The 143,436-nt window shown below is 42.1% G+C and overlaps 6 protein-coding genes across 6 annotated transcripts; 1 reads left to right on the top strand and 5 right to left on the bottom strand.

The window, feature by feature from the left end:
* Window positions 1-24,480: 24,480 nt before the first annotated feature.
* WRNIP1 (WRN helicase interacting protein 1) lies at window positions 24,481-49,575 on the top strand (the record flags this gene model as incomplete). The annotated part of the gene is made up of 7 exons (XM_082328430.1): window positions 24,481-25,044; window positions 34,622-34,813; window positions 35,802-36,046; window positions 42,340-42,569; window positions 47,723-47,878; window positions 48,728-48,807; window positions 49,300-49,575. The coding sequence occupies exons 1-7, from the start codon at window positions 24,496-24,498 to the stop codon at window positions 49,573-49,575; spliced, it is 1,728 nt and encodes a 575-aa protein (XP_082184556.1). The 5' UTR covers window positions 24,481-24,495.
* A 10,460-nt stretch (window positions 49,576-60,035) lies between these two features.
* Window positions 60,036-83,109, bottom strand: LOC309598543 (uncharacterized protein). Its single transcript, XM_082329223.1, has 16 exons — window positions 83,072-83,109; window positions 77,885-77,994; window positions 77,261-77,438; window positions 76,073-76,210; window positions 74,890-75,007; window positions 74,515-74,657; window positions 72,705-72,872; window positions 71,314-71,698; window positions 71,092-71,198; window positions 69,865-69,916; window positions 68,165-68,340; window positions 66,029-66,166; window positions 65,102-65,219; window positions 64,386-64,528; window positions 63,459-63,626; window positions 60,036-62,686 (listed from the first exon to the last, which is right to left on the bottom strand). Exons 3-16 carry the CDS (start codon window positions 77,426-77,428, stop codon window positions 62,285-62,287), a joined length of 2,424 nt encoding a protein of 807 aa, XP_082185349.1. The 5' UTR covers window positions 77,429-77,438; window positions 77,885-77,994; window positions 83,072-83,109; the 3' UTR covers window positions 60,036-62,284.
* Window positions 83,110-83,526: 417 nt separating this feature from the next.
* Window positions 83,527-95,330, bottom strand: LOC309590437 (heterochromatin-associated protein MENT-like). The gene is made up of 8 exons (XM_082311632.1): window positions 95,268-95,330; window positions 93,178-93,354; window positions 92,053-92,139; window positions 90,801-90,938; window positions 88,691-88,808; window positions 87,966-88,108; window positions 85,343-85,510; window positions 83,527-84,453 (listed from the first exon to the last, which is right to left on the bottom strand). The coding sequence occupies exons 2-8, from the start codon at window positions 93,343-93,345 to the stop codon at window positions 84,052-84,054; spliced, it is 1,224 nt and encodes a 407-aa protein (XP_082167758.1). The 5' UTR covers window positions 93,346-93,354; window positions 95,268-95,330; the 3' UTR covers window positions 83,527-84,051.
* A 5,129-nt stretch (window positions 95,331-100,459) lies between these two features.
* LOC309590435 (heterochromatin-associated protein MENT-like) lies at window positions 100,460-108,875 on the bottom strand. The gene is made up of 8 exons (XM_082311630.1): window positions 108,799-108,875; window positions 107,298-107,474; window positions 106,284-106,367; window positions 105,756-105,893; window positions 105,171-105,288; window positions 104,314-104,456; window positions 103,020-103,187; window positions 100,460-101,932 (listed from the first exon to the last, which is right to left on the bottom strand). Exons 2-8 carry the CDS (start codon window positions 107,463-107,465, stop codon window positions 101,522-101,524), a joined length of 1,230 nt encoding a protein of 409 aa, XP_082167756.1. The 5' UTR covers window positions 107,466-107,474; window positions 108,799-108,875; the 3' UTR covers window positions 100,460-101,521.
* A 3,523-nt stretch (window positions 108,876-112,398) lies between these two features.
* Window positions 112,399-119,175, bottom strand: LOC309590453 (serpin B10-like; the record flags this gene model as incomplete). The annotated part of the gene is made up of 7 exons (XM_082311669.1): window positions 112,399-112,803; window positions 113,651-113,806; window positions 114,386-114,528; window positions 114,910-115,027; window positions 115,764-115,898; window positions 117,580-117,693; window positions 119,008-119,175. 7 exons carry the CDS (start codon window positions 119,173-119,175, stop codon window positions 112,399-112,401), a joined length of 1,239 nt encoding a protein of 412 aa, XP_082167795.1.
* A 12,903-nt stretch (window positions 119,176-132,078) lies between these two features.
* On the bottom strand, window positions 132,079-137,593 carry LOC309590470 (ovalbumin-like; the record flags this gene model as incomplete). Its single annotated transcript, XM_082311709.1, has 7 exons — window positions 132,079-132,474; window positions 133,537-133,692; window positions 133,865-134,007; window positions 135,235-135,352; window positions 136,025-136,153; window positions 136,742-136,792; window positions 137,426-137,593. 7 exons carry the CDS (start codon window positions 137,591-137,593, stop codon window positions 132,079-132,081), a joined length of 1,161 nt encoding a protein of 386 aa, XP_082167835.1.
* Between the last annotated feature and the right edge of the window lie 5,843 nt (window positions 137,594-143,436).

The following is a 143,436-nucleotide window of genomic DNA, read 5'->3' as shown; positions in this document are numbered from 1 at the left end:
TCATGCATTTGACTTGCTGCTCAACCTATAAATACTTCGATGTTTTTTAAGGAACACACCCTGAATGCATACAGTGACAAGGGAACATCCCAAACTTGCATAGCAGCGGTCCTGAAGGGAGCTGAAGGGGTATGACTTCTTGAAATGGTCTAATTTGAATCTCAAGGACCTGTCAGTGCCTTCTACTCCTCTTGAACACATTATCACTACGCCCAGTGCTTTCAGACTTAGCTGAAACTGGGAACTGAAGTGGAACATGAAGAAAAGAAAAAGAATTGGAAGGAAAAAATCTATGATATTTTTAATACTGAAAAAAAATTAAAAGATTTATTCTCATTTGGTTTATGTTTCAGCTTTTTGAGATCAAGGGAAAATATCAGGGAACTAAGGTCAAGTCTCTGCTCAGTACCTATTTGCTGCGCATCCCCTTAAGCAAGTTGTGTGATACTTTTCTGACTCAGTTTCTCCATTTTTCAAATGGGGATAATAATACAGCAGTATAGTTCAGAGGAGTCATAAGATGTTTTGAGAGCTTTGAGACTGGAAGGAGGCATCAGGCCATGAAAATGCAAAGAATTGTTATGCTGAAAGCTGTCCACAGGAGCATCTGTAACTGTCACAGACGTAATCAGAGCTGGAGTGGAGTGGACATGCATCACACTAACAGAAGGAACAATTATGCCTCTTTTGAGTAATGACAGTTAAAGTAAGCAATCTATTTTAACCTTTCCACTTTCTGAAGGAGTGCTCACGATTGCTTACTGCTATAGGAAAAATAACCCATGGACACAAAGCCATGAGTAACAGCTGAAGGGACGTTATTTCTTGAAATGGTCCAACTTGAATATCAAGGACCTGTTAGCCATCTGCTCCTCTTGAATACATTATCACTGTGCTCAGGTCACTGTCTGGAAGCATTTTGTGCAAAGCTGTTGATTCTTATAACCTGGGTGTTTAGAAGTGACAGAATGCCGATTGGCAGCATGTTCCCTGCCTCATGGTAACTCCACACACAGCATCTCTTAGGCCCTCAAAGAATGAAGAAACTTTCAAAGAAAAATCATTGACTCAATCCATGTGCTAATACTGTACATGTGAAGATTAAGTAGGGAGTTACTGGTAGGCTCTAAATTCACACCACTTCAATGCACTAACATGTATTCAACCTGCTTGAACAGACTAATCCTGATCAAGGAAAAATTTCACTGTACACGGGACAGTGAGGGAGCATTACAGACCACAAAATTTACGTGAACCTTGAATACCTTATTCCATTGTGGGGTACAATAATTTACATGTCCCAAATAGAGACTTAGAGATGTGTTTTAATATGAATAAACAATGCAATTTGCTTTTTTGAGGTTTCTTGGGCTTTCAGGGCTCAATAGAAATTGCAGAGACAGAGTTAAACCTGATTGCAAAGTAAAAGGTTTCAGTCTGCTTCATTAGTGCTGCAGTCCCCCTCACAGCACTACAAGTTAGTCTGCTGAAGCTCAGGACAGACTATTTGATTGTCTGAAAACTTAGTTCGTGTTTTTTAAATACTCAACAGAAGAATCTGAGCTAACAAAATACAAAGGACAAAGAGACAGATAGATTGAAAGAAAAATAAATAAAAAAAAGAAATTCAGCTCTTCCAGCCCCTCCTCTCTTCCCACCTTACTTCCCCGATCTATAGGTAGATATAATAACCATTTGAAACATGAAACCTTGCAAATGTCTTTAAACTGGAAACTGTTTCAGTGGCTTGTATCCTGGCTTTCCTTCATCCAAGGTAGGATAGACGAAAGTCTCTAAGGAAGGCATCAGAAGTGCCTTGTACAGTGATATCATTCACTCCTTATCTAGACATTGATCATCTGGCAGTACAAATCTTGTTTCTGCCCTGCTTCATCTTGAGCTGGGAAATAAGGCTGGTGGATGAAAGCAGCTTTAATTTTTTTTTTTTATGTTAATACACAGAGTCACAGATCTGTAGATTTTAGGGTAGGATGAGCATTTCATAATCATGTATTCTAATTAGCTTGCATTAGCTCGTAAAGATTATCTTGTGATTCTCAAGAATCCCTCAGAAAACAGCTCATTGTCAAGATGCCTACCACAGCTGAACTAAAAAAGGAAACACCATTGTCCCCAGCAAGCACTCCTGGAAAGTACTGACACAAGTAGGTTCACACAGAACATCCAAAACTATGGTTTGAAGCTATGACACATTTTGATAGTGCTTGGTATTAAGTCCTTGGTATATGAGCCATCTGTAAATCCCATCTATTATTAGCAGGGATAAAGGAACATGCCTGGAGCCATTTAAGGAGCAGAAACAATTGGAGAGAGGCGGACTTGTTACAGTTAACATTCATATCACTGAACACCATGTTTAGAAAGTCTCCTAAGCCCACAAGACTCATCACCATCTGCAGGTACCTCAGTTCCCAGCTAGCTTTCATATAGGAGGTTTATAAGCAAGAACAGAGGAGCCAGCTACAGCCGTTGCACCATTACATTTCGTGTCACAGGTCTGAACCTTTGTCACTCCAGCACCTGCTGTGCTGCTGACAACTACCGTCCTAACTTTTCAAGCGGCTCTGACACCATCAGCATCTCTCTTCAGAGGTCCACAGCCTCTCAGAGGGGCATGAAACCTGATGTCTGTGTTCCACTGCCCAGAGATTACTGGCAAAACCTTACGTGATGAGCAGCACATGCCTGTCACTGCAGAACCAGCCGTGCCTACGTCTATCACCAGTTCTTCACCTCAACTCCAATGTGAGCCCTGGTTTTTTGTCGGCCTGAAAATCAAACGAATGGGCTATTCTTATACATGTTTATTCCACAGCTATTAGAAATACACACTCAACTTCCAGGCATTTGCAGAGTTCACAAAGAGCAGGCTACCGTGAGATTCCCAGGAAGTTAACTGGCTCCTTCCCAGCATGGCACCCAAGCTCCCCGTCTCTTAGGACTTGAATATTCCCATTTACAAGCATAGTTGCCCCCTTGCAGCCCAGAGTAAGGAAAGCAGAAATGTACTGAAGAAGGGCAACCTCCCCTCTTCTTTTAGAAGGACAACAGGATCTTTCACTCCCAGGCACCATGGTCGTGGCAAAGGCCCCTCTAAAGCAAATTCAATGGCACCCAACTGATCTCTTTGGGAAGGATTTATGACAGACCCAGCCCAAGCACAGTTTGGAGAAGAATGTTTCATGCTTTATCTTTTCATGGGCTGCTTTGCTGTGTCATTTAATTGCTTAGTTTGTTTTCCAAATTCTAGCCCATCTTGAGCAAGACAAGGTACTCCATTCTGACAATCTCTCAAATACCATCCCAAAGAAAGTCCACGAGAATTAAAGACCCATTATAGTCAGCAAAACCTGGTTCAGAAAGTCAGCAAACAAGAACTTTTTTCCAAATTCTGAAACCTGATCTTCATAACTGTTTTTCTGTTTCTCTATCTAGATATTCCCAGGAAAAGACAACTCCCATTATAAGCTCGTTGGCAACTCAGAATATGTCCACTCAAGTCATGCACATGTGAATTTACATTCACAGCAGCTGGATGAAGTCTGATGATTTCTGATCCCTTGCATGTCTACCACAGAGCACATTTACTTGGTACCTGATGTGTAAAAGAATGAAAATCATCTGGGAAAGGCAAGTGATTCCTGGATCATATTAACCCCCAAAAATTTCCACCCCACCCCTATAAAACCACAAATGACCTGACATTTTGACTGCTCTTTGTAGAATCCAGCTCCATTTTCATTCCTGAAGATAGCTCTCTATTTTCTACAGGGAAAGGTCAGTAATGCTAAGAAATGGAAGTAAAGAATGCCAATCACTTGACAGCAATCAGGCTAATCTGTGCTGCCCACAGTACAGAAGTCAGCGTAGGCAAAGACAAGTGTTCTTCTAACAAAAATTGCTGTGAAGGACTCTAAAGCATAAAGGTATGTTCTACCTTTTAGAACATGGAAATATCTTCCCTCCACCTCCAATGCCATATTCCAGCACCACCAATTCCAAAAATCTACTCTTTCATACTACTTGTGGGGCCTGGGCTAGCCAGATGGCTAAACCATTGCAGAATCATCCCTTAACATAGAACACTGAAGAAGCCAGCTTAAGTGAAATGCATAAAGTCCTCAATGAGCAACATATGAGAAACTTCTTTGTAAATATATGGGAAAGCCAGAAAGGCAGATGTGGAAGGAGTTGAAAGAAATTGTGAGCATTGAGGAGGCTACAGAAAATAAGATTTCTGAGGGGAGGAAGACCAGAACTGATCTCACACTATAATACCAGGAAACACATAATTGGCAAAGCCTCATACAGCTCATATACAACAGGGCTCCCGTATGACTATTGTCAATTATTGTCAATCCAAAAATCAAGAAGATCCTGAGAGGAAAAAGAGCAGAAAGAAGAAAAATCCAAGACTTTTTAAAAAAGTAACAACAGAAACAAAGCTCAAAACCTGATAAATAAATCTGAATGTAATATGCTTTATAGGATTGAAACCTGCATCACCTAAACCCTCCAAGGAATGACTTTCAGACAAAATTGGGGTATTAGCTACGTCATTCTTCCAGAAAGGTTTTTCACCACTGGAGGTCACTGTAAACTGTAGTTGCTCTTTATCAGTCCCTCGAAAGCAAAAAAATACACTGTACACAAGGTACATATGATCCACATTTTGGGGTGAGACAGAACTGAAATATCCCTTTCAGAGTATTTGAAAAATACCTGTAGCTAATCAATGAAGACTTCTCTTTGCTGGGGACAGACTTATTCTTGTCCCAATTTATTCCAAGCAGAGCAATTGGCAGACTGCTGAGAGTTTAGACATGTACCTGCATACACACAGGGACCAGTTTTGCATCTGTCAGCCTGCCTTTCTTACCAGTCTTGCAGACACTCTTCCTGAACACCAGTAAGTTAACAACAGGTAAGGTGATGGGGACACAATGGGAGACTTACGTTTGCAGCTCATAAAAATCACAGGGGTTTTTTTAGAAAACGAATGTAGGATTATCTGCATTAGGATCTCTAAAAAAAGGCAGATGTTTGGCAACAGTTCCTAATAAAAATATAAGCCTGCTAGGTTTGAAAGTTTACATCCTATGTAATCCATAGATAACAGTTCATCTGAATGCAATTTTCGTCTCTGTCTTCATTGCATTCAGATGATCATTGCTGGGAACAATCTTTCAAATAATTCCTAGCCCACCCCATTCAATCAGACAGCAGTGCATATATACTATATACATTACAGGTTTTAAACTGATGCTCAGACAGTAAAGGGATGTTAGTCCAAGTTCCTGTCTCCCATATTGCAGGAGTCCTACTGATACGAGTATCAGAAGGAACAGCTGATGTTCACAAAACAGATGCTGGGTGACTTTCAGGGAAAGTAAGTATGAAAGCCCTGGGAAAGAATAAAGAGAAATGAGCCTGGCTAGCTCCCAATGGCTTAAAAAAACAAACAAACAAACAAACACAAATCCAGCTTCATAAACAAAAGAATTTACATTTCAGGGATACAACAGAAACTCCCATTTGACCACAATTCTGACAATGAATCAGTGGCAGCTGGGCAAGTTTTATCTGAAACGCACATTTTATTTACTGAAATTCCACTTTGGGTGGAGAGAGGGAGTCATCCTAATGCAGGTTTCTTTATTTTCTGCTCAGTGAAACACAGCAGACCAGTTCTTGGCTTGCATCAACCAGAATAACTCCAAATAAGTTTGGCCTTGTTTGATCTAAATGGAGAACTTCTGGAAGAGAGAAGCAATCTGGGCCTCTGACAATTTAAAAAGAAATTAAAAAGGGGCCAGCTTTTCTTCATTCCTCCGACTATCTTTTAGCTTTCCCTTTATTCTTTTGCACTTTAACGTACTTCAAGGAATCAGCAACAGGCGGCTTATCACACAATCGATGGTACAGCAAAATCCTAGCAAAAACCCAACCCTGCAGAATGAAGCTTGAAAAAATCCTCTGATGTGAATAAAGCATTATACTGGTTAAGCAAAGGCTAGCTACGAAGACAAGTTCACTGATCAATAACTTCACTGCTTTGTTGTGTCATTCTCCTTTTGTTTTTATTCACACATAGAATGTGAGCTCCTTGAAAGAGTAATTGCCTTTTTACTGGATGTATGCTCAGACGACCTCAATGTAAATAAATACATAATACCTAACAACTCTGATTTGACAAAGCATTTCAGCACATGCTTAACTTCAAGCATGCGAATAGACTCATTGTAAATAATGTGTAATCCAAGACCACCTACATAGTGAAGCATCTCCGGCCATATCCTTTAGCATGTTATTTTAGCTCACTGGAAGGTAGAAAATGTCAGCTTTCCACTGGAACAAACAGTACTTACTTGCTTGTTTGCAATTATAATTGACCAACAGACAGCAATACTTTAAATGTCTTATGTAGTTCAGAAAGCTACACTTTAGTTTCATCTAGTTCTTTATAATACTGAATGACTCTTTTGGACTACAGTGGAGTACCACAAAGACCAAAGAAAGCATGCCTTTACAAGCTGAGAAGAAAAAAAACAGGACAGATATTGAACAATGGATAAACAGATGCTCCAAAGCAATGTTTTGGGGATTTTTTCTGTAAAATGTTTATTTGGCATAAGTCTCAGTGTTTCATTTGACACTCAAATGAATTCCCATTCCAAATTCATGCTGATAAAACTTGTATATAACACTACAGACATGCACTTTTCTTCTTGACCTTCCTTGCATTGATGGGTCCCTATAAATTATGATTTCCCAGCTAAAACACAAAATGCAGTTTCTAAAGTCAAATGTCAGTGAAAGATAATGTGTTTTTTTTATTTTTAAGATTCTAATTTTTTCCTTTGGTGTCTGCTGAAGATTTTGGAAAACCATTAATAGTTCCAGACACTGCATACATTAAGAGCATGATTCCAGATGTAGGAGATCCTGGGAACTAAGGGAGACTTGGCAGATCTGGAAATAGAGCTTAAATCATTACTGCCCACCCATATTCTTTTAATTAAGCATTCCACTGATTTTGGAACCCAGAGGTAGCTAAGAAGCCAATTTTCTCTACCACAGTCACATGATGCCGAAATGGAGATGACTGAGGAATTGGGGGGGGGGGGGGGGGGGAGAGGGGGCGGCGTGGAATCACCCACACATTTTGCAAATGCTAGCTAATAACATGAAGGCTTTCATACAACGTGTGTCAGAGAATACAATTCCAGATATAAGAAACAGGTGTGATAAGGAAGACATTTCTTTCATTGCAAGGGGGCCACGCTGTGGTAGCACTATGCCTCAGGCCCTGGCCTGGAAGTCAGAAAGTCTGGCTTATAGCCCTGCTTCTGTCACAGATCTGCTGGATGACCTTGGGTGCTTCTTTCCACCCCTCTGAGCCCCTGCTTCTCCATACAGCTCTGTAACCACTAGCCTACTTAGACTGTCAAGTCTCTGATGTGACAACTGTCACTCACTTACAGTGTCCATAATCGCTAATACAGTGAAACTTTGTATTGCCTGAGGATGTAAGGAGCAAATGCTCATCCTGAGCTGGCCTCCTGAACTATCTAACCATGCATGAAATTACTGCTAATGAAACAGGGAGACCAGGTATAGCACAGGCGTGAGCCAGGAATAGTGCAAAGAGGCATCACACAAACTGTCTTTACAAGTCCCATACTAGCCCTCACAAACATTTTTAATCAATCTGTTGGCAATTGGTAACAGCCAGAAAATATTTCATAGGGATTCTTTAAGGAGATCATTAAATGAAATCTGTTTGACTTGTCAGGAATTCCAGCCATGAATTCCTAGCTAAAGATGTTCATGCTTGTTCTCTGGAGTCACTGCCTGATAAATGTAAACAATTTTTAATAAATTACTTACATATGAATTGACAACTTATATTTGTTGTACAACTTTATAATAAAGATTTGTAATGCATATTTTATTATGCAGCATTACATGTACAAGGTGTTCTCCTTACAGCAAGGAAAGCACTGTAAATATTGTGTTTAACAAGCCTGGTAGCTAACATGACAGGAGAGGCAGTAGTTGCCTGTGGAATCAGGACAATGAAGAGAAAATGCCTTCAAAAACCTGGGCAATTTAAGTGTTTGGATAAATCCATACCTTTACATGTGTCTCTATTTTAACAGACAGTTATTCTACAAGTAAGAACAAAGTATGTACACAACGGAGTTTAAAGACACAGATCTCGGAGGTAGTGCTGGAAAGCTGCAGCAGGGAGACAGATCTGCCTTTTAGCGGCTAGAATATTGTCCTGAAAGAAGGACAGCTTAGAGGATTAGAAGTGACTAAAATAAAAATATCTCTTTATAGAAACATAAGTTAATAGTTTAGTCAATTTGTCTGATTCATTTGTCCTCATCTTCTGAATTTTCCTCATTCTTCCATTTTAGTGATGCTATATGGACTTATGTTTAGACCCTCCAACTCTTTAGATGCCCTCACCAGCAAGCTACATTTCCATACTGTACATTTCTGTTCTTCTAGAATGGAATAGGTTTCTTATGAAACCATAATAAAGCCCTGTAAACATATGAGTTGGAAGAAATACATAGGGTAGGTATAAGTAGGAGACCTAGGACGCCTCTGAGATGGTCTAAAACATGCGGGACCAAGAGGCTTTAGGCAATTTCTCCAGATTTAGAACCACCAAACATGGGTCTACCACAAATTTCAGAAAGACAGCAGAAGGTGTTTGGTTTGACAAAAGCAACAATTCTCTTCATGAACATGTCCTTTAAAATGCAATGATGATATATTAAGGGCTGTGGCATCGTCGAAGGTCAACAGACAATCATCCTGCACCTCGTTCCCTCACTGCTAATAGTTAAGATAAAAGGCTGTAATTTTCTCCTATCGTCTTCAACTACAGTCACTATCTAAGATACGAGGTCAACTAGACAGGCTCATAACTAGATAGGGTTACGGCTGAAATTAAACCTATCTGCCCACATATCTGCTCCATTGCTGTTAAGTCCAGGCATGGAGTTAGGGAGATCTTGTGTACCAGTACGTCTGCTTAGTTAGCCTTGAAGACAGGGAACTATGGAAAAATACTCTCTCTTCTCTTTTTAGTATCAATAACAAATTTCTTTATGTGTATTATAACAACATCCTGTGTGCTTTCTTTAGCATAAGGTTTATAGAGCCCCGTTTAATTTCTTTCAGGAATTTCATTTGTAAATGGCAAACAAGTACTTAAAAGTACTAGACTACATAGTACTTAAAAAAATCCTCCCTTATATACTATACAATGCATGCCTAATAAACAGCTTTGTTTTCAATATAAGCAATTAAGGGATTTATTTAACTTGGGAGTGAAAAATAAACCATTTTCAGCAAACACAGAGAGGCGAAACACCAGGAATTACATTGGCTTGTCCATATAAGGGGAAAAACGAAGATCCTCAACTCCTCAAAATGCTCCTTACATGTGAGGTTTCCGTTTGAGGTGACAGAAATGCGACCTCTCCTATGCAAGGGCCCTTGTTTGGAATCCTCACGCTGCACTCGGGACTGGAAAATCACTTCTACGGCACCGTGACTTCTGTTAAACGTGTCCACTAGACATTGCAGAAAGGTGCCAGAAGAGAAAGGTCACAGGGACAGTCTGGATGTATCTCCCTGCCCCTCCGTGTACATTACAAATTGGCTGGGTAATGTAATGAGACACCTTTGAATGATCATGGCCAAAAGAATTCTTTGCTAAGCCATGCATCTAAGGTCAAAGGGGAGTTTTTAAAGGGAAGGAAGTATTTTTCTAAACAGACAAGATTCAACATTTTTTACACTGAAATAAATATCTATGCCTTCACTGTATCAACTGATCCGATTTTTCTATGTTTTAACAGTCACATATTCCAAAGGTTATGACAAACCTCTCACCACAATATTCACAGGATCTAAATAAAAATCAAGGAGAATGAACTGGGGGAGGAAAGAGTGAATTACGTGTAAATGAACACCAGAAAAATACAGAAAATATCTAGAAGGTGCTACAGATTTTTGAAATTTTAGATGCTGGACCAAATGGTGTGCAGGACCTTTGCAAAGTAACCAGCATTCATGAAATGGCTGGGATCCAGTAGGCTGAGGGTTTGGATGCACGCCCTGCCTCAGATCTCGGCATATAGCTATGTAAAGAGGATACTAGACAGAGAGTCAGCGATTTCATTTCCATATTACAGATGTCTCTGTACGGGTGTCACTGGCCGAGAGCATGACCTGAGGAGACTCTTCATCCATCTCTGTACCTGTTTCTCATTTTACTTCTCCCTTATCCAGGTGTTCAGACAATGAATTCTGTGGAGTGGATCCAACCTGTACTTTGCCTCACACAATCTCAGTTAGGGTCTCTGCTTGCTCATAGTAACACATATAATTATTACCAAAGGCCCTTTATAACCCACTGAGCAGATAGAGGCTTACCAAAAGTACAGTTACCTGCCACTGGCAGTAGTATTCTGCTGTAGTATCACATACAGAAAGAAAATGGATTTACTGAAAGTTACTTGTTACAGTTCTAAATTTTCTTTCTCAATTAACGCTGCTTTGAGGAAGGAGCATCATGACCAAAGGGTAGCGCTGTTCCCTCACACTCCCTTAGGAAACCAAACTCACATTTTCTCCAGAACCGCAGAAAAGTGAGCAAGACCCATAGAGCTCTTTAGATCCCATCCCCCTTCTCTCCTCACTTTGGGAGTTCAAGGAGAGTATCATTCTCAAATATGAACTCTGGTAGAGATCAGCAGCCTTTCTGATCACACCAGCCATGTGTCCAAACCTTCACAGGTCTGAGCGCCACAGAACACACATCAGCGTGCAGAGGAACAAGGGAGCTCTGGGAACAGCTCACTTGCAGTTGACAACAATACTTCTCTAGAAAGAGAGGGGGAAGGATGAGCCTGGAATGGACATGCCACGGGGTCCTGAGATGACACAGCAATCTTGGTCTCAGGCTGCTGTTGGCTTATTTCCTCCCAAAGCTAAGGATTCAGATTATGCAGGAGTCCCTGCATGAGCACAGCCCTACTGCCAGTCCCTGGCGAGGACACTCGTCCTGCTCTTGAAATACTTTGGAGTCCATTCCACCTTTCTATGTATGAGGACTTACAAGATAGCCTGGGAAACTTGCACTTCATGAGACACCTTTTAACTCAAAAAAACAAACATAACTTATGCGCAGAGCAATCAAAAGATGTCTGACAGATGTTACCACTCCGAATTTCAAAAGTGGGTCCATGATGTGCGTAGCAAAACTGGCCAAGAGCTCTGACAGTCACTGACTTATGCAAAATTCAGGAAAAAAATACTTTAGTACAGATAAGGACTAGAAAGCAACCTCTGATAGCCTTAACACACGGTATTTTAAAACCTGTTTTCTTCACAGTGCAATGGATATAGTTCTCTTGCTAACAAATACCATTTAATACACTGGCCTTAGGTCTTAAAAACTGGAAAATAAATTGACAGTAGCAAAACAGTTCAAGTGCAATAAAAATAGGACAGTGGAGTGAAATGAACTTTTTTTCCCTTACAAACTACAATTCACACAAGAAAAAAGGCAAAGTCTTAGTGAGCTAGCCATAAACAAAAAAGTTGATCTTTTTTCAATCTCATCTGTGAGTGCTGTAACAGCTTCAGACTGTGTTGAAGACAAAATGCAAATCACCAACCACAGACTTGATTTTTTTTATTTGCCAGTGAATCTACAGAAACCACTTTCTGTAAGGAACAGAATGTTAGTATGTTTTTTACATGTCAATTAACTATCATCTTCTCTTTACCACTCTTGTTTGACTGTCTTGCATGAAATGCACAATTCCACACTGTTAGCGGTTCCAGTAATTGAATGTGGCTGAACTTTACATCAACAGAGCTGTGTATCAGGAACAACATTCCCCTCGACAGTATGGTACTGAACAGCTAGTTTTTCATCTTTTATCAAGTTGGTTAAAGAATGGACTTAAAGATCATTACTTAAAGTGAATGTTTATAAAAAAAAAAAATCATCATTCAGTAACTGATGCTACCAAATTAATTAACAGCATGGATAAAGACATTTCTAACATGTTTTTCCTTTCTGAGTATCCCCGTAGTTTTTCCTTTCTTTCTCTTTATCCATGCATATATGTCATAGAAGCAGAATCAGTATAAATGGAAACAGCATCAAAACCTTTAATAAAATCTGGCTGGTTTGCTTTTACTGAGAAAAATACTAGTACAGATTTCTGAAAGAACAGTTTTTCTGATGGATTAGAGGACTTTCATATAATGAGCTTCTTAGGTCATCATGGAAGAGTATACAAAGAATTCTACACTATTTTTTTTTGCTTTCTTCGATTTCTTTACGAATCTTATTAATCTTGAGTGCTGATATGTGTAGTTAATATTTCAGTTATTTTCCTTATCATTGTCCTGCAAGCTCCTCACACAATATGTGAAAAATTCCGTTATATATTCACACTAGGTCATGGCTCTTTTGGCTAATAGAACTAGAAGAATATGCAAGTGTGAGGTTGCAGACTTTTCAGATCTCAAACCTCTGACATGGAATCAGTTTTGAGAATCTGCAGGTGGATCTCTTCACAGAAAGAAAGAAAAATTTCATTTGCAGCAAACTAATTAAAATCCTAAACATTCTGCCAATCTACATCCTTGGAGCTACTTTAGAACGAGTGTCTTCCTTTTTCCCTTTCTAAACTCATATATTTCTTTCGTTTAAGCAATGTTTCCTGTTAAGAATTCTTCTAAAAGCTCTTGAGTTAAAACACAATGGGTCATCACAGCACCGTATTACTTTCTGGGAAATCACAGCAAATATATATACTATCTTTGACTGCAACATCTAGTGATGTAATAACTAGCGATGCTACTTCTTTGGGAAGATAATGCTACATTCACTTGACAACAACAGGAAAATAACGGGCACGAGCCTTACTGGGGATCTCGGAGTCCCACAACAAGAAGGGCTGGCAACCTTGCTCCCACCGTGGTGAAAGAGGGTAACCTTGAGGCAGCCCCTTGTGCTGCACCCAGCAGAGGTCACCAGAGGATGCATCATGTTTTAATGGCAAGACAACGCACTCTGACAGCAAGGGGAGAGATGCACCTTCCTGAAAAGCACATCAACTGTCTAGGATTTACTGCCGGAGAGACTCTCATAAAAGAGAGGAATATGTGCTGCTCCATCAAAGAACAGAGAGGTTTAACTGGCTACATATGAACACAAGCAGCATTCATCCAGTTAAACGATATCGATACTGATCAGCGAAATATATCTAACTTACTAAAATTATATCTACTACCTGTGCATTTCCAGATGCAGAGATCTCTTTCTTTCTTCCACAGCTTAACACAGTCCACAAGGTGTGCCAGAGATATGAAGCCAAAAGGCAGAAACTACCTGTTATCCAGGTAGCATTTCTTTGCAAGGGTAGATCCATCCCTTTATTTTTAATCAGCTGATTAACTTTGTTCTCCTGCTCTAGCAGATGCAATTTGGCAAGCACCCTCAAAACCCTCCCCAGCTCTGTAAGGACCACCTAGCTAGACAAGCCTTGGACACGCAGCAGGATCCCATCTCACACTTCAACACATCCCCTGAACCTATAAGGAAAAGAAGTGATGGCCTACTGACAAGTGTGAAACAGGTGCAGGGATCTACACGAGATGTGTATTGCACGGACTTGACAGGCAATTACTCTGACATCCCAGAACTTCTCAAATGAAAGCAAAATGTTAGCGCAATCCCTTTGCAGTTAGCAGTTCAGGCCACTGGTCATCTTTTTTTCCCTTTCAATAGGCAAGAAATGGAAAAAAAAATACCCAAAGAGCAAAATCCAAGACAATCACTTAAACTGTGTCATGGTGGACATGCACAGGAAGGTCATTTTGAAATGCCATGGCTTTGTTGTCTGCAGTCCCTTCTGTTCCTGTGCCTGTGGTCTATCTACGTTGCTCCCATATCCAAACCACCACCATGCAGAAAGTGGGTCCTAGCTGTCTCCCCATCTCATATCCAGCACCTGCTCACCTGTCAGCCATCAAGTCCTTGATCCAAAAGATGGAGGTGCCCAATCATTTCAACCACATGGACGTGCGACTTTCAATATGATCAAGGTAACTTCTTTCCCCTAAAATTTCCAGAAACAGATAGACTGCTTCTGCTGAATTTTCCCAAGCAATTCAATGTGATGCAAATTCTGCATGGAAAATTTTGGCTTGAGCAGGCAAAACCTGGGAATTTTTTTTAAACAACTGAAAACAGGATCTTAAAATTGGAAACAGTAAGCAAGAATCCTGCTACCAGCTCCATTATAAGCCCAGGGAAGCAGTTTTACTTCTAGAGATAGAAAACTAAAAATATGAGGAACAAAGCATGTCATTGCCTTATATATAAGGATATAAGGATATAAGGATATAAGGATATAAGGATATAAGGATACAGATGAGGATTGTGAAGGACAACTGCATAAGGTCTTAGGTCTATATATAAGGAAGGAATCCTTATATATAAGGATTATACATCTTCTGTGCAACAGGTGCCCATAATTACAAAACACTAACAGTCATTGTGGAAGATGAAGCAATAAGAAGAAACAGTGCCATTTCTTCTCTGTGTATTTATCTGATTGGAGGTGAATAAGCAAAGAATTTAAAACACTCCCTCTGGCTGTGGAGAAATACGAGTACCAGAAATCTCAAGTACTAAAAATTCACAAATCAAAACTACAAAAATCATGACATAATTTGAAAAAATTCAAGAGATTAAAAAATGATAATGACTGTTGTCCTTTCCTTAGTCACCTTCTGCTTTCTGAGACTTCAGAGTACTCTCAGGTCACATTTTGAGTTATTATGTAGTTGTTATGTTGGGGAGGGTAGGTTTAGTTGTGGTTTTCTTTCAATCAGAAAACCCTGATACTCCTCTCTTTCTTTCTGAGACAGACAGACATATATTCTCACAAGCATGGGAACTGGGAGCATTAAGTAAACTAAAGCTGCCTGAAATCACGGAATCACACACATTGCCACATGACAACAGACTGCAATGAACTTGGGACTTGAAGAGCGCACCGCAGAAAGGATATTCTGTAAAGCTGCGTCAGGCTGAAGGTGGCAACACGATGCCTGATGACAGCATTTCAAGCAAGCTGAAAAGGAGGTTGGTAAAAAAAACTGGGCCCAGACTTGGCTGAAGTCCACTTACACTTTTCTGACCGTACCGAGCCAAGCTTTAGACAGGGCGCTTTAATTTCAAGGCTGAAGAAAGCCTTGAGGGTTTTGATCTCTTCACTAGTTAAGAAGTCTCACTGCAAATGTAGAGAATCCCTTGCAGGATTTTGTTAAAGAGTCATTCTTGATTAAAATTGTAAAACAAGAAATAGGTTTCTGTCAAAATATTTAGATCACTAGCTTGAACAGTGTTTGGGGGCAGAGGAAAGTTATTTTGGGTTAAATTATGCAACAGCGATGATTTTGTTTCCTGTTCAAAATACTGCCATGACTCTGGCCTCCCCTGGAAAAAGGAGCTTGCAAAGGTATCATTACCACCATGGTCGTTTCCAACACAGAGGCTGGAGAGAACGTAACTGCTAGAGAAGTTGTGGCAGTGGTCAAGAGGGAGAAAGAAGGCTAAAAGGAGACACGGCTAACCACATTCTGACTGGAGACAAAGAACTAGAGGACAATTAGCCATCCCCAGGCCTAGCTTAACTGAACACCAAATGCTGAGTACATCCAACAGTTCCAGCTGAGCTAAATATTTAAAAGCTAGTCCTTAAACTGTTTTCAGAATATCATCAAAGGGATACTTTTGCATGGAAAATTGTATTGCCAACTCAAGAAACAAAATATTGATGAGAAGTATTTTTTCCACCTTTGTAAAACAAAAACAAAAACCAAACAAAAACCCCACAAACCACCACAACAACCCAAGAAAGAAAACACCTGTCCTGAACTGAAAGTACTCCAAACGTCTCCAGAACTTCAAAATGAACTGGCATAGCAACTATATATTCAAATAAAACTAGCTAGTGGGAGGTTTAATCCTTATTAAATTGCTGTTTCCTTAAAAGAGCAGGACTAAGAAGCCCTGAAATACGGCAGTAAGGAAAGAGCAGCTCTGCTTCTTGCCACTTCTGTTCTTTCAAGGAGGACAGCAAGGGCAGTAGAGCTACTAGAGGTTATTGCTTATACAACAGTAAGTTGCAAATGACAAAGTTGACAAAGTCACATATTTTAGCAAATGTTAGGATTCATATCTATGTTTACTAAAAATGGGAGAAATTCTATTTTCATACATAAGACTGTGGTTTAATGCATCTCAGCTTATGAATTGAACTGCAGTAAATGACTAGAGTACAACTCTGCAAATGTAAGGTAAAATCATAGTAAAAGAAACATTTAAATCAATGAGTTTTACCAATGCCTTTTCTTTCCATTTTGCAGCAGACTGTAAGTGTGCAAACAACCAGTCGCCACCGCTCAGTGGACAGTAAATAATGTATTACCCAGACTAGTTCAGCTCTATCTAAGCTCTAGCTAAAGGTCCTTCACAATGCTTACACCTCCAAGGGAAAGCTTGCTCATGTACGTGCACAGGACGCATCTCTCCTGTCACAGCGTGTTACCCAGATGAAGGTATTGGCACCACATAGCAAATAAGTAAAAGAGATGGACGGTAAGTCAAGGTAACGGCCAAGCCTTGTAGATGCAAACTGATAAGATCCAGAAGCCCTACAGTTACATTATTGACTAGTAATCGCTTCAACCACAGGAACTGCAGTTGTAGCTGTAGCTCGTTAGGTTCCAAGAACTTTAAGAGCAGCGGCATTATGCTGGCAGAAAGACCCTGAATTTCAAATCTCTTTCCCTGGCTGGTCTGCCAGAGTTCAGAAAGCTTTGAAGCTTCGCTTAGGACTAGATTTAGCTTTTGTTGAATGTTTATTTAATATTGCTCTCCTGAAAAAGTGGTCATGTAATTATTATTCAATGTGGGTGGGTTACTTTTGTTGTTAACTTAATAAATACAGGCCTAAGAGCTTCTGTAGTTCTGAATGTTACTAACAGAAAAGAATCAAGATGCACACATCTGAATCATGGAGCCAGGGTTTAAAAACAAGTCACTGACCCTGAAGAAGATAATTTTACAGTATTTAAAACTCAACAGTCATTGGGGAGAGGGAGTTAGTGCCCTAATTTCAGATAGTGATTCAAAATCAAACAATTTGTATTGCATTCTCACACCCATCATTTACCAAGTAAGAGCCAGAAGGAAGAGACTGCAGGTTTGCTGACCAACAGCGCGCAGCTCTGGTGGGGCCATCAGAAGCAGTCTAGGTGGGCAACGTGGAGCTCACTGGGAGCTAATGCAGCTGAGTAAATCGTGCGGTAGTTTCACAATCAATTTACCTTTGCATAAGCTGGTGCTATTGTCAAAAGAGGTGGCTTTACCTTCTCACAGCTGCTTGTTCCCACCCTGTGCCACTCCCTCCCTTGGACCAGCACAACCCCTTGGTGTGGCTGTTCAGTGCAATGGGTCAAGGACAGATCTGGATTTTTATTCTTTTTTTTTAATCTGGTTCTCACAGGTGAAAACCATTCCTATAAAACAAAAGGTCTTTCACTTGATAATGTATCACCTGAAGCAAAACTTTGTGTTCATTCTTGAAGACAAAACTCAGCCAAGACACAAAGCCATGTGCTGCCAACTGTACAAATGGGGGGCAAAAGGACATTCTGAACAAAACACATGTAAACCAGGTAAAGAGCAGTTTTGCCATGAGTTATTTTGAGTCATCCTCTCCAAGAGCAAATGGTCCTGGTGGAGAGCTGGTGTGGCAAAGAGTGCCATCTAGAGGACTGCAACACTACAGCCTGTTCACAGCGCCAAAACGTACATTACACTGTAAAGTCATTATTCATAACTGATGGTCAACAATTGCTGGGTTTGCTTTCCATAGTTGTATTTTAATGGCTCTAAAAAGTATTTTTTTTCTTTTTTAGATTAGGGGGATTTTTTTTTTCAGGAATATACTGTACTGAAAAGATGAAAATTGTGTTTGTTTATTTTATAAAAAATATTTCTAGAAAAATAGTTGGCTTGAGGAAAGCGATCATTTTCTTCCATAATTATAAGCAATTAGTCTCAGAATAATTATTTCTTCCCACAAGTACGTAGTTTGATCACTCCCTTCTAGATGGTCTCTTGTGTTGTAACTCACTCCCATTGAAGCTAATAGATATCTTGTCACTGCTTTCAAAGTGAGCAGGACTTCATCCACAGGAATTATGTGCATATGCCCACAAACATACACATGTAAATGCATATCCCTGAGTAAAGTTTACTGTATTTCCTGCCAGCATAATCTTCTTTCCTTCCTTTCCTGATCAGTATAATAAAACTGTTCATCAGGCAAGCAGATCAAGCTAAGACCTTTCAAAGGAAGGTCTTGGTTTTCCTTTCATCAACATCAACCTCACAGCTAGGGCCCAATTCTGTATCCCACTGAGAAATTCAAAAAAAAAAATTGCGTGAAAGTTAAGTTTTGCAATTAACTTCTAAGCTTGTAAAAGCTTAGGAGAAATATAACTACTGTTCATGTATCGGGAAACCTCACTCCGGTGAGGTATCTTACCAGAGTTCAGCTGGACTGCCTTTCACCTTTGAAGTCTTGTCCCCAGGAGACTGATGAGCTAAAATGGGAATACAGAGCTATTTCCTCCAGCTTGCAACTAGCCACCAGCTGTTCATCTTCTAAACCTATTCCCTTCTCCCCTACTGCACCTCCAAACTCTCCCTGCCTTTTCTTACAGCATTCCTAACAAAGAGCCAGTTCCAACCATTAGATTGAAGAAGCAAACATCAAGAGTTTTTGCAGCAAAAAGTTGTGGAAAATCCCCCTACCTCAGCTACTTTCTGTAATTTGTCATCAAACTAAGATACATCAACACAGGCAAAGCAGCTTGCATAGCCTTTTTCTTGACCCTAAAAGGGACAAAACTCAAAGGAAGAGCTACACGGCAGCAATAGCAGTTTTACTTTCTCACTTGTGCAAGTTGTGATTTTCATACTGGAAGAAACCTTTCTTAAAAGAGCTAGTAACATCCTCCAAACCCTAAACACCTAGATTTATTTTTTTTAATTCTCATTTTCACTGAAACACTAAATGAAACCCTCTAAAATAAACACATCCTACTTATGTGAGACATGCTTTTTTTGTTTTAATATCTGGATCATTTTCTTTCTCTACAAAGTAAAAATTGTAGTAGCTTACCGAAGACTGGAATAATTTTGTACAAAAGTGACCCAGCAGATTAAGAAATATCAAAAATTCAGCTTCTTGAGTTGTGAATACAAATGGAAACATCATGAAATTTACTTTACACCAATGCTCCAGGGTATCACCTGAACAAAAAAATATTGAGAATATTTGAAAAACTGTTCTACCACACCAGCACAAACAGCCACAGCACAAATTTTTCAAGTCTCTTCACAAACTGGTGTGTAAATTTAATTTCTCATTCGCCTATTGCAAGCACATTTTCTTAGTTCTTGTCTAACTGACATGTCAGTAAAAATACTGGTTCCTCTAGGCTCTCCCATAGAAAAAGCACAACACAAGGAAACGTGTTGCGATTTCTAAACACCTTTTGGCTGATCACAGTCATTTTCCTGCCAGAGACCCCATACTATGATGCCCAGCACATTCTTACTGGAGACAGGTGCGGCACAGAGATACACCAGACAACGTTCAGTCCTGCAGTGTTCAGTCCCCCAGTGTTAATGGAGAGCAAAGGACAAAGCTGCCTTAGTTCCTCTGGGAAATCTGCTCTTTCCATGGGATTCATTCAATCCCCACTAATTCCAGACCTGTTAGATAAGACAAATGCTTTCAAAACACAAATCCAACAAAATCCATGTTTACCTTCTGATTTTGAAGAGCTGCAGAACCACACAACTACTTTACAACTCCCGAATATAAGTCCAGCTGTAAATAACCCCAGAATAAAAACACGTAGGCTTGCTTCTATGAATCCAAAAGATTAAAAGATGATGAGCAGTCCCTCACAGCTGCAATACATTTTCACAGATGACAATGAAAAAATCAACTCTACTGGGAAACACACACAGTAAACTCTTTAACTAGCTGAAAGAAAAAAGGGACAGATCTTTGGGAAGACAAAATTACTTACGCAGTTAGTTAGTTACCTTTTTATCTTCTGTTCCAGGATCTGATTCACTGAATTTTTCTTCCTGAAAGCTTCTATTCCTCTCCATTTTTTCCATGCTCTGAAAAAAGGCTGTTTCTTCCAGTCTGTTGCTGTTGCATCGTGTATTGATCTCTTCCAGCCTGTTAAGCTTAAGCAGCTTCATACTATGCCCAGTTAATTTACCATCTGTTTTCCTCTCCACCTTAGATTCGTAAACCAGTGAACACTTGTAACTTCTGATTTCTCCTCCTTCTTGGCTGTACAAAAGAAAGACAAATAAGAAGCATCAGTGTTATTCATGCGTTTTAGCTTAGAAAACTGCTGCTGTTGCAATATTTTATATTTCAACTCTCTCTCCTTATACTTCCTGAGCCAATACACAAATACAGAGTTAACAGCACTAGCTATTCACAGATGCTGTTCTTCCTACTCATCTACCTTCAACACCACGTAAGTCAAGCAGGCTACAAGACCAATGTAATTTAATTCGTTCATAGAAACTATTTAGCTCTATGAAATCAATACATATTGCTGTTGCTTGCAGACCTTGCTTATCGGTCACTCCCCACTTCTTAACCACTTCAGTGGTTCCCTGTTGCTCAAAGTGTTCTCCTTCTCTCTGTTGCAGTTCCAGCAAGTTGACGTGCGAGGACCCTGTTATTAAGTCCATTAAGATTTTAGATGTTAAACAAAGTGGTTTAGGCCTGAACACAGTCCTTCCCTCTCTTCCCACTACCCTGTACCATGGAAATAGGTAACTGCCAAAATGGTGGTGATTTCAGGCCCTCTGTTGAAGGCTGCAGAAGAGCAGAGTCCTCAGCTGGGTTCCTTCCCACTGTAGGACCTCACTATGCGCCTAGTACTTATATGATGCAGGATCATCAAAGCTTGTCTAACGGTAAGATTGGCTGGAAAGTTATTGCAAGTCAAGCTGTTAGTTTTGATTCATTCTCTGTAGAAGGGCTTTTATTCCACAGCAAGGTGGTGGGTTCCCCCCCGCAAGCAATCACTTGGTTACACTTGGAAAATATGTCCTTTTGCACAACTAATTTCAAAAGAGTAAGAGAAACTACTCTAAAATTTCACTTAGCAACTCTGTGTAGACCTAGGAAATAGAGGACAAAAATGTTTTCATTGTTGTTATTGCAACCCTTCCTTCACTGTACTGGAAACCCAGCTACAAAAGCACAGCGCTAATGCTTTAGCTCCAGAAAGTTGAATCTGGTCAATCTCATTACACAGCTCATGGTTTTCATTTTAACTTGCATAAATACCATAAACTATATGGTGTAATTAAGAATGTATATACAACCTTACAGTTATTAGCAGCACAGAGACACAGCTTTTAGTGTACAACCAGAGACCCCATTAAATCAGTTATTTTTACCCGAACACCTTCCAACAGAAAATGTTCCTCCCTGTGTTTTGACCCCACATCTGTGTGCATGCAACAGACTAGATGTATACCTACATCAGCTAACTGCACTGCCCATAGTTACCCCTCCAAACTCTTCCCAGATGCAAAAGGTGCCACGTGCTATCACATGTGACGCGGGAGGTGGCTCGCTAGTGGTGACCTTTATAGATGATGGACAGCAAAGGACAGTGCAAGCTTGCAGCTTGCAAACGAGCCTTCCAGAGAGATTCCTGCTACCATGCTATTGCAGCCCTAGAGCTCGCTGTTAATATGTGAGATGCAGGGACACCAGCATGGGACTGTAAGACATTCATCATCTGAAGAAGTTGTGCACCCGGTATGTAAAAATGCCAGGTCTGCTGCTTCTAGGCTCTATCACCAGCTCTCATGGCTCCGACATCCCTTTCCATCCCCTTCAGGCGAAAGGACACTTTACAAGATTTTCTTCCCCTGTTTCTCAAGAGCAGGGTTCTTGAGTTTTCCTAAATGCACCGACAAGTGCAGGTGACATACCACAAGGGCTCAGTCTAACCTTTGCGCTATTCTACAGATCCTTTCATCTACTCCACACCAAGGGGTGATGCAATGTACTCCAAAGCCATCAGAAAAAACAGGTGATGTTTGCAGATGCCCTCCCGCTGCCTCCATGTCTCCAGCTACTCAAATCCCACAGTGTTTTAGAGCAACCTGGCTGTGAAGACTACTTCTGGCCTGACATGACTGCAATCAAGGAAAGTTGACTCAGGCTCTCCATATCCCTTCAAAGAGTACATCATCCTCTAGGCTATGACCACCAAATGTGTCCATCCATCTAATGAGAATGACATGTCCTACTGAAAGGACATGTTGTTCCTTCAAGCTGACCAATGGGTCAGTTATCCGGGAAAATATTAATGGGATCGCAAGCCTGAAGGTATTACTGAGCTCTGTTACCAAGCATAGACTAGGATTGAGTCCAAATGTGATTGCCCTCTCCCCCATTATTACCTTAATATATCCCTGAAACAATAAGCTAAACTATGGGAAGTTTCTGAGGTGCACACAGCAGAATTTGTTTGCAAGTGCCTCCTCCACAGTCCCAGAGAAGCAATCCCACCCTAGTCATGTACCACTGAGCAATGGGAGGCTATGGTCTTCCACCTTATTAAATATTTTCCTTAAAAGGAAAAATTAAAAAAAAAAAAAGTTCAAATGGGTGTTGAGCTCCATTTCCCCCAAAGGAGGGTGAAAACCTTCCCTCCATCATTTACATTCTCCAACTTTGGCCTGGAAGATGCTTTCTTCTGGGTCATCTTCAGCAAGCCAATCTCTCACTTTAAGCAAAATAGCTTGCTTCATGAACCACATCTTCACTTACATGCTCAGAAACCAGACACACATCATAAAGCTGCAGAAACTTGCCTAGCTATATGCACCGGGGGTATATACCTACAGTCCTACTGCTTTTTCTGCCCAACAGCAGAAAATAAACAAACTTGCACAATAAAAACATAAACAATAAAGTAACAAAATTTGCTCAATAAAAACATAAACAATATGGCAAATGTTTATAAAACAGCTTAGAAATAGAAATGGGTAGGCAACTAGGTATCAGCCAAAAAGAACCCACAAACAATCCCTTTTTTTTCACCATCTGTTTTTAGATTGTAACCCCTTCAGCCAGGAGTAGGTTTACATGATGGGCCGTAAAGCACTTCACTCAAAACTCAGTCCTTTGGCCTCCATCTTCAGTTCAAATAAAAACTTTATTTCTGACCTATTGGCCATTTGCAAACCAGCCATTTTCAAAATTTAAGCCTGGGGACAGGTACCATTAGCCAGCAACCAGACTTGTTTACTTCCCAGTACATTTTGACATTAGACTGACCTGAATTTTACAAGCTGGGAACGATGATGTAACGGTATATAATTAAACCTAAATATACAATTTAAGAAAGAAAACAAGATGTAATGTGGAAAGAATTACCAGTGGGTCAAGTTCAGGTGGTAAATTAGGATGCAAATAGTACCGCTTACTATGCTTTTCTTTCAAATACAACCTGCCCTGCATTCTGCGTAATACAAGACGGATTTTCTTGGTAGCTCTTCAACTGAGAATGAAGTTTTCACGTATTTCAACCCATGGCCAGGTGGACCCCCAGATACACAGACCCTGACAATATCCATCAGCCTGACCCTGAAGTAGCTCCACAGTGCTTCAGGCCATTTGAACGGGGCCGGTGTGGCCTTGCTCTTCTCCCACCCCTTCCCCAGGCATGGCCGCACGACCCCACTGAGGCAGGGTCCCGGCTGGAAACCTGCACACCACAAAGCCGGCAGTGACAGCTACCCACGCCGTCCTGGAATCACAGCCTGAGAGACCACAGAGATACTGCGCATCCCAAACAGATTTTTCAACATCTTACGTCAAGGTAGAAAAACAGTAGCATGGGTTACAGACCCAACGAAGGGCGGACAGGCCTCTCTGCCTCTGAGGAATTTGCCCCGCGTTGCCGTGGCAGTGCCGGCGCAGAGGGCGGGCGCCCCCCAGGGCGCCATGTTGGCACCTGCCCACAAGGGCCTTCCCGCCCCTGCCGCCGCAGCGCGGAGGGCGCCGAGGGCGGGGACGGGACATCGTCCCCGTCCTCCCCTCGAAGCCAGCGAGGCTCCCCGCGGGGCGGGAAAACGGCGTCCGCCTCCCCCCGCTGCTAGGGGCGGGGAGCGGGGCCGGGCGGACTACAGCTCCCGAAGGGCTGCGGGCCCCGAGGGTCGGCGGCCTCGCTTCCTGCGCCAGCCGTCGCCTCGCGGGCCGTCCGCGGCGGGAGCCGATGGAGGGAACCGAGGAGGAGCCGCTGGTGCAGTGCCCCGTGTGCCTGCGGGAGCTGCCGGGCGCGCACATCAACTCGCACCTGGACCGGTGCTTGCAGGCCCGGGAGGGTGAGGCGGAGCCGGGCTCGTCGCCCCCCTGCAAGCGGCCGCGCCTCGCCGCCGCCCCGCCGGGGAGCCAGGCGCAGGGGGAGCCGGAGGATGCCCGCCCGCCCGCCGCCTCCCCCGTCTTCTCCCTCTTCCACAAGGGCCGCGGCGGCGGGCAGAGCCCGGGAGCCGCCGGCAGGAGGAGCGGGGCGGGGCGGGAGGAGGCCGCCGTGAAGCCGGAGGACGGAGGCTCGGCAGCGGCGGGCAGCGGGGCGGCGCTGCGCGGGGCGAGGCTGGCGCAGAAGCTGGAGGGGAAGCCCCTGGCCGAGCGGCTGCGGCCGGACACCCTGGGGGATTACGTGGGGCAGGAGCGGGTGCTGGGAGCCCAGACCCTGCTGCGGTCCCTGCTGGAGTCCCACGAAGTCCCCTCCCTCATCCTCTGGGGGCCACCGGGCTGCGGCAAGGTGAGTGGCGCCGCCGGGCCCCGCCGCCGCTCCCGCCTTGCCCTGGGCTGGCCCCGCCGGCGGGCGGCTCGCCCGGGCCCGGGCGGCGGCGACCGGGCGCAGGTGCCCACCGTGCGGCCCGGGTTGGATGTTCAGGCCCTGCTCCCTTTCACGTGGCTTCAGAGGGCGATGAACTTCAGGGGTGGGACCTGTTTATTTTTTCTGAACTCTTTTTCTTCCTGTTTTCTTGGCTTCTTCTGTGATGTCTTTATGTTGGCAGATGCCTGCAAGTTTTCACTTGGATTACAAAAACACAACCTGCCTCCTGAATAAAACAGAAGTGGCCCACCCCCACCAACCCCATTCCGTGCAGCTTGCGTGCAGCTTGCGCTTTGGTTATGCACACCTTTGTTGGTTTCATGTAACTTAGATTTGGTAAACTCCAAAGCTGTTAACTAAAACACAGCAGCTGAGAAGCTTAAAAACGGCAACAAAACACAATCTGTAAAAATGTCTAGTCGATGGCATGAAATACTGACGTTACTAGCGTAGGGTTTGCTTTAGCTCACAAATTCTGGCCCCTGACAGAAGGCAGCTCAGACGTGGAAGGGAGCTAACGTTGTGGCCAGGCACTCACCCACCTATAAACAAGCCCTCTGAAACTGCCCTGTCTTTGCAGGATCTGACTGCTGCACGCTCGCTCTTCTTTTAAGATACCAGAGGCTGAGCGTGGAGAATCCCAAAAGGCACTGTAATTACAGCACAGCAGGGAAGGGATTCACAGCTGTAGGGAGGGAAGGACCAACTGAATGCCTCAGGTGTGGTCAGGAGGAAGCACTCACCTTCATTTTGTCCTTTTTCCTTGTATTCCAGATTTGGGGGGGGGGGAGGGGCAAAGCTAAGCAAGCAAAATACATGGTTATCTCTGTCAGTCTAACTTGTGGACAGCACTAAGTTTTGCATATTATATATATGGATAGATGTCTTCATTATGCATGAGAGTATGTGTGGGAAATCTGGGATAGGGAAAATAACAGGTAATGAATTTATGCTAGCAGAGAAGTTAAGGACAGAGCAGCAGCTTGCTCTTCTCAGCATACTTACTTGAAGATAAAAAAGAGGCTTGATATGTATGGTATTTGAATAACAATGCCAGTTAATCACAGTTAATAAGGAGCAGGTATGAGAATAATTGATAGATGAACACTGTTAGCAATGATGCAGCAGGTTGTTTGGGCTAGATAATATACACCTGAGAAGAACCAGCTGGTGAACTTAAATAATTGCCACTTTCCTTAAAATAACAAGGTAATATGAGAAAGACAGACATCCGAGGAGATAAGGTAAAGAAGGGCTATTTCTAAAAACTCATTAAAGGAGAGGTGGATTGACTGAAACAAGATGGCCAGAGAGAGAAGTAGAACTGAATTATTTAGTAAATAGGAATCCACCTTATTGAATGAGTAACATGTTCAGGGGCCTGCTTCTGTATTTATTCATACTCTTCCGCCTTTGGTTTCTTGTTATCTGTGTTAACAGCATCTCTTTCTTGAAGCCCTTTCTCCTTAGAAAAAAGCACTGTTACAAATACAGTGGTAACAAAGCAAAGGCCACAGTCTCTGGAAATTAGAACTGAATTCAGTGGCCTTAGGGTTGTGATCTGATGAACCCACCTTTTTTGGCTATGGAAATGCTTTTTCATGAGCTTGTGATAACTTACGCTTGTGTTTCAGGTCTTCTTTAGGAACCTTTTGTGGTACTAAGACTGTCTTTGAATAATGGGTGATCTGTTTCATGCCTGTAATAACACAGCTTTCACTCTCCTTTCCCGTGGCCCATCTTCCTTACTCATATGCCTTATGTGGAGTTGTATTTAGTAAGCTTGCTTCTCACAGAGTTTAAATTCTGCCGCTCATCAGTCATCTGACCTGCCTCAAGACTGCCCTTTGCCCCATCAAGGAACGGTTCCACAATATATCTGTTACATTTTCTCTCTCCGAATACTTAAGGTGTTGGGCAGCTCATCTCCTTTCTAGGTTACTCCTCAACAAACAGTTTTGAGGCTACATGCTTTCAGCTAGCTCTTAATGGACCATCCATTCCTGGCTGAACCAGAAATTCCTACTGCAAAAAGTTGAACTTTTCCCTTCACCCGTGCTTATCAATATTTCTAGGACAGTGCTAGAGTGTAGTTTCATCTCAGGCCTTCTTCCCCAGGTTCTATCCTTTACTTGGATATTTTTTATTAAATTCCCGCCCTTACAGATTTAACGTGCAAGGCAAAATAGTCCCCCTAAAGATGGAAAAAGAAGCCTGTGGTTGCCTGCCTGCCTCATTCACTTACTATTTGGGTTGTATGTATATAACATGTCTAAGAAAACATTTCATGATCAAGTAACCTGAAGCAGGTGGAGGATGCACAGATGAAAAGGAAGCGTATTTCTCTTTTTATATGAAGAATCACATAACTTAGTGCTTGAAACCTGAATGATCTTGTGAAGGAGAAATAAGTATTCTCACTGCCCCAGGACCTGGTTGGACTGATAATCAAAAACTTCTTCTGTTAAGTACAGTCTTTTTCAGTGGGAAAAATACTAAGAAATAATTGCACGTTATGTAGCTTCAAATGGAACAAGCTCACATGCTGAGCGCTGCCCATCAAAGAAAATAGCCTTACATTAGAGGGTAGGTGCTAAAATAGGCGTATAATTAGATATGTTGGTCTAAATTCAGAAGTGCTGTGTAAGATGGTCATAGAGTCCTTAAACCTCTTCACACTCCTGCTACCCATGGAATCTGGTTATTGCAGCCCATCTATGTTTTCTTCCATTTCTACAGCCAAATGCCACGCTAGCCGATATGTCTTTTGAAAACAGTAGAGCAGGACTAAGTAAAAAAAAAAATAAAATAACTGGAGATGGAATTAATCCTTGGGGCCAAATTTCAAATTAATTTATGTATTATTTATCAATCTGGACCTTTATGAGAAGTAGTAGTTAAACAGACTTTTTCTAAGCAAGAAGAGAATAATCTTGGCTATTAAACTGCTATAAATGCAGTATTTCACATTGTAGGTCAAGAGTACTTTTGGAGAAATTTTTATCATGAAAGTAATAAAGCTAGGTACCTGAGTAAAAATTCATGTGCTTTGTACTGCTCTGCCCAAGTTGATTTCAGCCTCAGCTGCACTTGAATATTCAAGGAAGCACAATCAAAATTGAAAAGGCTAAATCAGGGTACTTCTGTTGTGAGATTATTTTCTTTTGAGTTTCCATCTGTATCGAGTCTTATTTTAAATGAGCGTGATCGCTGTACTTTCGTCATCCTAGTTTCTTAGGAAGCCAAGGTGCTCTAGGTGAAAAGGCTTTGACTCTTTGTTTTTGTTTTTGCTTTTGTAACTATTAAGTGTTGAATACAAGAACACATTTTCTGCTTTTAAGTAGCTGACCAGACACAGGCCAGAAGAAGAAATATTGCCTCAAAGAGATGCCATGGTTATTAACTTAGGAACAGTTAGCTTGTTCATCCTGACTATGCAAATTTTTAAAAGCCTGTATGAATCTTAGTGTAATCCGAGTACGCCGTAATGTGATTTATGACACCTTAATACAGGGATTTAGATTTTTGCTTGTCTGCCATGGGGCACCAATTTTAGTAAAGAGTTAGCAGGGGGACACAGCGTAACCTGAGCACTAAATAATTTTGCTGCCACAGATACGGTTTAAGCCTTATAAACCTGAACATTCTGTATCTCAATACAGTAAACATTCCCTCTTAAGTTTGCTGTTTAACAAGGAAAAATGTAGGCAGTGTTTGGAGCCTGCTCCCTACAAAAGACAAGACAACAGTCATGCGTCATTTTCCGGGGTCCGTATCTGCTGGTAAAATACGCCGTGTTGATATAAGTGCAAAACATTAAAAACTCCAGTAAGTGATCTTTGAAGTTTCTATCAAATATCCACTGAGTTTATGTTTTATTTCTAGGACTTCCTTGTATTTCTTTTCTTTGGTTTTATTTGAGAGTTTGCTATATGACACATTGAAACACAGACAGCAAGTCCAACTTACATATTTTGCTCCCTGCAGTTATCATCCCTTTCCTCCAGCATTTTCTGGTTTGCTAATTCAAGTGATTACCTAAATGGCTATTTGATTACTTAAGTGTATTTCATCTTCTCTTATTCATACTGTTTGGGGCCTGATTTGAACCATCTGAAGTAATGAGTTCTTTTGATTGATTGCCATGAGATTTTTAACTGAAAACGCATGGTGTCTTTTACAGTAGCATAGAGTGAAAGTCCAGAACGACTCTGAAAAATGAGTCTGTCTTTGCAGTTGCCTGGGAGAAGTCTTTGAGTACAGTGTGCTTGATTTTGCTTATGCGAGTCTAAATCAGGAATAACTTAGGGTAGCTTTCTAGGAAGAGGAAACTGGAAGAGAAAATACAATTGTTTTTGTAAAGCAGATGGAATATAAGGAGACAGATCTGGATGCAGGAATGGAGGCACAGCTCCATTTCAATAAATGTTATGCAATGACCTTGCCTCTGTTTATGCTTGGTCAGACGTGGATTCTGGAAGTGCTGCAGACCACGTGCTGTGGCTGTTGTTCAGCGACACCTTACTCCTCCAGTAGTCTCACAGTAGGCTATTTGGGGGGTGAGGAACCAAACAAGATGGGTAAGAATAGCATCTGCCCTTATATAAATGCCAACTGCTGCCACTTTTGATTGCGTTTATAGACAGTGTCCCTGGGCCATGTTCATCTGCTGTCCTGTCAGTTTCCTTTAGGCACAGCCCAGCTCATCTCCTGTGATGCAGTGTGGTAGCTTGGGCTCAGCCCAGCAGCACTGGGTAGGACAGACCCCAGCTTTTTAAGCTGCATCCCAGGGAACTGCTCCCCTGGCTGTCATCCAAGGATGACACACTGTTGGTGTCTCACTCAGAGCAGTGAAACTGAGCGTGGCCTCTCCTGACTGCTTGTCAACCACAGTGTGGCCCTGCTGCCCTCAAAGGGAGGGTTGAGGGTGAGGAGAGGCTGTTGATGGCAACACTATGTAAGCAAAGATACGGAAATCCTGGCCGGAATAAAGGAAGAGGCAAAAATACGGGGAAAGTCATGGTCAGAGGGCAGCAGAAAAAAGCAGGATGCCAGTTCAGAACTCTGATAACATAGTTTAGACCCTACAAGTCTATAGGTGTAGCTAGCCTCTTGGGCTTGTGTTTTGCACTAGGCTGTCAGTCTTTTGTCATCCCTGCCACAAACATAATTCACGCTGTGGTTTGCCCTGGAAGAAACCGGCAAAGTCACATGGTGGGGAAGCCTAGATGCCAACTAGATTATCCCTGCTCAGAAATAATCTATGCCGTGCTGCAGTCTATATACTAGTGCAGATCTGTGCCAGATCTGTTTTGGTCACCTGAACATGGCCTGGCAGACAATACAACCTTCCAGACTTTTGGGAGAAGCACCTATGTTGGAAGGGTCCGTCCAGGTACAAGGAGAGCTCTGGCACCAGTGTGCTCCCATAAAGTGTAGCGTGAATGTCAGCTCCTCATGAAAAGGCTGTGAGAGGTGAAAAGGGCTGTGAGGCTGGAACAGAACGACTGTGAGCTGTTCTGCACACCTTGCAGGAGCTCTCTGACATGTCTGCTGAACACAGTATAGATGTAACCTGAGAGACCATGTGTTTTCTGTGACTGACATCTACAACAGCTGGTTTGCTAAATTTATGCAATTTAGGAATGAATGAGGAAAGTCTCCATGAACAGGCAACCATAGGCAGATTCCTAGACAAGGTCTACCTGATCTTCCACAAGAGTGAGGTAAGAATGACCTTAGGTTTCACAGTCAACTTCTTGACTGAAGTCTTCTTGACTATGATCTGACCATATATGCTAATCTCTTCCCAATTTTTTCAATGCCACTTTCTGAAGAGAGCTAGGCAGCACCACTCTTTATTCCTGGAAGGAGCTTTGGTGAGCTAACGTAGTGGGCATAGTTTAATGGCCTGGTAAAGAGGTGCAAAAATGAAAAGAGCACCTTACTTCTAAGCGGGTGATGTTAGTCATTGAACATCAGCATCAATGGGACAGGCTTAGTTTGTACTTGCTTTTTACTATTTTCTTCCAGCCACGGGTGTGAGGTTGCATTGACTAGGGGCAGCGCAGAGAACAGGGAAATAGGTTACACTCAAAGAGAGTTGCCCAGTCAAGGAAACTTGTGAGTATGCAGAAAATTCTTTTCTCCTAGTACAAACATCCAGCTAACCAAAACAGCAAATCTGATTGATTGACTTATCTGCTGTGACAGTGAGAGGTGTGTGGAGCCAAGCACACTTTGTGGGTTACTTATATTTCATCCATAACTCGTATCAAGGCCTGGAAGAACTGGTAGCATAGTTACTGGGAGTGGGCTAGTTTGGTTGGTGGGTTTTTGTAAATCTCAGATGGTTGCAGCCTTTGGAAAAGGATATTCTTGTTTGGGCTGACGTGAAGAAATTTGCAGGACAGTGGAGGAGAGTTTTGGTAGTTAAGTGTTTGTTCTCTGTGTAATGGATCAGGAAATAAGTGACCACAGGCTCAAGTTGCAAGTGTTATTCACTGGTGAATAATGGTTCATGAGTTTATTGGTGGATATATTTCCATGACTCAGAATGGCGCCTTATGGTGGCACTTCTTTAGCCTGTCTAAACAGATAAGTCAGTAAGGTCTTGCAATTTTCAGCATAAAACTTGAGATGATAGGTGTGAGTTTGGACAGTTAGGTGGGATAATGGAAGAGAACTGAGAACAATTTCTGGAAGGGGCAAGGATATTGTACTGTGAGCTTTGTAAGGCATAATTTTTAGTGAAGTTAGCAAAAGGTTAGTTTGCAGGATCACTCCTATTCTCATTGATGTAAATACTACTTAACTTATAGGAAACAATACTTCTGCTCCTCCCCATAAGAAAAAAACATGATCTAAAGAAGAAACACCTGTATAATAAAAGGAGCAGAATATTAACTTGTTTATATTTCCTCTTCCTGCTCATTATGCTGGTTCTGATACAGACACATTCATTCATATTAAATTGCAACATCAGTATCACTATTAAAAGACTTTTTTTCTAATGTAACAATCAAACCTACTTCAAAATTTATTTCAGATAATGAAGGATATTCAGTGTGTTTTCGTCTGCCTTATTCCATATCGGATTTTTAATTTTATTCTTATCCCTCAAATGCATTGCCCCTGAATTTAGTGAGAGAAATTAGGAGTTTAGCATACTAGTCAGTTCTTCTGTGCTAGTGCCTTCATACCTAGGCTACCCTGCTTAAGTTAAGTCTCCACTGGATTATATGTTCCCTAGGTTATAACCTGATAGTAACAAAGAGGCAGAAAACACTGTAGCATGTTACTGACTTTTGCTTGAGGTGGTAGGAGAAAAAGCAGTGTAAAAAATTGAGCTTATGGGAAATAATAGGCTTTCAGGGGAACGGGGAAAGTTCAGCCTTTTTGTGATGGGCAGTTTGACTTGCTAAATGATTGATTGCACAGAACAGAAGGAAGAGGCCATGAACATGCCTGTCCGTGTTGAGCACTGCTTTTGAAAGGCAATGTATGTTATTCTTATTACAACCTTTGTTGACCCAGAAGTTGGCAGAGCAGGAGAGGTACATGCTAGCTGAGAGCTGTGCAGCAGTTTTCAGGTAGATTCTTGGTCTAATAGTAACTTTCAAACAAATCTATTTGTGTTGTTTTTTCCTAAATTAAGGATAGAAATATGGGCTCCTGTGCGTGTGTTTAAAAACAATTCCTCGCTGCTTTTTTTTAAACAACAAAACTATCTGTGACCTGGTGAGTGAGGGCCAGGATGCAGTATGAGCTACCAGTTCAAGTGGAGCTACAAGAAGAATAGCCGCTTGATTCCCTGCCCCTCCTGCCACTTTTAGAGAAGGAAGAGATACATTTTTCCTTTTTCATCCTCAAATGTGATGTATTGAGGGTTTCCATGCTTTCACTGATTTTTAAGGCATGGGTCCCTCCTCTGAAGGCACATTCTGAATCAAGGCCCTTTTGTGAGGAAACACTAACTTTGGTTTTATTTTGTTAGCTTAGTTTCAAAGGTAGTTTCACTTTCGTTTTTTGGTTTCCCAGATCTTCCTGATTTCTGTACACACTTTCCAGCATGCCTTTCCAGTCTTCTGCAGCAATATGAGGCGGGGAGGGGCTGGTGCTTTGAGCTCCATGGGGGCGAGAGAGGATCTGACATGGGATGCAAGTCTTGTATCAGGACGTGAAATGACACCTCTTCTGAAGACAATCAGGAAGCCCTTACTAAAACTAAAGCAAACATAAATAGTGATACATCCTTCCCCTTAGCCTCCCCTTTCCCATCTTGGGCTGGTTGCCATTTCAGGGACAAGAAGATCCATTAAAGAGACAGGGCGGTGCTGTTAGTGTAGTGAGTGAGGTCCTGCCAACACCACTGGTAGCCGTGTGGTAGGTGGTTGCTTCTGCAGCCTCCCTGCAAGAGGATCGGGTTGGCAGCACCTGCTGCTTTAACCTCAGTACTTGGAATATCTTCTGAAGCGGTTTTGTCGGCACCTGTCCCACTCCTCATCTGCTGAGGCTCTCCTGTTGTCAGTCTCCTTGGGGTCCTTTAATAGAAGAGTGAGCTCGATGGAAGAATCACCTGTTTTTCTCTAGCAGTACTTTCAAACAGAGATACACTCTGCTTCAGACATGCAGATACACCTGCCTTTACCAAGGGTTGTGAAGGAAAGTCTGAAAACTATGCCTGTGACGTGTTGAGGTGTAGTGAATCTGCCTGGGAGGTAGTACCAGAGGTTGCTTCTGTGCTTTGGTAGGCTTAGAGAAATTCCCTATAAATAAATTCTGATTTGAAGCAGTTGTCTATAAGGAAAGAAGAACAACATAGCTGCTCACTAAAACCAGCCAACACTTTGTTCAGTCAGCTGTCTTTTACTTCCCTGGGCCAGCATTTGATTACTGTTGATCATTTAGATCTAAAGAGTTACCTTTTCCTAAGTATACATATAATTTTTCAGTACTAACATTCTCATGCTTTTGTAGAGAACCTGCTTCCTGATTAATTTCATTTTTATGTGTAGTGGAAATAGAAAAGCCTTTAATTAACAGCATCATAGCTTTTTATTTCTTAAATGTGGTTGCACCGTAAACTGTCCTGCAGGTGTCTCAGAGTAGTCCAGCTCTTTATCCGTTAACATACTCTACAAAATAACTGCACAGCAAATTGCAGTCAGCCCGTCTTCTGTGACAGAAGAGTTCTTCTTCCGTGGTAAAGGAGACAGCTGTCTTTGCTGGCCTTTTCAGTATCGCGACTGAATAGGTCTGTTATGTAAAAGTGCAGGCATTAGAAATGCAGCGGTGGAATTGGCAGCTACCTCTAGCAGGAAGTTTTTAAGTCTTCCATGTGCTAGAATAGCATGAACTAAAATACCTTACTCTACAAACTGTCAACACTGTCCCTATGTCCAGAACATACAGCTTTGTTCTTTACATATTTCCTTCAAATGAGTACTTTCTGTGTCCAAAACTATTTTTACAAAGCTTTGTCCTATTACTGTTTCAGACTACGCTGGCACACATCATAGCCAACAGCAGCAAAAAGAATGGCACGAGGTTTGTGACACTGTCGGCCACAAGTGCCAAGACAAATGATGTTCGAGATGTCATCAGCCAAGCCCAGAATGAAAAAAGACTCTTCAAGAGAAAAACCATCCTCTTTATTGACGAGATCCATCGTTTCAATAAATCTCAGCAGGTATTGTACTACGTTGCTTTTTGGAAAAAGCCTTTGTCAGCACTTCTGTAAAATTTCCCACTTTGCCTCAAGATGATAGCTTACTTTGGCCTTTTGATTTTAATGTTAATGTTTTTAGTAGATTAATTAGGGAGAAACATGAAAATTAAATTCCATAACTAACTTCCAATCAATGTTTAATTATTGTGATTCAGAGATTGAAATAAAAGTCTGAGCTATACTTACAGTTGACTTATGTGCCGGGCTTTATATGACATTTTTCTGAAATTTTATTTCTGCAAAGTCATGTTAGTAGTATTTGCTGTACGTATCTTCATTTCAGCCTCCTCCCCGGGGGTAGCATTCTCTATTACCTTTAAAAAGGTCTGGAATGTGGATGTGCCTAGGGTGTTTGTTTTGTTTAATGTTCTCCCCTCTTCTCTGCGAGAAAAGAGACCATGGTACCATTAAAAAAAAAAAAAAAGATACCATAGTCATACCATGGAAAGCTTGAATTCTGCACTACAGGTTGCAGTTTCTATATGAAACCATACTCCAATCTTCCTATAGTTTTCTGAGCCATCCTATAGAATTATCTTGGGAACTGTAGCCCTAAAGATTGGTTCAAAGAGTATTTAGAAGTAGCCTCACTATTTGTTATATTTGATAAGGCAATTTCATGATATCTTATGTTTGCCAGGCAATAAACCAAATTCACATAAATAAACTAAAAATTTGCAGATTTTTGACACTGTTTCTTTTCAGCTGGTAGGGTCATTCTCAGTGCAAGCACAGGTTATAAAGGTGAACAGCCCATAACGTGTTGTGTGTGTGAAATTAAATCATTTAGATAGCTAAGCAGATGAGCTGCCTTGTCAGTGAGGTTATTTGTCATATCAACAGGGAACCCAAAGACTCACAAGACACGAAAAACATAGCCTACTCACACGGGATGTTTCAGGTTGTCATTGATCGAGATCAGCTTTTTCTGCTTCCCTCCCATCCTCAGGACACTTTCCTTCCTCACGTTGAGTGTGGGACGGTGACCCTGATAGGAGCGACGACAGAAAACCCTTCCTTCCAAGTCAACGCCGCTCTTCTGAGCCGATGCCGGGTGATCGTCCTGGAGAAGCTCTCGGTTGAAGCGATGGAGGCGATTCTGATGCGGGCCGTCAGGTCTTTAGGGGTCCAGGTTTTGGGCCAGGACAACCAGCACGGCAGCTCTGCGACTGGCAGCAGCAGCGAGAGCTCAGAGTGAGTACTTTATGGGCTGCAGGGTGTTAACGCACACAGCCCGAGGAATTGACTGCCTGCCAGGGAGAGAATGAAGCAGTTGGTGGGTGGGAAGAGAAACCCTAGCCACTTCTGATAGTAAAGAAAAGAAGTGGCAGCATATGGTAGGGGGTGACAGGAGAGAGAGAATTCAAAGCACTGGCTCTTTCCATCCAAAACATAATCTCACCGTCTGGATTAGGAGGAGAGTTTTATACTTGTATCTGTAGCTCCTGACTCACCCTCTCAGGATATTTAAATCTGTTCTGCTGCTGAGGATTTGCTGTGGAAGCCTGTAACTGGGTCTTTGTCATGTCCTAGTGTGTGTTACTTGTTGTTACTGGTTGTAAAAGCATCATGTTACCATTAAGTGGTGTGTGGGGCATCCCCTCTTAAATTAATTTGTAAGTGCCCAACAAAGGTTTGTTGTTTTCTGAGAATTTTTTTTTTTATAAGATCAGGGAGGATACTACTCCTCTTTAGTTGCAGGATAAGTGCTGTGGTATGTTTTATGGTATACTGTGGGGAGAGGGGACTGTTGTTGTGAGGTGTTAATAGATTGTATTAAGATAGACTTTGTTTTTCTCTGCTCCTTGTTGTCCAAGCCAGACAGAGTCACGTTAAACATTTGGGAGAGTTTTGGAAAAAACAAAGGTCCAGATTTGTCCATAAGCGATGTTTTCTGCCTTCTGAAATGGCTAACTGGCAAATAAGAATAACACTTGGTACTGCACTACTTTCATGCAAGTTATTACAGTTCCTTCACATTGATGCTTGTCTGTACTCGTAGTAATTTACAGTGTATTGACATGATGGTAATTGGGCAGGCACTCCGTATGAAATAAATGAGAGGGAATCGACTTTGTCCTTTAGCTTTCTCACAGAATGTAAGCGCTAAGAATCGCTAACCTGAATGCTGAGGTCAGGGCAGCGAAGAAAAGCTATTCCCTTTTTATTTTTAGGGTACCTTGCCTCATGGTTTACTCATTTGTAGCTTTTTACATATTGTAGTAATGTGAATTTTAGAAGAGAGGGCAGTACTGCATGTCAGCCTTAATGTAATGGCACAGCTGTGGTTGTGGCTACACCCTGCCTGGGGTTCAGAGACTTTCCTTTCTGTACAGGATTAAAGTACAAGGCATAGTTGCAGCTGCAGTTGTTTGGGTTTGGGTTTCGCTAGACTCTCCGTATCTGTAACCTTCCGTTAGCTATGGATGATTTAAACAGCACGGTGTGGTGCTTCATCAAACTGAAAGAAGTCTGGCAGGCAGACTGTTTCAGAAATCTATCCATGGAGAGAGCGAGCCCCACTCCCATGGCTAATGTGGGAGCCAAGCATTTAAAAACAAAAATGGGGTTCAGAACTTAAGAGCATTTGTTGCAGTTGTGTGTTAAGTCTTTCTTGTCTTTCCTGCCGCTGTCTGGTTCTGGTCTGTAGTTGATACATACTGTTGCTGATGAGTTTGGCTTTTTATAAGCCATCCTGCCCTTGACTGTAGTTCTGGTTTTGGTCTCCTTGGTAATTCCTTCTTGTTGCGCTGTCCATACCATTTCTGCTCCTTCATTTCCTCTGCACCTACTGCTCTGCAGGAGCAGCCATGTCTCGTCTTTTGCCTCTTCACTTCTCTGCCTCTATGAAGCAGGGCTGTCATTACTTGCAGGCAGGTATCAGTGTTCATGCTGTCCTGAGGAATAAGTGAAACTCACCAATTACAGTTGAATTGGTTGTTCACTGTGCTCACCTTTGTTCCAGAGTTGGAAAAGGAGCTGTAAGGCAGCATGTCCCCAAATGTGGGGCATGCCCACTTCGAAAATGCTGCAGAGATCTAGCCAGAAGGCACAAGAAATGTGTATATTGAATTTTGGATTTCATTTTCCCTTTGAGTCTCCCTTCCCAAACCACGGAAGTGCAGTATGAAGTCCTGCATGTGCTGCTTGGCCTCAGTTTATCAGGTGGTCTTGGTATCACATCACCTGTCTGACATGATGGCTGACCTCTGTGAGACTTTGAAGAAGAGGATGGTTCTTTGTGGTCTCTCCTGTTACCTTGAGGAATAAGGTGAGGGTGAATGTTCCTTAGTCTCTACAGGCATCTTCTCCATGCAATGAGCATACAGCCATCGCTGAGTGATTCAATTCAATTCAATTCATCTTCTCTGCACTCCGTGCATGTGCAGCAGTCATCAGAAGTAAAGTGTGCTCTACCCGAGTCTGTTTCCTTAAATTTTCTTGGTGGCTTTTTCTCATCTTGCTTCCACCATTGCTGCAGGTTTCTGATAAGGTTAGGTCACCTGGCTTCTCTTCCATCCCGCTGTGGCCTTTTCTTGCTGTAAAGCTGAAATAGAACTAGCAGTTGTTACCTACCTTGGTATCTTTTTCTTTGTCATGTCATCACGCTCATAAAACTTCTTTGACAGTTTTTATATTAGTCAATGTGTTTCTTTAGGATAAGATGTGCTTTGTGTTATATTTTCATCAACTTTACTGCCATCAAATTGTGCCTCTTAAAGCCTGCAGTAAATTAAGCTGAAAGACAGGGGAACGTGAAAGGAAGAAATATACTCGTGAAGAAGAAAAGTAAGGAGAAGTCAACGTTCAAGACACTTTATATTGCTGAAACTTCCTTGTGCTTTCTGCAGTTTACTCTGTTTCAGTAATAGCAAAAACTGTTCCAGGTGTACACTGATAACACTACACTTGCACTGCATCAGTGATGGAGGAAATCAAATTCTTTCTTGGCGTTTTATTTTTATCATTCAAGTGCTGCCCTCAGAGTGGTATCTCTAATTGAAGTCAGACAGTAAACTGGATGGTGGATTAATGTATTTGAAGTTAGATAGCACAGAAGGCGCACAGCTGCAGGAAATGAAAGGATCCCCAGTTTCCTGTTGGCAAGCCCAGACATCATGCAGTTCAGCTTGTTAGTGGCTGTATTACAAGTACTGACAGGTTTTGAATTCACTGGTTTGTAAATCACAATGTTGAAGATGGGCATCCTCTGGATCTTCAGTGTTCCATACCTTTTTGAAATTTATTCCCTTCTTGGAACATCCATCTGATTTCCTTACAGGAAATAGAGTTGCTGGGATGAGAGACGACATTCAAAGACGATGCTGTGAGGCAGTGAGCAATGCATATCATACTGCAGTATTTCAGATGAAGAACTATCTTTGCCTGTAAAAGTGTTGCAATCTGTCAAGGAGTGAGCACAGCGAGAATAATTGCACTGAGAAAGTGAGAAAGTACTGATCTATATGTGAAAGAAGCAATGGGTACTTTATCTCGTGTTCTGCTCAATTACTTTTAAATCTTTCATTATACAGGTTCTCCTTGCTTGGACTTCCTTGTATTTACTCTCTGATATTGCTTACACCCTCTTGTCATTGGATCAAATGCTGCGGTGTTGTACAGGTTTTATGGGTAGTTCATCATATGTTTCATGTTGGTTCTTGGCACAAACTGTCTTGAGGGTATGGAGATAAGGAGAAATGGGAAGAAGGATTTATTATCCTGTGGTGGTAGTTTTCCATTCCTTAAGCTAGTATATCACCTCCAGCTCAGTGAGTGATGGATCCCAGGGTGCCCCTTTTGGCTTGTTTATGTTTTTGTCTCCAAGTATCATCGGTTACAAGGTACCAACATTGAGCACTGGCATCCGGTGGGTGTTCAGTGTTAATTCTGGAGAGTGAAAAAAATATGAGATTGCCCATCTGCAAGAGGATCAGGAGCTTGGGAAGACGTCAGAAAGCATGGGAGTTATTCTGCCTTGCAGTTCTGGGGTGTGCAGAAGTTGGGTAAAGTGGAAGGCTGTAGGGCACTTGAGCTTCTGAAGGCAGGGTGGGCTTAGAACTGTAAAATACAGTGAGTGTCTTTTGCAAGCCAAAATACAAGGTACTGAAATAATTGTCATCCTGATATTGAAATTAGGCTCCTGCCTAGTGAAGTTAAATCATCAAAAAAACAGAATTTAAGATTTTAATTCCTCAGAAAAAAATAACTGAATTCAGTTATTCTGAGTATAAAATGTTGTTATTTTGAAACACTGAGTGTGAATGGAGCTGAGATCATGGAACAGGGGAGCATTATGGGATTTTTCCATCGGTGACGGTCATCAATATGCTGTGCAAACAGCTCTCAACACTTTGCCTCCACTTACAGTCGCTGGGTGTGGTTGTGGGTATCAGTGTGAGGAGGCCTCAAGCGCATGGTGTTCTTCTCTGCAAGCAGCAGGCAAAGAGCTTAGTCCTTGCAGGTGAAACCTTCTCTTCAGTCTGCCCTGCTGGTGTATCCAAAGTGTTTGCTTAGTGTGCAGCGTATTTGTTTTTGTTCCCTGTTGATACAGGTATTAGCAGCAGGACATCTGTGTGTAGTGCCTGCTGGTTTTTTAAAAATAGCTTTTGCTTTCTTTGCTGGCTTCTTTCATTGCCTATAGAAAAATCTGGTGCTCATCTGTAGTGCTGAGGGGTGAACGTTGCTCCCTGATTTTCAAGGAATTTGATGTATGAGGTACTTGACTGAATAAGTCCCTCTGCTGTTATGTTCTTGTGCTTCCCCGTTCAAACACGAAGAAGGCGTTTGAAACACCTTGGAGAAAGTGCAGTTATTTTGGAGTTCCACTGTGTGTGCACATTAATTTTTTTTTTCCTAGCTTTATTAAATACACGAGAAATAAGGAGATGGAAATAAAAATATGACAAGATGCATATATAGGTGTATAGATAGGTATATTTTTCCCACAGGAGGCGATTACTGCTGCCTGCTGTCTACAGCATGGGTTATGGCCCTAGAAGACGTTTGTTGGCCTTTGCTTGCAGTGCTGTGGATTAGGACTGCAGCTCTACAAGCTTTTCCCTCTTAAGTGTGGGCATGAGAGGGCTCAAATACCGGCTGTCAAAGTTTTTCCAGCACCTACTGTCTTTTTCTTTTGTGTGACAAGTGCAAAGTGGGTTTGCAAGGAGGAAGAGGAGGCAAGTAATGCAGATTGGTGGATACATGTGTCTGGGAACCCTGTCATTGCCTTTTTGTACACCACTGGTAATAACAGTAATAAATCTTTCTGGTGAAGGAAGTGCAGGGCTGTTATGAATCCTTAATTATTTGGCACACAAGGGCTTCACAAGAAATTGCCTCTCACGCCAAGCTCTGTGCGTTAATCCCCACTGATACGTGTCACTCTTCATTTTCAGTCCAGTTACTAGAAAAGGCTAAGTTAGGGCCATTACTTATGCTATGCGTTAACTCCGCTAGCTGCTGTTGCCAAATCAAATCAGTTGTACTCTCTGCCTGGTGAACACCTTAGCTGTTACCTTGTCTACATAAGTAAAGTTTGAGGGTCAAATCGTCAGCAGTATGAATATGAAATGTGCAGAGGCGAGTTGGTTTGCATGCGCCCCGACAGTGGGGACTGCAGCCCAGCAGATGAAAACCTGGAGAAAGAGCTGGAGGACTTTGTTACTTTCCCAGATTTTTCATAGACCCGCTGTGAGATCTCAGCAGATCTGTTGCTGCATTTCTCAAATCCCGTCCTGTTCATTTAGATTGTGTGTTCACTGGAGTTTGGCCTTTTTCATACGTTTGTATAGTCCTGGCACACTTGGAGTAGTAGACGGCAAGAACAGTGACTTGCATGCACTGGGGTGCCTTTTCTTTCTTGTAAGATATTTTTTGTACCCCAGTGACTAAGTTGTAATACCTGTTACAATTTAAAAAAAAAAAAGAACGTAGGATGCATGTATCTTTACAACGTAAACAATCCTTCCAATTGTTGCTTTTAAAAGAACATCTGATAGCAGCTCTTATTGTTGGTAGTTAGTTTAAAACCTCATGTTAATTACTTTATACCTCCCTATGTTCTCTCACGTGCATTTGGATAGCTTCTTACCTTTTCATTGTCCTTCCAACAAGGAATTTGATGTGCTAGCTGTGAAATGCTGATGGAGTAGAACCTTGTGAAGTTCAACTGGCTGTGCCAGAATTGTACTCTGTTTCCATTGAACTTAATGAGATGAGGAAGAATAAGGGGGTTAAGATGAGAGCTCACGCCCTACCTTTTTCATGTGCAATTGTATTTAATAGGCATTGGGGCAGGAGGAGGAGGGGTGGGGTCCCACAGTGTTCTCCCAGGCTCTGTAATGCTTAGTCATGACAGAATGAGTTAAGAACAATACTTAAAACCCGTCTGCCTCTCAAACTTTGTAAACAACTGCCATCTCTAGTATAATACGCAAGGAGAGGAGCGTGATGGGGGCTAACAGTGTACGGTTACTGTGTTGCAGATTCCCGGTGTACATAGAGGAGAAAGCGCTACATACCCTAGCCTACCTTTGCGACGGTGATGCAAGGACTGGACTGAATGGGCTCCAGTTAGCAGTTCAGGCCAGATTAGCAGTGGGGAAGACCACTCCTGTGGATATGACCAAAGGTGGTTCTGCAGATGGCATTGTGATAACAGAAGAGCACGTAAAGGAAGGGCTGCAGCGATCTCACATCCTGTATGACCGAGCAGGTGAGTACCTGATAGGGTTTCTGAGATGCAGCATTCTCAAGAGCTGATAGCCTCTACAATTTCTGTTTCTTCTCCCCCTTCTATGCTAGTTGCTCTGGTGAAACAGTGATTGTACTGAAATTTGGCCTAAAAATTACTTTTCCTTTACAGCGTAGCAGGCTCACCCAGAAATTCCTTCTAAACAGGATTTCCTCTTACCGCTTAGGAAGTGTAGGTTACCCGAGACACACATTTGCTGCCCTGCGAACAGTCGCATGATAAAATTATTTATTCTTTAAGATTTTTAAAATACTATCTTCTAAGAGGGTTGCAACGTGAAGAGGGAGAAGTATTTTGATGAGAAGATTTGTTCTTGGGAGGCTGGAAGTCTTACATTGCACTTTTACTCCTTTGAAAGTCTTGGAAATGTTCACATTCACAACGCTATGTTATGTGAAAACATGAGCAGTTTGCTTTGTTTTTAGAGTTGCTTTTTAAGGTAATGAATTTTGTAGCTTGCTTTTAGGGCAGGTCACATAAATCTAATTCCATTTAAGGCTTCCTAATGTGATAACCACTCTTGCTAAATTTGTGACTTGGCAATGTCAGGCATCACAATAGTTGGCCACTGTACCATTTTACGTGAGAGGGTTAAAAATCAGAGAGTGAATGTTAAAGATGAGGTGAATCCCCTTAAATGCATATGCTAGTTCTTCAGCAATACTTGAATCACCATACAGTATAGTATCAAACGATTATGCCAAGCAGTATTTGGAGAACTGATGGATTTTTGTTTTGCCACTGTATCTGATATGCTCAATTAACTGTCACTACTCAAAACCTGTGATGACGAATTTCTCGAGGTTGTTTGTAAAGTATATGTCTGCTTGCAGCCTTCTTGCTACAAAGAGGAGATGATGGCTCATTGTCAGGAAAAAGTCAGCTGGGCAGATATTGATATGGCAGCTGAGAAGTCGAGGGTAGGCTGGGGGAGGGAGAAGAAAAATTTTATGGGGTCTGTGGCAGGAAGAAGTCATGATTAGGAGGAAGCGGAAAATCTGAGCAGTTTACTGATGTGAGTCTCTTGCGCCATGTAGGTCTCTTGTGTGTTTGCTGTCGCCTTGTGGCCACTGTCACGTAGAACTCTTGGCTGTGTCCATTGCTCCCCGCCCTCCTACGCCTATTTGTTCTGTTAGAGGTGGCACAGAGTGCCTCTTCCTGAGGCTTGTGTCAAATCTAGGTAGCATGTGTCAGCCCCTTTTCCGTGACAGAAATCTTTTGAGCTCTCTGTAGGGTTTGTTTTGTTGGGTTTTTTTGTTTGGTTGGTTTTGGTTGGTTTTTTTTGTTTGTTTGTTTTTTTGGTCAGATTTTCAGAGAGGTGAGAGCGGTGAAAATTCTCTTTTTCTTGATTGTGTGAATGCCAAAGAGCCTGCCACAGAGATTGTCACAGTAGCAGGTTGCCCGAGTGCATGCCTTTACAAAATTTCTCTCTTCTGTGGAGTAGTCTGTGTCTCAGTTGTCTGTCTCACTGTTGTCCATAGTAGAGACAGCTGTTTGTCCTTTTATGTACAAAGGGCTTCTGGACAGAGGTTGCTGTGTAAAGATATTTTTGTAGCATGTTTTAGCTAATTCTTTTTGAATCACAATTGTGGTAGTGAAATCTACAATCCTCTAATACAAGCTGCTTCAGCCTTATAAAGTGGAGGGACACGATGCTGTCTAATCATGATAGCAGCAGCATACATTTGAGTGTAGCATGTTCATGTCGAAAGCACCAAATAATCGATTAGTGTTCAATCAGAGTTGTGTAAATGTGGAATTTTGATTTTACATAATTATTTATTTTTGGTCACCTTCTGCAAAATTTGCCAAATATATGTAGTTGAGCATTCTTTTATGTACTTTCATCAAGTACTCTAGGAAGGAAATTATTCATAATCCAGTCATTAAGCTATTGTTCTGATGGGTGTGCAGACATGTAAAGACAAGATCTTTGTGCAGATAATCTCTGCATTTTAGCTGGAAGGACAAGGAAACAGCTCTAGTCAAATCTCACTGCCAGCAGCCACCTGCAGCCCTTTCGGTGTGAGAGGAAACAAACTATTTAGTCGTATTTTAGCTTTTAATTGCAGATTTTAAAAGTTTGATTTTTGGAGAAAATGATGCAGCAACCGAATTAATTAAAGTTTAACTGCAGATGGACAGTGAATAAATTTTTTCTCTTCTTTCTCTTACATATTGTGTCTCTCTGCTAACACTGACTTAATAGCAAATACCAAAGATAAATATCAGAATAATTGCAGGAGTTTGTCTCGCTGTCTATGTGGTAACATAACTTCAGTTATGGTAAAGACTGTGAATGTGTTAAGCTGAAGTTAGTTTATTCTGTAATCTGGAACACGGTTGTTCTTTTCTATGGAGAAGGGAAGAGAAGGTGTCTCACACCATGATGGGTTTTGCCAGCTTTATTGTTTTCTGCTGGACCAGAATGATAAGTCTTTTTATCCATGCTGTTGCTCTAGTCTTTCTTCCAAGGCTTTCTTCTGTCCTTTATCGATGAGCAGTAGATGTTTACATTTGGCTAAGACAGCAGATAATCTGAGATGGGGACTGTGATTTGATTTTTGCCCACTACCTTATAAATAGGGATTGCTTAAGAAGTCCAGATGTTAATTATGGTCAGTGAATGAGGCCTTTTCCCTGTCTTCTACCAATAAGACTTCAAATACATCAACTTCTTAAATTAGCTGGGAAACTCTTCATGAGCACATAAAGCATTTTAGGGGCATAAATCAACAGGATTTATGCATCTGTATACATTAGACACTAGAAAATGCCGTCATCCACAAAGCCTCTTGTGTAGCATCTTGTTTCTCTTCGGAAGGGTATTTGCCTTTGTGGGAACTGCATAGAGCAAAGGTATTTTGATTCCAAAAACTCTTTAGGGTTTTGGTTTCAAGAGGCATCTGGGATGCAGAACAGCAGTGATAGATAAGTTGGCATGTGTCTGTCTCTCCACTGAATTCATAAGGCCAAAATCTATATGTAGGCTAACCAGCCTGAGAGACAGAGCTAATAAATAAAGGTCTGTAAAAAGTTCTGTCTAATATTTTTAAACTGCTCCTGGTATCTCACATAGAATATATACGTAAACTGTATTTTTTAAAAAGAAACATAAAACCTCTTTCTCCAATGCATGTAACTGTATTTTAACTTTAATTGAAACTGCATTTAAAGTACAACTGCACAGTTTTTCTGAAGAAGTCCAAGTCTGGTGTGTAAGTAATGTCATTATGTTGATGACTCAAAAGCCAACATTTAACTTTGAGAGGAAGGCGACAAAGGGAGAAAGCTGTCGCCTTTCTCAGCCTGCGTACTCTGAAGTCCCCTGCAGGTATGTATCTCTAGTCCCAACCTATCCGCTGGATTCCTTCCGCCTCTCCAGCTGGTATCCCCAAGTATGACACTTTACAGTAGCCCAAACAGTGTATAAAAGCACTCCAGCAAAAAAATCCAGGCAAGTGCAACCTCTGGAGATATTTAAGGCCGTCTTCCTTACTTTTAAGAGACCAAGAGACGCCTCTTCCAAGAGGACGATGCGAGTTCAGCTGCTTGGGTTTATTGCTACTAAGTCAAGTGTTACAACGGAGCACGGACGCGCTGTTTGTGTTGGCAGGAGTAATGACTGCATACCACAGGGCTCTTTGTGTGGAGTCCTAGCAAAAATAGCTGTCTGCCAGCCTGCATACGCCGGCAGCGCGTGTATTGAATTCCCCATGGAACTGCACTGCAGCGTGAGCAGCAACGCAGGAAGATAGACCCGGTTTCTGACCTGGGAGGTGGAGGTCTTGCTGGCTGTGAAAGGAGCAATTCCAGCAGTATGGGGGCTTTGGTTTTCCAACTCATGTGTGCGGCCTTTTATTTTGTAGGGCCTACAAGTGACGGTGATGTGTTCTGATACGGCCCTTGGGCTGTAATTCCTTTTAGCCGTAGAAAGAGGAGAAATATTAACAGATGGCTGTGCATGCAGCCAGTTGCCTTTATAATACACACTTAGCTGTGAGCCAAGGAATGCCAGGCACTTTAAAAAATTTAAAAAGGCAGATTATGTGGAAAGTTTAACAATAATATTGCAGCAAAATACTCTTACAAGTTTGATTAAAAGAAATGCATAAGAATCAAAACTAGCTGCACAGAGAAAAATTGCAAGCAGGAAGGGCCTCATTCAGTGTTCGTAATGTTGACCCTCTATTTTTAACTGTAGCCCTAGATCATCTGTGGAATGGCTTTGTTTCTCCTTGGAGTCCATATCTAATCTTGTATTAAACTTTTTAATGTTAAAAAAAAATTCCTTGTAATTCATTCAGTCTTCCCACTCCTTATTTAGCAGTCTGGCATTTCAGGTTTTGTTTGTGGGTTTTTTGTTTGTGGGTTTTTTGTTTCAGCTGCTTACAGTTTTCAGGACTCTTCCAGTAGTGCAGGTGTCCACAACTGAACTCAAAATTTCTTAGGGGCTTGCCGGGGTTGTGTGCTGCAATCCTGTTTCCTCCAGATTGTGTAATGTGCCATCATTGTATATCCACAGCAAGGTTTCCTTTTTTCCCCCTAATACAACAAACTCGTGTTTGATTTACTGCACACTTTATTTTCAAGTTTTAGTTTATGTGAAATTTCTTTTTCTAAAATATCACTAGTGTGTAGTACTGGGTTTCTCCGATTCTTTTGTTGCCTTCTCAGGGTTGTGTGCGTGTCCAAAAGCAATGGTCAGTGGTTTGTATGTGCTCATACTTTACTCTTTGTCAATTAGGAGATATTTATATAGAGTCTTCTTCCTAACTGCTTAAAATATCCATATTTTTTTTTCTTTTGAAGGAAAGGTCATTAGGGTACCAAAACCAAATTGCTTGCTTTGCAATGTTTAAAGAAACACCCTCCTTTTCATCTGCAGTTGCTCTGTTATGCTTATGGAGTTAGTGGAATGGTCCATGTGGCAAAGCATGAAGATGTTGACAACATTAATGAACACCATAATCACGTATACATAAAAAGAACTTGAAAAAGCAGGTTAAGTTTACCTGCTGCGATGTAATAAAATATATTCTGTTCCCTTAGATGCATTCCACTTAATTCTCTCGTAACGGCTTTCTGTATCTCTTCTCCCCCATTCTAAATAGGAGAAGAACATTACAATTGCATCTCTGCCCTGCATAAGTCTATGAGAGGCTCAGATGAAAACGCTTCCCTTTACTGGCTTGCTCGAATGCTTGAAGGTGGTGAGGATCCACTCTATGTGGCAAGGAGGCTGGTGAGGTTTGCAAGTGAAGATATAGGTCAGTATTTACAATATTTCATGTTGGGATATTATGTTGAATGAAGATCTGCCAGACTTCTGGTTTCCAAAAATTTGACGTTTGAGAAAAAAAGCAGCCCCAAAACTGCTATATGCAAAATAGGTACAAAATACTGAAATGCTTCACATCCAACAAAAACTTTGTGTATGCAGACAGAGACATACATGTGGTGTCATTGTGATGATTACCTATTGCAGGAGAAACAAATATTTTTGAGGTCAGGTTTTGGCAGTGTATTGATATGGATTCTTTTAAACTCTGGTGATTGTAGGTCACCAGTAAACTTGTGACACAGAGAATGTGTACTTCAGGGATGCCTGTTTTTTAATGACTCTGGAAGGTGAATGCCTACCCTGACTTGCAAACTTCAGATTTGATAGCTGGCTCCCTTGTTGTAAGGCATCTTGATTGACTTATCCAAAGTAACAGATGCAGCAACATTTTTAGCACATACGTGATGGGTGAAGAGTTATGAGATCTGGGGAAGCTATGTCTATATAGCAATATTTCCCCGTTTCTTTCTCAATTCCAAAAAGTAAGTGAATCATAAACGGGCAGCTGCTGCTCAGGCTGCCACCGTGTGGCAACAGGTTCAGTCTGAAAATAATACCCCACAATTTGCCGGGCGGGGAGAACAGAAGAAGGAAGGCTGTGGATGGAGGGAGTATATCTTATGTACTGCAAAGTATTGTACTGGAAGTTCCAACATCTGAGAAGGCAACTTTGAAATACGCATGGATAACCTTCCATCTTACGGGGGGGCGGGAAGAGAGACAGTAACTAAAGTAAACTGACTTTAACCTGCTTTTATCTGATCCCTTTTTGTAGGGCTGGCAGATCCTCTGGCTTTAACACAAGCAGTTGCTGCTTATCAAGGCTGTCACTTTATTGGAATGCCAGAATGTGAGGTAAAGGCTTCATTAATTCACTGATTTGAAAGTACTGCAAACTGTAAAACCTATCTGTAATTATAAAAAGAAATAGATTGCAAGGACAAGGCAAATTTAGTTACTTGTTCATTCAGCACATCCCTTCTTTGACATGTAAGAGAACATCGTAGCTCTTAAAATAGATGTTGTAATTTGAAATAAAATTCACTGCTTATTTATTGTTAAAATGTGGTATGTGAACTAACGTCATTTTGCTCTGTCCATTTTTTTTTCTCTCTGTTATAAATAAAACAATATATTCTGTTATTCTAAAATAGCTATTCCTTTCTAGTAGGGCAAATCTTGAAGAGCTGTGTTGTTGTTAAATAATAATATTCATACTATAGTAGCAGGCAGAGGTCAGTTTAAAAACATAATCCTTGTCATGCTGCACAAACAACCTGAATAACAGACCTTTTCCCAAAGAGCTCAAAAGAAGTCATTTAACATTTTCCCTTTTCTTGTTTCTAGGTCATTCTAGCACAATGTGTAGTGTACTTTGCCAGAGCACCAAAGTCTATAGAGGTATACAGGGCATACAGCAATGTCAAAGAATGTCTGAGAATGCACACGGGACCTCTGCCGCCTGTGCCGCTGCACCTGAGAAATGCCCCAACGAGGCTCATGAAGAACTTGGGCTATGGTAAAGGCTATAAATATAACCCCATGTACAAGGAACCTGTAGAGCAGGACTATCTACCAGAAGAGTTGAAAGGAACAGACTTCTTCAAGGAGCGAAAAACGTGACTACCTTGCTCGGAATGGGTTTTGATTTTGACTCATACATTTGTACTGGGATGGAAGTTCCCCTCACAGGTTCAGCCATTTCTTAGTGTGGTTGAAAGTATTAAGCCACTGAGCCTTTCAGATACTTTCTTATCCTTCTGGTTTTACTGCTGTTATTCTGAAGGTGTTTTGTAAAGAATTGCAGTTAGGCAGTGTAGAAATGCAAAAATAAGCTTTGTCAGTATAGTGCTGTCACCCTCTGGTCCAAATGAAGGGGAGAAAAAATGAGAGACTTGTATTTCTGGCTCTTGCTGTGACACAAGGAATATTATTGTGCTGCTTTTTAAAATCAGTATCTATTTCAGATTTTGAGAATGTTTATTTTCTGGAAAAACAGTCAATTGTGCCCCCTCTGCTAAAATATAGTAAACAAAATATAATTATAGTGTAATTCTTGCTCTTATGATGTTCCAGAGACTAATTTTTTACAACGACATTTATTAAACCAATAAAGTTGTTAAAAATAGTGTCTATGCATTTGTTTAAATATTCTTATGACAGCAGTGTGGTTTTGAAAGTTTGACATTCCTTTAGCTTTATCATCCCTACTTTCCAGAGCAAGTTTAAATCATTTTGGAAGTAGAAGGGTCATGAAAATAGCTGAACTATGTTAGGTTTTGAAGTTTTATCACTTAATTTTTTTATTGTGTGATGACAGTTTGGGAAGTGCCTTTGGAAAGGAGATTCCTGGTAGTGAAACATGCTCATATATTTCCAGTTGTGCTTCAGGAATTCCAATAGCTTTGAATTGGAAAGCGGAGAGACATGAATTGACTTCCTGCTTTTATAATAGAGAGTTTGGCTTCCTCTTCCTACTGAAAACATATCCACATCCAAGATTGCTGTTGACTGAACATTTCAGCAAGTGGAACGTACAGTCATGGCAGGGTCCCTGATGTTGACAACATTCCTTCACTGAAGTGCTGATTATTTTTCTTCTCCTCAATCCTTCTTAAGTGTGTCGTGGTCCAGTGTGCTGAAAAGCCAGCAACCGCGAAAACAGCATATGACTGTGCTAACGAGCAGTTAGGTAGCAGAAGAGGACCGTGTTTGGCTAGAATTACAGCAGATAATGAGCAAAGAAGATTTTCATTACTGAAATGCTGAGGAGCCACTGGAGCAACTGTCTGCACTTGTCAAAGTGCCATGGAGTCATCTGGCCACCGGTGATGAGGATGGGTGTCTTGGCTGAAAATTACCACCTACACAGTAGCACAGCACAGTTACAGCTGGATTTGCTTGGTAACTGCTCAGGATTTGCTTGCTATATACCCCGTATACCCTTGTTACCAGGCCTGTACTGGTTACCTGATGGACTTCAGGGATTCCTGGCCTGATCCTGCTTAATTTATGAAGTGTGATGAGGTCAAAACTTAGCGCTTTATGTAGAGCTTCTGATCTTTTTGCTGTTCAACTAAGAATGATACGGTCCTGCTAAAAGAAGGAGGTGGTTCTGCTGACTTCCCTGAGAGGTGTCGGAAGGTTACTAACTCTCCTCCAAAAGGACTACTTACCACAGATTTTTTTTTTTTTTTTTCAATAGTAGCAAATCATTTGTGTTTTTTCTGATGTGTTGGCTGAACAATGGCTGGTGTGTCATTTCACAATTTACAGTATTGCATTTAACAGTTTTTAAAAACTTGTATTCAGCTACCTAATTAAATTTGTAAATAAGTATTTCATTTTTGGGCAAAGGAAGAAAACTGGTTTGCACTGAAGCCATATGGAGCTCTTCGCACCTCTCTGCAGCTGTGTACGTGTGGTACAACCCAGCCACCTGCTGGCCAGCTACCTGGTATACACAAATTGTAGGCAGGTATTTCTTGACAGCAGAGGTATTTGGTACTGTAGGGGGCTTAGATCAGAGGGGATGCCACAACTGTGCATCCAGAGTTCATTCAGAGTAACTTCTGGAGACCAGGAGATCTGTGGTCTGAAGATGTGGTTGCAAGTTAGGAAGCCAACTTTAACTTTCCTGCAGCAGGAAATTCAGCTGATTACTCTTTATGTTTCAAGATAGATTGCTGGTCCTTGGCCTTGATCGAAGGTTTTCGATACACAACCTGCAAAACCTTATGCTAACAGTCCATGAGGAAACTTCTTGATTACTGTCTTCTCTTGACCAAAGGGTATTTGTATCGGAGATTAATTTTGCTGTGAGGCTTCCAGCTTGGTAGTCTTCATATTAAGTTCTTCTGCATGACAAAAACGTAGGACTTAAGCCAAGGATTGCGGTGTAACTGAAATGTTTCAGATATTAAACTGATTGCATGACTGCATACTGTTAGAGGGTTTGAGTCAGATTCTTTAAACGTTTCCATGTGTTCTCCTTCCTCAAATAAGTACCCATATTCTTCACAGCAGGATGGTTTATCAGGGTAGGAGCTACTTCTCTGAGATTGTGTCTGCCCGTTCAAGATATGTAGAAAGATGGGAACAGAGGTGAAAACATGGATTATGTTAATCCAAAATACTCTTGGCAAAATTACTTGTGCTATCAACCAATGTTCATTTTAATTCTTAAGACACAGAGAGTTGCTGTAAATATTCTTTAAGTAGCCCATGATTTGCAAGCTGACCCCAGCTTGCAGAACAAGTCAAATCAATGGATTGGTAAACTTAAAGACATTTTTTTGTCTTACAGCTGTACGGGAGGTTGGTGTGCTTCCTTTTGATGCAACTGGCAGTTAGAAGTGTTGGGCTAATGGAGTCCGAGGTATTTTTCCATTCTTATTTTTTTTTCTATTAGCAAAACAAATGGGAAACCTCACCAGACTTTAACTTTACTGTACCTACTAATGCTCAAATCCAATTCACTATAAAATTTTACCCAAGGGAAACCCCAGACTCTAGTTTCTTGCCTGCAGTTGACAGAAATCTTTACTCAAAGCCTTAATGTTCTATTTACAGCTGCTCTTTTAGTTATTTAAGACTGGATCAAACTTCCCTTGTTACAACAAATTGTGTCCCAGATGTTACAGCAAAAGTTGCACGGGAGTTTTGCAGAATGATAATCGTGTGTTTTGCCCCATATGCCTCTCTAGTACCCCCTGTTCTGGAGCAGCTTGGTGTATTCAAGGTGGACCTGATGAAAATCCTCTGTGGTGGTCTCTACTCAGCAAAGACTTGGTGGAGTGTAGCTGATAGAGCCTTTATCAGCCAAAAATGTCCATGGCTGTAGAGGCTACAGCCAGTCCAGCTGTGCAGAAATCACTCTTTTCTCTGCAGTATCTCTTGAGTTGCTTGCAAGCCACTGCAAAACTGCAAACAGAGGCAGTCTCTCCTGTGTTCTTAGTGCTCCTGTGATGGTTCCACCTCTGTCCTGCAGTGAAAGTGCGGAGGAAGAAAATTGGCATTCCTGAGCTTGAGGCTGAAATGAGGAAAATTAACATATGCTGCTGCATGGAGAGAGTGGAAGTGAGGCACTAAGAAAGCCTGCAGGTAAGACAAAGTAATTTAAAAGCAGTTATTGTCTGTAGCTGTTTGTCCCCTTAAATGTGGCCTAAAAATTTCTGCATCAATAGACGCGAGAGCTGGAGGTGACAGGAAACTGCAACAATGCTGTATAGTCTGTGCAACAAATACCTTGAGTTTCCAGTGGAAGACGGTCTAGGGGTGATACTTAGGCATTCTCTGTAATCAATATGAATTGTGGTTCAAGCAAATACAGATTCTTCTGCCCTGGTCTGAATAGACTGTGGTTCTCCCTTTGTAAATACTTAGTCCGTGCTCCTTTCTCCCACCATCAGCCTGTAAGCACTTGTACAGTATCCATACAGTGCTGTACTGCAAGTTTTCTCTGACTTGGCAGTCCTCCTCCTGTTGTTTGGAAGGAGACAAAGACCCATAGCCCTATGCAGAGCCTGCCTCTTTTCCTCATCTACCGCCTCACACTTCTGTCTACAACATGTGACGTGATACATAAATATTATTTTATTATGTGTTGTGATGTTAAGGAAAAAGGATAAGGGATCTATTCTCCACACTCTCCTACTGATGATGAAGCAATGCCTGTGCGTGGACCAAATTGCAAAGTCTCTAAAAACGGCATGAAAAAATTGTTTTAGTTAGATATATCGTGAAAGTAATAAATGAAGTATTCTGTACTAACAGATAAGGTATGACTTAAATGAGTATGTGGGGATGGAGATGTAGGCATTGTCTTTCCTGTAATTTTACAGACAAGTTATGCAACAATAGAAGTTGCAGAAGATATTTATACTAAGTATCCACAAAGGATCATTCCTTATTCCTCATATTACAGAGAAAATACCAAAACTGTAAACCATGAACTGTAAACTGTTAAGTCTCTCAGCTGTCTAGCAGGGGCATTGTGCTTTATCTGGTAAAAAACAACTCAGATGGGTGAAATTATAATATGACTAATTTATTTTTTTAAATTAATAATTACAGTGTCTGTCCCATAATAAAGATGATTAACTGGATTTTGAAAAAAAGCAGATGAGGACCTTCAGGGTAGTACTAGAGTCATAAAATATATGACACCAACAATTGTACTTGAAGGGGAAGAATTTCTCATACTTTGTAAAACTTTTCCACAACCTTTCATGCTACAGTGTATGATAGCCAGAAGGTGATTACTCATGGAGCTCTGAGATTAAATGTGAAGTGACTGACCAGGGTCATACATGTACTAATGCAAGAAGTAAGGCTTTCCATATCTGTGAGGGCTTAGATGTAACCATTTACATTCTGTGGTGTGCATATGAGAAGTCATTGCCTAGAACAGAGGATATATTGCTTGGTTATTACCCATTAGTGGGCTATAATTGTTTTTTCAAGACCAGTTTAACTCAAGATTTACTTACTAACAAACACTGAAGACAGTGACAAAAACAGGGGTTTATTTTGCTTTGCTGGGCTAGTATTTGGAGGACATTAATCTGTTGCTATTTGGGTCAGATATTAGAGGACATTCCTGGTGCATGCTTATGGAGTATGCTAGGCAGGGGATTTAGTGATGAAGAATACCAGCAAAGTGTGAAGACAGGTTTAGAATTACTAGTGAGACATGTCAGACTCTTATTCTTGGTAATGTTATCTTTTATATATTGTAAGAAACTGAAACTACCAAGATAATTCAGCTGTAAAATGTCACAACTATTCTCTTCTGGGGTTGGACCCACGTTGCCAAAGGTTTTGGTCAACAGCTGCCCTGTCTTGTCTAAACGGTGGGTTATAAAACTGGCAGTAGGCTTGGTATCTCTCCGCGGCATCTGATGAGGCCCAGAAGCTGATAATACTGATAGTTTTTGAAAGCTTTGAGCAAAGTGCCTTTCTAAAGAAAAGAAAGACGAGCAAGTCTTTTGACAAGCTTCATTTATGTAAATTTGCACGGTTTTCTTTTTAACCCATAATTCACTTGTTTTTGTTGTTTGGTTGGAACTTGCTTTTGCTTGAATTAATGCAGTAATTAATTAGATTAGTATTTTTATCCTCCTAGTCCTCTGAAAGGCATATGGAGAAATAAGGCAAGATGTGGTCGTGATAGGGTCACCCTGGAAAGGTAATGGACTTTGATTCTATACAAGTCCAAGTTAGGGAAAGTTTTCATACCCTGTAGATACGAGCCAGGGATCTTGTCTAGTGCTCACCTGGAAGCTTTTGAGTGCTGTGTGGAGGAACATGTGGATTGAGGTGGAAGTAGAGGTAAGAGGACTCCTGATTGCACAAATGTAGCTGAATCTACACGGAGGAGTAATGGAGCGATGAGGCACCCCTGAAACTCTTGTTCAGAATAATCCGAGCAGCCAGGACTGCTGTGATCAGCACCGGCCATGAGGCTGAAATCACAGAATTGGGATGGGAGCTTTGGGACAGGTCCCCACAAAGCAGCTCTTTCAGGACTGGAGTAGAACAGCAGTGGTGAGTCCTCCCTCCCTGATCCCCATGCCTACTGCTGAGATGAGCTCAGCCTGCAAGAAGGGAGCTGAGTAGGTGTAGCATGGGGTGACAGAGAGTCCTGGGTTTCCATAAACTGTATGTTCTGTATTTGATGTGGAAGAGGGGAAGGAGGTTTGATCAAGCTGCTCTTGCATTCGTCACAATTGCTTTTTCCATGTATGTGGTGTTTCCCATGGTTCTTTGTGCTGTTTCCCATTTTTCCTCACCAAAAGAAAATAAAAAAGCAGTAAGTAGAACTTGCTGACCTTACGATGGAGAATTCATTAATAATTTCCCAGTGGCAAAAATATTCTGGCTAGGAACCTAGGTCAGTTTTATTCATCGTGCAGATGAACTCCCCAGTGGACCCCAGTCCCTGGTCTCTCCCATCACCAGAAGTTCACGGAGGATGGCTGGGGCTCTGCAGGTTTTCTGCCATGTTACAGGATGAGAGCCAAAGTGCTAAAGGGATTTCACTAAGTGCTCATGGGGTAGCTAATAGACGGGACAAATGAGCTTGCAAGTGTCCTAGGCCAGGGGATATTGCCAACAGTTAAGCCAATAGGTCACCTGTTACATGAGGTGGATGCATGCTAGTATTTTCCCTTGTGACTGAGTTTACTGCGTACGCTCAGTAGGATGCCTTGTACTCATCTCCTTCCCCTACGCCTCCCTTTCCTTGGAAACTCTAAGTTGTCTCCTTCCATGCCCCAATTTCAGAGCAGGGTTAGTCAGGTTATCTTTTCCAGTGCTGGAGTAAATCTAAGCAGCATGTGCTCGCCTTCAGAGGGCAGCACAACTTGGCAAAATGTTCAGAGGTACTTTTTCATTCTGCAGCCCCCAGTGGGTTTTTCTGTAAGTCCTGCATGAAAAGAGATTGTGCCCCTCAGGACAGCTTCATCAGACAGCGCAGTCTAACAGGCTACTAAAATGTTGACAACAACAAGTTAAAGTTTCAAAGCCATTGTGCCTCATGGCCTGTTTCCAAGCAAAGTGTTATTTACCTTTTCCCTTCCTTCCTATGGTAATTAGCAAGATGCTACACTGGAAACGGAGTGGCTGCTCCCTGCTTTCTCCCTCCCGCTGATGTGCATCTCTTTTATATTCCCTCTAAAGAGAGTCATCTCCACTGTTTGAAGAACTCCATGCTCCATTAAGAAGTCCATCAGGACCAGATGCACTCACAAATGGACATTTCACCCCACACCATTTCCTGTCCCTCTGAAACAGACCCAAGGCAAAAATGTCCATTTCCTCTCAGGATGACGTGTAAAGTCTCGATGTAGGATTGGTGATGCTGCTTTCAACAAGCAGAAGCCAATCTCCTAGTGAAATTGCTTCAAAAGCACAAGATGAAAGAATGAAATTAAAAATTAGTGAAGTATATTTCTTTGTTTTCTGGCTTTTGAGTCCCTGGAGCTTACGTTTTGAAGCTTACTTAAGGGCAAGAATGGTCTCTTCTTAAGAATCGCATGCTGATATACTGGTGTATTTATTTATCTTCAGAGTGTAGAGTTTTAAGGAAATACCAAATATTGCGGTGTCACCAAAAAACTGGGGCTGAGATTGGATCCCATCAGGTGACAGTTGCTTCCACTGTAAGGAGCACCATCAAAATCCACCATGCCACGATCTCTTTTTCTCTTATATAAGTTGTTCCCCTAAGAAGTAACGCAGACCACGAGAAAGACCACGCCATAGCCCGCGGTGGGGAATTGTACTGATACAAGTTGTTTCTCCCAATAGTAACATACCAATGTCAAAGGTATGGATAGCAAGACCAGAAACATCAGTTAAATAATGCCCCCAATGAATTCCATTGCAGTTTTTTAGAAAATTGTCTAATGAATATTGTTTCCATTATTTAGCTAGTGTGACTCTTGCAGATGATAACTGGATGATGTAGATGGTAAGGAGTTGTCCAGGTTTTTATACTAAATATTTATGTGACATCATGACTTCTATTTTAGGTTTTTCTGCTGTTTTCCATGCACAAAGAGTTTAAATCCTCGGTTAACCTCTGGGCTGCATTTTTTTTTCCCTTTTCCATGAGTGTTTTCTCTTGTGTTTAGAGAAAAGTTCTTGGCCAAAATGACTGTCTATCATTTTCCATGATATGACTTAAAAATAAAAGTGATTATGCAAGCTGGTTGTTTGAAGTTCTATTTAACCTGAAGATAGATACAACTTTTTCTGGCTGACATGATGAATTCATCATCTGAATTGCCAGCAGCCACTGTGCATGTTCAGCGTGTTTCCAGACAGGCTGTGCTTTCCAGGATTTTGGCTGTGGTTTTTGTCTTTTATTGTTATTAAGTAGTCAGGGATTGCATAGGCTCCTTAATGAGTATGGATAAGAGTATGTATTTAGTTGGTACCGTAAGATGACATGACAGAGGTAGACAGGTTCGCTACAGTAAAAAAAGAAAAAAATAAACAAAAGCCAGTTTCTGATTTCAGTTGCACCTTTTTATCTCAATAGGCTCAAGTGAATTGCACTGGTCTTATTCCTGTCTAATGAAACTGTATTAAAAAATCAAGACAAATATCTGTCTCCAAGACATAGAATCATAGAATGCTTTGGGATGGAAGGGACCTTTAAAGGTCCAACCCCCCTGCAGTTGGCGGAGACATCTTCAACCAGATCAGGTTGCTCAGAGCCCCATCCACCCTGACCTTGAATGTGTCCAAGGATGGGACATCTACCACCTCTCTGGGCAACCTGTTCCAGTGTTTCATCACACTCATCATGAAAAATTTCTTCCTTCTATCTAGTCTGAATCTACCCTCTTTTAGTTCAAAACCATTACCCCTTGTCCTGTCGCAGCAGGCCTTGCTAAAAAGACTATCCCCATCTTTCTTGTAGGCCCCCTTTAAGTATGGAAAGGCTGTAATAAGGTCTCCCCGCAGCCTTCTCTTCTCCAGGCTGAACAACCCCAACTCTTTCAGCCTTTCCTCATAGCAGAGGTGCTCCATCCCTCTGATCATTTTTGTGGCCCTCCTCTGGACCCGCTCCAACAGGTCCATGTCCTTCCTGTGCTGAGGACCCCAGAGCTGGACGCAGGACTCCAGGTGGGGCCTCACCAGAGCAGAGTAGAGGGGCAGAATCACCTCCCTCAACCTGCTGGCCACGCTTCCCTTGATGCAGCCCAGGATACGGTTGGCTTTCTGGGCTGCGAGAGCACGTTGCCGGCTCATGTCCAGCTTTTTGTCTATCAGTACCCCCAAGTCCTTCTCCTCAGGGCTGCTCTCAATCCCTTCATCCCCCAGCCTGTACTGATATTGGGGATTGCCCTGACCCAGGTGCAGGAGCTCGTACTTGTCCTTGTTGAACCTCATGAGGTTCACACAGGCCCACTTCTCAAGCTTGTCCAGGTCCCTCTGGATGGCATCCCATCCCTCAGGTGTGTCAACTGCACTGCTCAGCTTGGTGTCATCTGCAAACTTGCTGAGGCTGTGCTCGGTCCTGCTGCCTATGTCATTGATGAAGACATTAAACAGCACTAGCCCCAGCACGGACCCCTGAAGGACACCACTTTTCACTGATCTCCATCTGGACATCGAGGACATCTGGAGACTTGATCAGGTTTATATACTTTACCAGGATTTTGGTCATACATAAATACATAAAAGCATTTAACAGTGAAAGTGTTACTAAACATGCTCTGAGTTAACTCATCTATGTAAATTCATCTCTAGGATAAGGTGACTTAAAACCCAGAGATAACTGTCCTCCTTATCCGTGCTGTTGTATTTACTTTCTAGGAAGAGCAACTTCAACTGTATGAATCAGATAGAAAGCAGCCAAATGGTGGTGGTGGGTGGTGTTTTTTCTTTTTAAATCACTGAAATCAAAGGGCTATCGTAAAGAGTCTATGTAAGAAGTAGTACAAAGTCTGGCGTACTCATCACATCACAGTGAGCAAATATTGCTCTGAGTTTTGGATTGTTATAAAGCCTGGTCTGTTTAGGAGAGGCCAAAACGGAGAGTGAACTCCATCTGCTGCAATCCTCTCTTCCACTGGAAGAAACTCACGTGCCGCCTTCTCACACCAGCAGCCTGTTGCAAATGGAACAGGGAAGTTCATGCTCAAGTACTTATCGGTCCCCTCCTAGGAAATTTAACTGCAGTCAGGCTGACTTGTTAATCTTGCAGTCTCCTAGATCGATATAAACAAAAGATTTTATATATGGGAAGTATTTTTTGTGGATTGTGTGTGTGGATTTATGACTGTTACTTAGCTAAGACTAAGGCTAGGCTCCTGATTTTATATTGAGACTTCCGATGTGGCATTCTCTCATCTTGTATGTTGCATCTTTAACTCATTAAAATTACAGTTTCTTCCTTGGTCTTCAGTTAAAGCATCTCATACTGAAAAATTACCAAGCTTTGAAGGCAGCGAGACCTGTGTTCATTCAGTAGGTCTAAAAATAAAAAGTCCTTCGCATGAGCTAGTTGAAGCAGCGTTTTATTTTTGAGAAACATGACTATAGTTGACATTCCACTTTTCCCTGTTGGAGTCAGCCCTTGTCAGTCACTTGTTCTGACAGGAGCACAGAAAAAAAGTATTAAGGAAAAACACCCACCACGGTCTTACTGTGGGACATGAATTATGGGAGGGGAATATTTACCAGTAGGTTTACTGGTTGTTTTAGAATGGTTGAATGTGAGGCAAATGATGCTGACTTTATTGAGACTCTTATTGCTGAGATTTTCTTTCGTGCATCCTGTCTGTAGCAAACCAAATATGCCTCAATATAATAGTTCAGTTTCTGTATACTGAGACCAAAGTCTCAGTATAAAGAAATACATGAGTATCCTCATAAAGCTATGATGATTTGTACTATTATGCAAGGTTTTATCTTTCTTCTGATCTCCTTGTAATTACAGCCCTAAAAGCCTTCAGACGTCATATATCTTGCATTCATTGACTGAGTTTAAGCATATAAAGATAAGGATGTAATTACAAGAGGTTTTTGAGCCTTACTTAGTCAAAACCCACCTATGGCAGCAGCAGCTTTATTTGCCAAAAGGCTGAAGATGAAGGCCCAGAAACCCAGAACTAAGGCAACGTCAAACCGTTCCAAATTTTTACATGGGTTTTGTGCTAGTATTTTTCACTTCTTTGCAAAGCATTGGTTTTTTAAAGCATTCAGCATAGAAAGGGTTACGTTCACATCTGCATGCTGCAATACACGCTCTCCTTTACAAATTTACCAGAGCCTTTGCAACTGAGGTATTGCTAACACACGGAAACATGTTTACTGATGTGCAGACCAAGTGCTTGTGTCATTTCACGTAAACCGTTGCTCTCTCCCAGTTCCCTGTAGGTGCTAGCAGCTGTGGTCATTACACTTCCAGGGGAAGCTGATGGCTCATGCAATCATCTCTTCTACTAAGTAATTTGTTTTTCAGTATTTTCACCTACTCTGAACAGGCCAAGGACTTCATACAGCTGATCACACCTGCCGCACCAGTGGTTTTCTTTGGAGCTAGCCTTCAGGTAGACAGTTGGTTTTGTACTCCGAAATACTAAATTGCGTGCAGAAATTTCCATTTTGAACACAAGTTTAAGAAAAATACTTTTATTTGTTCCTTAAAGACAAAATTAATATCCAGATTGCAATTACTTGCCCCACTTAGAACTGAGGTTGTACAGGTAAATGTTACAGTACCCAAGCTCTACAGGATACAAGCAAATAACCTCCAGAAGTAAGCACAGGACACTAACGGTATGTAATTACAGTGGCTCCCAGGCATAAGGCTGTTGCACAATACAAAAGGTTTGTGTATAACGAGTTAGTGGAAGTCAGCTCAGTAAATGCTGAATCCTTCTACATAAAGAGACACGTCAGATATTTATTGCAGATTATACACAGTTATTCTCTGGGAAGCTGAAGTATTTTTGGAGGATCACATAGGTTCTAGCCAGAATCTAGTGTCATGCTGAAAGCTTCTGAACTTGCAGAAAGCTACCCATTAGCTTAAAGCGCCTAACACCTCTAAGCCCTGAAACATATTCACATTTTCGATAACTAAAAGGGCACCAGACTATAAGTTTTAAAAATCCTCTTTAAATGTGTCACCTAAAGTTGTTATTCATTTCTCCTCCTCCTCCTCATTCAAAAGCTGTATTGCAAGTTTTCTGGCTAATGACTGGAAGGGGTTACTTTTGTTAAAGTAGCTTAATCCTTTCTCTATTAATAGATGTCTCTAAACAAATGTTATCTGACCTTCTATTTCACGACAGAACTGAGTAAACTCAGCTGTTCGGGAACATGCCTTTTGGTGCCTAGAAGTATTTTATTGAGATATCTTTGAAAAGCAAGACTTTAGGGGAGGAATAGCTTTGCAAGGACATCCTAGCATACATGTGTAAGAAATGACTGGATTATTATAAATTATCACAACGGGGCTGTCAACACAGAGAAACCCATGCAAAGATGCACACAGGGCGATCCTGTGCTTTAAAAGACACAGGTTTCTTCCAAAAGTATTTCTAGTTCTAGTCCAATTTCAAAAGATTTCTTCTGCCTACAGTTAAGATTTTCCTAGTCATTAAAGATGATGTCAATCTCAAGAAAGAAAAATAAATTACTCTTCATTTTTTCTGGGATTGTTTTAATGGGAAAGGCAGAATCTCGGTCAAAGCTACTAGGAACTCAAGACAGGAATATTAACTTTCTACATCAAAACCCAACTCATTTGGGAACAAAGCTTTCATTGACTACAGCAAGAACTGGTCTACAAATGCTAAGTTCTCTTTTATGGAGAAGCGTATCTGCCGAAGAAAAGTATGCTTTGTGTTGGGTTGTGGCGAATAAAGAAAAGGAAAGGATGGTCAGCATTGAAATCCTCTTCCATAACCATGCAGAGCATAGCAATGCCAGCAGTGGCAGCTGCAGCTTCCGTGCCTTCCTCATTCACTTCTACAAAAGCCTTGTGGACAATTTGAGAGAGAAAGAGGTCACGTGCCCCTGACATTCCTGACAAGTCAGCCTTGCCGCTGTCAAATACATCCAACAAGCCCATAGCAGCTAAATCTGATTTAAGGTCATAGCTTTCTTCTAGCTTAAACTTTGGCAAACGCACATGAACATCAGTGGAATATAGATGCTCTGGACATGTCCATTCCTGGAGCTTCTCTAAGGTAAGCTGCTTTTCCAGCTAGAATTAAAAAGACAGAGGTCATTACATATCACCAGTGTAGAAATATTTCATTTTCAGTAACGTTTACAAGGCTTTATAGAGCACTATACAACTATAAAGCAACTACACAAAATTGACCATACCCATATCTTTGATAGCTCCATATAGATCAAACAAATGCTATTAAAATTAAGTGGAGTCAGTGCAGTTTTTACTTTACAAAGGAATGCAGACATTTGCTTCTTGCTGCAATGTACAGAAGAGAAAAAACATGCACTGATAGCAACTAAACCCAGTCTTTCTTACTGTGTAATCTAACTAAATGGAATTACATAATTAAAAACCAGTAACCAGTAACCAGTAAAACCAGTAACCAGTAAAATCATCATCAGAGAGCTCGAAGAAGCTGATGCATTCCTGGTCATTTAATGGAAAACATTCTCACTGCTTTAAGACTAAGAAAATAAAGACTTTCAAAGGTAATGAAAGAAAAGTTCTGTCATTAAAAAAAATAAGCAAGGTAAGTTAATTCTCATGGTTAACTTTGTTTTCGCAGTCTCCCTCACGGTTCAGTTCAGCAAGCCAAAGGATGCATGAACACAAGCTACACAACCAGAACACCTCTTCCTGATGCAGCACGTGCACGTATTCTTTATTGCCATCCTAGCAGAGCATTGTCTAAAAATATGCTTGATAGATATAGGGCTCTGAGAATAAGGGTTCATTAAGGCTTTAATTTTGAATGTCTGAATGTATCCATTAAATAAGCGTATTAGCTTAGATGGGTCACCTTCTGCAGTCCAGTGGAGTCATCTTCAATGTCATCAGGTAACAGGATGATCATACTAAGTTCTCTTCCATCGTAAGGCAGCTCTAAAATACGGATCTTCACTTCAGGGATATACCCAAAATGAAATTTGTTTTTCTGATACATCATTTTCACTGTCTTTCGTTCATTCTGGATGGATAAAAGGTACCAAAAGTAACAGTTAAGAAAATACTAATTTAAAGAACTAATAGGAAACAAGTAAGTTAAAAATTGCATTCTTGCAAAAACTCTTCCTCCATTATATCAGGTGATTATAAAACTGCCTTTGTCAGACTCCTGACTGCCTGTTTAACACCAGTTTCTTCTGAAGACATGAGTTTGTATTATATTTGGTTCTCCTTTGGCTTCTATAGCACAGTCCTCGCAGAAACTGAAACAATTTCTTTGAGTTCCTGTACCTTTATATTGTTCTAGCCCCAAAAATTACATTAAAAGTCAACAATGATCAACTCTGTTCACCATAAAGCAGATGACTGTATACAGTATCTTGTAAAGCTGTTAACATAAGCAGAATACAGAACAAGAAAATGGGGCTTAACCGAAATGTGCAATCATTTTAACACTGTTTACCTAGCATCACAAACAGGCACAGTTCATAGCACCTGAAACTGCTAGTGGACAGAAACTCTGCTAGGCACAAGCAGGGTCCTAATCTACATGTGGGAGTTATCTCTGATACTATTCTAGTAAGTGAGAGAACAAATAGCTTGCTGAATACAGAAAAATACTAGGATCGATAAAAAACCCATCGGGTGAACTGAAAGCATTCATGCAAGACTTCTTATTTATATTTTTTTATTATTTAATCTGTAAGCAAAGCTTCGCTTTAGCACCTACATTATTTGACCTTTTCATTAGATATATACTACCAAGACATATGTGTATTACCTTATTTAACCGAAATGGCATGTCAGCGGTGTTGGCTTCTTCAAATTTCTCTTCCCAGTTCCCTTTGAAATAAATAGCGTTCACGAGTACGAGCCTGGTCATGCTATCAACTGAGCCTTCAGACAGCAGATTAGGGATTTTACCTTCAGAGAGGGCAGAAAAGAAAAGCACAACAAAATCTTGTAATAAGTTTATGGCACATAAAACACACATGAAGAAACTGATGCCACAGAAATACTACAAATATAAAACTCTAGTCCATTCCTGTAATAAGGTGTTTTTCAGTACCTGTCTCTTTACTTCACCATACTTTTTAATAGTACACACTACTGTAACTTTTGATATACAGTAATTTGATGAAAATGTAACATTTTTAGCTTAAACTGTCACATATGACTCATCATACAAGAACAAGAAAACACACACATTTAGGATTACTGGATTTAGAAATATATATACAATATGGACTGGGACTGTGTAAAACAAATTCCCCAACTCATGAGTATAAATCTATGTTTAGGCACCTCTCCTCCACTCATCAGCCTGAACACAAAAAATGGAAGTGTCTCAGGACTTATGGAACTGTTTAAATGGCTTGCTTAGGTATTTTCTGGTTCTGTCAACGCATCAAGTGAATATCTCATGGAAAAATTAAGCTATTCCTGCTCCCAGAGTATGAAACACTACCAGTTATTTCATTAACCGAAGTAGTTTACCTTCAGTTTTCTCCTCTACCCACTGGTTAATTTCTTTCCTGGCTTCATCACAAGCATGAAGGAAATCAACTGTAGCCAAATCAGCTCCATATAATTTCTGAGTATTAGTCAGGAAATCCTAGATTTTGGAATGATAAGAATAGCTTTCATTGCATGCAGATAAGAAAACATCTCTTTATGATGTAGATAAGGTGCATGTCAAACAGATTATCATCTGCTCTGAGGTGGGGCTCCAACAGTGCACTGCCTGGGAGGTTTCTGGGATTGGGTTTTTTTTCCTCCCCCATCAGAGTAAGCCTCATAGTACCTCTGCCACGTATACAGCTGATGGGGTGCTTACTGCAGGTGTTGCAATATTTACCTGTCGTTCTCCTGAAACAGGCTTAAGCACAGCTAGGATAAAACAAAACTCTCCGGAAGAGCTGAAGAGGGATAAAAATAGCAGCCTAGGTACACGCAAAGGTATAGTTCACTGGTGAAGAGGCATGCTGTTCAGACATGTCGGGCATCCCCTCCCAAATACAGTGCTTTCAAAAATATTTAAGTAATGTGGTACTAGACCAATGAAAATCCTAAAAAGCTGATTGCAACAGACACAGAGCTGGTTGCATCCTAAAAAGCTGGTTGCAACAGAGTGGGATGTTATGACAGTTGCTGTAAACTAAGAACCTAGACAAATGATCTTTCTCTTGAGCTCAAGAGCAGCAGAACCAAACAAGCAATGGAAAGGATTTGCTGTGTAACATCCTTTCAGTGAGATGCACGGATGCTTACAGATAGAGAAATGCATATGCATGTATGCAACACTTTTGTTGACTGCCCAGTAACATTTAGAAATACGCCTAGAAATATTTCTACTTCATAAATACTCAGAGTTGCATTTTCCCACCAAGTTGCACCACACCATCATGATCTGCACCAGCGTACCGGCAAAAAGCTGTAGGACTTCTCTCCAAAAAGCCGATTGCCAAGCCGTAAGAGATAGGGAGCGTTGCTTCTGTTTATATCCATAGTCAGAGTCTGAAATCTTGAATGAATATCTTCAACTTTGTCAAAATGAAGCGTCTGAAATAATAACAGAAGAGAACTAGCTGCTGCTAATACTATCTTAAAAGAACACACAGTATATCTATAGGGTGGGTCTGATCCAGCAGGTAGGTAGGTTGAAGAAAGAGAAAAGAAGAGGCTGGAAGCTGTTTAGAGACTTCTGTAAACCTCAAAGAATGAATGAAACCATTTCTTGGTGCTACACCACCTGTGTTAGCCACTTCTATAAAGCTCCTAGTTTACACATAGTCACAGCTGAAGCTGTTGATCATAACCCTGAGTCCTGTCTGCGTAACATCTGCATGCCTCCCTTCCGTGGACCACTGGGCATGAGGACTCATTCCCAGGCACGGAATTGAAAAGAGAGACGATGCCATAGAGACACTTCAGCTTTCTTGCTTCCCTCTTTGGCTCAAGGGAACCCGGGGTTTTGCTTTTCAGAACATACAATCAAAACTAGCACAGGTGAGGTCTCAAGAAAACTTAGAACAATTATCTTTTATGAAAAATAACTGCTTTTTAATATATATATTAAAAAAACCAAAACTGTATCATCTTAAAAATCAAATGCATCACTGGAGTTTCTCTTTACCAGTACCTCCTTTCCCAGAGCCAAGCGGGCTAGCCAAGGCTTACAGATACGACAGCAGGAGCTGCCAGACCTCATTGACAGGGAAGACTAGGCCAAAGCAGGGACATTCACATTCAAACTTAAATCATGTATTTCTCAGTACGGAAGACTGCTGAGAAACAGCCACTGGATTCAAAAGAAAGCCTTCATTTTATCTCACTGGGATTTTTGTCAGGCCTTGCTGCCCACATTAATGCAAGCTGTGTTGTACATCTGAATAGCTGAGCAAAAACATCATGGAGGAAATGTACAATAGGATTATGATCACAGAAACAAATTTCTATATGCTTGCAAACAGTCCTTGACAGGTATCAATCACTGCCTCCCTAACTAGCTATGTTTTCATAAGTAAAGCACTATGGTATGGGAACATGCATTATTGAAGGTGACTGTGCTGAAACACATTTTTTTCCCCAAGTTCCTTTTGCATGATTTCTGCTGTCAGTACGTTTATCCTAGGCGGGGCTGTCAGTTTGATTACATGGCATATACGTTCAAAGTCTGTTTGTACAAATAGTGAGAAAGTCATTTTATTGTCTTATTCAGTAAGCACAGCACCACTCAACAGTATAAAACAGTTCCTCCTAAAGTCCAGAATACAAAGGTGAAATTACTCATAGGCAAGTACATGACAATGACTGCACCGAGAAGTGTCATACGCCCTTTCGCACTAGTGGGTGTGAGCCTAGCAAAGGAGAAAAGTAATAGCGGCCGAGTCCCTTCCGTGTGGGAGGCCTCAGGGGAACCTGGCACACTCCTGCGTACACCATTTTTGCAATTAATAATGAAGCTTTTTAAACTATCCTACCTAACCTAAGGCTACAGTAAGAACAAGCATGTGGGCTCAGCTCCTCTGAGGTAACCAAGTGCCTAGCTGTTAGTAAGATACTGATACTTAGGTAGCATCATCATGTATTATCATCGCAGTTGTTATGCTTTACATATAAAACTATACATTGTGTTCCTTACAAAATACACGGTATTATTAGTAATAAGCATACCGCTTGTAACCTTGTATTACAAAGCAACAGTTCTTTGTCGAAACGTCTCAACAAAAACTAGTAAGGCCTTGCTGCTGGAAACTCCAGTCAATTTAAATGGAGACTGATTCATTAATGAACTCAGTTTCCTACTTCAAGAACTAACTTAGTAAGTGAAATTAAGTGAGAAACAAGGGCCACAGCAAATACGGAAAGAGGGCTCTGGAGCAGGGCAGGCAGGAGGTAACTGCAGAAAGGAGCCCGAGGAAGACTCAGTGAGCATGACAGAAATCTTGCCCTGAGAACATAAAAATAATACCCTCCTTTCATTTTCCCTCCCCTAAAACAAAACATTTTTTAATGTAAATAAAATATAAAGCAAAAGAGAATTTTTTTTTAACTAACCTTCAGCACCTGGGCCTCTGTATTACCTTTGGCCCCCAAAAGGACCATGGCCAGAGCAGCAGACACACTGACAGGAGAGAAGAAAACATTCCCTGCTGGGTTGGTCTCATTAAACCTTTCGAGCAGATCAAGTGCAAATCTGCTGTTGGCATTACGCAGGCTCTCCATGGTTATAGCTGAAAAATAAAAGTCAGTAAGGACTCCGGGAAACCTAACCTAACCTTGTGTAACTGGCAGAGTAATGACTGGATTAATCGGGTTGCAGCTGGGTACAGAAACAGCAAGAATTTCATTGTCAGTGCACCTTCTTCAAAGAAGAAAATCAGTCACATCATTGAAAAAGCATATTTTTTTCCACATAAATTGTATATCCCAACCTTCCCTATCACACTAACTTTAAAGACATGATTTAAAAAAATTCCTTGCCTTCTACCTTGAAATGGGAAGTATGTGTGCTGGCAGGATTGCAAGTGAAAGTCTGTCAGCCTCACAGACCCAGCACACCCCAGAGAACTCACTCGTGCAGCTTTCCCCCAAGCCTCCCACCCAAATCCCGCACAGAAAGCATTCGCAGTACCTGCGCAGGGAGAATTAGACAGCTTTCAGCAAACCGCCCATCTTCATGGCACAAACCACGCCAAAAAAAGGTGTCAACCCTGCCAAAGGCTTAAGTATACGCTTACCTTCAGCGGTGTAAAGCACCCCTATTTTCACCAGCCTGCTCTGCCGAGAACCAGCGAGCTACCTGCACGCTGCATCCAGGTACGAAGGCACCTGAGTCCCAACAGGGCCGAGCGCCCCTGAGCGCGTGGGCAGAGCCCGGAGGCTTCGTCAGCCGAAGGTGACGCACCGGCTAGCGGAGGCAGCAGCAAAGCGCAGAACAGACAAGGCTTCAGGGCTGACACTGCGCAGCCGGAGCAGCGATTCCTCCCGGCGAGATGCTCCCTAGGAGGCCCTTGGAGCGGGGTGGGGTGAAAGGTGCGAGGGCTGGGTCAGGGGCAAAAACCTACAGAAAGGCTAGCGGCAGTACCGCTTGATGCTGGAAAACCTTCCAGCTCAGATTCCTGCTTCTCTGCTTGCTTGCAGCCGGACTTTCGGATTTGGCTGTTTCTAGCTTGTTTCCTGAAGGAGTTTCATTTTAGACGCAGGCACTTGCGCATCTGGCCCCCGCAACCAGGGCAGCCGCCCAGCAATACTGTTACAAGTACTCTCCAGACCCAACTACATGGAGGAGTTCGCGCCAGCACTGGGGTATTTCCAGCACAGTCTTTCTACAGGAATTGCAAAAGAACACTATCTGCTTCCACCGCCGGATGGATAAACGCCCGGCATCTTTGCAATGTTATTTTATCTAGCTCTATGCTAAAAAAAAAAAAAAAAAAAACAAAAAAAACCAAAAAACAAAACACCAAACCCAAACCCAAAAGCGTACTTTCACTTTCACATGCTCACACCACCGCTCTATGCAAGCGTCTCACCGAAACCAGCCGCCTTACAGCCCCCGCCCCGCCGCTGCCCGAGAGGCGCCGGCCGCCCCGCGCAGACCCCGCCGCCGCGGGGCGGGGGAGAGGAAAAAATTCCGCTTTCCGTCCCGTTATCGCCTCATTCCTGCATAAAGCAGCCGGGGGCGGGGGTCCCCCGGCCCCCTCCCGCCCCGCGGGGCCCCAGCGCAGCCCAGGGCCGCCCGCCCGCCCGCCTACCTGCGCGGAGCGGCGCGGAAGGGACGGCGGAGCCCCGGGCGGGGCGGGGCGGGGCGGGGGAGGCGGCCCCGGGGCCGCGGTTTCCCGGCGAAGGGGAGAGGGGCGCCCCCGGGGGGTGATTAAAAACCAAACCCCTCCTGCACGGGCGATGGAGGCTTGGGGGCTGCCGCGCCGCCCGGGGTAGCACGTCACTGCCTCCCCGTCACGCTGCTCTGTTGACGCTCAACGTTTAGGTCACAGTTATCCTTAGCTTTTTGATTTAAGGAAATAACAGCACGGAGGCTTCTCTTCGCTTTAACCCGATGCTTTTTCTCCCCCCGCCCTTTAACTGGAGTTGAAGGTGACTGAACCGCCGGGCGGGCTCCCCGCCTTCAAATCAGAAAATCCCAGGTTTAACAATGAATTCCAGACCAGCTACCCAGAAGCTGCTTGTACTCCATCAGGAAATAATTGGTTTTTTCACACTACAGATTAAAAAAAAAAAAAAAAATGCATAACTTATAGTTGGGAAAAAAGAGAGCCCTACAGCACTTACGGTTCTTTTATTATTTCAGGAACAGAAACTACAAAACAAATCGCTGTATGTAAGCTATTGCAGCTGTCTTTGGTATTATACAGTTAAACTAAAGGGTTTCAGAAAATATGAATAGGAAAAATATATAACAGAGCAAAAAATTAAAGCTTTGTCATTTAAATATTGCATAGGCACCATATGCTTTTTCATTACATTCTTTGTTAAAAGAGTAGTAGACTAGGCGGTAGGTAATAAACCCAGGTGTCCCGTGATGATAAAACAATGATCCTGACCCCCGGAATACCCTGTGTGGACATTTGGTACAGAGACATACTTTTACTCCCATTCTTGCCTAAGTGCTTGTCCAGGTATTATCCAAAAAAAACCTGTCTAGTCAGGATGCTTAGCAACACCTGGAACAGGCTGCCAGAGACTCCTTTCATCTCTAGGGAATGTATCAGGATATTAAATGGATGAGGCTGGAAGGGGGGGGGGGGGGGGGGGGAAAGAGGGAGGATGGGAGGAAAAAGGGGGAAGGGAGCTAAAGATGTGCTCCAGCCTCATCAGAAACAAAATTCACTTCTTCCTTTCCTATGAGACGTCACTGCCTGACTTGCAGCCTGGTGGCCACAAAACGTGAAGGGCAATGGGGACTACAAGGACAGAGGAAGCGGGATGGTTTTGTGCCAGCAAGAAGCGAGACACCTCCACACTCGGGCGCGCAGGGCAAGAGAGTTGTTGTAAGTGGCAGTTGCTGCACACGGCTCTGTTAATCTGTTCAAGCCTGAGATGCAGACGACAGCAGCGGCTTCAGGCACAGCTGAAAGAGGCAATTAGTGCAAGAAGAGCAGCCCTATCCTAAAGAAACAGAACATTATTGTGTAACGGCAGCTCTTCCGCCAAGACATCTCCTTCTTAGGGAGAGCAAAATCGGCCACAGAATAAAATGCTGGAAGTTTTGTTGTGCCGGATGAAGAAGAGGAAGGGATGATCAGCAGTGAATTCTGGAACAATCATTGCACAGCGCATCATCATCACTCCTGCCGTGGCGGCTGCCGCTTCAGTGCCTTCTTCATTGACTTCCACGAAGGACTTGTGCACTACTTCAGAGAGCACCAGCTCGTTGCCAGCTGAGATGCCCGAGAAGTCTGCCTGCCCTAAGTCAAATGCGTCAGGCATTCCCATGCTGCTCAGAATGGGTTTCAGATCATAATCTTCTTCCAGTTTAAATTTGGGTAAAGACACCCTCACCTCTGTAGAGTCCATCATTTCAGGATTGATCCAATCTATCAGCTTCTCATACGTAAGTTCTCTTTCCAGCTAAAGAAAAACGCAAAAGTTACGTAATTAAAAGGAGAGTCAGGTTTACGCAGCCAAAAGTGGTGATTACTGTGTTTGTTTACATAGTGCATAATATGCATCTTTCTCCCAGGGTTTAGAGGGTCTCAAGCCAAAAGCACAAGTTATACTTCTCACTAGAGACTACAGCCCCAGCTGAGATCAAGCCCATGTGCTTTTTGATAGATACAATACAGATCAGTCCCTTCCACATAAAGTTTGCTTTTATAAAGCATGTTAGATTGGGGGTTTTTTTGGTTTTTTTTGTTTGTTTTTTTTTTTTTTGTTTTTGTTTTTGTTGTTGTTTGTTTGTTTGTTTTTGTTTTGTTTTGGGGTTGTTGGTTTTTAACATATTGGAAGCAAAGGCATGGAACTGACAAGGTCCCTAAGGAACTGAACCCAGTTCTTCTGTCTCTTAACCACAGGATCCTCCTTCAGGTTGACAGGCTGATGAAAAAGTCTGCTCACAATGCCCTTTACAGTCAGTGTTAGAAAGCCTTATCTATAAATTCCTTGTCCAGAGCATGAAATAGCCAAAATTTCTATCATATCTCCACAAGAGAAGAGATCCTATACTTTCCTGTGAGCCTGTTTCCAGGTGGCAGGCCAGAGACAATCTGCCAGCTGTTCAGAACAGAAGACGACCTACAGGACAAGCCATAGGACTTCCTAAGAGCTCCCCCAAATCCCCTCTCACCACATACGACGCTCACCGTACTATGCCTTCACCATAACCACAGCTAACCTCTGCTCCTCAGGAGGGCCAGGTCTTCCAGAGCCTCTGGCCAAGGGGGCAGCACACAGCTCGACCAGCGGTGACACAAGGCATGCCGATCGCTTTGGCAGCAGGGAGGTGTGGGACACTTCAGCTGGTGTCGAGCACCAGTGATGTGATAGCTTTGGAACTGAACTGCAGGTCTATATGCAGTATCAAGCTCTCTTTCCTGGAGGGATACAGACTGTCTTTGCATTTAGCTGAACAACTTACGCTTTCCAAGCCAGTGGATCCATCCTGGATTGCATCAGGGAGCAAGATGATCATGCTGAGTTCGTTACCAACATAAGGGAGCTCAAGGATTTTGGTCTGGAAGTCCCCAATATAGGTCATGTTAAATGTGTCCTTCTTGAACATCATCTGCACAGGTTTGGTCTCTTCCTAAAAATAAAGAGATGACAACAGTTAGTACTGAGTTAGTATGCTGGTCTTGAAATACGAAGCAAGCATCCAGTTACACAGGGCTTTTTAGAATTTGACTGAAGAGAACTAAACACACCACAGAGTACAGTCCCACCACTGTCTTTTGTAAAGCAAGAGATAAGAAGTAAGGATCCCTGAGATTTAATTACTAATGTGGAAATGTCTGTGAAGTTTCCTTTAAGGCAAAGGGGCAGGGACACATAAATTTGCTCACTTAAGAACTAGTGACAAGCAGTAAACAAAGCTGGTAAGAAGCAGGGCCTGTGTTCCTTGCTTTAAATGAATACAAAGTAATGTCAATGTAAGTATTTTCATTTTTAGTCCATGTGGCTCCAAGTGCTATAACAAAGGAGAATTAAAATATTTTAAAACGATACTAAAAATGCCAAAAAAGTGGGAGTATTATTTTGAATTCTTAAAAGTCATACAGGTAATAAGGAGGGGAAAGATTTTTCTTCTCAGTTTCATTCTCTGCTATCTCCTTCCATTTTCACAGTCGCTGCTGCTCCATATTGTTTAAATCGGTATTTTCTCCTCTTCAGTTAAGAGTTTCATTGCTTTCTCCCTTACCTTCATGAGATAACCATGCAAGTAGTTTTTTGTTTTTAAAATAAAGCCCATTGAAACAATGCCCACAGAGCATGTGGCAGAAATTACTTTGCAGCAGCAATGACACATGAAAAGGATGGAGAAGCAAAGAAAAGGCCACACAGCATGTGAAAGTCATCCAGTGAGTCACAGGAAGTGCAAGAGTCACAGAAATAATGTCACAGGATGCTGGAAAGACTCCTGGGATGTTAACATAAATCTCTGCTACTGGACAGATTGTAAAATAACTAGCTTAAAACTTCAGGTTACACCTGGTATTTCCAATTGCTCATTTGAGCCTACTCACAGACTTCTGCAGCTAATCAGCAGCTAGTCATTAGTAGGATGAAAATACAAACTTAAGCCATTTAGTTTTACAAGGAGAGAGACGTGCAGTTGTTTGCATATCTAAAAGCGAGTTCCTTGGGTGAGCCAAGGCAGCATTCCCCAAACTTACATCTTACAGCTTTCTCCAACAGCTACCTGGATCCCAAAGACTCTGATCTTAAAATAATAGCAATTGACTGAAGAAGACATATACAGAAGTTTCTGCACATGTAGAACTGCTCTTTTCTGCCTACAACCTAAGGGAACATTTCTTTTCTTGTCCACACCAGTTTTATGCTAAAATAATCAAGTTCACTGACTTCCGTGAAATTGTTCACAACTCTCAAATAGCCCGACAGCTTCACTCAACTGTTTTCTTCTCCTCGGTTCTGTTTTAAGCTCTGTAACTATGTAGAGGGCTATCTCTGTCAAACAAGAAAAGTAAAGGAAAAAAGAAGAGACAATGAAAGAAATATTTAATTGTTATATTAAAGTTTCTAGTAATTATGTGAAACTTAACAGAAACTAAACAGAGTGTTCATATTAACGGGAGAGAGTATAAGGAATTCCATACAGCCTACCGAACGTAACCCTGCTTGAATGATTTCTTTTTTCCTGCAGAGTTAAACGTATTCATTTCAGAGTACTTCAGAGTAACAGTTGTCAGCATTTTAGCACATCGTACCTTGTTAATTTGAAATGGCATTTCTTTTGTTGACTCTTTGTTGAACTGCTTTTCCCAGTTGCCTTTGAAATAGATGGCATTCACCAACACAAGTTTTGTCAGTGAATTAAGAATCCCCTCCGCCAACAGGTTCTGAATTTTACCTTTATGATACATAGGAAAAAAAAAAAACCCAAACAATTTTTAACAGTTTGACATGTATCTAATATAGTATCTACTCTATAATTCATACACAGTAGATAAGAGAATCATATACCAAACAGCAAGAGCTCAATGTTTGGATTTTTTTACTTCACAATATTCTATTTTGAAATAGCTGTTTACCCAAGCCTTAGCTGCTATTAAATACAACAGGGTACTCTGCAAAACACTCACCTTCCGTCCTTTCCTCTACCCAGCCATTTATTTGTCTTCTGGAATCCTCATAAGCATTCACGAAGTCAGTCTGTTCTAGTCCAGCATGGTAGAATTTCTGACTCGACTCTATAAATGACTAACATGGACATTCAGAACAGCTTTTCAGCAATATATTTTACTGTAATTGAACCACAGAGTATTCTTAAATACACCAAGAAAATCTGCTCACTTCCCTCCCCCAGCTTCATACAGAGCCATTAAAGTTTTGTCTGACACGTTCCTATTAGGTTTTATATCACCTGTTTGAACTAGGAATTGTCCACTGTATGTTATTAAGTCAAATGGCTTGCTTACTATGCTAGAAAGTTCTACATAACTTAATTGAGAAATGACATGGCCAGTTTTGGGGGGGGGGTTTGCTTCAGTGAGAGAACATATGATTTTGTAAGCTTCTCTCTACATAAATTTCATTGTTAAACCTCCCAGACTAATAGAAAACTTTTAGTTCAGAGGGGAAACTGATTTTTCTTCGAGAGAAAAACGTAGCTTCTCTGATTTAATAAGAGTTAGATATTTATTACACAGATGCAAAGTTTTAGAGTACAATCCATGTAATTTTAATCTATTAAGACAAATGAAACACTAGCGTTCTTCATAAAAAGAAACACTGTAAATCACGCCGGGGGGTGGGGGGAAGCCTTACATCTTCTTGCTTCTCGGGAAGCACCTAAGGAAACATGTATAACAATACCTATTATCCTTATTTAGATCTTATGATAAGGAAAATCTTAAAAAGTAATGTACTCCTCTCAGTATGTTCTCTGAATGACTTCCATAACAGAAAAACTACAAAATACTGCCCATGCTGAAGAGCAATAACAGTTCTTTTTTACCACATTTACACACATTCCAGGGAAAAGAGATATGTCAACCATTTGTCCCGCAACCAAAAATATGAATGGATCCTAGAACCCTGAAGATTTAGAGTCTGATGGATTTTTATAGTGCTTTGCACCAGTTGTGCATTCAGATCACAGGCTACCTCCACCAAGTTCAGATACTGGGCTTTGGCACAATCTATCACACTGGTAGGTCTCAGCCTAGAAAATCTGGAAAGTAAAACCCAAAGCCTGCCTTTGACCTCCAAAGGAAACCAAGTGCATTATACTAAAAAAACCCCACAAATTTAATGGTTACTTACTGAGAGAAACTCAAATGTCTTTTCTCCATAAAGCCGGTTAGCAGTTCTCAGTATGTATTTGGTGTTTGGATCGTTAATTTCAGAGAGAAGCGATTGATACCCATTGTGAGCATCCTTGGCTTTGTTCAGAGAAAGTACCTGTAGAAAGACAAGCATCCTCAGTGGAGTCCATGCCTTCTCTAAACACACTTGCTTCAGAACAATTTTTTTTTTTTTTTTTACTTTTGGGTTTAAAAACTGTGACTTGAAGCCAAAAGATTTTTCATCACACCTCCCACCAGATGATAATCTGGAGCTTATCATGCAAGTCACATATGATGCACCCAGCCAGATGTTGTACAAGTAATAAAATTAGGGTGCAGAAGAGTCAGCCATATTTAGTTTCCCTCACTCAAGCCAAGCATTAGAGGATCACAGAATGGTCAAGGTTCAAAGGGACCTCTGGAGGTCATCTGGTACAAGTCCCCTGCTCGAGCAGGGCCATCTACAGCTGGTAGCCCAGGACTATGTCCAGACAGATGTTGAATATCTCCAAGTATGGCAATAATATAATGTAATTTTAGAGAAACTTTTATAGATATAAATGAAAACGAAATATGTGTTTATACTCCTCTTCCGCTTTGCAAAAGAGGCAAACATAGTAACAAAAATGACTGATTATGCATTTAATACTGTCAATTGCATATGTAAAAAATATGCCAAGTGGTATTTGCCACCTGAGAAAGTTTAAAAAAAAATTAAAACAAAGTGCAGCTACCATTTTGACATGCATACAGGGTGGACTTTAAATTTTTTTTCTTATGTGCCTGGCTACATTTTCAAAACATATATAGTCTCATATTAAGCCCAAAGAAGATAAAAAGAAATATTTTATGTAGCTAGAGATTCATCAAACCTACAAAAAAATCCTAGGTACCTCTTAATGACATATTGAAGGAAAATTTCTCTCAAAAAAACCAAAAGCACAAAAAACCCCATACAACAAAAACCAGGAACCTCTTAATTTCATACCAAAGGAAGCTCCCCCTATAAAAACAGGTACTGCTTACACACATACCAAAGGAAAACCTCTGCGCTCTGAGACCAGAATGATAATAATAGTTTAGCATAAGTGCAGGTCACAGGTATAACACAGATTTGTTGTTCATATGGTCACAAATTCAATACACTAAGTTTATTTAGACCTACCTTTGCTATTTGGGCTTCGGTGTTACCTTTTGAACCCAGCAAAATCATAGACAAAGCAGAAGAAATACTAAAAGGGGAAAAGAATAGATTCTGCCCGCTTTTAGTTTCACACAGCTTTCTTAAGAGGTCGAGTGCAAAAGTGGTATTTGCTGCACAGATGCTATCCATGGTTCAGAGCCTGGGAGATAAAACACAAAACAAGAACAGCTCAAATTTATTTGAATACAAACTGAGAAATTATTTCTGTCTTTTACATTTCCCAGTATGAACTACGCAGCAAGTGTCACAATTAGGCTGGAAAATTATCAGCTCACTGAAAAACTGATTTGGTGGAACAAGCACCTTAAATGCCATACTCCGCACTTGAGTCATTTTAGGGATTTATTGTTTGCTTTTCTGTTTCAATCCCATACCTGTAACAGAGACAGCAATTCCCACTGGTGTCATTAGACTCTCCACTGGGTAAATAGTATTACATAGTTTGAGATTATCATATACAACAGTATTTTGTTCAGGATTTATTAAAAGAAGTCTCTTTTGACATCACAAAGACAATTATTCACTTTCACAGGAAAACCAGAGCAAATAGTGAGGCATCAGAATAGCAGAATTATAAACTCTTACCTTCTCTAAGTCTACGTATCTTCGGTATTAACTTCAGCTTACTTGTATGTGTGCACACTGTGTTTTAAACCTAACAGCCAGTCTGGTAGAAGTCAGCAGAATGACTTGACCTACAAGATTAAACAAGAAAAGAAAAAAAGTTATTTGGTCAGCATAACAGATTACTGTAATTTCCTGCTGTAGTACAAAGAAAAATCAAAGTCCATTTCAGTTCCATTTTATTGCCTACAACACAGAAACAGACACAATAAAAAAACCTGCTCATAGATAACTTTACAGTACTTTATTTACCCCTCAACATGTGTAACTTGATGCCTGTCATACTCTACATACATCAGCTGTGTAGGTAGTTAACTAACCTGAGATTAAACCATATACCTATCAAAGGAACAATAAATACTAGAATGCCGAGTTAACTACAGGTAAGTATCACCAGACATCCTAAGATATCAGCTGGTAGTAAAGGTTTCTGTGTTTTGTTTTTCCCTCAAGGCAGTGCCTAATGTTGACATGTTGCTAAAAAATACAAAACCAACACCTAATTCATATTACTAATTCATTATCTCAAACAAATAGGTGGAAAGAACAAGTTTCTGTATGCCTCATTTTCCACCCAAGAAAATTTCTTGCTAGTAGCTTTGCAGTAAACAGTAGTAACTTTTCTCCTGTTTCTCTTCTCCCATAACTGAAAGGGGGGGGGAGGCAAGCTTAGATGGAAACAATTCTCCAATTCTGTCTGAAACAAGTAATTTAACTACATGTACTTTACAGCATAAGCAGGAGGCACTTTGTATTTTCAGTTCATGTTGGTTACAGTGAAGACCAGAGTTCTGATACCTGTCAGATTGCTAGCAAGGTTTTTTGACCTGAGGTGAAAATGCACAAGAATAGTAACAGCAGTAACCAGTAATATCTAGAAAGTTTTTGTAGGGTCCTCCATGACAGGCAAGAATTTACAGACAAAAGGACACAACTCACACTATCTGCCTACCTGAAAATCAGCGCATTAACCAAACTGTAAGTAATATTTCAACAGCTGGGACACAAGGCTAGGAATTGTACCTCTACAGTTATCCATGCTTTCTCCACAGCTCATGAATAGCAATGGAACTACTGATACCCTTCTCATCAGAGCAGTTTTGGAGACAAGACAGAATGACTGCACTTTAAGGAACAAAAAACATACAATACAAGCACATATTTGTCAGTTAATTATAAACTATTTACTGCAAACCCCTCAGTGATCAGAGGGTTTGCCCACAGCAACTCATTCCTCACTCTGGTCTCCCTGTGGGCTCTGCAGGTCAGAAATGAGGCACACCTGCAGAGGTTTCTGGATGCCCTATGTATTCCTACCACTATGAATTTGAAGCATATATTCTCAGCGGTAGACAGCTATGCTTTAGGACAGTCTAAAGGGACAGAAAAGCTGTATCTAGATTAAACAGCAGATACACACTGCAGTGTCTCTCCCAGCTACCAGTTGTGCCACAGGGGAACCTGGCCAGAGCAGGGTGCAGCTGTCCTCCAGCCTGCAGCCCAGGAGACACATCCCACCAAGACTACAACATGGATTAGCACCTGGTACATGCAGATGCCTCCTCATCTCACCTCAGAGGAGTCGCACACCAACCGTTTCAAATACAGCCAGAGGGGGAGCTCAGGGTGATGAACATCAGGCGGTGTCCAACTCCACAGAGGAAGCTGTGTTTGCAGCACAATCGTCCCTTTTCCCATCCCCTGAACAAAAGCATGCTTTCTTGAGGCAAAGGGGTGTCACTTAGAATCACAGAATCACTTAGGTTGGAGAAGACCTTTAAGATCATCAAGTCCAACCATTAACCTAGCACTGCAAAGTCTACCACTAAACTATGTCCTCAAGCACCACATCTACCAGTCTTTTAAATACCTCCAGGGATGGGGACTCAACCCCTTCCCTGGGCAGCCTGTTCCAGTGCCTGACTACCCTTTCGGTGAAGAAATTTTTCCTAATATCCAACCTGAACTTCCCCTGGCGCAGCTTGAGGCCGTTTCCTCTCGTCCTATCCCTTGTTACTAGGGAGAAGAGACCGACCCCCACCTCACTACAACCTCCTTTCAGGTAGTTGTGGGAAGCGATAAGGTCTCCCCTCAGCATCCTCTTCTCCAGACTAAACCGCAGCTCCTCAGCTGCTCCTCATAAGACTTGTGCGCCAGACCCTTCACCAGCTTCATTGCCCTCCTCTGGACACGCTCCAGCACCTCGATGTCCTTCTTGTAGTGAGGGGCCCAAAACTGAACACAGCACTCAAGGTGCAGCTTCACCAGTGCCAAGTACAGGGGGACGATCACTTCCTTAGTCCTGCTGGCCACACTGTTCCTGATACAAGCCAGGATGCTATTGGCCTTCTTGGCCACCTGAGCACGCTGCTGGCTCGTATTCAGCCAGCTGTCGACCAACACCCCCACGTCCTTTTCTGCCAGGCAGCTCTCCAGCCACTCTTCCCCAAGCCTGTGGCGTTGCATGGGGTTGTTGTGACCCAAGCACAGGATGCAGCACTTGGCCTTGTTGAACCTCATACAGTTGGCCTTGGCCCATGGATCCAGCCTGTCCAGGTCCCTCTGTAGGGCCTTCCTACCCTCCAGCAGATTGACACTCCCACCCAACTTGGTGTCATCTGCAAACTTACTGAGGGTGCATTCAATCCCCTCATCCACATCATTAATAAAGATATTCAGCAGAACTGGCCCCAACACTGAGCCCTGGGGAACACCACTTGTGACCAGTCGCCAGCTGGATTTAACTCCACCACAACTCTTTGGGCCTGGCCATCCAGCCAGTTTTTTACCCAGTGAAGAGTACACTTATCCAAGCCATGAGCAGCCAGTTTCTCCAGGAGAATGCTGTGGGAAACGGTATCAAAGGCCTTACTGAAGTCCACGTAGACAACATCCACAGCCTTCCGCTCATCCACTAAGCTGGTCACCTTGTCATAGGAGACCAGGTTAGTCAAGCAGGACCTGCCTTTCATAACCCCATGCTGACTGGGCCTGATCCCCTGGTTGTCCCATACATACTGGACGATGGCACTCAAGATTATCTACTCCATGACCTTCCCCAGCACCAAGGTCAGGCTGACAGGCCTGCAGTTCCCCAGATCCTCCTTCCGGCCCTTCTTGTAGATGGGCGTCACACTTGCTAACCTTCAGTCAACTGGGACCTCCCCGGTCAGCCAGGACTGCTGACAGATGATGAAAAGTGGCTTGGTGAGCACCTCCCCCAGCTCCCTCAGTACCCTTGGGTGGATCCCATCCAGCCCTATAGACCTGTGTGTAAGTGGTGTAGCAGGTCGCTAACCATTTCCCCTTGGATTATGGGGGCTTCATTCTGCTCCCTGTCTTCCAGCTCAGGGGGCTGCGTATCCCAAGAACAACTGGTCTGACTATTAAAGACTGAGGCAAAGAAGGCATTAAGTATCTCAGCCTTTTCCTTGTCCTCTGTCACTATGTTTCCCCCCAGATCCAATAAAGGAAGCAGATTCTCCTTAGCTCTCCTTTTGTTGCTAATGTATTTGCAGAAACATTTTTTTGTCATCTTTTACAGCAGTAACCAGTTTAAGTTCCAGCTGGGCTTTGGCCCTTCTAATCCTCTCCCTGCGTAACTTCACATCCTTGTAGTCCTCCTGAGTTGCCTGCCCCTTCTTCCAAAGGTCATAAACTCTCCCTTTTTTCCCACGTTCCAGCCAAAGCTCTCTGTTGAGCCAGGCCTGTCTTCTGCCCCACCGACTCATCTTTCTGCACATGGGGATGGCCTGCTCCTGTGCCTTTAAGATTTCCTTCTTGAAGAACATCCAGCCTTCCTGGACTCCTTTGCCCTTCAGGATTGCCTCTCAAGGGACTCTGTCAACCAGGCTCCTGAACAGGTCAAAGTCTGCCCTCTGAAAGTCCAAGGTAGCAGTTCTGCTGACCCGCCTCCTTACTTCTCCATGAATCAAAAACTCTTTATCATTTCATGATCACTATGCCCAAGACGGCCTCCAATCGTCACATCACTCACCAGGCCTTCTCTGTTCACAAACAACAGATCCAGCAGGGTGCCCTCCCCAGCTGGCTCCCTCGCCAGCTGTGTCAGGAAGTTATCTTCCACATGCTCTAGGAACCTCCTAGACTGTTTCTTCTCCGCTGTATTGTATTTCCAGCAGGCATCTGGTAAGTTGCAGTCCCCCACGAGAACAAGGGCTAGTGATCGTGAGACTTCTCCCAGCTGCTTGTAGAATACTTTGTCTGCCTCTTCATCCTGGCTGGGTGATCTATAGCAGGCTCCCACCATGATATCTGCCTTGTTGGCCTTCCCCCTCATTCTTACCCATAAACACTCAACCCTATCGGCACCATCATCAAGCTCTAGACAGTCAAAACACTCCCTAACATACAAGGCTACCCCACCACCCCTCCTTCCTTGCCTGTCCCTTCTGAAGAGTTTATGGCCATTCATTGCAGCACTCCAGTTGTGCGAGCCATCCCACCATGTTTCTGTGATGCCAACTATTTCATTGTTTTCCTGCTACACAACAGCTTCCAGCTCCTCCTGCTTGTGGCCCACGCTGTGTGCACTGGCACTGATGCACTTCAGTTGGGCTATTTAAGATTTGGAAAGTTGGGAGCGATGTTAAAACACTTGCGGGGCAAAATCTCCAACAGCTCCCGGTAACGGCTCCCCACTTCGCACCTCTCCAGGGGCAGGTGGTGGGACGCGGGGGGGTGACGGAGCCCTGCCACCGCCCGCTGCCGCCGGCCCTCGGCCCCCTCTGCCTCAGCAGGAGGGGAAAGGGGCAGGGAGGAGCCCCGCAGATCCGACGCGGTCCCAGCACGCTCGGGCACAAGAAGCCAAGGGTTTGACACTCGCCAGGGCGCAGACTGAGGAATAGGAAGGGAGGGAAAAGATCCTTCTCTGCCCCCGCGCTGGACCTGGCACCATGAAACACGTTAAAACTCAACGTTTCCGCGGTGCCCCCGTCACTCCTACACATAAAAAGCATTCCCGGCACACCGCTGCGGCTCCAGCTGACAAGAAGCAGAAACCACGCCACGAAAGAGGAAAAAAAAATAATAATAAAAGCAACGCCATACAGCCTACACTTCTTTAAAAAAACACAAGCTTCCCGTAAAAAAATGATATCTGCAGGACAGCGGAGCCGCCGCACTCACCCTACCGGGCGCCGCGCTCCCCTCCTCCCAGGGCGCTTCCCTCCCCTTCCCCCGGAAGGGCCGCCGAGCCGGGGGAAAGGGTGGGAGCTCGGCCCCTCCTCCGCCGCGCCCCGGGCGTCAGCCGGCGGCGGGGGCGCTTCCCCTCCCGGCGGCCAACGGCCATTTGGCCGTTGCGGCAGGAAAGAGCCTCAGCGCCCCCGCCCCCCCGAGAAAATGGCCGCCGCCCACCACGGCAGGTAACCCGCACAGCCTCCTTCGCTCCCCCCCCCCCTTAATATCTCCGCGGCCCCGCCACAGCCCCTCATTTTCCACCTCTGTCTCCCTCTCGTGGCAGAGCTGACAGAAAACACCACCAGTCCATGAGGGGTTATTATTATTTATTTTTTTTAAAGTGCGGGTTGTTTTGGACAAAAGTGAGGTGTTGCTGTAGCCAGCGATCGTACGCGCTTGGCCCCTCCTCATGTACCTGAGGGTCTGAGTGAGGCAAATAGCCCTCACAGAGAGGTCTTCCATCTGTAATGCAAGGACCTAATCAAGGGCTAAACAGGAGGAGGGTCTAACTGCTGCAGAGTAGGAGTAAGTGCTAAGACCACATCTTAATCAGGGGCTCTAGTCATGAGGGCGAGGAGACGTCCTGTGTTAGCGTGCATTGGTACACGCCGCTGGGAGGCGAAGGGGTAGAAATGCCATAGCTAATAGCGCTTAGGGGACAGAGCTACTGTTGATGCCGGGTCTGAATGGCAACCAGGGTTGCTCTGTGGATGCAAGGCATCGTGCACTCCCCATTGCCATGGTTGTCCCTTCGGGGTAGGAGAGAAGCACAGGTGGAGCTGTGCTTCAGGCCCTGGGGTGTGTGGTCTGATGGAGAACGGGTTCAGGTCCCGCTCCCCCCAGTGGCAGCAGGAGTTTCGGGTTTTGGTATTTGCCTCTGAGCTGGCGAGCGTGCGTCTCCTACTCTGCAGGGTAAGGAGGAACTCTGACTAGGGTGAGCAGAGTCTGCCAAAGAAGAGGATGGTTTGTGATTTGTTGTGTCTGATGAAGAAGAGAAAAGGGTGGTCAGCTTTAAAAGTCATCGTTGGTGCTTTTGATCTCAGCACCAGGACACCTGTGGCAGCTGCTGCCTCAGTACCTTCTTCATTGACCTCCACGAAAGCTTTGTGAATAACTTCTGAGATGAAAAGATCCTTCTTCACTGACATCCCTGTGAAATCAGCCTGAACTGGGTCAAAAGCATTTCGTATCCCCATGCTGCTCAAAGCGGATTTAAGGTTGTAATTCTCTTCCAGCTTCAACTTGGGCAGGTACAGATCTACTTCAGCTTTCATCATATTGTCTGATTTGGTCCATTCAGCCAATTTTTCATAGGTCAGCTCTCTTTCCACCTGCAATGAGTTGAGGAAGAAAATAGTTGGAATGTGAAGGACAGAGACAAGACGTGCACACACCAGTGTCTTAACGCTCATCAAGAACATGTAAAACAGAGCCCAGCTACCAGCAGTGGTTACAGCTGGAACATGTGCTATATTCATAGGGCATGATCCTGCAAAGTGCCAAGTGACTTATTTATTTTCTTAAAGGTGGTGAGGTATAGGCTTGAACCCTCAGAGTAGTTCATTACTTTGTTTCTGGTTTGAAGAATATTGCTTTTTTGCAATGTGTGACTCATAATGATATTAATGGGTGCTCGCTATGTGTGTATATGGATAACTTTTCTCTTGGTAGTTGTAAATAAGTGGAACACATGGGACCTCAGGTACAAATAAAAAAGTTGCTTGCCCTGATCTGTTTAGAATCTGAAACTGATCCTGGCATGGTCATGAGTGGCTGTTGATACCTTCTGGGTCAGGCTAGTCAGCACTTAGTTTGAGAAACCTCACCACAAAATATCAGGTGAAAATTCAGACTGGAAATGACATAAAAATGAATTAATACAGCCCTCAGGAGAAGATAACGCTAGGGCATGGTGATTCGGATTTGGTCCTTGCTTTCCTTGTGCTATTCTGGCAATAGAAAAGAGGACACAAAATAGGCTAAAACAGCTGTATGGACATAGTTTTTAGATGTATCCCTAAGTAAAATGTTATGTTTGCAATGTTATCGGATGCTCTGAATCCTAAGCTGAGAAATCATGGTGTTACAGTTTATGAAACAAAGTATGCACACATCAGAACCTATTCTGCCATGATTTTGAAGCACATTCTTCTTCAGTCTCTTCATCTGTTTCTGTTACTGTCTCATAGTGTATGTAATGCAATAGTAGGTCAGTGTTACCAGCTCCAGACCAGTAGTGTTATCATTGATGTCATCTGGTAGGAGAACAAACATGCTGAGTTCATTTTCCACATACGGCAGCTCAATGATTTTGAATTTTATGGTTGTTTCATGCAGTATCAAAAATGTATCTCTCAGAAACATCATCTGTACTGGTTTAGTTTTGGTCTGTGAAAAAATTCAGACATAAAAAATAGTGTTACTTCATTCCTTAAAATGGATGATAACCATTACTTGCTTCATTGAACTGAAAGCAAAAATTCGTAAACAAGTACAAGAGTCAGCAGCATTTGGATCCCTTTCCTTTGGACAGTATCGCACACACACCCTTTTCAAAGTCATTGGGATCTTTACAAAAAATTGGCATAGACACATACAGTATCTACCTGCTAACTGAATCACATGCAATATATTTGTCATTTTAAAATAAAGGAGTTAGCTTTCATAAGCAAGTAACTACTGTAAGTGTTTCATGTTTTCTCCCAAATACTACGTTTTTGGAATGAGGACCTTGATTGGGGGGAAAAAACGTTGACTTTCGTGCCCTGGATGCCATCAACTCTTTTGCCTATTTTATACTTCCAGGCAATACTGATTGTCTCACTTTGCCTCTGAACTGTATTTTCTGTGGCCTGTGCTGGCTTTTCCTCTTCCCCAAACCATAGAGGACCAGATTACCAAATGAAATTGGATTACCTAATAGTCTTCTGAACTCCTATGCTGTATTATGTTCACAGAGCTTTTACTAATATATCCACTCTCTCCTTTACATTTGAGTTACATTTGAGTGCAAAAGTTTATCATCTGTTTGCAAGCTTTGTCTCGGGTACTCTGTGAATTAAACCCTCTCTGTGTACCAATGTATTGGGTTTCCGTGGCAAGGTTTTGGTAGCGGGGAGCTGTAGGGATGGCTTCTGTGAGGAGATCAGAAGCTGCCCCCATGTCCGACAGAGCCAGTTCCAGCCAGCTCCAAGGCGGACCCGCCACTGGCCAAAGCTGAGCCAGTCAGTGATGTTGGTAGCGCCTCTGTGGTAACATATTTTAAAAAAGGTAAAAACTGCTGCGCAACAGCAGCTGGGAGAGAGGAGTGGGAAGATGTGAGAGAAACAACCCTGCAGATACCAAGGTCCATGAAGAAGGAGGGAGAGGAGGTGCTCCAAGAGCAGAGATTCCCCTGGAGTTCATGGCGGAGACCGTGGTGGTGCAGATATCCACCCACGGAGGACCCCGTGCTGGAACAGGTGGATGTGCCATGAAGGAAGCTGCAACCCATGGAGAGCCCATGCTGGAGCTGTGACCCCCTGGGAGAGGAGCCCGCTCAGGAGCAGGTTTACTGGCAGGACCTGTGACCCTGCAGGGGGCCCACGCTGGAGCAGTTTGTGAAGAACTGCAGCCCATGGGAAGGACCCACGCTGGGCAGGAAGGACTGTATCTCGTGGGTGGGACCCCACACTGGAGAAGGGGTAAAGCGTGAGGAGGAAGGAGAGGCAGAGACAGTGTTGTGACCTGACCACAACCCCCATTCCCCATCCTCCTGCGCTGCTTTGGGGGGTAGGTAGAGGGGTTGGGAATGAAGTTGAGCCTGGGGAGAAGGGAGGAGTGGGGGGAAGGTGTTTTATATTTGATCTTATTTCTCATTATCCTGCTCTGATTAATTGGCAATAAATTAAATTAATTTCCCTAAGCTGAGTCTGCTTTGCCCATGATGGTAATTGGTAAATGATCTCCCTGTCCTTATCTCGATCCATGAGCTTTTCGTCTTATTTTTCTCCCCCTGTCCTGTGGAGAAGGGGGAGTGACACAGCGGCTTGGTGGGCACCTGGCAGCCAGCAAAGGTCAGCCCACCACAACCATGTGCCACCATGGATCCGAAACCCGCACATGCAACGTGGTAGGTTCTGGATACACAGTGACATCATTGACACAATCGCTTCCATTGCCTGGCATACAAAAGGTATTTGCACTCATAATCTATGTCAAACAAGATACATGCTTCCATTGACAAATAATTTTGGTCACCTTTGACACAGTCCAAAAATATGCATGCAGTCAGCTGCTGTGAATCGTCAGCGCACGATTGTTTAAATACTGTTAGCTCAATAACGTGTCCTCAGTGTATGCTGAATACATATCCTTATGCACTCGGCTTTAAATGATGAACCCCCATGAAAATTCCTTCTGAGGTTTTACGCAACACCCAGGGTGTGTGAGGAAAGAACAGCTGGTTCAGTTTCCTTGAGCTCAGAGTGTAGACTGTGTCTCAAAAGTAGAAGAGAGATGTAGGTGTGTAAGCGTTGATCTCAAAAGCAACTCTCCCTTTTGAAAATGGGACCTTGGTACTTACGGAAATTTCCTGGCTTTAAGCTACTTAACCACGGTGTTCTCAAGTGTTTTGATACTCGAGAGCTATTAAAGTGAAAATCATATTCTCATGGATATGCGTAAATAAGATTATGCTGACTTATTTTCACAATTGCCGTTCTCACTGAGGTTATATCACGTGCCCAGCTATGAGTCGTGTTGCAGTGGCATACGAAATGCAGATGAAATATTTACAGGTTTCTCGCTCTTCAGTAATAGACATATTGACATAGGACAATAGGCATATAGACAAGGAATTTACCTTGCTCAGTCTGAAGGGCGTCTCAGAAGTATTTTCCTCCAAAAATTTCTTTTCCCAGTTTCCTTTGAAATAAATGGCATTTACTAAGACCAATACAGTGTGAGAATTGAGAGATCCTGCAGGCAGCAGATCCTGGATTTTCCCTTCAAAATCAGACAAGTAGGACTGTTATTCCAGTGTGACTGTGTAACTCGACGATTTTAATTGTGCCTTCTTTGTGCCTACCTATCTAGCAATTTTTTTTTTTTCTACTGTACATTTTTCATGGTATACATATGGTAAAAATGGCTTTTGAAGTATCTCTGTATCTTTTTTTTTTAATATATTTATTGCAATTTCAGTAGTAAATGACATTGGAAAGAGGGTAAAGTGGGTAGAGTGGAATAGCTTGGATGTTCTGTGTAGTTGGTTGCAAGGAGCTGAAGAATGCAGAAGTAAAACCCTCACTAGTCAGAGTGGAGCCACTCGGTATCTACCTGTACCTCCCTCTGAAGAGAAGTAATTCAGAAGAGGCTACAGCGTGAAGAATCAAAGGAAGGACCTTGTAAAGAGCAGCAGTTAGGTCTGGAGAAGGGCATTCTTCAAGCCATTGAACTGTACTTTGCTCATCCCTTCCCCTAAGTTTCCATTTTCTATGGATCCTTGGCTGCAAGAGCAATAAATGTGGACATCATACAAACGATTTGAAAGTGAGACCAGAAAAAAGCCATCGGAGTGGTACTTACTCTCAGTTTCATTTTCAACCCACGAATTGATCAGTGCTCTGGCTTGTTCTGCAGCTGTCTTAAAGTTTACAGCTTGTGGCTTTGCATTGTAATAGCTTGTAATGAGCTGTAAGAATTTCTGAAAGATAGAATTGGAAAATTTATGCTTATTTAGTAAATTTGAGTTATAAAAATGTTAGAAATAATCACTTTAACAGATTATACAACCTGCTAATACATAATTGAAGAAAACATAATTTGTTTGAAATGGGATAACCCTTACAATAAGGTCTGATACATTCTATGCTAAATATTAAGTAAGGGCTGATCAAACTTCAGTCTCGAGGAAACTGATACTTCAGATTTTTGTGTTTGAAATCCAAAGTGCAAATGTGTAATTTTGAAATATCCCACGAAAAAAACATTCTTCACAATTTTTTTTAATTTCTCAAAATGACATTTTATATCATTTAAATACTTTTTTCCTGCCTTATGATGTAGAGTTCAGTACAAGAGGGAAGAATAGTCTCGTATAAGGTTGAAACAAGGCTTTTAGTTTGCTTCAGAGGCGAGGAACCTGCCAGGAGTTTGGGAGGACAATTGAGGATCAGGTGTAAAGGGAATGTTCTGGCAGAATAAAGTCATGGCAGGAAAGCAGAATTAATGTTTGCTGTGCTGTCTGCTGTGAAACAGGTCATGGGGATTCCCAGCAGGAAATTGTCTAGATTCTCTGTAAAGCATAGGTACATGAGATTATGGAGAAAATGAGCAATAAGCATGCAGAAGGACAAATTACTAATAACTCAGGAGATCAAAACAAACTCCAAGATCAAAGAACAAGTAATCTCATTTAAAACCACTTCCAAGGAATTGTGAGATGATTAATACAATGTCAGTTTTTAAAAAGATTTCAAAGATACAGGTAATTACAAAATCATGAGTCTGTACGGGGCGAGTGAATAGAATACGTCTGGTGGGCGTATGGATAAACATGGCGTATTGGAGGAGTGTCAACAGCATTTTGTAATAGCAGGTCCTAAATCACAAATCTGTTGGAGTTTTTTGAAGGTGTCAGGGAGCATGTGAGTAAGAAGGTTGAGACATTACGGTCTATTTGGATTACCAAAAGGCATTTCGTAAGACTTCTCACCAACGGCTGAGCATCCATGGGACTACAGCAATAGGTCTTGTTTGTTTAAATGACTGGAAATCACAAGTAGGAGGAAATAGTGTTCACAGTGAAGGGTTATTACTACTGGACTACCACAGGGATATGTGCTGGGATCTGCGCTAAAATACTTACTCTGTAAAATACAGGTCTAAATATTTACATGGAAATATATATATAAAAATATTTATAAATGATCCAGTGAAGGGTATGCTACAGAGTGTGATTATTACTGTTCAGGAATGAGGTGTTGAAGCTATAATGGATGGCTGCATGAAAAAAATCTGCCCAGTAGTAGCCAAAAAGGCAAATACAATTTTAAGAGTTACGAAGAAAGGAGTAGGGAACAAAAGAGAGAGTATTAGAATGCCACTGTATAAAGCTACGGTGTGCCTGTTGTCTGAGTTCTCTATGCAGCTCTGGCCTCCCCAGTCTCAGAAATGGTAGAGTATAAAAGATACAGAGACAGGGGACGAGGATGACCAGAGATATGGAGAAGTGTCTGTGGGAGGAAAAATGAACCAATAATGATGCCAACAGGTAGCAGGCTCAGAAAACACAGGTGCTTCCTGCAGCGTATAGGTCAGCTGTGGAACTCCTGGTGCTGAGGGTTGCGGTAGATTCAAAAGGCAAGTCTGCAACTTCATGAAAGAACAGCTCGTCAAGGTCTATTAAGTAGACGTGCCCTCTGGTTCAGGAAGTCCCTGAGCTGCAGATTGCTTGGTGACCACAGCAGATTCTGGAGAAGCATCGCTACACAGTGTGCCTTGTTCCCATACGCTTCCTAAACTGTTGACCACTGTTGGAGACAAATGGACCTCCTGTCTGTGGGAGGCTAGCCCCGTATGGCTGTCCTCATGTTCTCACTGAAACCACAGTGCTATCATTTGGAAAATTTTTATCATCTCTGTTGACAATCCCTCTTAATGTCAAAATATTCTTAAATAAAAATGTTCAACTCACGGGCAGTAGCGGGTAGGTCTTTTCCTCATACAGTCGGTTGGCACTCTTCAGCACGTAGGTGCTTCTGGGTTTGTTGATGGCAGACAGGAGCTCTTTGAAGCCAGAGTGGATGTTTTCAGCTTGCTTGTGCTCAGGATCCTTGGAAAGAGACACCAATTAATATGGATTTTTTTTTTTTCTATCTGAAGTGTTGCACCTGCTGTGGTTATTTAAAATGCCCAGGTTGTTTTAATTAAAAAGGAATTTCAGGGGATGAAGCTCTTTTTGGAGTGCCACTGACTCATGGCGACTTGTCGTAAGGTTGGTCAGGTGGCATTTCTTGCTCTGGTCTTTTCTCACTCATACTGAGACATGGGCTGCTAGGAAGGACACCTGGGAAAGAATTTGGTAGCCAGAGGACACAGGATAGGAGAGGCTGAGTTTTGCAAGGGGATGGGAACAGACTGAAGAGGTAATGGAGGGAAATGTCTGAAGGACCAGATTAGGCAGACTGCTACAACTCAGAAAGTCACTGAGTTGCTAAAATGAATGTGAATGTAATGATTCATCCTGAAGATTCACCTCCCACCACCTAGGGAGAGAATGATATAACCTCTCCCCCCGCCTTTTCTTTCCGATTTGTCTAATCTAGTTTCTTTGAGCTTTCTTTTAGTTTCTATGCTAAAGAAACATGGCTTGTTTGAGTTTACAAGCCTTTCGGTGTTTAGGGAGTTCATTTGATGAAAAAGGTCTGGGCAGTTCCTCCTGGTGGCGAGTCTCTGCGGACCTGATGAACAAGGGTGAATCAGCATGTGGTAGCTTAAAGGGGAATTTTGTTTGCCTGATGTGTCCGTGCATGAAAAAGGTGGAAGGGAGTTTATTGGGTAGGGCTGCAGTCAGGTGTGAATGCAGTAGTTGTTTTTCACTACAGAAAAAAAACCCAAAGCTGATAAGAGATAGAATTGTCCTAAGCACATTAGGACAATTGATTTGTCGATATTGCCATAGACCAGCTAAAATCAAGTAACACAGTATTAGGGGCAATCAAAATGCTATTAGCATCTCAGTTCTCCTTTTGAAGGCCTGAGTTCATGAGTTTTACGGTAGTTATCTGCTTGTTCGCTTTTAATCTTTCTGTATATAATTCTTACTGAAGTGAGACAGTAGGCATAGACTGAAGACAAGCAAATGTTAGAAGGCTAAAGCACTAGTTGTGGTGAAGTATCCCTTTCTCAGAGATTTTTTTCTCCGAGTCTTTTGTTGTAATAAATACCGTCTTTCTTTTCTTTGGTCTCCCCACAGAAGGCCTTGTTGTCTCAAATGAACCTTCTTCTCCTGCAGTCTGGTTAAAATGAAGAACCTGTGATAATGACAAATGTTCATAAAGACAGCTTGTTTTTTGAAGATAAATGTACCCAAGGGTTATGTGAAGATATTTGTTTTCTATGGTAATTCACCAGTTGTGCCCAATAACAGTCTATTAAAAGTTACTGAGGACAGGACCATACTCTTGATTTAGTCTCTATAACTGTATCATTATTACATAGATTTTAGTCACATTACTGCTTAATAATAGATCAATATTATGGCTCAAATATGAATTTATTTAGATAAATGGACAGTTCATGCTTGGCTACATGGAATTTATTTTCAGATCGTGACCAAGCACAACAAAGAGCATAGTACACTTCAGAGTCTTACTACTGGGACAGAAATGTAAAATTATACATTTAATGTGTTTAAGTAAATGCATATAACCTAAACCAGTACAAAACTGAAAAGTTCTGCTAAAGCAGGCTAAAGTGAAATCATATTTTCAGTACTAGTATGTCTCCATTATTTGTGGGAGGATTACCTTATTTATGGACTAACTATGTCACAAGAAAAAGGTATTTGTACTGCTCCTGAGCAGCCCAGCACATGTTCAGGAGAGCTTACTAACTTTGGTATGCAGTATGAGAAAGCAGATATGCTGCTTCCAGAATCAGCCGGGGTCTAGAAGCGGTGATTTTATCTCTGGCACTCCTTTTTCTAAATTATCTTGGCTCAGTATTAATTTTGCTAATAAAGCTGTCTCTTTGTTAGTTTGAGCACTATATCAGGTGAATTATTCTGTTCAAAAGGCAGTTAAAATAGAAGGTAGAGTTCCAAGCGAGACCAGCAGTAGTCTCTAATGTCAATAACTTCCCTCTGGCAGACCATTTGCCATGCTCTGGGAACTGTAAGTGTAAGCTAAATGGAGGGGTAGTGCAACATTATGGCAGGTCACCTGCACCCAACGTTATGGCAGGTCGCTGTTCTCCCGTGTTGTTCCTCTCTGTTCCCCATAGGCAGAAGAATAACGCAGTTTATGTGGGAACCACCCGCAAGGTGATACAGTGCTAGTTCCAGAGCTTACCTCAGCCATCTGGGTTGCAGTGTCACCTTTGGCGCCCAGGTAGACCATGGCAAGAGCAGTTGCAATACTCCAAGGAGAAAAGAAAATGTTTTGGCCTTTGGAAGTTTCATTCAGCTTTTTGTAAAGGTCCAGAGTGAAGCCGTTGGTTGAGACTGAGAGAGGTTCCATTGATACAGCCTGAGACAAATGAGTGTCAGAGAGAGGTGATGACTGCTTCTTCACTTCTTTGAAAAAATACAAAGCTGCTAGTGGGAGATTGCCTGCGCCCTCTCAAATACAGTGTGAGGGTGTCCCTGTAATGGGTAAAATACTGCAGAGAGACCAAGTACAGTCAGCTACTAGGTCACTTTCTAACACCTGCGTTATTTCTCCCTTCCCCATCACTCCTCAATGTTCTCAGCTTTTTCATTGATTCTTCATCAATAAAAAAGCAAGAGCATGATTTTAGCTAGAAATGTTTTCACAGGCCAGACTTGTTTCAAAACCCCATTTGCTTAAGTTTCATAGAATTATTCTTTGATTCTGAGGGAGTGAAACAGAATCATTTCTCACTGTGCGCTGCTTTGAGCTTTTTTCTGTTTCTTTAAACTTCCTATGCTATTATTTTCTGCTGAAAAAAGCATGGCGAATTCATGCAATTCACTACATGCATCTTGAAGGCTACTAGAGATCTGTAGATTTTTATATGTTCTTGGTGTAGGTAAACCCACATTTGGAAGCCGTAGCTGGATTTGTTAATTACTGTTTTTCAAGTAAACTCTTGTATCTTACATGCAACGCCAAATAGTTCCTGTTTTAAACAACAACAGACTTTCCCTGGTTTTCTGCTGGCTTATCAGAACCTGCAGATTTCAATCCTTGTTCTGCTTCTTTTTCCAAGTATGTTTTTACAGGACAAAATGAAAGCAAACAAAAAAAACAACCCCAGGATTAAACTTATTTTCCATGCATGGATCCAGAACAAACCTGTGCTTCTTATTAGCATATTTTAGATCAATCTAATACTGTTGACAAATATTAGGATCAATTCAGAAATGTCCATTGTCTTCACCAGTATGAAGACTACTAAAACATGTACTAGTTAGTGTAAGAAGGCGTCAGGTGAAAGGTTAAGCATTAGATCAACAAAAGCAACTAGGTGTGTAAATCTATCTTTTTACATGCTTACATGCTACACAATTTACATGCTTAAATCAAAAACTGCGGTCCTCAAACCCATCTACCGTGCAGTGTTAGAGATGCGCGGAGCCTCTGGAATCATCGAGTTTTGATTTCAAAGCTTTCCAGGGCTCCACAACTACTTTGCAGCATTCTCTGAAGTGCTTCAGAGGTGAGTGCCCTGCAGCCTAGCTCATACCTAAGCATTTTTAGGACCTTCAAATCAAATGTCTCTTACTGCTGTACCTGGACATGCTGATACTCCCAGAGCAGATCTAGGGAACAGGGCTGAGCTGAACATTTTTGCCTGAAGAATTTCAAACTGAAATCTCCATCTCGTGTTCCCAGAGACTACCTGAACTGAAGCTGCATGCAGCAATCAAGCATTTCTCAGGTTTGAGAGAGAGAACATGTGTGTGTTTCTGTGAGGGTCACTTGTCTCCTAGCCACTTCGGTCATCTGGGAAAGTAAAAGTCTGGATGCCTGATCCAGTAGTTATTTGATACTAATAAAGCAGAGGCTTGAACCAGTACATCCCATGCTGAGCATCCAAAACACTCCGCTGCAGTCATGCTGTCTTGTGTGTTCAATTCCAGGATCAGTAGGAGCGTATTCTCTCCTGCAGCCTGTTCTCAGTCCTCTGGTCCTAAGTCGACTAGTAGCCTGGTGATTAAGGCACCCTTCCTACAGGTGAGGAAACTTTCTGCCCTCCCAGGCTGAATAGATTTTGCCTGTCCTGGGCTTGCATTCTGGCCACTGTGCCTTGGCATAGGGTTTTCCTAAGGGCTACACTTTGTACTAAAAAATGAGCACTCCCTTCCCCTGCATGACTTTTACGCCATCACTTAACCATTCGGTTCCAAAGAATTTACCGTGAATTTTTAAGACTTCCAAAGTAAAGGTAGTTATTTTGATATGAATATTTACACTACCTGAAATCCTGAGGAAGAGAAGAATCTGTCTTCAGTCAGGCTCTGTGGCAGTCTGTGAGGCAATGAATACTTTTGGAAATGTAGAAATGTTTGCACCTCCCTTTTTTTCTCTACATCCTCTTCTTGTATTAATGTGCGTGCTCCCTCATTTGTTCCCAGTCCTCCTCTCTATCACCTGCTTCCAGAACTTAGAGAGAGACCTCCTCAATTCAAGGCCACTGTTAGTGGGTGTATCTCCTGCAACATGAAGGCCAGTACGCCTTTCTTCCACAGGTGTCCTCCACAACCGTGGCCTTTGGCCTGCAAAAATGTAGGAATTGCAGAAAAGAATTCAGCCACCCTGCGCTGGCGAGGGACATGTTGAAATAGTTTTACAGCTTCCTTTTCTTTTTACTCTACAGACTGGGGAAATGAATAGAAACTAGTCTGAAAGATATGGCTAAAAGGGAATATTGAAACAGGCTGTCAGTCTCATTCATCCTGTGGTTAAATTTGAGAGGGGAAGGATTTGAATACTTGTGGCCCTCAGGTCACGTGAAGCCCTTATTTTGTGATATTTTACATTTTTGCTCTTCTGTTTCAGAAAGCAGATCACAAAGGAAGCTCAGAAGGTATTTACACAGTCACCTAAAATAAGTGATGAAATAAGAGTGAACATTGGACTCATTTGAACTGGTGGATGTTGTTTCAAGAGGTGAAGGTGCTTTAGATACCTACAGGCCCTACACTGTACCAAGCTTATTATTCCTCTGTGATAGATTGAGGGAGTTTGGATCATCCACCAAAAGCTGCAAAACTGCTTGGAAGCTCTGCTTGTAATGATTTCTTTTATTGAAACTGCTGTTGTATTGGATTAGAGAGCCAAAACCGCAGAATGTGTAAAATTGGCTATCAGCAAAGGTGTAATAAAAACCAGTTACGTGTACATAAATATTTTACTTTAAACCAGTGTAATTAGCAATTCTGCTGGTTTACTGTGTGTGACTTAGATTAAACTGCATTGATAAATTCCCTTTGTGATCATTATATGTCTTTTCTGCTACATGTATGGTAATTAGGAATGGCCTCTGCCCACTAGTATGACACGCGGAATAAATCAATTACCGGCATGCAGTCAACCTACACAGAAAAAGCATCAATATAAAGAGTACAAGTCCATATTTTGAACTAGAATTACATTTCTCTGCTTATATTCACTTCAAATCTGACCGGTACATGCCATACAAGGTTTCAAGAGTGATAGATGTGCCTCTCTTTTTCCACGCGTTTTGTTTTTAAGTGTGTGCAGTTTTTGTGCCTGGAATATCCATCTTATTTTCTTGCTTCAGAAGTGTATTAGACACTATTATGTTTAGTTATGTGCTTAAGAAATTTTTCTGTTATGTATCTGGAAACTGCTGTTGTCTATTTTTCAGGTAAATGAGTGGGAGAAGAAAAAAACCCAAACAACAGTTAGTGGTACTACAAGGTACAAAGATTAGCCAACAGTACAGGAAAATGAAGAAAGAGTACCCAAACTGTGTAGACACTCTTTGCGGTATATTCCAACTGCTGCAAGATCCTGTTTAGTAAGAGGGAGTGGAGTTTCAAAGGGGACCAAATTGGCCAAAGAAGAGGTGCTCTTGGTTTTGCTGTGCCAGATGGAAATAGTGAGAGGAAATAGTGAATTGCTGCAACCAGAATGGTAGAAACAAGGTTTCACAGCATTACAATGGCTGGCTTGTTGACCAAGTGGATTGACCTCTGACAAATGGTCATAAAAAGTCTTTTGATAAAACCAGTCATTTTCCTCTGGCGTACTGATGAAGTAATTTTGACCTTTTTTGAAGCCATCTTTCATCCCCATCTTGCTCAGCATGGATGTGAGGTTGTATCTTTCTGCATGTTTGATTGTCATACTCCCATACCTGTACTCTGTAAATGGTCCTCTCCGAGTGGACCATTTGGGCATTTCTTGAAGATCAGTTCTCTTTCAGTTACATCTAGTAAAAAGCAGCACAATTTACAATCAGTGCTAGACTAAGTCCAGTTACAGATTTTTACTCTGCAGGAAATCTCATTCAGCTATGTCCCCCAGGAAGAAAATGAGACCAAGTATCACATCTGTTGCAATAGAACTCTAAAGCGTTGGACTATAAATAACATTTTAAAAGGGATTTTCTAGTGCCTGTTACTGATAGCAAAATAAAAGCTTTAAAAATACGGATGCATTTGCATTTCAGTTCTAAAGCAGGGGTTTTTTGTCTGTGCTTGTCTTGAATACTAACACCACACCAGCACTGTAAACTTTCTTGTCTTTATTATTGTGTGCTGTGTCTGCCATTTCTGCTTGTCATGAGATCAGTCTACCACAGAGGTGGCAGGGATTATTTTATGAAGCTGAGATTTGCACTGGTAGAAAAAATGCCCATCTTTCATTGTAGGATAAACTGAAAGCATGTTAATCTAATGTGTTTTGATAGGCATGGAATCACTAAGTGACAAGCAGTCCATGGTCACAATATGTTTGTATTGAGGCTTATCTCAGCAGTTTCTTGTAGATACTTGTTTCTTTAGTTTACAAAGTCCTGGGACCTTTCAAGGAGGAATTTGTGGACCTGAAGTTACAAATTTTGATGATACAGAAGAAACGCAGGGCTTCTTGAAAGCAGCTATTTGGAAATGCAGTCACGTAACACCTATTTCTTGGCTACCTTGGGGCATTTGAGAAAGGTGTTTAAATAGCATTTTCCCCAGTATAGAAGAATAAAATGGAACTGTCTTTCAAAAGCGTCAAGCCACCCTTTGTGGCAGACAGGAGAGAAAGGACACTGCTTGGGAGAGCCCTTGCTGAGAGGAGCATTGGAGCACCATGACCTGTTCCTGGCGTAGGAGCTGCTCTGCCCCAGATCTGTCTTCTCTTCCCTTTCCCCATCCAAGCCTGGTGCCTGCCAGCCTGTCATCTCCCGGAGCCCCCAGGCCTTCTGGAACAGCAACAGCAAGCATGGTTAGCACATTGCACTGGAAATTCAAATTGCCAGGACTGCCACCCTTGCTGTATCCAAGTGTGGTATTCCAGCCTAACAGTGGGAAATAATTGTGAAACCATGGAAGTTAAGACTTGCAACTTTTCTTAACTTCCAGCACTGGCAGATGCACCTTCCAGCTCTCAAAGGCCATTAACAAGTGTGAGGAGTGAAAGTAACTGCAGGGGACAGGGCCCACATCTGTTGACCTGATTTGTCAGCTGGGTAGATTTGCTACTTGCTAGGGGCACGCCTTCGGGATGTTGTGGAGAGGCTACTGAGGCGCATCTGTCCCTCCCCCTGCTGCTCTTCCATGTAAGCACAAATGATACTGCCAGGGGTGGCCTAGGAAGTACGAAGCGTGACCATTGGACCAGTTAATCTTGAGTGGTCGCTTTTTTTTTTTAGTGATTCTGTGGTTCTGTAAGGGTTAGCCTGACTTGAGAGCCAGACACTGGTTACTATGAAAATAGTACAGGGAGGCACAAATGAAGCAGCTTCCAATGTTGCTCGCAGTAGCTGAACTCTAAAGAGTGTTTCCCCCTGGATGGGTTCCTTTTCTTCTCTTTCACCCTTTTCACCTGCATCCCAAGTATGTCTTATACTGGAAGGTGTGCTCTTTGGCGTCATCTGTCAAGGAAAGCTGAGACTGGGAGTAGCTTGGTACCAAAACCAGCCTGTTTGACCCTTTGCATCTCTCACCAGCTGGCGGACACCATGCTGTAGTTCCTCAGAGGTACTGCTTTGCAGAGTCCTGCAGTGTGGTGTAAGTGAGGGGATGCACAAAAATTAGCGTGGGAAGACCTTTCATTTGGTTTGGCATGGAACTCTTCCCACCTCTTTGGGCAACTTTTGCTCTTACATGAAGTGACTCTTCAAACTGGGTATACACAATTTAGGAGTTCCCAGTAATTGCGTATTGTTGAATACACACAGCAGAGAGACAGGATTAACATGCTACAAGGCTAAGAATTAAGATGCTTATCACCCTGATGAGCCTGCTGGCCAGGCATTACTCAAGTGGAGGAGGGCTGGCCTTTGTTGCTTCCTAGAAGAGGGTCAGCCTTGATGTTGCTAATTGTTGTCTTCCAATTCTTCATTTTTTTTTCAAATTGAGATTTTATACCTCCTCACGCAAATGTTTCTCCTCCTAAAGCCCTGCTATGCTGACTATTCCATCCTGACCATAACTTCTCTGTTTGTGTTTTTACTTTTCTTATTTTGCGTGGCCTTCACATCTGTGCTTTTCCACACCCAAACAACAACCTTCATAGTAAAGCTGAGTCAATAGCACACAACTGGGCTGCACCAGCATAGGTCCTGAATGACAGACAGCTGAACCCCGAGCTGAGGGTTACAGGCAAGGGAGGACACTGATTTTAGAAGCAGCACTTTGTAAAGGGAAGGAGATGCAGGTATACTTTGTTGAGTGGAGATGTATTTCCAAACAGAATACCTTTTGTGGAGGTGGAGTGAGTTGTACTTATAGGTGGACTTTTGCTGAGAGTAACTCTAAAAAGAGTACCTCTGTCCTGCATTCAAATCTTATTTCCTTAGATAATGTTCTCTGACATGTGGTTACTGAGTACCACAACAGCTACACAACTTTATGCTGTTCCTCATGGCCACAGGAAAGCACAACTGCTGCCCTCCCAAGCCAATGGAGGGAACTGATGTTGCCAGTGCAGCGTTGCTTGTTTGCTATTGTACATGGGGAAGAGGGGTGTTTGGAAGCTGCTCTTCTGGGCTATAAGCTGTAGTCAGACTTTTTGTTTCTAGTGTATTGTAACAGGAAAACAAGCCTCCTGAGTAGGTCCCGGGGGGGTGATAGTGCAAGAAGCAGTGGTCAGAAATGGAAAACTGAATGCTTAAAAATAAAAGCTTGAATGCCTTGACTCAGTGAGCAAAAACCTGTTCATCACATAGTTTAATTTGATTTGGTATGTTTAGTAGATGCCTAGGATAACATGCTGAATAACAGTGGTTTGGGGGCTGTTTGAAGCCTAGTGGAAATAAGACAATAAGCGTGTCAGCTTTGTCGATCAGGATGATGTGGTGGTTGATTTGGAAAGGCAAGAATGGAAGCCGCGCACCTTACATGGCGCTCTGAGAGAACCAGGTAAGTCAGTGTCTCGAATAACACAAACACAACTCCAAGTTCATTTATTGGATTAAATGCAGATCGTGGTAAAATTATGAAGTAAAGCATCAGTTAAAATCTCACTGGTGTTTCTGTCAATACCATGACTATCTTTGCTGAGATGCACTCAAGTTATATAATTCATCATAAACCATTACATAAATCATACATTGATCAATGATACAGGTAGCAAGGAAACTGTGGAGGTATTAGCCAGGAAACAGGTATAATTAGGTTAAATTAAAAAGAGGAAGCAGATTTGCATTCTGGAGGTTTTAGATTGCATATCGGTAAGAGGTAGGAAGAAGCATGTTCCTTATAGTTTTCTTAGCATTTTTGCTGATTGGATCTCTCAGCAACCTTAACCTACAAGGTTTAGAAAAATGAGAAAAAAATGCAAGCTGTTTAGAAGCCAGCGATTAAATGTTAAGGGCTGGACCATTTTCCCTCACTGCCTCATTTTTTCATGAAGCTGCAAGGCCAGGAGAGAATGAATGTAATGTGTCTGTATACATGCGGTGAGACAGGGGAAGGTGAGGGGCATTTTGAGATTATTCTGGGTTTGTATTAAATTTTGTTGATTTCCAACAGTCTTTAAATTTGAAATGAACATAAGGAAACTGCATTGTAATGCAAATGCAGGTTTCCCAGTGAGGAAAAGAGATCATATAGATTTCTACAAGTTCTTTTTTTTCCTTTCAGGGATTTTTTTCCTCCCTGGGATATTTAAGAGGATGAACTGCATTTCCCTTGAAGTCAGCACTTAGCGTGGGGCTAGGTGATGGCCTGTGTGCAGAGAGCTTTTATGGCTCCACCTTACTCTCGAACAACAAAGCCAGAAGAGCAGGTTTGATGCAAGGGAGCAATATTCTGCACTCTGTTTTCTGTGGAGGGCTGTCTCATTAGGACAATGGAAATAAGCAGTAGAGGGATGGTCTTTGAGGCACAGGGTGGTCTCTGGGTGCTGCCTTACTTGAGGGGGGGAAGAAAAAGAACATACACTTTCGGTACGTATGGCTACACGGCTTAAGGTTGAGCTTTTAACACTGCGGTTCACGTTTCTCTGTTGAACAGTGAACCTTGGGTGCTGTCTGGGAGCAAGTAATAACTCATTCTAGGGGAGAGCAGAATCTGCCAAAAAAGAGGATGGTCTTGGATTTGTTGTGTCTGATGAAGAAGTGGAAAGGGTGGTCAACCTTAAATTTCAGAGCATGGTCAAAAGGTAGACTTGTATATATGACATTTGCAGTAGCAGCAGCTGCCTCAGTGCCTTTCTCATCAACTGCAACAAAAGACTTGTGAAGAATTTTGGAGATGTGCATGCCACCCTCCTCAGCCATTCCACTGAAATCCGCACTGCTGCCAAAGGCACTGCGCATTCCCATGCTCATCAGACTATCGCTGATGTCAAACCTCTCCTCCACTTTGAACTTAGGTAGGTACAGATCCACAAGAGTTTCGGTCTTCTTCTTGGAATCAGTCCATTCCGACAGCTTCTTATATGTCAATTCTCTTTCCAGCTATCATTTAAGAAAGAGAAGGAATTTAATGTTTGCAAGGAAAAAACAACTACTTCATTATGAATTAATCAATTTTATGGCAATGTAATGAATTAAACAGTTTTTAAATGGCAAATTTAACATTTAGCTGAAAGCATGAAATATAAATTGGTTTTACTGACGATCAGAGGCAGGGTGTGCAACAAACATTTGAGACTTAATGCTGCAAGGTTTTGAGCACCACCCCTACCAAATTCATTGCAAAAGAAAGACAGGACACTCAACACCTGCAGCTGCCATCCTCTGAGGTAGTTCTTTCCTCTCTTTTCATTCAGTCTTGATGTGAAGGAAATTGCTGGAAGATTGCCAGCTGTGTGCCAGGTGGGTTAGTCCAGTTCCATGGAAAGAGGTGTTAATATTGCACGTATTTCCTTGGCAATTTTAAAACAAACTGCTTCCAGCAAAATCTTTCAGTGACATTCTGTGTCCTGCACACTATGTCACCAGGGTTCAGCTCAGATCAAATGGAGGAGAGCAATGAATGGTATTCTTGACATGATAGATGTCAAGAATTTAACAGTCTTGCAACTGTAGTAACTACAGTGGCAGATGTCATTGTTGTAGCAAATGCAGTCTCACCAAAATCCTAGGTTTTCAGACAGCAAATAAATGGCAGGGGCAGAGGAGGGGATGCAAACAGAATGAGAACAAGATGGTGAATAAACTTCCAGGCCATGGAGAAGAGGTGTCTGTTATTGCAGGGAGAGGCTATGACTACTTGTGCAGTACTCTCCCTCCTGAATGTGCAGTGAAGGGAGGTTTAACCCTTACAGGTCATGTAGGACTGGGTGTCAGTCATGGAGCTGTTGAAGAGCTAAGCATCTGGTTATGCACACTGTTGACTGTCTTCAGTTGTTTACCAAACTAAGGGCACTCAGTGTGGAGGAACTTTCTTGGGATTAGATAGATATTAAAGGAAATTAACTCAGCTAGAGGAGGAGATCAAACAGCATGTCCTCAGAGGGGGAGATATGGTCGCCAGCCTCTTCTTTTTTCTTTTTGTAATGACTGGGTATTGGAACAAAATGGATGTAGCATACTTTTTTACCTGTTCGAGACCCGTAGTGCTGTCTGTGATGTCATCGGGAAGGAGGATGAACATACTGAGTTCATGTTCCACATATGGTAACTCAATCATTTTAAAATTCATTGTTTCCATGATGAGAAGTGGAAATGTATGTCTCATGTGCATCATCTTCACAGGCTTGGTCTTGTTCTGTAAAGTATTTATTTATAAGTAAGAAATCATTCCTTTAAAGGAAGGATGACGATGACTCAGTGCAGTGGAGGGAGAGGAAACTTTTGTAAGCAGCTTTTATAACAGTGATTTGTCATTCATTTTCCAAAGCTTTTCTTGACTGGACGATATTGCTTATCTTGGTGTTTGTCCCAGAGCATTTTGTTGGAGGCTGAACTGACTGATTTTTCTCTTCTCCCCAAAACGTGCACAGTAGCCCACAGAGGAGGGAAGAAGAGAGTTAGAAATGTCTGCAAGGATTTGGGGGATAGAGCAGGTATGGGATACAGCCTTGCAACACTACAACAGAGAAACAGCTATGGTTTAAGACGACGAGTGTTGTGCAGTTTTTCTGTGGTCTCCTCTCTCTGGCAAGAAGTGGTGACTAGCTGATTGCTTTTTATGTCACAACCATTAACAGAAGATAATATTAACATCTGTGCAAAGGGGCTCATGATGAGGGGAGTTCCTGGCAGTCACCTTTGCAGGAGTATGTAACCTCTCTTAACATCTACGTCCCTTCATTCAGGGAGGCAGCCAGTGTATACGTGCTAATCAGAAGGCAAAATCTACAGTTGGTGGAAATTGCACAGAGCTCTTGTCTTTTGATGTGAATTCATTGACATCTCTTCTGGACACATGCCATTAACATTTCTGCTAGTCTTGCCCAACCATTCACCCATTCAGGGTACCCTGTTGCAGCTCTATCTGAGCAAGTATGTTCGCGCCTGTCTAGGCTGCACAGCGCAGAGGCCCAAGTACTGTACTCACACATAAAATGGCATGTGGTTCCTGTGCATGAAGCTTGGACTCTCAAAATCATGTTTTTACAATCTAGCCCTTTTCACACTGTTTTATAAAAAGGTCTTAAGTGACTCTAGTGCTTTTGGAAACGGTAGCTGTTATCTGGAGCTCATTAACATTTACCTGAGCAGCATCTTAATGTTGCAGTGAGCTGAGCACTGACATGTTTTGATGTAACCAGCTTTTCACAGAGAGTCTAGTTACCAAAGGGGTACCTAAAAGACTTACGAAATGGGAAGATTTCAGCAGTAGCTGTTGTCACCAGGCTGTTTACGGTAAGAAGGATACGGAAGGAGCTTACCTTGCTCAGTCGGAAGGGTTCCAGATTCGTATATTCTGCCTGAAATTTCACTTCCCATTCTGCCTTGAAGTAAACGGCATTTACCAGGATCAGCTTGGTGGAACTTGCCACATCTCGTGAAGTCAGGAAATTCTTGATTTTGCCTTTTGAAATCAGAAGAGTCAGGTTTCATTCCAGTGTAGCAGGAGGACATGTTTTGATTGTTTTTTCTCTCAATTCAACTCCTCAGTGAAAAAGTCCATGCCTCAGTTCCCTACTCCCTAAAACATTCCCCTGACATAAATCAATTAGTTTGTTTACAGTTTCCAAAGCTGTTTGCTGCCCAGTTCTCCTGGCTAGCTGACAGGGATTGACTCCTTCCCCCAAAAATGTCACAGCTTCATGGCAAGCAGCTAGAAGCAGAAAGCCATATACTGCCTCACCAGCTGGTTACACCGGGTAAAAGGAGGCCAGCACCTCTGGCCAGTGCAGGACGGTACAGCTAGATAGGCATCCCCACCCGCCTTGGAGCACACTGGTAAGGAGAGGTGTTTCTCCCCTCTGTCTGCTTTGCCTGTGGTGCACAGGTACAGCGCCAGGGCAGCAGTTGTGCTTGAGGACCAGCTGATGCAGAGCACAGCGGAGTCGATGGGAGTCTCTCCAAGGAGCTCACTGAGGTCTGGATCAGGTATTTGAAGCTGCTTAAGTGTGCTGCTTTTTCTCTGTCTTCCCACTGCATCTCTGCTCACGGTCCACTTTGGAAGGCATGACCTGGCTGCTGCAGTAGCACATGGGGAAGCAAGGGCACCTGCCCAGAGGAAACGGCAGGCTGACTTAATAGGAGAGGAAAGATGTTGTTGGGGTTGAGCTCAGCTTACCCTCAGTTTGTTTTTCAACCCAAGTGTTGATTTCCTTTCTGGATTGTTCCGGTGCTGTCTTAAAGTTAACCTTGTGTGGCTGTGCTTTGTAGTAGTTCTTACTGAGCTGTAGGTATCTCTGAAAAATAGAAAAAAAAAAAAAAAAAAAAAAAAAAAAAAGTTCTATACTATACTGGATTTTTCAGTCCCAAAGGGAAGTTGTTAGTTCTTGGACTTTTTGGTAGCTTCTTGGGCCTAGAGGACTGCAGGATCTTGCTTGTTACTCTCCGTTGGACTGTGAGTTAACAGTTAAGAAATAACCAAAGGACAGAAAATTCCCTTATTTTAATGTCTCATTTACAATTGTATATATTGGGCGTTCCAATAATAAAACCATGGAAAAGGAATCCCTACACTACAGTCAAAGGGCAGTGCACCCTGTGAGCATACTGACGGGTATTTTCCAGTTAAGTTTATCACTGGAATCCAGGCCTCTTCATTTACAGTATTCAGGGTCAGCTTCAAACCTGTTCTATTAATGACAAGTAATTAAAATGAGAAATAATTTTTGCACCTTTTCTTACTCCTCTCTGAGATTGAACTTACTGGCAGTAATAGGAAGGTTTTTTCCATGTAAATACGGTTGGCACTTCTCAGTGAGTAGGTGCTTCTGGGTTTGTTGATGGCAGTCAGGAGCTCTTTGAAGCCAGAATGGATATCTTCAGCTTGCTTGTGCTCAGGATCCTTGGAAAGAGAAACCATACATTCAGCAATTGCATTTTAGCATGAAGTTTTCAAAACATGCTAAGTGATATATGTGGGAGAGGGATTTGAGTTCCTCTCTCTCTTTATTTTTCCAAGTTTACCATCACTGCAATTTGCAGGGCTCTGTTTATGACTGGATTAACTGATTTGCCATATAGCAAACCTTCCAGACTGTCCCAGTGACTTGTCCTTCCATGCTGCTCAGAGCCTGAGTGAGTGAAAGGAACTGAACTTGAACCTGTTGTGAAGTATTTTGGGGTTTGTACTTTAAAGAGGGGTGCAGACAAGAAATACTGGGTTCCTAAAGTTGTATCTGGACATTTTGATTCTGGAGATTCTTTATCTTGGGATTTCAGTTCTAATAGATACCATTTTTCTTCTCTTTGTTCTCCCCTGAGGTCTGGCCACAGAAGAAGAGCCTTCAGCTCCTGTTGCTTGAGTGAAATGAAGAACCTGCAAGCAGAGTTTCCAAAGGTAAGAAATAGGCATGAAGGAACTGGTGTGACTTAAAGCCAAATGGGGATCAAATAGTTGTCTTGGTTTGCTCTGTATAACTCGCTGTGCTATCTGCTGCTTAGGTGACTAATCAAAGGGATGCCGAAGCTGTAGTATACATAAATCCCACAGAGTAACAATGAGTATCACTGTCCCCCTCCCAGAGCATCGACGCAGTGCTCCTGTCTGCACGCTGCAAGGCTGAACTCCCTTCCACAGCTGTTGCTCTCAGCAATAGCAATGTGTTTGTGCAAACCCAAATGTTTCTCCCTGCCATAATGGTACAAAGGCATCTGAACGGGAATGCGGTGACACAGAGGAGAGTGCCGGGCAGTGCTGAGCACCACAGCTCCTGTTGAGCCAGCAATGTGCCCATGTGGCATTAGGAAGGATTGGGTCAGGGGTTGTGGAGATATCAAAGCCCTTCCTGTTCTCCTGCTGGATTGTTAGGCTGTTGTTTAGGAAAGCATGAATCAAGGTAGAAAGATGCATCCTGGCCAGGGGAGAGAGGGAGGGTGCTGGGATCTGCAAGCCTCCTGGCTATTAGTTAGGAGCTACTGGCATCAGGTGTTTGCTTCTCAAAGGGAATATCCCATCTGTGACAGAGTCATAGAATCACAGGGTAAATTAGAAGGTGTAGAATAATATAGAAGAAGTCAGGTTCAGAGAACCTCTGTGCTCAGCGTGTGATACCCATAGGATGCTTTCTCTTAGTGGAGAAGTGGGGGACCTGCTATGAAATGAATAAAATTTATCATTCACTTGTTACATTCTCTGGTCTGCCTTGGTTCGTTGTCATTGTGGTGGCAAGTTTTTCTAACACTAAATTTCGCAGCCAGTACGGGAGCCAGGTGTTGTATGGGGTGTGTCCTTCAAAGAGCAACCTACCTCTGCCATCTCTGTTGCTGTATTGCCTTTTGCACCCAGGTACATCAGAGCCAGAGCAGATGATATGCTCCAAGGGGAAAAGAAGATGTTTTTGCTCTTGTTGCTTTCATTCAGCTTTTTGAAAAGATCAACCGTAAACATGTCAATTGATGTTGAGACCAGTTCCATTGCTACAACCTGGAAAGAGGCAACAGAAAGAATTGTACTATTTGAATGTTTAAAATTATGTACACAGTGCGTATTAGTGAGAAATGTTACATGTACAACACAATGCATTGGCACCCATTAAAACTAATAGCCTAGTTGAATGTTTTATCTTCCACACAGATACTGTTTGCCACCTGTTAGGAGCAGCAATTTCTTTTAGGTTTTTGTTACCCAGATAATATTGTCCTATTATTGTACATATGTCCTCTTTCATACAGCTGCAGTTTTCTTTGTGTTTCTTTCTCCCTTCAGTTTTCAAAAATGTGCAGATTTGCAAGGTGCGCATTTTTCTTCCTTTTCGTCCTTAACTAATGATTTATCAAAATAATGTTCCCAGGGGAATTTAAATGTGGTTTTAATACATAGATTCACAAGGCACCTGAGTTTCCCACTACTTCATTTTGGATCTGTATAGAATTGAGAGCTGATACTGAGAAAGGATTTAGGAATACTTGTTAGACTCATGTGCTTTTCCTGGCCAGCCACCTATTCTGAGTAGTATCATGAATAACAAAGCTGTTATTTGCTTTTAGATTGATGGAGTTTTATTCATGATGTGTACCTACCACCCCTTCTCTATGTTCCAGCAATTTTATTTTCCCTAGAAACTGGCAGATATCTTGGGGTTATGAGTATTCCAGACTTCAAGATACCTGCCCAGTAGTACCTGCCTCATGTTGTTTTCCGGTCAAGAGACCAGAAATGTTGTTGTTGTTGTTGTTGTTGTTGTTATTATTATTATTATTATTATTAAGATTTATACCTGTTGAATGGAGCTACAGAAATTGTGGGGCAATCTCTGAAGTCTGCAGGTGCTTATGAAGTGTTTGGTTGCCAAACGACTACAGTTCTTCTGGCAATCAGTGTGCTGTCAGTACCAAATCTGTACCACAGAGTGATTTTCTTTCCTTGGAGAACACAACCAAGAGAGCACCCAGGTGGAAATTTCTCTGTTTTCCGCTAATGAATACTCCTCTGAGTTCCTGGCCTGATAATGTGCAGTGCTGTGCCTTTGCAGAATGAAAATGGCCTTTTCTTCTCCTTTATCAAACTGAAGATTTTCATTAATAAGACAGTTACTGCTGTAAGAAAACTTTCCTTCTTGTGATCAGTTCTTCCCTGAATTATCAGTTTTCCGTAGCATCACAGATTTGTTTTCTCTAAGGGCTGACATCTAGAAAAACATGAGGCACTATAACACTGGTACATTATAATTTGCCTATACATTCATGCAAGCCACAGATCACTTTTTAAAAGCATCGGAAAAGTTAGTTAAATTAGTTTAAATATTTACCTCTGATCCCGTGAGAGAGAAGACTTAGGTCTTGTCCTCGGTCAGGTTCTGCGTTTGTGTGTTAAGCAATGAGTAAATTTAGAAATATAGTACTGCTTGCACCTCCCTTTCCTTCTTCCCTACATCCAGGTTGTTTCCGCCTACCCAAAGCTCCTTTCTACCAAATACCCAAAAGATCTTATGTAATTTTGTCCTCCGTGTTGACCTTGCCCCTTTTCAGTTTTAGACATTTCAAAAGGACAATGGAATTAAAATCTTAGCTCTATTGTTACAGTACAATAGTCTACTGACAGGATAGCAGAACAGTTCACCCATTCCAAGGGTCTTCTGGTGTTGTGGAGACAACTGGTCTGTTGTTTAAAATAAATGACTAATAAAAAGGTTACACAACTAGAATGCTTGGTTTTGGTTTCTGGATATAAGCAGATATTGTAGGCCTGACTCTCCTCTCCAGCTTTGTGCAGCTGTGACTCCTGGGTTTCAAATACGGTACGTCAGCATAAAACGTCAAGCTTAGTGATTGAATTAGACACTGGGAGTCCAGCTTCAGATTGAAGATCATTAGGAGCATAGACAGAGGCAAAGCCATGAATGACCATTCAGGGTAAGGGACAGATACCCCACTGATTGTGTTGATGAAAAAATCTCATTGCAACCATGGCTGGGAATCGTTTGAGAGAAACACTGTAAAACACTGAGTTAGTGCACCGTACTTGCATATAGTGAAGGAGGGCAAGGACTGAAACAACCCCACTGGATGGGCTCGAGCAAGGATGGAGTGAAAAAATAAAATGGGGGCAAACATGGCACAGTAGTTTTCACTCTGCAGTCCCAAAAGAGGGCTGCTATTGGGTGGTGGAAGAAGGAGAAGGTGGTGGCAACAACTGTAAGACCCTGAGGGACAGGGGAAGGGGAATAGAGGAAAGGAAGGAAACTGTACTGTGTGCTAAGCATTTTGGTGCAAGCCTGCTTACAGGAACAGAGTGGGTCAAGTCTTCTAAAAAGTGGCAGAAATCAATGTTGTGCAAGGCAATGAAGAAATGCCAGAAATTAAACAAGTGTTGGTTTTAGTACAATGAGTAAGTCCTCAAGAAATCAGGATAGGAGATAGGTCAGCTGAACGGTTAGGTGGTGGGAAAGCCCAAGCCAGGAGACTCCAAGTCCCAAAGAAGTGTGCTGAGAGTGAGCAAGCCAGCTCCCTTTGCTAGTCAAGATGCAAGGATGCCAGGCAGGATGAGAAAGGGAGGTGGCAAGGCAGAATGGCTGTTGACAAGAGAGAGAAAATCACACATGTTAATTGAAAGGGACATCCAGAGGTCAACCTCCTGCCTGGAGCAGGGCCGTCAGTAGATAAGGTCAGCCACAGCCCTTCCGAGGATGGAGATTCCCCATCCTTTCTGGACAACCTTCTGCAGTGCTGTGCTGCTTACCCTGGGAAGAGCTTGTTCCCTAATGTGCAACTCACCCTTCAAGCGCTGTGTCCATTGCCACTTGGTAATGAGCTCTCACTGCCAAGAGGACATTAACTCTGTCATCTTTGCAGTCATGCTTAAAATACTTGAAGGAGAGAGAAAAGGTGATTCACATTTCCATTGACTTTAAAGGCCTGTGAGTGAGTTTGGGCGCATGTTGTCATGATTTTGTTTGTCCTGGGCCTCCCAGGCGTGTCTTTCCTCTTTATTCCTGAGGCACATCAGGAAGTGCTTAAGGGGCTTGGCCATGGGGACGTGAAGCCCTTGCATTAAGTGAAGGAGGGCATGGCAGAATTGCACCTGAATGCACAGGGATCCTGTGTCATGTTTCACAGCTGAGGAGTCAGACAGAAGGCAGTGCTGTTGAGGTTGTGCAGGGTTACAAAAATGCACTGGCTTCACAACACTTTGCCTATGCTCCTTCCCATTTGGGAAGCAGAGCCAGAAGGGACCCTGGAAGCAGCCGGTCACATGGAAAAAAACAGAAAGGACTCAGCGACAGTCAGCAGTCTCCTCTCTGTCAGGAAAAAGGAGTCCTGCCGTCCCAAGAAGTGATATTTCTAGTAAGATGCTGGCGGTGTGTGCAAGCCCTGTAAGAGACGCAGTCCTTTACTCTCTCTTCTGAATTCAGAGAGTAAGGACCATCTCCCGCAAATGTGCATGACTGATTAGGACACTGTCCTCCTTAGGAGAAAGAGCTGTGACAGGGGTAAACGTGTACTGGGGGATTTGCATGTAATCTTCCAGAAGGCACTTAGGGAGTTAGTATTACAGGCTTGATTCTCCAATTTGATCTTGCCTCAAACCAGTGAAGTAAGTGACAAAGCAAAACGAGAGTAAAGCAGTGCAGTGCTGGGCTGGCAACAGCATTGAATGCATGAAAGGTTACAAAAGAGAAGGTTTCAAGGCACATATGGTTTTTTTTTCCTCCAGTTCTATATTGTCCAATATTTTCCAATTGCTGTGGGACGGAGATTAGAAAGTATATGTGTTAGCCCCTTTGCATGCAGGTTTATTTCATTACCAGCTATGCCAGCCTGCAAAGTTGGTATAAAACTGACAAGAATGTGGGTGAGGTAGCCCTCCTAGGATGACCAGCTTAGTGAGCTGAAACCAATGGAGATGCAGCAACGTTCTGCAGGAAGGAGTTTTTCCTGTTTGTTTTCTTCTTATGTACCAAAGCAAGTGTGTTGGGAATTACTGTTCTAGATCAACTTAGTCTGTTCTGCATTGTGACAGTTCTGGTTCAGAAAGTGCTGAAAAGATGCATCAATGTTGTTCTGTGCACAGTTTGGTACTTACAGTGTAGTGCTAACCATTTTCGGGTTCTTTGGCTAGGAAAATGAGCCAAAAGCTTGAATTCCAGGTTATTTTTAATATGCTTTCTTCTAACATTGAGAGATTTGTCAACAGTACAGGAAAATGAAGAAGTAGTGCACAGACTATTGAGATGCTTGTCGTGGTTTAACCCCAGCCAGCAACTAAGCACCACACAGCTGCTCGGTCACCCTCCCCACCCTGGAGGGATGGAGGAGAGAACTGGAAGAGCAAAAGTAAGAAGATTCGTGGGTTGAGATAAGAACAGTTTAATAATTGAAATAAAAAAAATAAAATAAAATAATAATAATAATAACAGCAACAACAACAACAATAAATTGTAGTGAAAAGGAAAACAACAAAAAAAAGGGAGGAACAAAGCCCAGGAAAAACAAGTGATGCAACCACTCACCACCCGCCAACCGACGCCCATCCCATCCCCGAGCAGCGATTGCTGCCCCCCAGCCAACTCCCCCCAGTTTTTATACTGAGCATGACATCCTATGGTATGGCATAGCCCTTTGGCCAGTCTGGGTCAGCCCCCCTGGCTGTGCCCCCTCCCAGCTTCTGGTGCACCTGGCAGAGCATGCGAAGCTGAAAAGTCCTTGACCAGTGTAAGCACTGCTCAGCAACAGCTAAAACATCAGTGTGTTATCAACATTATTCTCATCCTAAATCCAAAACACAGCCCTATACCAGCTACTAGGAAGAAAATTAACTCTATCCCAGCCAAAACCAGGACGTGCTCTTCGTGGTGTGTATTTTGTTCATTATTGTTGTTGCGAGGGCCTGTTTAGTGATGGTCAGATTTCTAGGGGGAAGAGAACCTTCCCAAGAAGAGGATACTCTTGGTCTTGTTGTGCCTGATAAAGAAGAGGAAAGGGTGATCTGCTACAAAAATAACAGTAGCACCAAGACTTCGTGATGCCAGTGCTGCTGAACTGGCAGCTGCTGCCTCTGTGCCTTCTTCATTGACTTCCAGATAACACTTGTGAAAAACTTGTGACAAAAACAGCTCGCCATTCTCTGACATTCTTGTGAAATCAGCTTGACCTTCAGTGAAGGCATCTTGTATCCCCATCCTGCTCAAAGTAGATTTGAGGTCATATTTTTCTTCTAACGTGAACCTGGGCAGATAAACCTCCATTTTCATTTTCTCCATTAACTCTGGGCTGGTCCATGCAGACAAGTTTTCAAAAGTCAATTCTCTTTCTAGCTGCAGTTAGTAAAAAGAGAATCAGAAAATTACAGAGTGTTCAAAAACCTGTGCCCTAAGGACTATTTCTTCTCTTTTCTTAAATGGAGAACTTTTCAAGCTGTTGTAAGATTACGAAAAAAAAAACCAGTAGTGAAAGACCAATTTGGAGATCTTTTTGACTAAAGGAGTATGTTGCTCTACAGTAAGTCAATGTAGTATTTGAACTGTTCTCAGTAATTGTCAGGGAATATTGCAGGGTTAAATAGTTGTAGAACAAAAACATGAGTGTCAAGTAAAAATAGTCTGTTTGATTTGCTGTTCACATTTCTGTCTTCCCTATGTTTTAGAATTTACTGAAAAGAGCTTTTTTTCTACAGAACACCCACTAATGTAAATGAGAATTTGAGTTTATTATCCAAAGGCAGGATCCGTCTCTTTACAGGAGGTGGCAGTGTCCATATGTATTAGCTCCGGACTTGCTGGAAAGTAATGGAGGCTGTCCAATTTGTGTTGTTTTGTTTTTTTTTATCTGTCTGAATCAGTACAAACAGTGAATCTCAGCAGGGCTGGCTTTTTGCCCTCATTTTTGTTCAGCTGGAAGAAGAGCCAGTCTTGTAGGGTTTGGGTTACCTATTTCCAGGACTGATCAACCAGCTGCCAAGAGTAAGAAGTCTAGTCTGAGCTCCAAGAGGTTCAAGTTCACAGTGCTAGACCAAGTTTGGGGTTTGCTTTTCCTTGAGCCTGATCAGTACCCTCCTTCCTAGAAACATGACTGCAATCTGGTCTTTCACCTCACACGTGCATAAAATAAGTAAACAATAACACTCTTGTTTTTTCACATGATTTATGTTCTCAGTTGCTTTACCTTTTGTAGGCCGGTGATGTCACTTGGTAGCAGGATAAACATGCTGAGGTCATTATTGACATATGGAAGCTCAAGAATGTCAGTCTGTACTGATTCTATGTAGGTCCAGTTAAATTTATCACTCAGATACATCATTGGCACTGGTTTAGTTGTATGCTGCAGGAAATCAAATTAGATATTTGTCATTTGTACTCTGACTGAACAGCAAAGAGCTGAGTTAACATAGCACAGTGGAAGTTTATTGTATTTACTCTACAAGCTGCCCAGTGTGTCTGAGACATCCTTATGGCTCTAAGTGGTAGGACACAGGATCTACAGAGGTCCTTTGGTCTTCTGGAAAGGCACTTGGAGGCTAGGCAGGCTATCTAAGCTGTCTCAGATGACACCTATTACAGCCAGCTGTATTCCACTCTGATTTGTCATATGGTTAAAAATGAAAACGTAAAGAACTAACCCATACAGTTTTGTTCACCTCTTTGTTTTCCCTGCCTTCAGAGAACAGAAGCTTGTTTCAAGTCAGCTTCTGACAATTTTACTTGTGGCTCAGGTGCTAGTAAGTGTGCACAGTCTTTGTGCTGAAGATGCAGTGAAGAAAATATACTGTATGCATTAAATGAAATAACTTTCATGCCAGATTTCATGTGGATTTAAAGACTGACAAGAATTTCTCTCCCTCATCTTTTTCATTGCTTTTTCCACCTGCAGCCTAGGATATAGGTTAGTATATTCCCATACCGTGTTTATTCTGAAAGGCCTTTGCCTGGTAGCTGCAGCTTCAAACTTTGTTGCCCAGTTTCCTTTGAAGTAGAGCGCATTTATCAGGACTAGTCTGGTGAGCGAATCTATGGATCCAGGAGGCAGCAGATTTTGGATTTTACCTAGAGAAAACAGATGGACATCTAGACATTGTGCAGTTTTACTGCTTCAGAGTAAGTGTTGGCACAATTTCTCCAGATATAAGCCAGGGAAATTTTAAGTGCTGATATAGCATGCTTCTAGCTTGAGATTATTCGCAAATACGTAATTACTGGAGTAACCTTGATTTACAAAGAAGAGTAAGCCACGTTCCTCACATGTTCAGATGGAGGACACTAATTTTAGTAAGGGCTTGTCAGTGGATGACTGCTTTAGGAAAACTGATCTGATTTACCTTTCTGAGGAGAATTGTTTGCCTGCCTTGGGCCCCTTAGGTACAGAGACTTTGTTCAATATCCAAAATGGCTTCATTTTGAATTGGGAGAGGAGAGGCAGGAGCTTACCTTCAGTCTGGTGTTCGACCCTGGAATTGATCTCTCTTCTGATTTCATCTGCTGCTCTCACAAAGTCAACTGATTGTGGCTCTGCATCGTAGTATTTCTTGGCTAATTGTAAGTATTCCTGCAGTGCAAAAGAGAGAGCTGTCTTATGTTTGTTGCCTGCCAATATGAATGCTAATAAATAACTACAGCCAAATAGAGAGAAAACATGATAAAAATTACGTAGACTACAAGCATGGCATTTTGTCAAAGGAACAAAGTATTTTTTTTAGTGGAAATACTCAATTTAAATGTTTGCACCTAACCACATCTGCAAATCACCCTGAAATTAGATACACATCCCATAAAACTAAAATTTTAGTGTGCAAAGTCTCAGGAAGAGTCTCATAGAAAATATTTATGTTAAGGATAACAACATAGAATCATAGAATGCTTTGGGATGGAAGGGATCTTTAAAGGTCATCTAGTCCAATCCCCCTGCCATGGGCAGGGACATCTACAACTAGATCAGGTTGCTCAGAGCCCCATCCAGCCTGGCCTTGAATGTGTCCAAGGATGGGGCATCTACCACCTCTCTGGGCAACCCATTCCAGTGTTTCACCACGCTCATTGTGAAAAATTTTTTCCTTGTGTTTAGTCTAAATCTACCCTCCTTTAGTTTAAAACCATTACCTCTTGTCCTGTCACAGCAGGCCTTGCTAAAAAGACTATCCCCATCTTTCTTGTCGGACCCCTTTAACATGATTTGCAGATGTAATGAAAATATTTAAAAGCATATAATAGTTTATGGTATGTTGTCATAGATAGATCATAAAGATTAAATGGTACTACATAATCTGGATAAATGGCCTACCTACCTTGCTGAAAGGCAATGTTTTTTCTCCATATAAGTGGTTGACACTTTTAAGCAGGTAATTTTTAGTGGGTTGGTTGATTTCAAAGTTGAGTGCATTAAACCCAGCATGTATATTACCCGATTTGCCAATTTCTGTCTTGGAGAAAAGGAAAAAAAAGTTACTCATCTGGTGTGTAAAATATAGTTCAAAATTTCTAATTTCTTCCTTCATGCAGCTCTATGTAAAGTATTTCTATTGAGGTGATCTGTTACTTGTATTGCAACACAAGAGGTGTTCTAAACCAGACAGCTATTAACAGAATCATTTGAAAGTATTCAAAGTTGCAGATATGGTATAGACACTGTAAGTGTCTCAGAATGCAAGCGGTAAGAGCCTGAACTATGTAAAACTTCTAAGGGTTTCTAAGTGGAGATTGTGAAACTAAGTATATCCAAAGAGTGAGAGACAGAACTGTAGTGAGTCCTAGTGAGACAGAACTGTAGTGAGACAGGCTGTGTGAGTCCTTTCATTTATGAAATTTGAGCGTGTTACATGGAAAGTTTGCCCCTAAATTTCTTAATCTTGCCCTTAATGTCAATATTTTGTTATTTTTTTTTATGTTGCAGTAATTGCAGTAAATTCATTATCTTGAACTAACAGGATTAAATGAATGTGGGCTTAAACTCTCAAATGAGCTTGAGGAAGTTAAGCTGTGAATTAGTAAACTAAAAATCTGTGCTATATTCATCTTGTCATTACATTAGAATCAGAGGCATGAACAGACACTTAAATTTCTAAACTGTTAGAATGGTCCCTTTGCCCTACCCACAGCACTCTGTAATTCTTACAATTCAGACAAGCATTACTCATGAGGAACAATCCCTCTTCTGTTCATGCAGTGCAAATGAGTTGTTGACATAGACCCTAAAATAAATCTTCCTGCCATAGGATTTGGCTGTTGAATGCAGATCCAAGTTCCCATTCATCGGAACTCGTGGCCGGTGGGGCTTTGTGGGCAGCCTGCAGGAAAATGGTTCACTCCCACAAAGAATAAGGATGATGAGTAAGAGCAGGGAGAAGAGCTTGACGCCACCATGGTTGAATTGTCAATGAGGAAAACCTGCCTTTACTGACTCAGAGGGATTACCTTTTCTTTTCTGTATTTTTCGGCTATCTTAAATTACGTATACTTTGGTACAAGATGCCTTCCCGTATGTCAAAAAAATATCTCAGGAATATAATGATTTCCACTTCTCTAATATTTACTGCAAGCAACTGGTCTACCTTGGGAAATTCTAGCATGTCAATTTATTTTGTTAACTAATCAACTGAAATGGAGACTAATTTTTGAAGAAGGCTACCTACCAAGCATAGGTAGCCTGGAAAAGTTAATACTCTGTTTTTTGTTGTCTTGATGCTGCAGTCAAATGTGTGGGAGGACAGCTCTATTCTTGTGATTAGCTCTCTGAGGTAGGAACCATGCCTGTTCAAAGAATGTGTTTTTGCTAAATAGCTAGCTATTGAACAGTAATAAGTTGAGAAAGAAATCTCTCCTCAAAGCTAAAGGAAAAAGATCAAGACATACATTGACAGAGAATGGTAACGCTACATTTTAAATTTTGCAAATTTGAGGTTAGTTTTTGCAATTCTACCTAAAAAGGGGAAGCATGTAATAAGTATTGCATTAAATGAAGGTATCACAGGATGCTGTACCAATTAATTGTGTACACTACATCTGAGAAAGGCAAACATAGGAAAAAGCAAATGTGGAAGGAAAATATAAGCAAGAGAAGATGTGACCATGCCCATAGCTTGATCACTAGACTTGGTGAGATACCTTCTGGAAACAGGCACGTCTATTTGATAGATGCTCTTCCGTTCTGGAATAAACTTGCATTTTTATGGTTGTGGTGACGTTTCTGGCTCCTTCAGCTTTGTTAAAGTGAAGTACCTATAGTGGAAAAAGCAATAATAAATGCAAGGATAGGAAATTTGCTGTTTCAGTAAAATCTTTCAGTGATGTCATGGGACTGGTGATGCAGAGAGTCAAACTCAGATTTTATTCTTTTGTCCGCTCCTGACTGAATATGAAATCTTTGGCTAGGCCTTGAGGCCCCTGTCTACAAAACGGCATGAGCACACTAAGCTGAGGGTTGCAGGGCAAAACTGTCATCTGACTAGCCTTTCTAGAGGAATCTGCCTGCTTTGAGTTATGCCTTGGGCTGACCAGTTAATACCTGGGAAGAGACAGTTATCTCCAGATGGAGACTATGAAAGCAGAAGTCTAAATGGAGCACTGCTCTGTGCCAGAAAGCATGAAAATGGTGGGGGTAGTTTCATGCCTTAAATCCCTTGCTCTGGGCACGTGCACCTTACCCTGGCTACAAAGGGGTGCGTCCAACCTTGGAACATTTTTCAGAAGAGCTATGCCTTTTTTTTTTTTTTTTTTTGTTTTCCCTTCTTCCTAGCAGAAGATCACTCCTTCCTTTGTTACCCTGCTGGCCCTCTTTTGTCCTATAAATCAGGAGTCAGATCACTGCCTTAGCAGGTCGGACAACTTCCTCCGCCTTAGCAGGTGCAAAGTGACAAGCCTCACCTCCTATGATAGGAGCTAGGTAACTGTGCACTGGGGCTGTTCACACTGCCATCTGCTGAAGCCATGAACTGCACAAATACGACTTCGGGATTTCAGTAAGTGATCTTACCTGCAAAATACATACCCCAAAGAAAGGGTTGTAGTCTTACCATGTTTCTTCTCTGATCTTGTGGATGTGGATTTATGTTTATCAAACTGCAAAACTTATAATAGCTATAGGGGAGAGTCTTTTTGTGGGGGGCCATTTCCAAAGAGATGAGATGTGACATGGGAATTGTTTGTGGCAGAGTAGAAGGAGAATCCAGGTTTCCCACTCCCTGGTGAGTGCTCAAGTTACTGAGCTTTGGGATGAAGATCCCTTATTTCTGCTGGTGAGATTTAAAACCAGAAAATGTCACCAGTGCCACTTCTCTCATTTGCTGGGGGCCGGTTTCCAGAGACTAGAACAGACTGTTTCTTTGACCTGCACAAGTGGAGAACTGGTCTATTCATTGCAGCACACATCAGAGGTGAGACAGGAGCTGGCATATACGTGTGTAGAGTTTTGATTAGAGTAATTTTTCTGCTTATGGCTTTCCTCTGTTCCATCATGGTAAATTTCTTGCATAGAGGATGTTATTTCAAGAGATCAACCCTTTCAGACAGCTACCTTTTGAAGCCCAGACTCACCTTTGCCATCTGATCTGCAGTGTTGCCTTTGGCTCCCAAATAAACAGTAGCCAGGGCAGATGAAATACTCAAAGGGGAGAATAAAATATTCTTGTCACCATCTTCCTGACACTCATGTTTGAAAAAGTCGAGAGCAAAGCTTGTGTTTGCTTTATTCAAAGCTTCCATTGTTCTAAACCTGCACAGAAAGGGAGAAAAGATGCTATTAGCAAACCACTAATTATGACTGCTATGTGCCTGCAAGTTTCTCTTCAGTTTTTGACATTTCTTTTGTGTTTTAAAAGCCTTCTGAAAGTATTTAGCTATATGAAGAATGAGGAGGATTAACTATTATAAAGTCATATAAAGTGTAGCATGTCCTGTTTCACTGATGATACTAGCTATCACTTGGGTTAGGGAAAAAGCAACCTCCAACCTTGTTTTGTATTTGCTGTCCTTTACAGCATCTTGGAGTGACAGTTGACAGTGTTACTCACCAGTGCCTGGGCTAGAGGATACTGAGAGACTGTCCCTTATAACATCTTTTATGCTTCAATTTGTGCAAGAGCCTTTTGATGCTTGTAACTGTAGTGAACAAATACTCTGGTAACAGTAACAGTCAAACTATACTTTTAGGACAGGACAAAATACTCCTTCCAGTGCTTGGGCAAGTACTGCCTTAACTATTTCATGCTAAGCTTCCTGAATTCCCTTTTTGACTTTCAAAAACGTCCTGAAACTCTGTCTTACAGCACTAGCCCAGATCCTAGCTTCCCGGTTCTTCTGCAGGACAAGGTTGCCATATCCAGTAGACCGCAAGTGCTGCTAATTGTCATGTGCATTTGTATTGGGTTTGTGTGGCAAGGTTTTGGTAGCAGGGGGGCTTACAGGGGTGGCTTCTGTGAGAAGCTGCTAGAAGCTTCCCCTGTGTCCGATAGAGCCAATGCCAGCCGGCTCCAAGATGGACCCACCGCTGGCCAAGGCCGAGTCCATCAGCAACAGTGGTAGTGCCTCTGGCATAACATATTTAAGAAGGGGAAAAGAAAAAACTGTGCAAGAGAAACTGCAGCCAGAGAAAGGAGTGAGAATATGTGAGAGAAACAGCCACACAGACACCAAGGTCAGTGAAGAAGGAGAGGGAGGAGATGCTCCAGGTGCCGGAGCAGAGATTCCCCTGCAGCCCGTGGTGAAGACCATGGTGAGGCAGGCTGTCCCCCTGCAGCCTGTGGAGGTTAATGGTGGAGCAGATATCCACCTGCAGCCCATGGAGGACCCCATGCCAGAGCAGGTGGATGTGCCCGAAGGAGGCTGTGACCCCATGGGAAGCCCGTGCTGGAGCAGGCTCCTGGCAGGACCTGTGGACCCGTGGAGAGAGGAGCCCAGGCTGGAGCAGGTTTCCTGGCAGGACTCGGACCCTGTGGGGGACCCACGCTGGAGCAGTCTGTTCCTGAAGGACTGCACCCTGAGGAAACGACCCAGGCTGGAGCAGTTCATGAAGAACTGCAGCCCATCGGAAGGACTCATGTTGGAGTTCATGGAGGACTGTCTCCTGTGGGAGGGACCTCACGCTGGAGCAGAGGCAGAGTGTGAGGAGTCCTCCCCCTGAGGAGGAAGGAGCGGCAGAAACAGCGTGTGATGAACTGAGTGTAACCCCAGTTCCCCATCCACCTGCACCGCTCTGTTGGGGAGGAGGTAGAGAAAATCAGGAGTAAAGTTAAGCCCGAGAAGAAGGGAGGGGTGGGGGAAGGTGTTTTAAGACTTAGTTTTTATTTTCTCATTACCCTACTCTGATTTGATTGGTAATAAATTAAGCTAATTTCCCCAAGTCAAGTCTCTTTTGCCCATGACAGTAATTGGTGAGTGATCTCTCCCTGTCCTTTTCTCAACCCATGAGCCTTTTGTTATATTTTCTCTCCCCTGTCCAGCTGAGGAGGGGGAGTGATAGAGCAGCCTTGGTGGGCACCTGGCATCCAGCCAGGGTCAACCCACCACAGCATTGCAGGTTTAGCTTAGAGCTCTAGGCAGGGACTAGGAGCTATTCTGGTTGGTATAGGATGGCCTTAGAATAAAGACAGTTCCTGTCCTGAGCAGCTTGCAAGCCAGAAGCTGACCTGATGTTCGTAAGAACTGGAGAGCACAGGAACAAATTAGCTGACTTAAGCAAACACAGTGGTTCTCATTCTGCTATGATATATATGCTAGCCAGTGAGCTCTAGAAATTATAGAACTCTCTACAATAAATTGCTCTTCCTGTATATTTTTAAGACTTCCACCTTCTAAACCATGCCTGTGCCATCTCAGTAAATTACTTTCCCAAGGGTTTTTTGTTTCCAGTTCAGATCCCTGCTTCCTTTTTTTCTATGCATTTGTCAACAAAGCAACATCATCCAAGAGTGTATGAAATAAATAATCTCTAGAAATCATTACAGTACCTTGTTTTGTGCAGGGAGGAACACTGCTGCTCTGGGTGTCTCCAAGGTTTCTGCAGTTCACGTGAAGGGTAGGGTGAATTTATAGTGTGCCTGGCCAGTTCTGCAAAGGTTCTTATGACTCAGGACTGTGCAATTTATTATGCCCTGAAGGCCACATCCCTGTGGAAGAGGTGAATCATCTCAGAGTAGGATGTGAAGTGGTGGTGAGAATGATACCATACAAGAACCTTACAAAACTGACTGCAGAAGTATTTATATAAACACTTTTGTGGCAACAGGCTAGTAACAACTTGAACCCGTGCTACTTTAAACAACCTTTCTTTTGCGGTTTGGAGGATTTAAAAAAAAAGGCAGTTGCTGACCTACTTCTTTTATGATTCGTCTAATAGAAATTATTTCTGAGGAGCAGACAAACAGAGAAAAGACAGTGATTTCTTATATGTGAGTTTTTCTGTTGTCCATTTCCTACTGAGAAAGTATTTGTAACTCCTGGTGAGTTTTTGTTTTAGAAAAATGGATTTTGTTAATCTTGGAGGATTCTAAGACTATACAACCAGGGAAATGTCACTGTGAGATGGTGAAGGTTGAGAAACAGGCACCAGACCCTTGCTTTTGTTATCAGTGGCGACATCACTAGAACCTGATGCGGGACTTAAATTAGACTTCATTTTTCTTCTGCTTCTGTTTCCCCACCCTAATCTGAAAGCTGCTGTTTGACCAATGTAACACCTCAGAGACCTATTCTTTATTTTCCATTCCAGAAATGGATGTTCTGTCAAATCCTCTTTTTCATCTTACCTTGGCTACTAAAATACTCCCTTCCCTGATTTTCATTGCAGTCGTGTTGTCCCTTCCTCTGTTGTCCTTTTTGTAGCTGTCCATCCCCACTCTGACCCCTAATGGAAACACCCTGTGTAATCCTACCATATTTCATTCTTTACCTCTCTGCACTGTTGAGAATACCACCTTGAAAACCTGGATAGGAGCTGCTTGTCTCTGCAGGGCTGCCTCCTCGACACTGAGCAAGACTCACTCACAAGGTCTATCTCCTCGGCATAAACTGCCTTCTGAGAGCTTTCTTATGACCTGCTGTCTATGAGCATACATTTAGCATGGACTTATGTTGTAGGTCAGTGGCTGGCACAGAGGATCCTGTAATGAGGAATGAGACCATGGGAGTACCTGCAAAATTTGGTGTAGGGCATAGGAGGGCGCAGCTGCAAAGGGTCCCTTGCCAATGGTGAACCTTCTGCATCAATATAATTTGGGAACCGAAAGGTTTGTTAAAGTTGCTTTCCTACTTGTGAGGAACCACACGACTTTAATCGGATGGTATTTTCTTGCTCCTTGGGTCTTTTGAAATTGTAGCTACACAAAAACAGCATGTTTCAGTGTGAGTTGTAATTAGATGCATCTGTTATGTTTTCCAGAGAGCAGCATAGTGTAGGAGAGGTGTTGACTGCAGAATTAATTGCTTCCATTGCACCTGGGAAAGTTGTAATCTGTTTACATTGGCCTTAAGTGATTTCCAAATCCTAAATGATTTGAGTAATCTTTGCAAATTTAGCCATGTTGTTGAATGACTTATAGATACACTGGATAGACTTCATCCCTTAGAGCAATTGCTGCGGATTTTCTGCTTTTAAAGCAGGGGTGAATTTAATTTGCTAACTTGTAATACTGCTTGCTGCTTTACAAGAAGTAGCTGAGGTGTTCTGTTTACACAGAAATGCTGGGTTAGACTGAATGAGAGGCTTGTGCCTTTGTACAAGGTTTTAAAGCTACCTTTTTAAAACACCTCTTGAATGGCATGGCTGGTCATTAGCAAAAAAAAAAAAAAAGCATACCGAGTAACTAAAATTATACTTGTCTCAAAGGACAACATACGCTAAATCAACGTGATGAATTGATACCATTTTCCAATATCCTTTTAAATTAGCACCAGAGGACACGGCTCAATGGGTGGTGCTACTGCTGACTCAGTAGCAGTGGGTACTCTCACTCCCACTCTATACTAAGTCAACACAGCAGCACACTGGAAGACTTATATTTTTATTAATAGTATCCTTCCTGTGGGAAGTAAACCTGTGGGCTCTTTCACTGTAGTCATTCATGTTTCCATTTGGTCAGGACAAATATTGGCAGGACATCAGTGCCCTGGCCAGATCTCAACTGTATAAATGCATTTTGTTTTCCTTCAGTTTCAGGTAACTTAGCACAAGTCATTGTGACTTTCCTACACAGTGTGTTGCTCTGTTCATTGGCACCTGGGTTCAGGAGTAGGTGAAATGCTTGATGTCTCAACAGAACATTATAAAGTGCTCTATAAAGGCTTTTGAGGGTCTTGAGAGAAAGACTTTCTGTCACACAAAAAATGGGAGCTTCTGCTTTCACACAGTATTTTAGGATACAACTTTCCACGGCTGGTTTTCATGTTTATTGGTAGCTTATTTTAGCTATCAACTCTGTACAGTTCTTGGAAATCTGATTAATTCAAAACTAACATGTTCTATATTTCAGGTAGATCAAAAGAAAAAGTGATGTTTGAAGGAAAGCTGTTCAGTTTCCCTGACATCTTCAAATATTTTTTTACCAGTATAAGCACTATTTATTTACTTGGGAGGGAAGAATTTCTGGTTCAGCCAGCAGAGAAGTCTATTGATGTTTTTGGCTCAGCCAGAGCAGACCAGTAGATTTTAAACATGAAAGGATTTTAAATGTCCCCAAACCTTTAAAAGGACTTCAGGAGATACAAGAAGCATGGAGAGGAAAAGGATTTTGAAATCTGAGCATATTTTAATCCCTTTGGAGATCTGATGGATTTTTTTTTAAATCACTGTGTGATTTAAAGTTAAAAACTGTAAGGAGGACAGGGGCACAGAAACTGAGGAAATAGTAAGGGTGCTAAGTGACTAGATACATGAACTTTTCTGTGCTAAGGAGGACTCTCCTCTGGGTGATGCCTTTGTCATGGTGTAATTGAAAGCACGACATGAGCTTTTCCTAACCTTGTCAACTAAAAGAAAATAATAATGTATATGCCTCACCTAGACTGGTTATAACAGATTTTGGGTTGTGCAATAACAGATTTTTATGTAGGATAAATTTGTATCATCCTGAAATCTCAAATAGTTTTTAAGTTTAAGAGAGATTAGTTCTCTGGGTATCTTTTTTCCCATTGAAGTGTTGGTTGAGAACACACGTGTCTTTATTTTGAAACAGTAGATATAGATAGATATCTGTTGTGTACCTCCTACGACTAAGTTTTGCAAGCCTTCCCTTGCCAAGCAATCCTTGCTGACATACTCTAACAGCATTTAAAACCTTATGAGTTGCCAGAGGGTGTGGTGAGGTTCCTGTATAAAAATTCCTGAGGCATTTTGCTCTATGCCTGCAGAAAGCAAAGGTATGGTGAAATTTGACAGTACTGGCACAGTTCATCATACTTTACTATTACATCTACATGCTTTGGCTTAGACACTGTAATTAATAAAGGTAGTGTTTTTCCTGAGAAATTCAGCCCTGTTACAAAGTGCAACACTTCTGAGAAAGGACTGTTCTCTATATATCTGAAAAGAGATAGTTTATCTGTTAATGAATATGCACACTTTTCACATATGCAAGAGTGCAGTTTTCCTTTGAATGACTCAGGCAGCAAACATTTTTAAAGTATCCCAGGTAGCAGTTAACATCAAAAATATGAAGAGTGGCCTGAATTTCTCAATCGTGACACACAGTACTGCATTATGAGTAATGACGTATGTGTGGCTTGTATGCACTTCAGCCGAAATGGGTCATTTTTCCAAAGAAATCTCTCAAAGGGTGTAACTGTACGTCACCTGCGCAACTACTGAATCAGAAAGCTGATCCCTGCTTTGTGTTAATGGGTGTTTCCCACGCTGCGGTGCTGTAGTGCAAGATGTGCCCTGTCGTGGGATGAAGAATGTGAACATCAAGTCGATGTATCTTCAAAATGCATTTCTAAACAAGAGTGTATCCTAAACAGGAGCCTTGTGCTCATGTGCAAGAGCAGGGTATAGAGGAAGGTCTCTCTTTTAAGAAACCCATTTAAACATTTGCTATTTTTTCACACAGCTCGACTACAAATATTCTTGCCTGGTGAAATGACCAGGGGTTTCACAAGGCAGTTGGTGTTTTCAGAAGGTTCATCAGGAGAATTTCCCTGATACTGACTTGTGGAAGTGTACTGGAAATCTTTGCTATTCACTGATCTGCTTGGCACCTGCTGGCCCTTTGGAGTTTCATGCTCTTTAGGCTGCCCTTGCGACTGATCTGAACTACCTGGTTGAGTGTACAGACAAAGGCAGTAAGCCTTTGTCCTGGAAGAGAGTAACTCCAAAAAGGGGGCTTGGAATGGAACTTCCCCCTTAGACTGACAAGGACCTTGGGTGAGCTGGAGCGTTGTTAGCATGGTTTGAACATGTCTTACCAATGCCGTTGCCATTGCAAGATTCTTCCATCTTTCCATCTCTCATGTTCTCTGCCTGTTGCACAAAGGAGCTCAGTCTCTTGAGACCTGACGTCCTTTTACGTGGTTCAAGTTAGCAAGTTTTTCATAACAGTGACCAGGTAGAAATTAATGACATTATGATTACACATGAAGTAAGACAAGATGATCTCATGTTTCTTTCTGCTCTCAGAAAAAATGAGACGGAAAGTTTTGATTTTGTTCCTCGAGCTTTTGTGAGAGATGCAAAAATGTGAACTTGCAGGGTATTGCACTGAGGACCTTCTTTTAAAATATCCTGATGATCATCTGCTCTTCTTTACCAAAGCATTTCCAAGCTCTTTGGAGTTGCCCTTTCCAGTTGTGATTCAGCTGTATGCAGATCTTCATGGCTCCATTATCTTTAGGTCTGGTATTTGTGGCTCTTTTAGCTCTTTCAAAGCCAAAAGCAGAACTCTTTTTGTGTAGTTTAAAACCAGAGCAATTGTCCCTTTCAGCTGCTTCAGACTTTTCTTTGTTCTTGGTCTATCTCCCTTCATTTCCTAGACCTTTGGCTTTATCTCCCGAGGCTTTCTTAACATCCCTTGCTTCTGTGGTTGCTAATTCCTTGACTGGGAACATAGACAGACCAAGCCATAGACCAAGACTAATTTGAATTCAGTGGTACAGAGGCAACATCAGGCTAAGGAAAGTTAGCAGAGTACGTGTAAGGAGAGGCAGAGCACTTGCTCTCTGTTTGTGGCTGGAGGAATGGGTCCTTACCCCACCTCCTGCAGCTGCAGCTGAGATGCAGCTTGGGCTCTGTAGTTGATGCAGCCTTATTGCATGGCAGATGATCCCTCTAGGCAGTAGGAGTGGCAATGCTCTGCTCCCACTTTCGTCCTTAGTCCCAAACCTTCCTCTCCCTGACATTTCTCATCTTAGAAACAAGGCTTGTCCCCAGCCCTGCCCTCTTCCCTCACTGCCCCAAGAAGTAGATAGAGATTGCTGAAGGGCAAGGAGGATAAAGGAGGACATGGTGAGGGCAGGGGTAGTCAGCGCCTTGGGGAAGGGGAGTTACTGCATAGCAATGAACCATGCCCAAGGGAAAGGAGGCAGAATGAAAGAGAAAAGAGAGAAGAGGAAAGAGAAACCGCTCTTACACACAGCCCTGTGAAGTTTAATGATTCCTCCTCCACCCCTTTTGTTCACCTTTAGTTGCCTGTCCTGGTTTCGGCTGGGATAGAGTTAATTTTCTTCCTAATAGTTGGTATAGTGCTGTGTTTTGGATTTAGGATGAGAATAATGTTGATAACACACTGATGTTTTAGCTGTTGCTGAGCAGTGCTTACACTAAGTAAAGGACTTGTCAGCTTCTCGTACTGCCCTGCCAGTGAGAAGGCTGGAGTTGCACAAGAAGCTGGGAGGGTACACGACCAGGACAGCTGACCCAAACTGACTGAGGTTATATTCCATACCATATGATGACATGCTGGACAAAAACTGGGGGAAGTTGGCCAGGGGGGCTGCTCAGGAACTGGCTGGGCATTGGTCAGCGGATGGTGAGCAATTACATTGTGCGTCACTTCTTTTGTATATTCTTTTATCATTATTATTATTTTCCCTTCCTTTTCTGTCATATTAAATTGTCTTTATCTCAACCCACGAGTTTTACCTTTTTTCCAATTCTCTCCCTCATCCCACTCAAGGGGAGTGAGCGAACGACTGTGTGGTGTTTGGCTGCCTGCCAGGTTAAACCATGACATTCCCATATCTCTGCCTTCCTTACAGGAACTCGTCTGACACCTCACTATTCTCCCTCTCCATATTGACCTCTTATCAGAGCCACAACACTGAAATTTTACCTGTGTGACTAAGAAGTCAGCTTCCCACTGTAAGGATTTGCTCACCTCCAGGATCCTGCTCTTGTTGCCTGTAAGGTGCCGTTAATAGAAGTTCATTGTTTGCCTGCATTGATTTTAGACTGTGCCTTGCTATTGCTAACATTTAGAAAAAGTAGGAAATTGCTGTGTGAGTTGATAAAATAAAAGCTCAAAATTAGTTTGGAATCTTTTTATCCTGGGAGTACATGCAATTGTGAGACAGTTAGACTGTATGGTATTGAAGTCTTTATCTTGTGATGTCTGAGAGTATAACAGTGAGGAAAGGGAGGCCAGGTACAAATGATAGCCCATTGATATCCACATATAATAAAATAGAGATAAAGTATAAATTATGCTATTGGGACTAAAAATGTGTAGCGTGAAGCTATGTATTATCTCACCTTTGCTCCTCAGCATTGTTAACCATCCTAAGAATTTGCTGTTCACCGGGTGACTAAGTACTGCTTGGGATTTACAGAGATATTCTGTAGACTTTGGTTCCAAGAGGGTTAAAAGTGAGGAAAGACAGTGAGAGCTTTGTGGGCTGACCGTAGGAGAATCGAAATGAAGGAACTGGTGGGGCTCATTCTCACATGTGGCCAGCTCTCATTTGGTGAGAGAAAGCTAAGCTGGCTGGCTGGCTTACACTACTTCTACATTAGTGAGATTTGGATTTATGTTTAAAATGAAATTAGTGAGAACATTGTGGATTCTCCAACCTTAAAGATATGCAACATTTGACTGGGAAGGGCCCTGAGCAACCTGGTATATCTTTGAAGTTAGGACCAGATGACTGTCAGCTGCCCATTCCAACCCCAGTTACTCTCTAACTCTGAACTTCAGGAGACCAATTTTTGCAAATAACTGACTTTGTTCAACTGAGCAATATTACTTACATTCTTATGTATTTGAAGAATTAGGACTGCAATAAACAGTAGGGCCCCAGGCTCAAATTCTGTCACCTCTATGGAAATTCGTTATGTGAATTGCCTTCCTATTGTAAGACTGCAGGCAAGCAAACAAGCGTGGTCTTGTATCTGCACAACTCACTAATCCTTCAAGTTAATTGTGTCTCTGCATGTGTGAAATTACAAATATGTATTGGGTGTGGTGGTAGAGCAGTAAAAGCCTCTTATGATGGGTCCTAAAGCTGTGAGTCTGAGCCTTCTTCCATACTTGTGCTGAAAGACATACTGGGGGTAAAAGAGAGGGTAATCCACCTGTACTTCGTGACGCAGCAGGGAGCCAAAGTCGCTGGGACATGATGCTGACTATTTTGCTTCTCTGGGGATGGAGAGAAGAAGCTGTAGCCTCCTCTGTTGGCACAAAGGAGAGGACTTGTTCAATGCTGGATGATGGAGGTCTGATATCTGTCACCCAGCTTGGGCCTACATCCAGGCCTGTCCTTTAGAGGCCTATTCTTTAGGTGCCTGTTATTACAGAAGCTACAGTGCCTCAGGTGTGGAAGTCTGTTAAAGTTTTTAGCTGTTAGACAAATATTTCTCTGTCTGAGATTTGAGGACTCCAGCATCCATTCCTTAGTGGGTGTGTGATTTGCCAAGTCCCAAAATGGTTTCAAAGTTTTCAGTCTCTGAAAACACAGAACTGAGAATGCATGTTTATATTTTTTTTTCATTTGTGTATTAGAGATAGACGGACTGCACAGCTGATTAAGGAGGTGACTACTGAGGACAAGGATATGACTGCTCGTTGCTGTGCTGGCAGGAGAAGTCAGCAGAAATCAGGAGGCAGCACTGAATCTATCTGTCTACATACAGGAGCAGATGTACTTTGTGTCTTCTGTTTGTGAAGAGGTATGTTTTAATTGATAAGAACTACAACAGCCTGGAAATAGTACAGTTTTAGAACAAATCTGCTGAAAATTAAGTGTCCTGAGGCTTTTAGGTGCCCTATTTCCATGACCAGATCAACAGAAACTCTGGGATAATAGTAAACACATTGTTAGGTCTCTTGCAATAAATTTCCCCATTTGCTATCTCCAGAACAGCAATCAACTAAGATAAGGGAAAGTGAAGGAAAATATTTGGACTATTTATACACCAGTGAAGGTGGTGTCATGTTATCTTCCTTGTATTGCAAGATCATGTTTGCTACCAGCAAGTTATGCCCCCTAGGTCCTGCCAAACTATGTGTTATCTTGGGGGACTGGGGCGGGGGTGGGGGGGGAAGCCAAAACAAGTAGAACAAGCAAAATACTGTGTGGTGGAACTCAAAAAACATTCCACCACAGGCCGCCCAGCACTGGTGCCATGCAGTGCATACTGGAGTCAGGAAAGAGCATAGCTTGCTTGCAGTAACTTCACCCCCCAAAACCTTTCTCTTTCACTCTTCTGGTACTTCTCTGTGATGGTTCCTCACAGGTCTGTTTCCTTTCTTGCTTCAGTGACAAAGGGAAGAAAATTCATTCCAGAGAGAAACTATAACTTCCCATAGACATTACTTCTCTTAGCATAGTTATTCTCTTTAGTTACAAAATAAGAGCCTATAAAGCTTTATAAACACGCCACAAAGATAACTAGAAAACTCGTTCCTACTTCCCATTCCCATGTGTTCTCCGAGGCAGTGTTGTGTCTCAGTGGGATGTAGATTCTGCACATATCCAGCTGCCTTCCAAACTGCTTATCAACTCCTGTTTCAGAGAGACTGGATGAATCATGGTTTGTGCTGAAAGTGTTACATCTGACTAGTTTGAGTTGCATGCATGAGGGATTATGGGTCATGCTGGTCACTTCCTAGAAGAATATTGGTCTCAATATTGTGTCTTAGCCCAGAGTTAGGACAGACTCTCATTCCTCATCTCTCTGTAAGCAATAGACCAACTCTGATAAAAGAATCAAAGAATCATAGAACATCTCAAGTTGGAAGGGACCCATAAGGGTCCAACTCCCTGCTCCTCGCAGGACTACCTAAAACTAAACCATATGACTAAGAGCATCGTCCAGACACTCCTGGCAGGCTTGCTGCCATGACCACTTCCCTGAGGAGCCTGTTGCAGTGATCAACCACCCTCTCAGTGAAGAACCTTTTCCTAATGTCCAGTCGGAACTGCCCCTGGTGCAGCTTCATTCCGTTTCCTCGTGTCCTATCACTGGTCTCCAGAGAGAGGGGATCAGCACCTCCCCCTCCGCTGCCCCGCCTTGAGGAAGCTGTAGACCGCAATGAGGTCATCCCTCAGCCTCCTCTTCTCCAAGATGAACAAATCAAGTGACCTCAGCCATTCCTTGTAAGTCTTGCCCTCAAGGCCTTTCACCATCTTGATCACCGTCCTCTGGACACACTCTACTAGTTTGATGTCCTTCTTATATTGAGGTGCCCACAACTTCAGGCAGTACTCGAGGTGGGGCCGCACCAGTGCAGTTTAGAGTGGGACAATCACCTCCCTTGACCGGCTCGCTATGCTGTGCTTGATGCACCCCAGGGCACGGTTGGCCCTTTTGGCTGCCAGGGCACACTGTTGGCTCATACTCAGCTTGCCATCAACTCAGCCCCCCACATCTCTTTCTGTGGGGCTGCTCTCCAGCTTCGCGTCCCCCAATTTGTATGTATAACCAGGATGACCTCATCCTGGGTGCACTTGAAATACTCCAAATGAAATGCATTTGCTTGAACATGTTTTTATTGTGATTAAGGGAGCAAAAGAGTACATCCGCAAGACCCATTACATATGGATACATGGAAAACAATTTGAATAGTAACATGCCATATTTGGTCATGACGATTGAGCCAAAGGTTTAAGGAGAAATATAAATTATAAGATTTCTATAATGCATCTTTAGAACATGAGGAAGAGCCTTGCAGTATCAGGAGCACAAAGAAAAAGCAATTGCCTTGTCAGAGTAGGAATGGTTGGTGACAGTTTAATCTGGGAGCTTTCAAGTGACTAATTCCACAGGAGTCACACGGAGCTTGGCCATAGAGAAATCTGGCTTAATTAGAAGGCTGCATTTTTTCCATAAAACTTCTGCTGATAAATGGGGTTGTGTTTTTTCAGTGTGATGATTCGGCACTATTATTGTTAACTTGCACCAGGAACATCTCTGTTCATGCTCATGCTTTCCTTGGGTCCAATTTTCATTCCCTTAACTCTTCATCCATAAGTAAATAATATTACTCTGCAGAAAGGAAAGGCAAAGGCCTCTGTTTTCATGGTGTAATTTCTCTAGCTTAATTTCTTTTTTTTTAAAAAATAAAGACTTCCGGTTTTAGAAAATATGGATGAAAGACAGAGCATGCATTTCTTCCTACCCTTGATACTGCAGTGCTTTGGGTCTTGCTGTGAGTGACCAAAATTCTTTCATCTTCCTTCTCTTTAAGGGGAAAAGCATCTGCCAAAGAAGAGGATGCTGTTGGTTGGGTTGTGCTTGATCAAGAAGAGGAAAGGGTGGTCAGCCCTAAACTCTTCAGAGACACTTGTAACCTCTATCCCAGCTTCTGTTGAGCCAGCCACCTCACTGCCTGCTTCATAGATTTCCACAAATGCCTCATGGATGGCTTCAGACACCTTCAGGCTCTCTGCTGAAGAGATGCCAGACAGATTGGCCGATGAGCTGAATAGGTCGGTGATACCCAAGGCCATTAAGACAGATGTGAGGTTATATTTTTCCTCAATCTTTATGCGGGGGAGGTACACTTTAATTTTCCTCTCTTCCATGATATTAGAACTGGTCCACTCCATGAGTTTTTCAACGGTGATCGCAGTCTCAAGCTGCAAGGAGACAAACAAATGAGATCTCTGGGATGAGAGCACAACTTCCTTTGTGGCAATGCAGTACCAGTGGTGGATTTTTTTCTCTTTTAAACTGACTGCTCTTGGCATGGCATTTTTTCTAGGTATATACAGATTAATGTATCTAGGAGAGGAAAGCAAACTATGGCTCTGTCTTCTCTGCTCTGTCCTGCTTTCTATTTCTTCAATAGGCTCACTGCCAATTAATTTTCTTAATGAGATGGCTCCTCAGCAAATTTCACCTAAGGCTCTTCCCTATCTGTCTTCTGTGGTCAGGAAATATATTCCAAAAATCTTTCTGTGCTTTTGAGTTGTAAGCTCTATCTACATTTAAGACCTCCAAGTAACTAGGTGTTAATGGTAACCAATTACTAATACCTGAATTATCAGTTATTACTGAGGAAATTTAGCTGTGTTCAAATGCCTCTTCATTTTTATAATTTAGATTCTTCAAGTTAGTGTACAAACATTTCAATGAACTCTCATTTATTACATAACTTTTTCTATTCAGACTAACTACAGTCCTGCTAATGACAATTCATATCAACAATAGTATGTTATGTACATTTTATTTTCTGAAATTGATTTAACCATTCCGGTACCCTTCATATTCAGTTTTTAGATAGTTTAATTTTTGAAGGTATAAAGGAAGCATGTTGAGCACTGCCAAACCAAACAATAATTACAACTAGTAAACCTAACATGAGCTTCCCAGGAGGCTCCTCTGTGTGCAGGAATGGAGATATAAAACCTTTGGAGTTCAAGCTGCCGGAGTAACAGCTGCTTAGCTGAGAAGAATCTGTTCTGCAGTGACCAGTATTCAACCCACTGTTGAAGCAGTTCTTTGAGCAATCCATGCTCAGCACAAACTATTGCAGGACCACTGAAACAGCTGCATGCTTCTATGCAACAATCCCACGTTGCCAGCATTCAGATCTGTGCTGGTGAAGTGTTTTAGGATAACTTTATTGTGAAAGGCTTTGCAGCACCTAAATTTCACTGTGTTTGTGGTTTTCTGAAACCCAGCTGCCAGGGCCATACCTGCTCCAGGCCAGAGACATCATCAGGCAACAGCACCAACATGCTCAGCGCCCCGCTGGTGTACGGAAGCTCCAGGATCTTCACTTTCTCAGAAGCCAGCACTGCCACTTTAAATGAACCAATCTGATACATCATCTGCACAGGTTTGCTTTCTTGCTGCAAAACCAATTAAGATAATATAGTTTTCAAAGATTATTCTTAGAGTGTAGAAATGACTACTTATGGTTAAAACTACTGATTGCTTTTGTTCAGGAAGATTGTATAACAAGTTGTCTACTCTCTTCATAAATTCTAGAAGACATGTGTAAGGTGATGTATGCCCATGTACCTCAGTCACTCTGAAAGGCAGTGCCTGGGTGTCTTCATCCTTAAATGCTTTCTCCCACATTCCTTTGAAGTAAATAGCATTAACAAGGACCATATCAGTCTGGGGATCCACAGAGCCCGGTTGAAGGATATTTTTGATCATTCCTTTAAGAATGCATAGGAAAAGAGAACACATGTATATAACACATCTGTGTGTAACACATCTTACTTGGCAGTCACAACGTTAAATGAAGGGTATGGAATTTGTAGGGAGGAGGGTGTAGGGCAGGGACATTGTTTGGGTTTTGCAGCTGTAATCTTGTACTTCCGAGGTTGATTTGCTCACTGCTGTTGGCCACAGCTGTTGTTTCCCTCTCTGTAAAGAATTATAATGAGAGTTATAGGACCCAGAGATTTACTTGTTACAAAATGAGTAAACCTGTATATTTTGTGACAATGGGAAGAACCATTGGAACTTTCTATCCCAGGATGGTCTCCAACCCAAACAGTAAACATAAATACTTCTTGCTTCAAACCAAAGTTGAAAGGAGATATCTATATAAAGAGGGTAGCAGGAAAGGAAACCAGAATTTTACTCTGCTTTCTTCTTATACTTTGTTCTTGTTTATTCTGCAGTCCTCATGCACATAGCAAGCTCCTCCCTTAGTCCTTTCCCACCAGTAGCTTAATCATGGCCTGGTTTTCTCCTTCAAAGTATGACACCACACCAGAGGTTGTGTGATTGTGAATATTTTCATTTCAGTTTAATTTCAGCATCTTTTATCTGTGTTTGCTGTTCAAACCATGAGGGAAAGGAATGTTTTGAGGGGGCCAGGAAGAGACTGGAAGAATGGAGGAACCACATGGAGATGCAGTAGGGTAAAAATCCCAATTGTGGTATACCTCTTTCTATGCATTTCATACACCTCCCTGCCATTCCTTAACTCTGTGGTTTTCCATTGCCCTTTACCTGTTACGATTTCTCAAGTACCTTATGACTGCATGCCCTACTCAACAGGCACACAACAACTCTGGGAAGCTTGAGAGCAAAACGCACTTATCAAAGGATATCCAGATTCTCAGCATTAGTGCCAAACCACTTGTCAACGTCTACAAAGCATATTCTAGTGCTTTCCCTTTCATCGGGACTGGAAGTATTACATACCCACGAAGCCCCTACAGATCTAGAGAGTCCTCTAAAAGGGATGTGTCTGAGGGAAGAAAAAAATTGTTAAATGATAGTTCTATATCTGGGAACTGATCTGTTATCCAGCAAAAGGAACAGAGGGAGAGGTTTTGGGGTTTTTGTCTCTTGACTTAAGTGTTCTCATATGCTCTTCAAACATGGTGGCAGAAGGAAGATACCTATGCGAACACTTGACTTGCTCTTACCATTTGTCTGACTTTCAACCCAGGAATTGATGAGCTCTCTTGCTTGATCTGCAGCTGTTCGAAAGTTGATAGTTTCCAAGCCTCCTTTATACAGTTCTTTCACACACTGTAAGTATTCCTGCAAAAGAACAGTATGCAGTTTTCAGATCAGAATGTCAAAGCATTTTGCAAATGTGAAATGCAAGACTGAAATTAACAGATATGAATAATCTGCTTATTAAGGCTAATCAGTAAGCCATGATTCTAGTTCATAAGTGTCTTAAGACTTGACATTCGTTGCTTCAAGCAAGAGTATATGCTTACATTTCAAAAAATATTTTCCAGAAGTTTTGATCAAAAAATGGCATTCATTTCAGTTGAAGTATGGGTTTTTTCATTTTGCCCACTTTTTAACTTTTTATTTTGCAATGGTATTTTCCTTTAATTTCAAATTAAGTGTTCCTTTTAATGGGAAAACTTGGAATATTTTTGAGAACCTGAAGTTATTTTCCAGGTTTGTTTTACAAGTTGAGAAGACAGTTGGAGTTAACTCTTTCCAACAAAAGTTACCTTTATTAATTATACCTTTACATGGTTGGATCATGATTGTACTTTGCACAAACATCTTTTTGGGTAGGCACATTTTTTTCTCAAGACTGTAGAGGGTTAGGGCTGTGATAGAGAGAAGTCATGAATCCTGTCTTCCATATGGAAGAAAATTTCTTTAGCAGAACCTAGACTTCTGAGACTGCTTTTGCATTACAGAGTGGTACATGGAAATACACTCAGATCAGATCTTAGAGCAACTCACCGGTAGGATTGGGTACGTCTCTTCAGCATAAAATCTACTGGCAAAGCTGAGCGAATAATTGTCACTTGGTTTGGTGATTTGGGTGAACATGTCTTTAAGTGAGGTGTGGACGCTTACAGATGTGCTGCACTGAATCATTGGCATGAACAGAAATAAAAAGATAGATGATGTTATTCTAGTTTTAGTACATAGTAGGTTTTCCATACTATATGAGAAAAGTAGAGTAGTTCAGACACTTCTGCTTACAAAACTCTTGTTCATCCTTTATGTCTTGTTGCTGTAACTACACTGGTGTAGTAATTTTCTGTGCTCGTTTTTTACTGTAATTTACTGTCATTTCCTCATCCTTCTCTCAGGGGGACTCTTAATTACCCACTGCAGTAATCTAGCTCCAGCAGATCAGGTAGGCTTTCCTCCATTCCCAACCAGTCCCATTTAACCAGTAACATCCAGCTACCTTGCCTAAGCATACAAATATCTATAATTTTCCCTATTTGCCCAATATTATGGTGCTGGGTTTCATCTTATACCTGTTCTGAATCCTCTGTTACCTCCCTTCTCTCTCTGTTCTTATGAACGGTGTCCCCCCAGCTGCTGGATGAAGAGCACTAGCTGCTCATTGAAGAGTGGTCGGAACTGCTAAGAGACTGCTTTATCGGCTCGATTTTGCTCCCGGGAGAAGGTGACATAGAGAAGGAGGTGAAATTATTTCTGTACCTGAGATTCAATACTCTCTCCAAAGCCTGTGATTTTATCAAAGTGAACAACCTGTAATTGAAAATAACAGTAGTTGAAATAACAGGTATGACAAAAAAAGGTTATGCAACTGAGATTAACACATGATGTTTGAAGTAAACCGATTGACTAACTGGGAAGCTGGATGGCTCAAAAGGTGCAATCCATCTGTACCATCTGTGACTAGCTGTGCCTGCTGTTGCCTGCTTAGATGATCTCTTTTTCTACTGAATGTCTAGAAATCAGCTCCAGTGTGTGCTATTAATAATACTAATTTCCTTCCAGGTAACAAATCACCCACTCTCTGTGAAGGGAGTAAGTGCTGTAGGAAACTCATGTGAAACATTTTGCAGTCTGGAGACATTTTGGCTCTTTCCCTGGAGATTTTATCTACTTTCCTTACTCTAAACAAAGGACCACTGGAAGGTGTGTTCTCTTTGACAATCCTACTGCTGGCAATGATAAAATTTAAATTTGAATCCAGTTTCAAGATTTCTGGCTGATGCATTTGTTTAACACTATGGGAGTTTGAGCTGGCTGCAGCTTTTGATAACTCTGGATCCAGATTTTTTAGCCTGTGAGTTATGCAAGGGACATTATCATATAAATAAGTGCTATGGCTCTAATGAGCAGCAGGAAGGTTTAAATCCTTAACTGTAGCCTCACCTTCTCTATCTGAGCCCTGGTGTTTTCTCTTGCACCTAGGTAGACCATGGAGAGAGCTGAGATGATGCTCAGGGGGGAGTAGAAGATGTTCTCGTTGACATGCTGGACTTTCAGCTCCTTGAATACATCAAAACAAAATTCCGTGCTTGCTGCACCGATGGAGCCCATTTTGAAACCAGTATTGTCTAGAGCAAACAGCAGAAGTACAATGACAATGTAATGATGGAATACTGTACAAGCACAGTGCAATGCACTTTAATAGTAGTTTTTAGGCAATGAAATATAAACAAGTAGTTTTGAAGTCATTCGGTGGTAACATGCCTATTGCTATGCTCACCTCTCATGCGTGTTAGAAATTCTGTATTCATAAATCTGTTTCTTTCTGCATTTGTATTCAGTTGCCTTTTTGGCAGTAAAGTTCCTCAGAGGTCTGAAATCTGTATGTGATTTCTGTTTACCTTTTCAAAGCAGTCAGACAACTATTGCCTGTACTTCTTTTCATTCAGTCAAAGTTAGAATTCCTTGGTACTTTGTAGTACCTTTGATGAAAACAAGAAAATACAACCTGTGTTTGATATACTTGCAAAGCTGGAAATTTAAAGTGCAAATTTAGTAGACTTGCTCTAGGTTTGGACAGATAAAAGTAAAAGCAGAGGCTGGCTGACTGTTTTTATTTTCTAAAAATAAATAAATGCAGTTAAATATCTATTTATCACACAGTACTTACTGTCAGTAGATCTTCAAAGGCTTGTATCTTTACCCTTGTTTTAGTAATGGAAGCATGGATAGGCAATATAAGTTGTCTAAGGTCACCTAGTCTAGGAGACAGACTGATGCACAAAATTCATATTCCACCCTATTTTGCTTTCAGATATAGCTTGCTTTGCTTAAATATATCTATATATACTACGCTATAACCTTTCTGAGAAATTAAATTTTGTTAGTGACATTCAGATAGAATAGAAATGCAGGCATGGTAAAACAGCAATGTCTACCATAATACAGCACTGTTAAATGAATATTTGTTTGTGGCATAGACCAGTGAAAGCTTTATGTTTGTTTCTGTCTGAGGCTGCTATAAAGTGCTGGACGCTATAAGTCCTGTGTAGGCACTGTGCTTGTATAAAGCACAACTTTTGAGGTCAGCATGAATCTAGTTTCCTTCCTGTGATTTATAGAAATTGTGAAAGTTTGTTGTCTTTCAAAATCCAGCTCCTTCTGTAGGTGCTTAATGCTGGGATCTCAAGTTTGTCTTTGGAGTATTAAACCCCACCAAGGTTTTTAGTGACCATGCTCGTGAGTATACACATACACTCGCACGCACATTTCTCTCACTTTCCTTTCTGTATACAAGTTCACATTTATAGGTTATTGTGAAAATATAAGTCTGTACACCCACACATTTTTATCTTGCGTAGTGTTCACCAGCTGTATTTTCCAAGGATGCAACTGTTTGTTAGAGAAATTTCACACTAATATAAACCTAGCAAATTCACTGAATGCCACTGGTTTGCTCTCAGTGCACTCTGTTGAACCAAAAGTCAATCAAGGAAACTTATTCTTTGGCTGCCAAAATCAAACTTAAAAGACACTGAATGAGACGATAAGCTTCTCTGACATAAAATCATATTTTAAGCACAAAGAATAAACTTCTTAAAAGTCTCCTGAAAACAAATACTCTGGTTTTACACATAATAAAACAGGGTAGAATGCATAAACAGAGGTGAGAAGATTTGTGGAGAATATCATGTAAATATTCCATCCTTAAAGATACAAAACACAACACAATAATTGCTCTCTTTTTAAGTTTAGGCATAGCCAACAAATAATATAGTGAGAAGGTAAATTTTCGTAGAGAAATACTTACCTTTCGAGCTTCAGCACCAAAGGCAATACAGCTTTCCAGCTGTATGTAGGCAGACTGGCTGAGCCCTTGGGAATTTATACAGTCTAAATTGTGACCCACCCGCTGCTGCCCTTCAGAAGTTTGACCTTTGACACCATAAACATAATTTGATAGGATTAGGTCAGATTTTAGTTTCAATGGGTCCATTTTTGGTTGAAGGGAGAGCAAATATTAGTTTTTTATTCTGTATAACAAAGTGTTTTCCACTAGTACATCAGGACTGTTGGATCGGAGAAAAGACTGGGAAATAATGCTCATGTTCCTTTAAGTTTCATTTGCAACTCAATACTGGGATGTTAAGAAAAACAAAAAATGTGAAAATCTTAGTGATGGAAAACATAATTAGCAGTTGTTAGTCAATCTGTCAATAATTAGTCAATTTGTTATTATGGTTCTAGTAACAGACCAGAATTCTCTTTCAGCTGATCCTTTTTGAATGTACAAAATGTAGCTGAGCCATGCTAGAGAGAAGGTAAGTGAGAACAGGACTTGGCCTATTATTCTACTAAGAAAACTGGGGAAATAAAGAAGGGTGCATGTGAGAAAACCAACTGAGATGAAAGTCAAAAACTTTGAAAAGTTGAGATACAAGATCTTTTGGTGGGTGTGAAGGTTTTATAGCAAACTGTTTTGTTCATAGGGAGTAATAGCAAAACATAGCCCCAGACAAAGTAAAAAGTAGTCAATTCCAAATGTGTTTGTGGTATGCACTTGCAAAGTGTCTCTCAGATCTTCTGTGGGTAACTTAATGGCCTGGCAGATGACAGAGGAACTGTGAAATCCAGCTAAAGGAGTGTTCATGCTCTGTGGGACAATCATAATATACAATAGCAAATATATTTCAGTTATAAAAGCTATTGTTCTGTATTGAAATAATAGAATGGACAAACAGTAAAGAAACCATTCTGACCTCTGTAAAACACTATGTGATTTAAAAAGCGGGGGGGGGGGGGGCAGGGGAATCCCAAAGTCAGTACAATGTAATTCTTTAGAACCTATATGGAGATGGCTGTGATCTGTGTTAAGAAGAGGAAGACTCCTGTACTGCTGTCAAAACTTTACAGAGTGCAGTTTTCTTTGCCTCAGTCTGCTTCCTTTGGTGAAAATAAGCATGCCATAGAAATCCACATTCTCCTTGCCGAGTTGCTGTCACCAAGGCAGTCTGAGGACTTAAGCAAGACAAGATTGTGATGGAAGTGTTATTTTTTGTTAAATCTCTACTCCACAGGTATCAGCCAAGTGGTTTGGTTTGGTTTTTTTGTTTTCCCACAGATAGTCTGACAGATATGTATCTATACTTCAGAACAGAATAATTCTCACTTTTTTTTGTCAGGCCTACTTCTTCTGTTTCAGCCTTTAAGAAAGCCTAAAAAGTTTGTTTGCTTTTTCTGATGACAGAAGTGCTTCTCAGAAAACATTATCCCTACCTATAAAATATGTATTAGCATGTTGATGGAGAAAGGGAATGGGGAATGAGTCTGCCAGGTGCATTGCTACTCAAAAATCTCCACCATCTGGTCAATCAAATACCAGTAACGAGTTGTGTACATGTAGTCTACTTAGTTCTTCGTATCTGTTTGTTAATATACAGATCAATGTAGACCAGGTGGTCCTGCCACACTGAAACATCCTGGTGAAATGAAATAACAAGGAAAAGCAGCACAGTTTCACCTCTCACTGAAGCAAGCCAGCCTGGACTAAAACTTCCTACCATAGCTGAGAAGAATGGTCAAAGATCTCCTTGAGAGGGAGGCAGTAAGGAGGGAGTTTTAGTAGGAAAATTTCAATCTTTCTAGAGGCCTGGACTGAGAGCATGTCACATGGATACAGCCAGGGGACTGGGCAGCTCAGCTGGTACCTCAACTCCTAGCTCACCCTCCCCTGCATTCAAAGGGAGAGCAGCTGTAAGGGTGAGCAAGCCTTGTGAAACTAGGAGAATACGGTGCTTTTTTAATGGAAACTCTCTGGGAGAAGCTCTGTCAGATGGAGGATCCTGAATGATTTCTGTCTTATGAGAGTCTCTTCTACAGAAAAGGGGTGAGTTATCCACTATGGCCAAAACTGTCAGCCATTTTGTCTGAGCAGACACCAGATAAGGTCAGTAAGGGCAAGGTGTTTCCAGAGTAATCCTGGCATATATAATTAAGCTTTTCTTTTTTTTTTTGTAATTACTTATATTTTTATGAATATTCTTCAGTGTGTTGCCTCCTTTGGATGCTATGAATAAATGCTTTTATTAACACTTCGCCATAACCTGTCTTAAGAGTGGTGAATAACAACAGGGTGTTTCTCACCCAACAGTTTGGTGTACCAGTGAGCCAAGGCACTGAACACTTAAATAAGTACCCACATTCCCTCTTCTGTATCCACTGGCAGAGTGGGTCCCCATTTCATTTGTGTAGCTCAGGAGGTGAGGTGGTATCACAGACATCAGGAGAGGCAGAAGTGCTTTCTAGTGCTAGGTGGCCAGAAGAATATCTGGCATATAATAAAACACTGAGAGGTGTGCCTGGACCCTGAGAGTCACAGGGAGGGTATCACACCTTGCTTTGCTTTTAAGCTTCATGTCCACAAAATAATCGTTATCAGGAGTCCTTCAAAGCTGAAGATGAAAAGACTGAAGAAAACATGCCAAAGTGAGCATATGCCGACGATACTAAACTAGAAGGAGCTGTGGACTCCCTTGAGGGTACAGAGGCCTTACAGAGAGATCTGGATAGGCTAGAGAGCTGGGCAATCACCAACTGTACGAAATTTAACAAGAGCAAGTGCCAGATTCTCTACCCGGGATGAGGTCATCCTGGTTATACATACAAATTGGGGGACGCAAAGCTGGAGAGCAGCCCCACAGAAAGAGATGTGGGGGGCTGAGTTGATGGCAAGCTGAGTATGAGCCAACAGTGTGCCCTGGCAGCCAAAAGGGCCAACCGTGCCCTGGGGTGCATCAAGCACAGCATAGCGAGCCGGTCAAGGGAGGTGATTGTCCCACTCTAAACTGCACTGGTGCGGCCCCACCTCGAGTACTGCCTGAAGTTGTGGGCACCTCAATATAAGAAGGACATCAAACTAGTAGAGTGTGTCCAGAGGACGGTGATCAAGATGGTGAAAGGCCTCGAGGGCAAGACTTACAAGGAATGGCTGAGGTCACTTGATTTGTTCATCTTGGAGAAGAGGAGGCTGAGGGATGACCTCATTGCGGTCTACAGCTTCCTCAAGGCGGGGCAGCGGAGGGGGAGGTGCTGATCCCCTCTCTCTGGAGACCAGTGATAGGACACGAGGAAACGGAATGAAGCTGCACCAGGGGCAGTTCCGACTGGACATTAGGAAAAGGTTCTTCACTGAGAGGGTGGTTGATCACTGCAACAGGCTCCTCAGGGAAGTGGTCATGGCAGCAAGCCTGCCAGGAGTGTCTGGACGATGCTCTTAGTCATATGGTTTAGTTTTAGGTAGTCCTGCGAGGAGCAGGGAGTTGGACCCTTATGGGTCCCTTCCAACTTGAGATGTTCTATGATTCTATGAATCTATGTGTCTACACCTAATAAGCTGTTTTCTTACACTGTTTATAGAGAACTTCAGATCTGTGCCACTATTTTTACTCTTTATCCCTTTTTTGTTTAGGACCACTTTGTGTTCACAGGGGTTTATTTCTATTTTTACTGCACTGGTCTTCCATTGCTGCATATAAGACTTGGCCAGTACATTTAACTCAGTCAAATCTGACTTTCAAGTGTCCCTCAAGCCTCTCTCTTAAACAGCCATGATTGCTCTTCACTTAATCTGGTTTATCATACATGAATTACATAAGTGTCCAGACCTGTGTCACAGGTCCAGCTCATCACAGGCCTGTATTTTAGGACCTACAAACATATCCAGGAAGCAGCTGCAGTTTTGTCAGTGGTCATTTTTTCACACCATCATACTGCAAGTATAGAGTAAAAATTGTCCCAGAGGTGTTTTTTATACCTGTTGAATTTGACTTCTGTGTAGTATCCTGGTTGCAGATCTGCACAACAGTTTTGTATGTGTTTGATGCAGAGCTTTGTTTCATGAGTTATACAAAAGCCATGTTTTCTCTCCAAGAATTAGAGTTTCAGGTTCAGAACAC

This window comes from Platalea leucorodia, assembly GCF_965183815.1.
Source record: "Platalea leucorodia genome assembly, chromosome: 1".
Lineage (NCBI taxonomy): Eukaryota > Metazoa > Chordata > Aves > Pelecaniformes > Threskiornithidae > Platalea > Platalea leucorodia.
The sequence above is the reverse complement of the archived record's forward strand: the minus strand, read 5'-3'. Positions and strand labels throughout refer to the sequence as shown.

Coding starts and splice junctions, on each gene's coding strand:
- LOC309598543 (XM_082329223.1), bottom strand. CDS start 77,428: ATGGATAGCATCTGTGCAGCAAATACCACTTTTGCACTCGACCTCTTA. Junction 69,917..71,091: donor CTCTTGCCCTGCGCGCCCGA/GTGTGGAGGTGT, acceptor GCCTCCCCCGCC/CCGCCCCGCCCCGCCCGGGG. Junction 62,687..63,458: donor ACTCCACTGGACTGCAGAAG/GTGACCCATCTA, acceptor TTTTAATTCTAG/CTGGAAAAGCAGCTTACCTT.
- LOC309590437 (XM_082311632.1), bottom strand. CDS start 93,345: ATGGAACCTCTCTCAGTCTCAACCAACGGCTTCACTCTGGACCTTTAC. Junction 90,939..92,052: donor GACCAAAGAAAAGAAAGACG/GTATTTATTACA, acceptor TCTCTTTCCAAG/GATCCTGAGCACAAGCAAGC. Junction 88,809..90,800: donor AGACCTACCCGCTACTGCCC/GTGAGTTGAACA, acceptor TCTATCTTTCAG/AAATTCTTACAGCTCATTAC.
- LOC309590435 (XM_082311630.1), bottom strand. CDS start 107,465: ATGGAACTGGTCTCAACATCAATTGACATGTTTACGGTTGATCTTTTC. Junction 105,289..105,755: donor AAACCTTCCTATTACTGCCA/GTAAGTTCAATC, acceptor TCTATTTTTCAG/AGATACCTACAGCTCAGTAA. Junction 103,188..104,313: donor AACCCTTCCGACTGAGCAAG/GTAAGCTCCTTC, acceptor AATACTTTACAG/AACAAGACCAAGCCTGTGAA.